Source organism: Pseudophryne corroboree, chromosome 4 (genome assembly GCF_028390025.1).
Source record: "Pseudophryne corroboree isolate aPseCor3 chromosome 4, aPseCor3.hap2, whole genome shotgun sequence".
Classification (NCBI taxonomy): domain Eukaryota; kingdom Metazoa; phylum Chordata; class Amphibia; order Anura; family Myobatrachidae; genus Pseudophryne; species Pseudophryne corroboree.
This window is the reverse complement of record NC_086447.1, coordinates 578493459-578637637: the sequence shown is the minus strand read 5'-3', so window position 1 is coordinate 578637637 and position 144179 is coordinate 578493459. Positions and strand designations below refer to the sequence as shown.

The 144179-nt window shown below is 42.1% G+C and overlaps 1 long non-coding RNA gene and 1 pseudogene across 2 annotated transcripts; both read left to right on the top strand.

Annotated features, from left to right (window-relative positions):
- Positions 1 to 34225: 34225 nt before the first annotated feature.
- On the top strand, positions 34226 to 119350 carry LOC134909985 (uncharacterized). Of its 2 annotated transcripts, XR_010176075.1 has the most exons (5): positions 34226 to 34793; positions 50393 to 50561; positions 107266 to 107318; positions 115495 to 115877; positions 118669 to 119350. It is a non-coding gene; the product is annotated as an uncharacterized LOC134909985 (long non-coding RNA). The 2 variants fall into 2 exon arrangements; XR_010176074.1 differs by lacking the exon at positions 118669 to 119350 and having other exon boundaries at positions 115495 to 116726.
- Positions 74025 to 74144, top strand: LOC134913810 (5S ribosomal RNA; annotated as a pseudogene).
- Positions 119351 to 144179: the final 24829 nt, after the last annotated feature.

Genomic DNA, 144179 nt, shown 5'->3' with positions numbered 1-144179 from the left:
CTCAATCAGCAGTCAGCAGCTGCTATGCAACTCCTAGAATGCCACACATGACTGTAAATAATTATAAATGAACATTAATGCTGCTATTAGTAATAGAGGAACAAAAAAAGAACTACACATTATATGCTTGTACCCATTTTTCACCATTGCAAAACCAAAACATTTTTTTAGAACCAAATCCAAAACCCAAATCCTTGTTGCATTTGGACATGGCAATACAATGGACAGCTCACCTTCAACCACATTATCTAGTGCTTGGGATGGTTATATGCTCACTGGTCTCCATTGTCTGATATTGTTGGCAAGACAGATGTTTTGTTATATTTCCTGTACGTAATGACCCAAGCCCAGCTACTTTTTATCAATGTTTTCTTATGTCCATTTTAATCCCACTAGCGCCTATTTTATTTTTTTACTCACTCACTCACTCACTCACTCACTCACTCACTCACTCACTCATTCACTCAGTAAGCAAGAGTAAGAACAGTACCTTATGTGAGGTGACTTGTATTTTTTATATACAATAAAAGTCAACTCCTTTCTTTGACTGGATTATAAAACTTTTAATGAATGTGTGTATATGATTAAACTGATTGTGGGTTTTGTTTACTTTATACAGATAAAAATGCAGGTGGTGTAGTGCAACATTATAGCTAATGTTCTGGAAAATACCTGAAGCGGTACCAGAACGCTTTTACTTTCCAGATGTCACAGCACAGTCTGCTGCTGGAAGAGCAGAGAGAATGAGGATCACAGCGTTTAGTGTGACCTTGAAGTTATTAGTGCATATGCCAGCTGCCTTACAATTCAATTGCTGTCATGAAGTCACTTTCTAGATTGCGTGGCTGATGTGCACACTTTAGCTTTCAGGTCACAGTTTCCTTCCTAGCTGTTTTATCTTAGCACATTCAATTACTAATTCCATACAGTATGTTGAAACTGTTGGAAAATGAATCATTGAAATATTGTGGTAAACATTGCTTACATTTTATTCTCCACATAAAGGAAAGTAAGTAGAGGGAAATCCTGTTTCCAGAAGCATATATCACCACAGTCCCAAATTATTTGTTTAGAGAACCTCCACAGTGTCAGATACACATTATATGCCCGTAGTAGTGCAGTGCCAGATACATATATGCCTCCAGCAGTGCCAGATACACATATGCCCCCAGCAGTGCAGTGTCAGATACACATAATATGCCCCCACAGTGTCAGACACACATAATATGCCCCCACAGTGTCAGATACACATAACATGCCCTCATAGTGTCAGATACACATAATATGCCCTCACAGTGTCAGATAATTATAATATGCCCCCACAGTGTCAGATACACATAATATGCCCTCACAGTGTCAGATAATTATAATATGCCCCCACAGTGTCAGATACACATAACATGCCCTCATAGTGTCAGATACACATAATATGCCCCCACAGTGTCAGACACACATAATATGCCCTCATAGTGTCAGATACACATAATATGCCCTCACAGTGTCAGATAATTATATAATTATAATATGCCCCCACAGTGTCAGATACACATAACATGCCCTCATAGTGTCAGATACACATAACATGCCCTCATAGTGTCAGATACACATAATATGCCCTCATAGTGTCAGATACACATAATATGCCCTCACAGTGTCAGATAATTATATAATTATAATATGCCCCCACAGCGTCAGATACACATAATATGCCCCCACAGTGTCAGACACACTTAATATGCCCCCACAGTGTCAGACACACATAATATGCTCCCACAGTGTCAGATACACGTGCCCTCACAGTGCCAGATACACGTGCCCCCACAGTGCCAGATACACATGCCTCCCACAGTGCCAGATACACATGCCTCCCACAGTGCCAGATACACATGCCAGATACACGTGCCCCCCACAGTATCAGATATATGTGCCCACCACAGTGCCAGATACACGTGCCCCCCACAGTGCCAGATACACTTGCCTCCTGTAGTGCTTCTCACCACTGCCAGCCTCTCCAGCTGCTCCCGCTGCCGCCGCCTCCACCACTGCTTCTGAGTATGTGCCTCTCCTGCCCCTCAGTGCTGTCTCCGTCGGCCCCCTGCCTGAAGCTGGCGGTCTGTCAGCCAGTCAAAGCTCGCGATCCGGCAGCAGCTGCCAGCCCACAAGCTCTGATTGGCTGACGGGCCGGCGGCTGATTTAAAATTGCGGCCGGATACCGGCTGCCCTTAGGAGTCCTAAGGAACGTGCCTGGAGCCGGCCCTGCCAGTACTTTACAGTATCTCTCTCATTCAGTTTGGGTTGGACTTGGGAGGAGATGTATCGAGCCTTGAGAATGATAAAGTGAAGTCACCTAAAGCAATCAATCAAGCAATCAATCAGCTTCTGTCATATCATGGATTTTACTAGATAAATGCCAGAAGCTGATTAGGTGCTTTGGGCGACTGCTCCACTTTATCACTCTCTGAAAGTTCTATTTACTAAGCCGTGGATGGAGATAAAGTGGACAGAGATAAAGTACCAGCCAATTGGCTCCTAACTGTCGTTTTTCAATCCCAGTCTGTAACTTGTCAGTTAGGAGCTGATTGGCTAGTCATTTATCTCCGTCCACTTTATCTCCATCCAATCTTAGTAAACAGACCCCAAGGCTTGATACATCTCCCCCTTGATCTGATAAATAAGCAGCCCTTTGTACCTCATTTAACTAAAGAGAAAGTTAGCAGCACTGTAATGAACCACAATAGATTCAGCCTATGAAACTGCGGCATTTTTCAGTAGAAGTCCAACTGGTTTTCTCTTAAAATTGCTGACTACCTTATATTCCTTTTCTACTGCCACAATAATCCAGGTTATTCCCGGTTTAACCTGGGATGTGGCACAGTGGAAAAGGGTTAACCCAGGTCCAGTGAACCGGGAATCCAACCCGGCTATCTTGCAGAGTTGCTCCCAGGAAGTATCCGGGTCACAGTGCAGTGTAAATGACCCGGGACCCGTTTACAGCATAGGAAGAGCTGACACTAGGAGATGACACTGCACAGGATGCACTGGCACTGCACGGGATGTAGCTGGAATCCCAGGAGTCGGAATCCCGATGGTCAAAATACCAACAGTCAAAATACCGACGCCGGAATCCCGACTGCCAGAATACCCACCACAGCTATTCCCTCTCCTGGGTGTCCACGACAGCCATGGAGTGGGAATAGAACCTGTGTGAGTAAAGCAAGCCACCGAGCCTGCAGCGTGGCGAGTGTAGCAAGCCCTCAAGGGGCTTCACTCTGCTCGGCCCCCCTGCCGGCATTCTGACGGTCGGGATTCCAGCGTTGGTATTTTGACCATCGGGATTCTGTACCCAACCCACACTGCACACACGTCCAGAGACGTCGCTGACCTGGCAATTAGCCTTGTCCAACTGCCAGTCTGAAAGGTGTCCCAGCCAGGTCACAACCTGGTTGCAGTCATGCACAAAATCCTGGAAGTGACAGGTTTAAGCATAAATTCTCTTCTCAAATATAAGGGCAGCTCAGTTAGAAGTTCGGATGGAACCTCTTGCTGTAATGTATTTGTGGGTTACCTGGGAAGGAATACTTGTCGTTTTTACCTGCACCTCATAGAGAAAATTGCATTGCAGCAGTGATTGGATTGGATGGATGGATTGGATGCCAGCAGCATTCATGGGGTTGTTTCTAGTGGAGGTGAAGGTAAAGGCTGATGGCTGTCCCAATATGTTGGAAGTGCAGGAGGGTAAAAAAATATTGGAATAAGAAGAAATGAGGTGGGTAAACCTTATTTCAATGTGTTATATCATTAAGAGGCCAATTTAATAGAAATGGGTGTCATGGACACCAACAAGTGGGAATGGCCCTTGGCCCCCTGCCGGTATTCTGGTGGCCTGGATCCCGGCGTCGGTATGCTGATCGCCGGGATCCCGACTACAGCCCCTCTCTAAGCAGCAGCGCAGTAAACTTTGAGCGCTAGGGTTACTAATAGACATTAGCGCTGTGCCACAGTTTTGTGTGCATGCGCAAGTCACCAGGAAAATCGCACGGTGGCCATTTTACCAGTTATTTTCCTACTGCGCATGCATGAAACTCTTGAAAAATAGCCACCGTGCCATTATCCTGGTGATTTGTGCTGCTGCTGCTGATGCGGGACTCCGAAGAGGTCGGTATTAAAGAAATGGGTGCAGTTTGTGCGGTGTGGGACCCGAGGACCAAGGGGCCCATATGCACTATTTACCCTGCACCCATTATAGATATGCCAGTGGCTGTAGAACTCCCTGCACCCACTCTAGCTACGCCAGCATCACTGTTTCAGGGCTGCTAAGAGCATCTTCAGGATGCTTCGGGCAGTGCTGAACTCCCTGGTTCTGTTGGCCTCTATTCCAGTACTGTGTAAATAAACTAGAGATGAGCGGGTTCGGTTTTACTCGGATTTACTCAGTTCTCAAAACGGCATCTTATTGGCTCACAGGTGTCTTGGATAGCCAATAGGAAAAATCTGTATAAAACTGAACTGGCGTTAATTCTGGTGTTAAATCCAAACCGGTTCATCTCTAAAATAAACTGTGAAATATAATACAATCAATATATATATAATTTTTTTGTTTTTATTGGTTACAAATAAAAATAGACAATAAATGATTAGAGCAGGCATTCCCAACCACGGTCCTCAAGGCACACTTAGGGCTGTAACACACGTGCTGGTTTTTCCCGGATGGCAAAAAGCCGGACAAACTTTGTCCGGCTTTTTGCCATCCGGGAGGGTCTTTCACACACAACGGCTGTGCACATGTGCAGCATTAGACATGGCTTGAAAAAAAACCGTTGTGGGTGAAAGCTCCCATTCACACACACGGTTCACTGCCACCAAAGACGGCACGGCCCCGGCACGGCAGCAGGACCTTCCAGTGGATATTTCAGTCTGCAACCCGGCAGCCGGGCCGGGGCAGTGCAGTGTGAAAGGACCCTACCCTTTGCACTGTTCATTACAATACCGGTACGGGAAAAAGCCATTCGGCTTTTTCCCGGCCTGCAAAAGCCGGCGCGTGTGTTACAGCCCTAACAGTGCAGGTTTTAGTGATATCCAGGCTGCAGCACAGGTGACTTAATTAGTAGCTCAGATATTTTGATTCAACCATCTGTGCTGCATCCTCGATATCACTAAAACCTGCACTGTTGGTGTGCCTTGAGGACCGTGGTTGGGAATACCTGGATTAGAGCAGTCACCTCCTTTTCTAACACTTGGTGTAAGCATCTTTATTTACAATTAAGCTGTGAGTTTATGTGATTAATGTTTCTACCAGCTTTGCACATCTGGACCCTGTACAGCTCTATCAGGATGAATAGGGCCAGGACCATGACCTTCAACAGGGCAAACAGTGAGCTCACAGGTATTTGCATTTTATTTCATGCACTGTCGGCTGCTTCACAGGAGTTGAGTGACTAAAATACTAAAGACTAAAATACTATAAAGCTATGGCAAGTGACATGTTCTCCACAGGGTGGCAATAATGACAGAGGACAACAGAAGACAGTGGGAGAGAGGAGCATGACATAACCTGGGTCAAACCTCCTGGTGTTCATTTCATTCCAGTCATTCAGAGCATTCCTCAGTGTGTGCCAAGACCAATCTGCCCCCTCCTCCCCGAGGCAGGCACTGCCACCAGCAGCATATGTGATCACTACAGGAAATGAAACAACCAGTACCATGGAATACTGAGTAAATGTACAGCAAGGTAAGGCCATTCATGGTTGCCAGCTTTCCAAGCCTTTTCTTCCACCTTCACGAAGTACTGTACTGTGAATTCTAATTTGGGTTATAAAATCAAATGCATTTTTGGAAATTCTGAAGTCTCCAGAACAAAAAAAAAGGTTAATATGTGGGGGTACTGCACTAAAAATAACATTAACATTAATTATGTCCATACATGTACTAATATAGCCTCAGGACAGGGGTGAAAAAAAGCCCCAGCAGTGATAGGTACTGTAAGTATACAAGAAAGGTGATATGAATATCAGATGTCGATGTCGGGCGTAGAGGAAAGATTTCTTGTACCGCGCACAAATCTGCACATGCGCTCTGATTGTGTCCATACAGAATTACAGCTGTATTTCAGGTGTGCGCAGGAAGAAGTGTATTAAATATATAGTGATCTTTACTGGACGGTAACTAGGGGGTGTCTTATTGGAATGTCCCAGGGGTTTTGGTGACAGTGTTTGTGTACACAACTGCTTGCCACTCACACAGGTGGTCAAGCTCGGATGGAGAAATTGCACCTGCCACAGGACTGGTGCATGTTTCAATGGTACAACCGATGGTGATGTCTAAGGATGCATCATTCATATTACTGTACTGTATGTATAGATGCTGAAAGTGAGCGCCTTAGTCCTTGCGTATTTGGACACACGGATGTACACCAGGAAAGAGCTTTGTATTTGCATTTGCATAAAGTAGCAGATGGGAGACCGGCAATAGATGCAGCTGCGGGCAATTCTGCATATGACTCCGAATCAGGCCTTTTAGCTCTTTCACACATCAGGGTTTAGGTCCCTGTCATATCACTACCATCCGTGGTACAGGGGAAACCCTCATGGGCCCCACTACCTAGGGGCCCTCCTCTTCTATGGATCAGTTTCAAGACTGCACTTGAATTATACATTACACATACAGTATGTCACCAGAGCCGGTCCTAGGCATAGGCAAACTAGGCAAATGCCTATATTCTGTGTACGACTCTGACTGTATCTACATACAAAATGCTACGTTACAGTGTATTCCTTTAAAATCACTGTAACGTAGCATTTTGTATGCAGATACAGCTTCAGTCGCACACAGAATATAGGCATGCCACATATCATTTTAATCAGCAGAAGCTGTTTGTGTGTCCTAGTCACATAGCAAAGCTAATATAATGCATTTAAAACAAAAAAAAGGACTCACATCAGGCATTTCCTGCTGCATGGTGTATTGAGGCAAGATGTATGAGGACACATGTATCCAAGCAGAGGCAGAGGTCACATTGTTAGCACCTGTGTGAGTGCTGTGGGCGGGTGGGTTGATTGTACAATACTGTGCAGCATATGTGTAAGGGGCATTATGTGTGTCATGTGTATAAATGCATTGATAATGTGCAGCATATGTGTAAGGGGCACTATGTGTGTCACTATGTGTATAAGGGCATTAATAATGTGCGGCATGTGTGTAAGGGACATTATGTGTATAAGGGCATTAATAAAGGTTGGCAAATGTGTAAGGTGAATTATGTTTATAAGGACATTAATAATGTGTGTCATGTGTAAGGGGCATTACTGTGTGGTAATAGGTGTATAAAGGCATTACTAATGTCTGGCATTATGTGTATAAGGTGCTCTACTGTGTGGTGTAATGTATAGCAGGGGTACTACTGTGTGGTCTAATGTAAATAAAGAACAGTATGGTGTGGTATAATGTGAATAAGGGACACTATCGCATGATATAATGTGAATAAAGTTGCACTACTGTGTGGTGTAATTTTAATTGTGGGTACTGTTGTGTGGCCATGCCCTTTCCCAGCAAGAACACGTCCCTTTTGTGCGCACTGTTCCTATTTAAGATATAGGGGATAGGAGCACCAAAATGAGGACTGCTATGGGTGAGGGGTGATGGTGCTGGGAAAGGGGTGCTGGGTCAGAGGTGGAAATAGCGGCGGTGCTAAGGGGCACCAGCCAAAATCTTGCCTAGGGCATCATATTGGTTATGGCCGGCTCTGTATGTTACCTTATACTGCACAGGACTATGATGTATTTTCTACACTGGATTGCTGTTATTAAACTGGTACATTATCATGCAGCATTAGCTGTATTTACTATATATATTTACCAAGGGGTCTAAAACTCTCTGATGGTTAGACAAATCTCTGTGGCATCTGGCCACACCCCCTATATAAAGTTCCCTATCACTGCATTCCCTGGTGGGCCCTTCACGCCCCAGTCCGACACTGTCTGTGGCTCTCCTGGCCACTTGGGCCATTCCTGTATTCTGCCCTTCTTCATCTACAGTCGTGGAAGGCATTTCCTTCTGGCGATTCCAGGTATTTTGGAAAATGGTTGTCGCCACCTTGAATACAATCATGTGACATGACCAAGTTCTTCAACCAGGTGCCAGCAAATGTAGTCACAAAATCTGCTCAGCCTGTCAGCACTGTAAACAACTTACTTAAACCTGAACTTGTATTTTGACCTTTTACCAGTACAACAGCGATCCCAGATTTCTGTGCCTTGGCCACTGGTACTTTTGCTAACAGTATTGTTTAAGTCTTCAGACCTTTTCACTGTATCCAGCAGCCTCCAATTGTGTCAGCTCATTGTCATCCAGCACGCTGTGCTGGTTTCTATCCTCCAGCTATCAACGCTAACTGTTCTGTGTGCTTGTTAAACCTAACATCCAGCATGGCTAACTGCACTCTGTACCTGTTACCTACCTGTATTTACAGAGTGCATCTGCATCTGACTCTGCCTTCAGTGAGCTACATTTACAGAGTACATCTGTATCAGATTTTGCCTTCAGTGATCTGCACTTATAAAGTGCATCTTCGTGAGTCTCCAAGTAATCTGTAATCTAAGTGCATACTATATTTCCAGCTACCTGCATGAAAGTGCACCCGGTATCCATTTAGTCCACATTCATCTCAAGTATCTGTCAACTGATTGTTCTATACTCATTGCAGCAAATCCCAGAACAGCCTTCTCTCAGGCACAGAGCCGGCCATAGGCAAACTAGGCAATTGCCTAGGGCATTTGATATGCCTAGGGGCATCAGCAGCTTCTGTTGATTAAAATGATATGCGTCATGCCTATATTCTATGTGTAGCATTTCATATGCAGATACAGCCACAGTCTCACACAGTATATAGGCATGCTGCATATCATTTTAATCAGCAGAAGCTGCTTGTGCATCCTAGCCACATAGCAATGTAAATAAGATGCATTTTCATAAAAAAGGTGTGCCCGACGTTAGCATTGAGGCAAGATTTATGAGGACACATCTGTATCCAAGCAGAGGCAGAGGTCACAGTGTTAGTGGCAGTGTGAGTGCTGTGTGCATGTGAGTGGCTTGGTTGTGCAGTAGTGTTCGGAATATGTGTAAGGAGCAATATGTGTGTCATGTAAAAATGCATTAATAATGTGCAACATATGTGTAAGGGGCACTATGTGTATTATTATGTGTATAAGGGCATTAATAATGTGCGGCATATGTGTAACAGGGTACTACTGTATGTGTGTCATTATGTGTATAGGGGCACTAATAATGTGCAGCAAATGTGTAGGGGGCACTATGTGTGTCATTATGTGTATAAGGGTATTAATAATGTGCGGCATATGTGTAAGAGACATTATGTGTAAAAGGGCATTAATAAAGGCTGTCATAATGTGAAAGGCGCATTATTTTTATAAGGACATTAATAAGGTGTCTCATATGTGTAAGGGGTATTACTGTGTGGAATTAGGTGTATAAATGCATTACTAATGTGTGGCATTATGTGTATAAGGTGTTCTACTATTTGGCATTGCATATAGAAAGGGCACTACTGTGTCATCTAATGTGAATAAAGAGCAATAGAGTGTGGTGTAATGTGAATAAGGAGCAATTCAGTGTGATGTAATGTGAATTAGGGGTTCTCCTGTGAGGAGTAACGTTTATAAGGTAAAGTGATACTGTTGTGGGATGTAATATGAATTATGGACACTATCGCATGATCAAATGTGAATAAAGTTGCAGTACTGTGTGGCGTAATTGGAATTGGGGTTACTATTGTGTGGCCATGCCCCTTGCCAGCAAAAACACACCCCTTTTTGGGCTGTGCGCCAAATGTGCGAACTGTTCCTATTTAAAATATAGGGGGTACAAACACCAAAATAAGGACTGCTATAGGTGAGGGGTGATGGTGCTGGGAAACAGGTGCAAGGTCAGAGGCGGAACCAGCGGTGGTGCTAGGGGGCACCAGTCAAAATTTTGCCTAGGGCATCATATTGGTTAGGGCCGGCTCTGCTCAGGCAGGGCCCGTTTAAGCCTTGGGAGGGCCCCGGGGCACTTAAGACAGGGGGGCACGGGGGAAGGGGGTGTTTAATACCCTTTTCAGACATTAGACCTGGGAAATACATGAGTATGACCTAGGTCTATCTACCCGTGAATTTCCTGGGTCTTAGTCTTAATTCCTCAATCACACTACACCATGATCCTGGGAAATTACCGTGTTAGATGCATTCCCACTAAACCCAGGTCTGCCCTGGAATTTGGTGTGTATTTAAAGTAATGGGGACACTTTTATGTGTATTATTCAGCTTTTGATGTTTGTTAATGGCAAATTTGTGGTTTTAGTTCCTATTTAAATACATTTTGCTTTAAAGCTGTGCTACTTACTAGGTAATTCTTTTTTTCTTTTTTTCCTTACTAAGGTGCTCCCACTCAGATTCTCCCTCCCACACCCAGCTATCAGCCAGTATTACCATTCCACAGTTTCGGGATCTGCCCTTCTCATGTGTGAACTTCCTATAAGTATACAGCATTTGCACAGTCTACTGTGTAATAGTCTAAACTTAGCTGGGTTATGTTATAGCCATTAGCTGAACAGCCAATCTTCTAACCTGGGTCTAAAAACCTAGGTTGGATGCGTTCACACTAGAGGTGACCCAGGTCGCACCCGGGAAAAACCATGGTAGAGAGCATGGTCATAGACTCGGGACCTTGACCCTGGTAGTTTCTGTTTACACATAGCAAAAACCCTGGTCGGTGCACGTTCATGGTAAAAAACCCAGGTTTTTGCTGTATGTCTGAAAGGGGTATTAGTTTGTGCATACCTCCCAACATGGCAAATTCCAGGAGGGACAAAATGCTGTCTACCTGGACTTCCCTCTTAATATATGATTGGCTAATTGACAGAAAACTATTTTATTTTAAGTTTTCTTATAGTGGAACAAAGACAACTTAACATTAAAATACTCATAGAAAAACAAAAGATATATTTATCTAGCCACATGGAAGAATAGCAGCAGCCTCTGTACTACTTACACACTGGGACAGGACTCAGGACTCAGGAGGACTCTGTGTGTTTCCCTCTCTAGACCAAAATGCTGTCATTAAATAACAGATTACACAGTTAGTGATGTCAGTGTGCTCTGGCCCAGGGGACCCCACAACAGGGGGTGGCCCAGGGGACAGTATTCCCTGCGCAACCCCCCTTAATCTGGCTATACGCTAAGCACTATTCACAACCGGGTGTGTGTAGTCACCGCTATGATGTGTGTGCACGTGTCGCGGCAACAATGAAACTTGCTACATCTGTATATCTGAGTTTGTTACTATTCGGTAGTCTAGGTTTATAAGTAGAAGCTTTATCAAAGCCCCAAGCTTAATCTAGTATCCTGCTGACAAAGCTAAGGGTCCTGATTCAAATCTACAAAACCCCTGTGCCGTGACAAGCTCAGATTGCTACAATAAGAAACTAAGTGGTAACGTCAGGCAGTAGTGAACCTTGTACTTTGAATTTCCTTAAAAGTGCCAGCAAATAAATTCACTGCTAAATTATACACATTTATTTATAACAGGCACGTGTGCTGGGTCTTATAGTATGTCTACATATATATTAATGGTACATTAAAAGAAATATAAATTGCCATTGGGACACTTAGGGACAGTGAAACGGACACATGTATGTAGACCTGTGTACATCAGTGACGTGCGGTGAAGTCAGTGGCCAGTGAGGCACTCCTGATTCACGCACAATTGCGCCCCCCCCCTCCAACTTAGAAAAGAAAAGAAGTAGGTTCCCCCTTATTTAACCATAGCCCGCACGAGGCTGAACTAGCGAGGGGGATAATGCCATAATGGGGGGAACACTCTGTGTGGTGTCCCCTTGCTATCTTATTAAACACCCCAAAACCAGTCAGCCAAGAATTGGAATTGAAAGTGGGACCCCCCCAAAAAATGTGTGTGCATGGAGCTAGAGGGTACAGTATATACCGATATATATGGACTGAAGGTATGTGTGTGAGTGTGTGTGTATATATATATATATATATATATATATATATTTATTTGTGGTCTTCAGTTTGCCGGCTGTCAGGATCCCAGCGCACAGTATACTGGTGCTGGAATCCCGACAGCCAGCTTACCGACACTTTTTCTCCCTCTTGGGGGTCCACAACCCCCCTGGAGGGAGAACAAATAGCGTGGCGCACGTAGCGCGGCGAGCACAGCAAGCCCGCAAGGGGCTCATTTGCATTCGTCATGCTGTCGGTATGCCGGCGGTCGGGATCCCGGTGCCGGTATGCTGGTCGCTGGGAGCCAGGCCGCTGGCATACCATACTCCACACACATATATATATATATATATATGGTGTGTCCAACCAGAGTCAAAGTGTGCTGGTACTTCTAGTTCCTCAGCCAGCTGCAGCATGACATGAAGTGGGACAGGTATAATTTTCATCTGAGAATGGCCAGTTACTCGCATCTCCCAGTACAGACGGGTAAGTGCCGGAAGGACAACCCCTAATGCAGCTGACATCTGGTCACTCCCCTGAGGCTCTCAGCGGTACAAGAGCAGACTGCAGCAGTGCATTAGCTGCCATGCCTGTGGGGATCCGAGCACTGAGCTGCGGGGAGAAACCCTTCACTTAATTATGACAATACTATCAGCCCCATGCTGGAAAATTAACATACAGGCAGACAGAGAAAAGAATCTATTTGCTCAATAATCTTAGCTGTATAATCCAGTAGCCGTCTCAGAAAAAAAAAACCTCTGTACGGTTTAGAAAACTACAAGTAAATTACACTTCAGAAAAGGCTGCGCTTGAAGAAAAACAGCATTCTGATGTTTCCAGCAGTGTTAAAAAAAATAGATATAACCTTTAATATATAGAACATACATACAAATTAAAAACAAAATCACAAATAAATCACAATGTGTCACTTGAAGCCAGATACTATAGGAGAAACAGGGTGGTATTTATGTGACCGGCGGTCGGGAGACCGACAGTCACATGAACTCCTCCAGCATCCCGACCCCTCACTATCCCGATGGTCGGCATGCCGGCTTACCGACACCCATAGAGTGGGAATAGGACCACGACACCCATAGAGTGGGAATAGAACCCGGTCGCCACCGAGCCCGCAAGGGACTTGCTGCACTCGCCCCTCCCCACCGGGATCCCGGCATCGGTAAGCTGACCGGCGGTCTCCTGGCCGCCGGTCAGCCATACTACACCCGGAGAAACATTGTACCAGTGCTGTACCTTATGCTGGAAAGTGCAGTGATTCTTCCACAAAGCCCCCTGGATAACACACACACTATGGGGGTCATTCCGTCCCGATCGCTGCTGTGCGTTTTCGTGGGGGGCACGGTTTGGCCACGCCAAGATAACATTAATAGACACCCCCATACCCCAGACAACAATAATATATTGCCACCCCAGATGGCATTAATACACCTACATTCCACAGTAACTCTCCTAGAGAACATTAATACTGTCCCACACATTATTCCCTCCTAGCAAACATAAATACAACCCCACAGTTCAACACCCCATCCTAGAGACATTTCACTACACCCCAACACCCCCTCCTAGCGACACTTTAGTACACCCCCACAGCCCAAAACCCCCTTAGACGCCTAGAGAACATTAATACTCCCCCACACCAATCCCTCCTAGTTAACATTATTACACTGCCTCCATGGATACTTGAAACTGTGAGCCCGAGGACAGAGGGAGCTGCGTGCACAACCAGCAGCTCCCTCCAGACATCCTGTATGCAGGGAGCTACAGAGCTCTGTTGCTGGTGCCGCTCCGTGAACGCGATCGCGGCTTTTTCTGAGATGGAAACAGTGCACAGCTGCCTATCTCCATCTCTAATATTAAATATTCGGGCAATGCGGGGGGTTCCATGTACTGGCAGCCGGTACTTCGGTGTACTTACTGAGAATGGCTGTCTTCTTCCTTCTGTCCCGATCCTGGCTCCTCTGAGGCATTGTCGCGTCATTAGCTTCCTGGGCTTCCTGCAGCGCCCTCCAGTGGCCGGCCCTGGCTGAGGCACTTATACTAGTGCCGCCTGTAATGCTTTTTTCAATGGGCTTTTACAGCCCATAGCTTGTCCCCGCCCCCTGCCCGCTCACGGCTTCAGCTCCTTCAGTATTGTAAGTGTGAGGCAGCGCTCTCGCTGCCTCACAAACAAAACTGGCTGTATTTGCAAAGCAAAATTTATTACAATAATACAAAAGAGATATTCATAACACAGAATATGTGTTAAAAATATGTTCTTTGTATTATTTTAATCATTAAATGACAGGTGAGGCACTGCCTCCCCTGACTGCACGTCCCTGGTGTACATCTCTAGATGCATGCAATGGGATCGGTATGTGAGACCGGCGCGCTGGATGCCGGGCAGGCTCGGTAGCAAGCTTTGCTTGCCACAGGTTCTATTCTCCCTCTATGGGTGTCGTGTACATCCATAGAGGGGGAATTACCTACCTCACCGGTATTCCGGTGGTGGTATAGTACCCCCATTGGGATCTCGTCTGGATCCTGGTATTGCAACAGCCGGGATCCCGCCGGCGGTATGTTAACCGCATACCCATGCAACTCATCAGCAGCCTATGCACCTACTTTACTAAAAGTCATTATCTTCAGTGTGTACTTGCAGTTTCCTCAGTATGTACTGGCAGCTGCAAGAGATACACTTACTAAAAACTCTGCCTATGAAAGAATTCCCTTTTCTACCTCATTCCATCTCTTCATTCATAATAAGATGTTATATGTACAAAAGGCTTATATGCATGCATTTGCTTTCTGGGCATGTGTAATACACACTTAAGAAAGATACAGTATACATACTAGCATAGCTCCTTTTTTAGAATCAGTCATGAATAGCCAACTAAGAAAATCAATGGAAAAGTATAGTCTGGCTAAAATTGCAGGGTTCTTCCTTTCAGCCTTAAATGCTGATTGCCTATACAATGATTGCTTACCAGACTGCTTTTTGAGAAAAGCAGCAAGGAAAATGTTTTACCACTGAAATAAGGAAGAGACAGACCACAGTGTGTATATATACCCCTGATGAAGTCATTGTGACACCATTAAGATGTCTGAAACTAAAGGACATACTGTATGTATCATTATTGGAGATGAGCAGTTTGGATTTTAGGAAACTTGAACATGCCCAAAGTCCTGGGATCCAATCTTTCTGAGCCCTGGCTCAGGGTTTCCCACTAGGCTCAGATTGCAAATTGAGGCAAAACGTCATCCTCGCGGCGTGGGATACTTGCAGGTTTAGGATTTGATATAAGGGGGCCACGTACAGGGCCGGCAACAGAAATCTTGGGGCCCCGTACAGTGATATCTCTGGGGACATCTCAGATTATATATATATATATATATATATATATATGTATATCTCTATCTGTAGAATATAGATGAATGGAGGCGCCAATAGTGCATTAAAGGGATCATTACGAGATTCCGCCGGACGGGATCCCGGCGGTCGGAATACCGCCACCGGGATCCCGACCGGCACAATCCCAACAGGGGGGCGAGCGCAATGCAGCCCCTTGCGGGCTTACTGCGCTCGCCACGCTGCTGGTACGGTGCCTCGCTATGCTCGGCACTCTCATTTATTCTCCCTCTATGGGTGTCGTGGACACCCACAGAGGGAGAATATGTCGGGATTGTGGTGGTCGGGATCCCGGTGTTGGTATTCCGACCGCCGGGATCCCGTCTGGCGGGGTCTTGACCGCATCCCCATTAAAAGAGTAACTATTTATTTTAAATTTAATTCACAGAGCACATTGATAAGGCGTACCAAAGGTGGCGGTTTAAATCACCGCTAGCATATAGTACCAAGAATCCTGAGTGGGCAAGCACGCCATGAAGTCTTCAGACCGGGATCACCAATCGCATCAAGCCACAATCCTACGCGTTTCGTCACCAGGACATTATTCTTTCTTCATTCATATCTGGATCTTTCCTCAGCATCAATTTCAAACAACCTAAACCTTTAATATGGTGAATAGTATAAAGTGAATTAGTATAAATGGTGAATTAGTATAAAGGGACTAAATGTCTATAGTCCCCCAGCTGTAATCAGGCTTCCACGTAAAAATTTCCAAAGTTTGTAAAATATGCATGGAATCTTTAACATAAGTTTCCAGCAATGGTACATATTTCTTAAGGGAGACATCTATGTATTCAGATAATCGGGACGTCAAAGAGTCAATGCCCGAAACAATTGGACGCCCCGGTGGCCGCTCTCGATTTTTATGTACTTTGGGCAGATAATATATCATAGCAATTCTTGGACATTGATTCCATAGATAGCCATATTCTTCTCCACTTAAAACCCTGATATCTTTCCTCTGTCTAGCAAGCATGTTAGCTCTTCCAAAAATTGTTTAGTAGGATCCCCTTTAAGTTTACAATAAGACTCCTGATCTGACAATAATCTGAACATTTCTGTTTCATAATCTAGTCTATTAAGAACCATAACCCCAACCCCCTTGTCTGCTGGCTTAATAATAATATCTTTATTATCAGAGAGCATTTGTAAGGCTTTTTGTTCTTCCTTTGTTAAGTTATTCCACAGACAGACTTCTCTTAGTACTGATTTTGTCAAATTCCTTTCTTACTAACTGAGCAAACATATCAATATTGGAACCTCTCGACTCCACAGGGTAAAACGTGGACTTATGTTTTAGACCTGACAAATTACTAGTCCTCTGATTGTCATAGTTCTTAATAATTGCAGACGATTTACTATCCTGTTTGATAAAATTACGTTTTAAAGTCATTTTCCTTATATACAAATCTAAATCCATATGGAGATTACATTTATTAATACCTGCTGTTGGTTCATAGGATAAACCTTTTTGCAAGATCTTTTCATCCATTTTTGATAGCTTTATATCTGAAAGATAAAAAATACCTTTTTGGGCTCATTTTGACTAGAGAGAAGGATCAGATCAGTGCTCTTTTTTTGTATGGTCCCTTTTCCTCCTCTTTTCCCTCTTCGTCTCTGTACCTTTCTCGTATTCCTTAAAGGGGATCCCTGAATCAAATCCTGTCTCCCCGTAAATACAGCTGGTCTTTTTCCTTTCCCTAAAAAAACCCTGAGGTTTGGGGGAATATTCATGTCCTCCCAAACATTCCAAGGTTCCAAATCTATTGGTTAACTCTAAACTCGAGCTACCAGAGTTTTCTGTACGTGGATGCCAAGATTTTCCACGGTTTACCTTTTGTGAGGACCTTTCCTCGTACAGGATATTTACTTTATTGTACCTTTGCACAAAATCGGATCTATTCTCTCTTTTATAAGGAGTTTTTGGCTGAAAATTAGCTTTTCCTCTAAATCCATTTTGATTCAAATTAGATCTATTAGCATAGGTATTTCCCCTTCTGGCTTTAGGCCAGCATCTTATTTGTCCCTGTTCATAGTCTTCCTTATCTCTCTTAAATTTTTTCTTTTTGGATTCTATAATTTCTATTTCAATTTTACTTGTTTTCTTTTCTATATATTCCACAAAATCCTTGAATTCTACACTGTTCTTGTTCTACTTTCCCTAAATCATTCTCTATTTCCATTAACATTCTCTTCTTTTCATACACAATTAATCTCATTAAGTCAAGTGAACATTCATCTAGAATACAATGCCATTCCTTTAAGAACTTTTAATTTAAAACCTCAAAGGTAGGATTTTTATTATTCTTTAAACCTCGCGGTACTCTCCCACATTTAATATATTGTTCTATACCTACTATATCCCACCATGTTCTGTTCGAGAGCAGCCACCGAGGCGCTATATATATATATATATATATATATATATATTAGTTTTATATATTTTTTAAATGAGGTTAAATGAGCGTAACTTTTCAAGACGTCATTAGCAGTGGCACCAACCAGCATTGCTTATTTCCTATATGTACTTAAGGATGACTGTACACATAAGGGTGACTGTACACATTTCCCATGCCAGATTTAGGCTTAGTGCTTGATGATATACAGTATAGTCTTATCCCACTGAGAATGGATAGACATCACATCACAGTACTCATGTCTCATCATGATCAGCTCCAAATTGCTGCTAACTGACACTTAATTTTAATTTCAGAGGTACTTTGTTTCACCACTGCTACGATCTGATGTATTGTCTTCAATGTCCGCTAAGATGTGACAGCACAATTAGAGCTCTGTGTCACAATGTGATAAAGGAGATGTTAAAGATTAACAAGACTCATTATCAGCTGATCTGCCAACATCTGCTAGCCAGTCCGTAATATCATGTGTTGTCATAAGGAAAATTTGATATTGGCCTTACCATACAATAAGGGTTAATGACAGGTGATGTACAGACTGACCAGTGAAAGAAACAATTGCAGGATAACTGGTGGTGATTTCACCTGAGTATTTGTACACAGGGAGTGACTTACAGTCATAGACGAATGCATTTTTGTTAGGATGACAAGCGCTATTCAGAGTATGTTGTATATGTCAAGAAAAGAATAATAAATTAACATGCGACAAATATATTAAAAACAGTGCAATACTGTATGTTTGCAGCTCTTTTCAGGCTCTTTGGAAGATCGCTGGTTAGTGTAAGCTTAGAGTCAGCGGAAAGCACAGCTCACACTGTGCCACCAACGCTTTCCAAAGCATTGTACATTGCCTAAATCATATTAATCCCTACAAAGAGTCTGAAAAGAGTTGCAAACATATTGCACTGTTTTTAATATATTTGTCTCATGCTCATTTATTATTCTTTTCTTGACACATACAACATACTCTGAATAGCGCTTGTCATCCGATTAGCAATCTATCAAATTTATTTTGCATACAAGCTGCTCAAAACAATCAGCGCTAGATGTTATCCTAATTTCTATAGAATGCATTTTTGTGTTAATGTTTTTAGAGACATGTACAATTTTTTGGAGTTGATATTATGATTGCCTCAAAATCAGACAGTTGAGGTAAAAAAAAAAAGGCAATAATACTTACAACCACTATTAATAAGTTTTAGCCAATTACCTATCATTAATCATTAATTCTTCTTGCAGCCAATAATATCAATGCTTGACACATTTTGGGCAAAGTCGGGGAACAGGAATAGAAATCACTAGTCAAGACGTCCCATCATGGAAGAAAGATATATGATATGTATGTGATCTCCCTTTTTCTCCTTCTTCCATGATGTGATGTATTGAAAAAGGTTTTCTACAAAACCGAAATGTTGGCTAAGTATTAGCAAATTACTCATATAGATCCAAATCTCATACTTGTCCAGAACAGACAAGTTCATACAGTCTGGTTACTTTTCTGTTAAAAATGGGAGTCATTTCTACTCGAGTAAGAGGTAATCATATCAGTGATGTATACTGAGCCATATGTAGCTTTGTATGGTTAGAACAATTTAACGCATGGAAAGTGACAAGATTGGTGAGATGTGTTAGCTATTGGAACATTACGGTAATTGTACATTTTAATTAACAGAAGGGGAGTTACAGATTGTGCTATGATAAAGAAGATTAAAAATGATACACAAAAAGCACGAGAGCTGTCATGTTATGTTGGACGTGTCCTTTGTTCATTTTGATGCTGGATAGAATAGTTTGATTTCATTTATTTATTTGCATGTTAACCCAATTATACAACACATTTAATAGATGTCACCTACAGATGATGTACATTTACACACTCCACAAAATATGGACCTTTATAATGTCAATGGCAATGCAGGGGTCCAAGTGTTATCCCACTTTGTACTGACTACAGAAGCAAGATGCTACTCTATTTCATTTTTGCTTTTGATGTTCATTGGTGTCAGTGAAAGCTCCTTTGGTACTGAGGATGGAGCCGTCTACACTGACAGCAACATTTTTCGAGTATATGTTTTTAATAAAAAAGCAACATTTTGCACTATTTTATTAGATGTGTGTTAATATGGGCTTTTCCTGACCATTACAAGTTATTGCATCACCAAGTTCCGTAATCTTAGAGACTATAAGTTCAGTGCAAGGTTAAAAGCACTTTAAAAAATGGCAGCTAAAGAGCATTCACTGTTATTAGAATGACAAAGCTTTAGCAGCTTCTGCTGTAAATGAATGTCAGGAGTCTTGCCTGAACTCCAGATGCTCTTTATAAAGCACTTTCCATACTTATCAACATCAAATGACTAAGTCTATTATTATCTATTATTCCAGAGCAAACTATGTTTGTGTCTATAGGGGTCATTCCGACCTGATCGTAGCTGTGCTAAATTTAGCACAGCTACGATCACTGACACAGACATGCGGGGGGACGCCCAGCACAGGGCTAGTCCGCCCCTCATGTCTGGGCCAGCCCCACCGCACAAGTACAAAAGCATCGCCGCTTTTGTACTTGTAGAGTAACTCCCAGCCAGTGCAGCTCCTGCGGCTGGCCGGGAGTTATTTGTCACTGCCAGGGTCGCAGCGGCTGCCTGTGATGTCACACAGCCGCTGCGGCCTGCCTCCCCCTACGCGCACGGTCCAGCCATGCCTGCGTTGGCTGGACCGCACCCCAAAAACGGTGTCCAAACGCTGCCGTGCCGCCCCCCTCCCACCCAACGACCACCTCTGCTTGTCAATCAGGAAGAGGCGATCGCTAGGCAATGCCGGTCGTCGGCCATCTGGCATGCGCTGGCACACTGCAGCGCCAGCGCGCATGCGCAGTTCTGACCCGATCGCACCGCTGCGGAAAACTGCAGCGTGCGATCGGGTCGGAATGACCCCCTTAGACCTTTCCATTTATGTTTTTCATATGGCCTTCACACTTTCCAAATTTCAATAAAAGAAACATGCATCAAAGAAAGCTTTAGTGGTCAGACAGACTGCTAAATTGAAAATCACATGACTGATGCTCAGTGCTCATACAGGCCACGGGCTTTTCTATTACACACAAGGAATTCAAAATTACATATGGAAGTATATGTTTCCTACATTTTAGATAGACCATAGATAGGCAGATGTCGTAGTCCGTGGGTGACAAAGTTCACTGCGGGTGCGATGAGTTCCATTGACAGTGGTAGATGGGGAGTTTGGCTGGGGCAGTGCATCTGTTACACTGTAATGCAGGTGGCCTAAGGCAAGCTCAGGGAGGACAGTATCTTTTCATTGAGCTGAATCACAAGCAGACAAGGATGGCAGAAATCAGTGCCATAACAAGGCTCCAGAGTGCCCTCTGCTGGCCATGCCCCATAAGCGCAAGACATCATGATGTCACGCAGAGGGAGCACGGCCACAGGCACTGGGAAATGCAACAGTGCCTGGAGCGTCCTCAGGATGCACCGAGCAGGTGTTTAGATAGCAGGGTGCATGTTAGAGTATCCAAAGGATGGCTGCAGAGTGCAATTCCATGCACCTTTCTAGACCGAAGCAAGAGCAGTGGGGCAGTGACGGTGATGCCCAGAGTGCCCAGTACATTGGCAGCAGCGCTTGCAGACCCCAAAAATAATGGGCGACATTTGAAGCAATTCAATCATTTCCCCAGTTGGGCGCCAGTGGCTCATGAGCGTGTCCAATAGTACCGCGTTTAGCCACGCAATGCAGCTAAACCCATGAAACATACTGCTTTGAGTGACCAAACTCCCGTTCGGGTGCCCAAAGTGCCAACTTATCACACCTGTGCCCGACTCCACATGGCTATTAGCTTTGATGGAGCAACTATTGAATAGCGCCGTCATGCATCATCTAGGGGCAGCCACAGAGAAAAATAATTGAACTACCTCCCTTAAGTGTATTTATGCTGCTTCATGTGATTTATGTGACACCGGACACCGTGATACATGTAAGTGTCAATCCCCCCCATAAATACAAACACATGCAGCCACAACTTGCCACGCTCAGGCCTCCTGAATGGCTGCTGTCCCCTTTCTATGTGTCTGTGTCATACTTGCCGCTAGTGCTGCTGCTCTTTCCCTGGCTCCAGGACTCTTAAGACCAGGCTGGCAAGTCCTAGTGCCTACTGCTGTCTCGATCAGATTTGACTTCTGCTCTCCTTAAAAAAAAAACACAGAACCAACAGGGGGCCACGTGCCCGCATGTCCTGCCCTGTATCTGCCAATGACTGTGCTATATCTCATAGATTAAAAGAACTAAACTTTTTTTCTGGAGCTATAGCACATAATAGAGGGATGTGGTCAAGATGCCAGCTTCCGGGATCCCAACAGCCGGCATCTCGACCGCATCCCTCTAATCCAGACACCCTTCAGAAACCCAATGCCGGAACTCCAAATGAGCCAGAATACTGACGCTGGAATCCCGACAGCCATCATCCTGACCGTAAGTATAGCTGCAAGGTTAGTTGTAGGGACAGGTGGGGGTGGGGTTTAGGTTTAGGCATCAGGCGGGGGGTTTAGGGTTAGGCTACAGGGGGGGGTTAGGGCGTGGGGAGAATAAGGCACCCCCGGGAAAGGTTAGTGTTAGGCTGCGGGGGAGGGGGGGAGGGTTAGGCAGCGGGGGGGGGGGGGGAGGTTAGGGTTAGACTACAGGTAAGGAGGGTTAGGGGGTGGGGAGAGGGTAGAACACCCTTTACTCATCCCTGTCGGTGTTCATAACTTCGGGATCCCGAAGTCGGTAATTTGAGCATGGGGTCCCTTGCGCCGGTATAATATACTGATTCCATAATAGAAACATACTTTCTATTCTAGCTAGTTTCCTTCAGTACAAAAATATTTTATGTGTTTTGGTGCACATGGCTTGATTGGGCAACAAGGAAACATTGGAGTACACACCCTATTTCGCCATATGCTGCACTTAATAAGGACCCCCCTCCATCGCTTGTCACTGTCGACATTGACAAGTGTATATGCACTTGGCAATTGGCCTCACCGCTGAGGACATAGCACTGGGTACACATCATTTAATGTGTACCCAGCATAAGATTGGTTCATTTTGGAAAGATTGTAAAACATTGCATTGTACTGGCAGGAAGTGCTGCAGGAGCAAGGCTACTCACTGTTTGCTGTGCTGGATTCAGGTTCTTTGAATAGATTAGCATTGCACTAGTCATCTTTGGTGGGGATTGAAGTCAGGTCGCTGTCAGTGAGGCGGTGATGAGCCATTTTCAGTGAGGCAGGTAACACCATGGTGATTGGTGCCTGCATGTCGGGGTGTGCTACAGGTGGAGCAGAAGCCGGGAGTGCCTATGGGGAGTGGAGGTGTGTGCCAGCAGTGATTGATTGCCCTACACACCCATTATCTTTCTACCCAACCCATCACTGCGGGTTGATGGGATGGCAGGAGTTGGGACAGCTGAGAACTGGCAGGGTGCACCAAGGAAGGCATCTCACTGTTGGCCACATTCTGCAGGCAGAGGATCTCTTTTACCATACGGGGTGCAGCTCTTTGTGTGCATATGCTGCGTCCCCTGTGCTGAGCTCCTCTTCTACCATCTGCTCTGCCCTGTTTCATCCAGTGTGGATGTGTACATGTCTGGCCCCCGCCAAACTCGAGTGTGTATAGAATATCTGTGTCCCATCCCTTCCAATGTGTGTGTGTCACTATACCCCTCCCCCATCCCAGATTAAAGTATATGTGTCACTGTGTCCCCCAGGTCTCATTATGAATAACTCCATGTCATCCGCCCAGGCCCCAATGTGTGTCACCATGCCATCCCCCCAGGATGCAATGTGTGTCACCCTGTCCTGCCCCCAGGCCTCAGTATCTTGGTTTCCATGTCCCCCCAGATCCCCAGGCCTGAGTGTGTGTCTCCATGTCCCCCCAGGTCCCAGTATGAATGTCAAGCAGTCACCCCCACACCTACAAGCCTCAATGTGTGTCAGCATGTTGTCCCCATGCTTCAATGTGTATGTCTCTATGTCACCTCCAGTCCCCAATATACTGTATATGTATCGGTCCCAGTTGCTTCAACAATAGTTAAGATACACTTGTAGAAGATAGCGCATCACCTGGACCTGATGGCTGGCATGGCAAGCAGCGTTCTTCACACCAATTGGACTTTCTTCTTTAAAGCTAAGCTCTGTACATTACATTTTTTGTTCTAACAAAAATTAAAATAATACTGAAACGTTGACTTGAGCGATGTGAGCAGGTGTTATATCACTGGAGAACATGCAGTACATGTCCCAAGAGTGCCGCCTTACTCTACAAGTGTGCATATGTGTGTGTATTATATATATATATATATATATATACACACACACATGCATACAGACACACACACACACACACACACACACACACACACACACACACACACACACACACACACACACACGGAGAATGTCAGTTTAATCTAATTATATTTAGATTTTTTTTGGATGGCAAGTTTAAATAAGCCACAAATAAACACCACAAACTGAGTTTAAATGTTAATTCAAATTTGGATTTCTATTATAATCTTTTATTGAAATGGTGCAATAAAGATTCCATTGTGCTTTATATTGCTTTACATAGGGTATACAACACAACAAAGTTACCAAATTAGATAGTTCTAGACAAGTCCCAATATTTCATATATGCATAATACATTCCATAACACATCTTGCTTTTCCTTCTAAAAATTGATTCGTTTTAATATAGCCAAGGGTGTTTGCAAATTGATTTTAATGTAAATAAATGTTACAGCTACAGTACATTGTTTATGAGATAGTGCTCTTTTAAATTGCCCTGTAATGAATTGCATCTGTGCTCATTATCTTTAACCCAAGAAGGAGTTTTAAAAACAAAGCAGATTCAGTTTTGCAGACAGTTTAACCCTCTTGTTTAACTGTTTGGTTGCTTGTATGCTTTGTGCACGGGTACACTTATTTCCCCATTTACCAGTGGGTGGTTAATGGGACTGTTATGTGCTACAGTCACAGTCTTATTCTGTGGGGAGAGGGAACTGAAATGTGTTTACACTTGAAAATGTCACATAAAACATCAGGGGGTCCTTACCGTTAAACTAGAACAAACACGTTCCACTGAGATCTCATCTTTATTATCACATGCATCACTATACTTACAAATCTATTAATTTGCAATTAGTTTTATTGATTTCCTTTAGTTGAATAGTATTTTCTGTGATAACATGCTAAGTACTAAACAATTCATCTTGTTTTCCTGAAGAGATAAGTAGCACTTTTATCGATTACTTACCTCCTACTGAATTGTTTCACATTTTACAATCTGTTTCACAGCATCCCTGGGTACTTCCCCAATATTTATTGAATAGCTGCGTTTGAAATGATTTATGCCATCAATAACTGTAGCTGCTTTGGGTATTTGTACATGCAGGGCAAAGTAATAGCTGCTGGACGGTTTGTTTGAAGCTTTCTATATGCATCATAGCATCAGGCTCAACAGTGCAACAGGACACTGTTAATTATGCCAACTAAGATGAATATATCTGTAAGTTTATTTAGTTTTGCTGTAGTATTCTATTGCTTCTATCTGATAGGACTGGAGAAACAATGGGGCTAATTCAGACCTGATTGCTGGGGTGCATTTTCTGCATCCCTGCAATCAGGCAGTCGCCGCCTACAGGGGGAGGGGGGAATTGCTGAGCAGGGGTGCCATCGCATGTGCAGGAGAGCTGCACAAACAGAAGTTTGTGCAGTTGCTGCACAGCCCAGGATTTAGTCAGCTGCTGCGATGATCGGGGCCGGAGCTGACGTCAGGAATCCTCCCTCCAAATGCCTGGTCCCTCCTGCGTTTTTCCGGACATTCCTCAAAAGCGGTAATTTGCCGCCGACATACGCCCTTTTTCTATCAATCTCCTTGCGTTCGCTGGTGTGATGGGATTTTTCATACCATCTCGTCGCTGCCCGGCGCTGTGGACTGTCGCGCCTGATCATTGTGGTGCATACGCATGCGTAGTTCAGACCTGATCACCCGCTCCTACAGGATCAGTGTACTATCTGGTCAAACACGTATGTTGCCAAACTGTATGAGATCCAGTCACTTGGTGCACAGGTAGAGTGGCGGAATTTCTGTTACAGCACCTTGAAGCCTGAAGGTGCAGTTTGAGGCTAACTGCACAACACATACACCCATTAGCCATAACAAGAAATCCACCAAAAGGTGAAGCAAATAACATTGATTATCACATTACAATGGCAGGGGTGGAATATAAATGACAGCAGATAAACAGTTCTTGAAGTTGATGTTTAAATGCTACTCATTTACCATGAACAGCATGCCAACGAATGTTCACGGGCACGTGCATATGCATCTGCTTCCACAGGAAAGCATGGAAGGTACGCCGGCCGTGGCTATATATAGCAGGCTGTGCATAATCGCTGCCATGATGCATATATAGTGACAGTATCACAAAAGATGGCGATAGTGAGCCATGAATTCTGTATGGGGTTGGAGGGATCTGCACAGACAGAGAAGAAAAAGAGGGAGTGACCACACCTGATGGCTGCCGAGTGGAACCAGTACAGGTGGGACTGGGGGCAGACAAATGTGTATACACCCCAGGTGGGGCTGTGAGAGCTAGTCAGGCTGCCTGTGGAGTCCAAGTGGGACTGTGGCAAGCCAAAGAGAATGAGTCAGGAGGCCAACTTTCATGTACGCAGAAGCCAGAAAGAACCTCAAATCTCTATTACTGGCTTTATGATACTGAGAAGAAATCCTGTTTTTTTCCTAACTGTAAGGAGGAGCCTGGCCTAAACCCTATGCTGTAGGACCTGGATGGTGGAGTAAGCCCATCACAATGACCTGTTTAAGTATTGCTATACATACTGCACCTCTAACTTTATAATACACAGTGTTGTTTTGCTCTGCTTTTGTATTAATATCTTATTAGTACATTGTTATTATTCTGTCTATTACCCAGTTTTATTTTATTACTGTTGTTTCCAATTGTAAAATGCAACAGAATATATTGCATTATATAAGAAACTGTTCATAAATAAATCAATTAATACATTATTATTATTATTATTATTATTATTATTATTTTTGATATTTTCAACACACTCTGTAGATTCAATTCTCCATTTCAAGTTTCCCATTATCAGTGCAATGTCTTTCAGAAACCACATTTATACCGAGTGTAATAAATGATTGTGCTGTTTTTATATGACAGAGTACACTCCTACAAAGCTTCAGTATACTGGCAGCATATAAGTTAATGAAAAATATTTCTATATGCCCATAGTGAGCTGAACACTGGATTGTAACAACAATTCAAGCACATTGGGTATATTAAAGGCTAGATCTGCTGGTTTTCAGTGGCTGTGTACTCTATCACTTACAGTAAAGTGACAGTCTAGCCAACTCAGCATCCTAAGCTGACAAGTGTGTTGAACTAGGTTTAAACAGCTTAATTGCTCTTCCCCTGAGCCTAGTAGTTTCCTCTAAATAAAGCTAATAAGTGCTGTCTGAGGAGAAATAACACATGAATGCCCATTTTCTCTGGCATTGCTTTCCCTTTGTTTTAAAGATTATTCAGTTTTCATTACTATCTTTCCAGAATGAATGAAATGCTGAATATCTGTATCATACCGGTAGTTATATGCTATAGCAGTTATAATTTACTTCTCTTTAGTCTACTAATTTATCAGGATATTTAATATGGGGAATGATATTGCCGGGAAGTAGTTGGGATCCTGGCGTTCGGAATCCTGGCAAATACCAGTGCCAGAATCCCAACAACTGTCAGAATGCTGATGCAGGAATCCCAACAGCCAGAAATCCGAATGTAAGTATACCGAGGATGTTGGGGTTAGGCTGTGGGCGGAGGGATAGGTTTAGGCTGCGGGGAAGGAGGGTTAGGGTTAGGCTGCAGGGAGGGGAGGTTAGGGTTAGGCTGCAGAGAGGGGAGATTAGGGTTAGGCTGCAGGGAGGGAGGGATAGGGTTAGGCTGCAGGGAGGGATAGGCTTAGGCTGCAGGGAGGGAGGGAGGGTTAGGCTGCAGGGAGGGAGGGTTAGGCTGCAGGGAGGGGAGATTAGGGTTAGGCTGCAGGGAGGGAGGGAAGGATAGTGTTAGGCTGCAGGGAGGGAGGGATAGGGTTAGGCTGCAGGGAGGGAGGGTTAGGGTTAGGCTGCAGGGAGGGAGGGTTAGGGTTAGGCTGCAGGAAGGGGAGATTAGGGTTAGGCTGCAGGAAGGGAGGGATATGGTTAGGCTGCAGGGAGGGAGGGTTAGGCTGCAGGGAGAAAGGGTTAGCTGCAGGGAGGGAGGGTTAGGGTTAGGCTGCAGGGAGGGAGGGTTAGGGTTAGGCTGTAGGGAGGGAGGGTTAGGGTTAGGCTGCAGGGAGGGAGGGATAGGGTTAGGCTGCAGGGAGGGAGGGTTAGGGTTAGTCTGGAGGGGGGGAGGGTTAGGATTAAGGATACTTACATCCACTGCTCCGTCGGGATTTCAAGCAGTCGGGATGCCGGGGGTCGGTATTCTGACTGCCAGCATCCCATACCCAACCCATTATTGCCATAATTGGTTTCACGTTTCTAAGCTTCACATTTGCCACTGACCCTTTTTCTCACCCTTCATTAATTTCATATATATTTAACAGTTTAAACCATTGCAGCTAAGCAGATCTATGTTTTGTGTGACTGCATGTAGTCTGTGCATATTACATAGTTCTGCTTAGCTGCAATGGTTTAAATTGACTATAACACCTGGCGTCATATACTTAAATTACAATGCTGCCTATGCAAGAGCAGTTAGCTCCATGTGTTAGGAGTCTGACTGTGGTACACAAGGTTGAGAGTTCGCATCCCGGATATGGCCTGCTGAGCAATGTTTGTTGTAAATACAGGGGGATTGCACCGCAATGTGCCGGCGCGTCGCACGGGTACAAAGCGGATCGCAGCTCAGTGATGGGTTTGTTCGATGGATCTGTTTGCACGGGCGATTGCAACGAGATTGACAGGAAGAAGGCGTTTATGGGTGTCAACTAATCGTTTTCAGGGAGTGTCTGAAAAAACGCAGGCGTGTACATGCGTTTGCAGGGAGGGTTCCTAACATCAATTCCAGTCCCGGATGTGATCGCGGTGGCTGAGTAAGTCCTGGGCTGCGCAGAGACTGCACAAAATCTGTTTGTACAGCTCTACTATACATGCGGTTGCACACTTGCACAGTTAAAATACACTCCCCCTGTAGGCGGCGACTATCTGATTGCAGCAGTGCAGTCTCAATTCGGCCCATAGACTCAAAGTTTGGAGAGGCAGAAAAGGATCCTAAAGGGACAAGTTGATACAGCACCCAGAGACAGCCTGTACAAATGCCAAGCTGTGGAAAAGGTTCAGAGAACCGAGCTGCCTGTGAGGAGTGGAGTCAGGCTGCCAAAACCAAAAGATATTGCTGGGATCTACAGTGCCACAGCCATCCCAATCTGCCTGAATTGGAGGGAGGGCTGCATTCTGCTACAAATCCACTGTTGTGCTGAGATAAAGTCATTCTTATACATACAGTACATCAGCCCTATATTGAGCGTTTTCCCATTTTGCCACACATTATGCCATACATTGTAATGCTCATTACAAATTTTGCCACATACAGTTATGCCCCTAACACCATTTTCTTCTCCACACACCATAATGTCCCTACCAAATTATGCCCCAAAGTAAGGCTTCTAATTACTGTACTTTTAAATTACCTGCTCGTTGTCAGGGGTCTCATGCTCATTGCCAAGGGTTTCATGCTGTGGGTTCCATGCTCATTGCCAAAGGTTTCATGTTCATTGCCAAGGGTTTCCTGCTCATTACCTGGGGTCTCATGATCTGTGCCAGGGGTCTCATGCTCATTGCCAGGGGTTTCTGCTTGTTGCCAGGGGTCTCATGATCATTGGCAGAGGTTTACATGGGAGAAGATGCATTTCTGCATCTTCTCCCAGTGGTGCCAGCGTTCCCAGTGCTTCTAGGTGACGCTATGCGTGCTGTTCACTGTCAGATGCTAGAGGTCAAGTAGAAACTCTAGCGTCTGTCTCCCCTCTCTTCTCCTTGGTGTTAGCTAAAGGTGGGTGCCCATGCAGCCCCTGGCACCTGCTGCAGTCATTGTTATTGTGCATAGTGCAGGTGGGTGGTGGGCAGTAGCCCTGCTTGCCTACCCCTAGAACCACTGAATACATTAGATACAATGCCATGTCAGTAATTTCTTTATTTGGGAGATAAACATGCCAAACCATTCAGTGGGCAGACAGCCTCTAATAGGTTACATAGTTGTTGAGGTTGAAAAAAGACAAATGTCCATCGAGTTCAACCTATTGTACATTACATTATTTTATTCATTATTTTTTTTCTTTAAATATTAATTAAATGCTGTATCCCTGGATATTTTTTTCAGCTAGGAATTTATCCAATCCATTTTTAAACTTATTGATTGTGTCCACCATTACTACCTTCTCTGGAAGAGAATTCCAAATCCTTACTGCTCTTACTGTGAAGAATCCTTTTCTCGTTGGGTATGGAATTTTTTCTCCTCTAACCTCAGTGGGTGTCCGCGTGTCCTATATAGTGTTTTTTTGGTAAACAAATCGTTTGATAGATCCTTGTATTGTCCCTTAATGTATTTATAAATATTAATGATGTCCCCTCTCAGTCGACTCTTTTCCAGTGTGAACATATCAAACCTTTTAAGTCTTTCCTCATAGTCCAATGCCTCTAACCCCTTAACCAGTTTGGTGGCTCGCCTCTGAACCCTTTCGAGTTCCAAGATATCTTTTTTATAGTGCGGTGCCCAAAACTGTACACAATATTCCAGGTGTGGTCGGCTGGTTGCACCAATGATTTATACAGTGGTAGGATTACACTCTCATCCCTTGTCTCCATACCCCGTTTTATGCATGATAACACCTTATTAGCGTTTGCTGCTGCATTTTGACATTGGAAACTGCTACCAAGTTTATTATCGATGAGCACACCCAGATCCTTTTCAACTACCGTTATCCCTACATTTTACCCATTTAATTTATAGGCTGCCTGATTGTTCTTAGTCCCAAGGTGCATAACTTTACATTTGTCTATATTGAACCTCATTCCCCATTTGTCTGCCCAGGCCTCCAGTCCAGTTAAGTCATTCTGTAGAGACTCAACATCCTTGTCTGAATTAATTATTCTACATAATTTAGTGTCATCTGCGAAAATTGACACTGTGCTTTCCAGTCCCTCACCTAGGTCATTAATGAATATATTAAACAGCAATGGCCCGAGTACTGAGCCCTGCGGTATTCCACTGAGTACTGAAGCCCATTCAGACTACATCCCATTAACCCCCACTCGCTGTTCCCTATTAAACAGCTAGTTACTCACCCAAGTACAGATAGTATTTCCCACCCCAAGCCTTCTTAGTTTGAGGATTAGTCTCCTGTGTGGAACGTTGTCAAAAGCCTTAGAGAAGTCTAAAAAGATCACATCCACTGCTTGACCCTTATCAATTCTATTTGACTCTTAACAATACTACAGGTTCAATCACTGTAAATTCAAACAGTAATATTATGTTCTAATGAGAACAGATATTCTTGTGTCCCTGTGTAGAACCTTAAAAACATCCAATGTGAATTGTAAGTCGCTAGTACAGAGAAAGAAAAAGACCAGTGCCAAGTTCCCAACAACTTCATACTTCCTACCAATGTGTTGACACAGTGAATGGGAGGTGAAGGGGTTACCTGGTCAGTGCTGGGATGAAGGAAGAAGTGCGTCTCCTCTGTTAAGGGCTGCTGGTGATAGTCACCCTAGTATCCCTGCAGACATTGCAAGGTAACTTTAACCTGTGCACCCTAATGAGAGGACGCCGGTGAGAGGTACCTATGCGTAGAGTATATAGAGTTAGACCCTCGGTGCTAAATGTATACGTTTTCTGTGCCAGATGCCAGGTCCTGTGTGCGTATCACAGGAACCCGGAAGTGTTTTAAGGCACAATAATGAGCAAGCCCACCAGTCACTGACAACGTTACTTATGAGTACACAGGTGACGTCAAGACCTGGGAAAATACAAACCATTGTTACATTCAGTAGCGGATCTTGCCACGGGCAAGCAGGACTTTTGCCCGGGGCGCCGCCTTCCGGAGGGCACCGGCGCTATCCGGAGGGCACCGCACCACGGCAAGATCCGCTGCTGCTGTGCCCCCTGCTGCTGCTGCCCGCTGTCCCCGCTGCCCGCATCGAAGGGAAACTAGACGCGTAGCATCTAGTTTCCCTTCGTGGGCTGCCCGATGTGAAGGGAAACTAGATGCGTAGCGTCTAGTTTCCCTTCGTGGAGAGGACCTTTACTGTAATGATGTGCGGTGCGCGTTAACGTAATCGCACACTGCACAGCAAAGGTCCTCTCCACGAAGGGAACTAGATGCATAGCGTCTAGTTTTCCTTCGTGGAGAGGACCTTTGCTGTGCGGTGCGCGATGACGTCATCGCGCACCGCACATCGTTTCAGCGGCGCTACTACTGTACAGGGGGTGTAACTGACCATGCCCCCTGTATGAAGCCACGCCCCCTATGGCCGCCCGGGGCGCTCAAAGACCCTGAGCCGGCCCTGGTTACATTATACTGTAGTGTTAATACATTTATTTGGGGTACCTCACTGACAGCTGTGCCCCAGTATTCTACCTATTGACTATTTAATCCAATTCGAATAGTATATAAAATCTTTCAGAGCTTTTCATGTGCAACTATCACCCTAGTAACAATCACTTTGTGTCCTATGGATATTATGTCTCTTTTATAGTTAATATTCTTTTCAGATACTTTACATTGCCCAGTTGCTCAAAAATTATTAATCATAGTAGTACAACTAGGGCTGCAATAAGAAATTGTGGGGCCCAGGACTGCCAGAATAGGCAGGGACCCCCACTACGTCTCATCTTCCGCTCCCCCTGTAGCCCCTACAACTTTCTATTCTGGGTGCCGGTTGCCAGGACAAGACCACAGGACATCAGAGGGATTGCGCTAGTGGTAATCAAATTTGGAGCCACTGCGAGACAATCAGAGCTTGCGGACCGGCAGCCAATCAGGAGCTACTGGTGCAGCAGCTCCTGATTGGCTGCCAGTCCGCAAGCTCCGATTGGCTCTCAGTTGGCTCCAAATTCAAAATGCAGACAGCACTGTCACTCTTTGGCAGCCTGCGGTACACTTCAATCCACAATGCTGCCATGCGGGCCCCCTCACAGTCTGAACCTGGAACTGGAGTCCCAGCAGACACCACTTCCCGATGGCTGCCCTGAGTACAACTGTTATTTCTAGGCAACTTTGCTTTATATGGATGCAGTGTCGGACTGGGGATGTAGTGGTAGGGGCCCATGTTTGGGGGTAGGGGCCATGTTTGGGGGTGTGACCAGTCCACAGAGGGGGTGTGCCCTGCCACCTCATTGGTTTGACTAACCATTAGAGAGTGCAACGTCTGGGCCACTTCATAAATATTTACAGTAAATTAAGCTGCTGCATGCATGATAATGTACCAGATTAATAACAGCAATGCACTGTAGAAAATACACCATAGTCCAGTATAAGGTAACATATGTATAATGTATAATTCAAGTGCACAGTCTGGAACCTGATCCTTAGAGCAGGAGATGGGGCCCCAGGCAGTGGGGCCCACCGGTGGTTTTCCCTGTACCCCTGTGGGCCAGTCCAAGCCTGTATGGATGTAACAGAGAAGCTTACTGTGGAAAGATGTCATGTTTTACTGTTGCTCACAAGTATAATACAATCTACATCCACTCAGTCAGGACAGCTTGAAAAGAACAGGTCTGCCTAATTACTCGCCATAAACAGTGACAGCATGTCCTTAAGTCGATATATTTGCTTTAGGCATTTTGTGTTTCAAAACACTCTTAACTCACTTCTTCCCTTTCGGTGGTATTACAAAAGAGATATTTGTTTAAGTGAGTTTGAGAAATGTGTACATAGACACATTTTATTTCTTTTGTAAACAAGCATATGTAATCAAGGCAGGCAGTCATCCATTGCACCAGAACAATAATTCCTACTGAACATAAAATATAAATGAACACAAAAAGCTTCTAGCCTTTTTCTTTAAGAAGATACATGATAATGTTATGTTGTATGGCCTATTATGTGCATTTTATAAATATATTTCTATGTATTTGTAAAAATAGAAATCCTTACCGTAATACTTCCTAACCTAGGTAAAGACCTCACCTTATGTTCGCTATGATTTTTTCTTAGAATCTAAGCACATATTGACAGGGCCATCCGTACCTTCTGTTTTATGTCATTGTATGTTATATATGTATATGTAACATAACATTGTATACTCAGGGCTTCATTCAGCACGGATTGCAATTGTGACTGAACGCACAGATTGCAAAGACATCTACCCAAACCCACAATCTCCTCTGTGATTATACAACCCCATCGCAATCTAGTCCACTCTCATTGCACGAATAGCTACAAACTCGACATTGCGTACATTCACTCAAAATTCCGAGAAAAAAATGCAGCTCTTATACATCGATGCCTACTTTCCCAGAATCTGCAGAAGACAACTGATTTTTCGAGTGAAGCCCCTACCACGAACCGGCCAGCTGAAGTCCCGATCACCTCATAGCTTTTCTGAAACACTGCCATGGACGGAATCTGCCTCAGGCTCCGCTCCCAGACCTGACAGAAGTTACACCACCATTCCATCCAAAACTCTGCCCCCTGGCCCATCCACAATTATTGATTACCATTCCCTCAGCAATCAGATGCATGATGAAAGAGGGGAAGGGCCTGGGGGAGGAGGCTGCTGTCAGTGCCTGTGAGGAGAGCGGGGTCCATGGATGTCGTCACTGTCATAGTTATCAGGGCGGAGTGGGTGTGATACACGCGTGATGAGACGCAGCACACATGAGAACCGAGGGTCTCCTCTCTCCTTATTACAGTAAGTAGTGTTTGTAAGTTTATCTGTGGTGTGTGTGTAACAGTAAGTGGTGTATGTGTTAGTAAGTATATGTGTCATGCGTGTGTCTGTCAGTAAGTGGTGTCTGAATCAGTTTGTGTCAGTAAGGGGTATTAAGTGGTGTGGTGTCATTAAGTATGTGTAAGTAAGAGGTGTCCGTGTGTGTGTGTCAGTAAGTGTGCCTGTATCAGTAAAGCTGGGTACACACCTAAAGATTTAATCAATTCAATTTGTCTGGTGGGAACAAAAATATGGTAATGTATGGAAGTGAATGCAAAAGAATTTGCTCCCAAACCCTGGCAAACAGACAAAAATGATTGTTCAGATAAATTTGTGAAATCAAACGGATTTAACCAATTTCTTTAAATGACCATTGCCTGTTTTCCTGTTTTCCAGTGTTTGGGAGCAAATAGTCGATTGTCATTTTCTTCCATACATTAACCGACTTTGTTCTTCCCAGACAGATTGGACAGATAAATCTTTAGGTGTGTACCCAACTTAGATTTTATTTGTGTCAATAAAGGCTGTTTGTCAGTAAGTGGCAGGGCCGTAACTACCTATGTGCGAGCGGTGCCTGGCACACAGTGAAAAAGCACTGTGGGCGCAGGACCACAGCCAGACAGGACAGACGGACGGACTGCGCTGTGTAATGTGAACGCGGTGTAATGTGACTGACAGATGCTGCTGTGCGGTGTAATGTGACTGACGCTACTGTGTGGTGTAATGTGACTGACGCTACTGTGCGGTGTAATATGACTGACAGACGCTAATGTGCGGTGTAATGTGACTGACTGATGCTACTGTGCGGTGTAATATGACTGACAGGCGCTACTGTGCGGTGTAATGTGACTGACGGACACAACTGTACGGTGTAATGTGACTGACGCTACTGTGCAGTGTAATGTGACTGATGGATGCTACTGTGCGGTGTAATGTGACTGACTGCAGGGGCGGATTGGCCATAGGGCTCACCAGGAAGATTCCTGGTAGGCCGACATGTATGTGGGGCCTGTTTTGTGTGTTGTCATGTGGCCCCACCCCCCACATGACAGGCAGCCCACTGCATTCAGTACACTGCATTGTCCCTATTCATTCTGTTATTCCATCTCTGCAGTACAGTAACTCTGTCATCTAGTGATGCTGCCATGGCTACATGGTATGTTATACCTCTTGTGCTTCCCATATCGGGCCACTTCTACAAAATCTTACAGGGTCATTTTTAGTTCCCATTCTGCCCCCGGTCTCAGACACAACCACAGCAAAAGACACAAGGAAGGCTGCAATTTGCGCACAATCAGGCCCTATAAGGAGGAATCCTGCCCCCCTCAACAGACCTCACCCCCTAATCAGACCACACCCCCATTAGAGCTGCTTACAGAAATTTCCCGGGCTGGTTTTTCATCCCAATCCGCCCCTAATTGACTGTGTGGTGTAATGTGACTGACTGATGCTACTGTGCGGTGTAATGTGACTGACTGACGCTACTGTGCGGTGTAATGTGACTGATGGATGCTACTGTGTGGTGTAATGTGACTGACTGACGCTACTGTGTGGTGTAATGTGACTGACTGACGCTACTGTGCGGTGTAATATGACTGATCACTATTTTTGGCACAGGGCACCAAAATGTCTAGTTACCACTCTGGCCTGCCTAATGTTTTAAAAAGGAGGACTGCCTGCCATAATGTGTAAAAAGGGGGACCCTGCCATAATGTGTAAAAAGGGGGACTCTGCTGCCTAATGTGTAAAAAGAGGACTCTGCCTGCTTAATGTGTAAAAAGAGGGACTCTGCTGCTGCAATGTGTAAAAAAGGGGAACTCTGCCTGCCTAATGTGGTAAAAGTGAACTCTGCTGCCGTAATGTGTTAAAAGGGGACTCTGCCTGTTGCAATGTGTAAAAGGGAGCTCTGTGGCCATGCCCCTTCCCCATGAAGCCACACCCCTATATTTTTGGCACGCCTAAGGCGCACATTGGCTTTATTTTATATATAGGGGGGAGGGGCACCGATGCTGTTTCTTGCACACAGCGCTAAAATGTCTAGTTACGGCACTGGTCAGTGTATCTGTGTCAGTAAGGGGTGTTTGTCAGTAAGTGTTATCTGTCAGTAAGTTGTTTCGGTGTCAGTAAAGGGTATTTGTCAGTAAGTATGTATGTATGTGCCTGTAGCAGGTAAGTTCCAGATGACCAATGGGAGGCAGAGGTATTGCAAACAAGTAAGCTTTTATTTCCGACTGACAGGCATAGCCACTGTAATAGCTTCTTACAAAGGATACCAACAACAGTTCAAAATAACAATTCAGCTTACTTGAACACAGCAGGGTAAACAATCAGAGTATTCACAGCAGTTTTAGGGTGCAGATTTCTCCAGGGTAGAGCGCACTGCTAAAGGTACAGCCTCTCCCACACATTCCACACTACTAACTCATCTACAGATGGGTCCTCCGTTATCTTGACTGTTTCTGCACCTAGACGGAGGTTTAGTCATGCCTAGGCGATAGCTTAGGTTGCTAAGTTTAATCACGGACAGGCGTGTTGAGGCGATACACATCTCCCACCACTGGGTGGATAATGTTCCACTAATCCAGTACTTTAGATCGAATTGCGGCGGATTGATCTACAGCTCTGGCAAATGGTCAGTGACAACTGTAATGTTTAAACAAAAGGGAGAAAGAAGAAGGCTCTTGTGTGGGCGCACTCATTAATGGTAGTTAAATAACTAGAATGAATAACACTAGGTTGATTAGTCAGCAGATAAAACAAAATTTATTTGGAAATATTAAGAATATAATTGCCCCTGGTTGAGGAGATGTGAATGATCCCAGATAAAAAATTTCTCTTGATCAAGGAGGAGAAAGTGATTTCTCCAACTTTCTCCAACAGTTACTTCACTTTGTTCTTGCCAAAAATTACTTTGTCTTCAAAGATCAATTTTACCTACAAATAAGAGGGACAGCAATGGGCGCAGCTTGTGCGCCCACTTATGCCAACCTTTTCCTTGGATGGTGGGAACATTGTACCGTCTTCAACTCTGCCAATGAAAAATACATCTCACACATCGTCATGTGGCTTCGCTACATTGACGACATTTTCATCATTTGGGATGGTAACAAAGAACTACTAACAGAATTCATCAAATTGCTCAACACTAATGATCTCAATATAGTACTCACATACACCATCAGCTCAGAAACGGTCCCCTTTCTGGATCTCAATATCTACAAATCCAACACAGGTTTTTTGGCAACTGAACTATACCGCAAAGAAACGGCAACCAACAGCCTTCTCCACCAAACTAGTTCACATTTTCCCCCAACAATTGAAAACATTCCCAAGGGGGAGTACCTGCGTCTAAGAAGGAACTGCTCGGAAGACTCGGTATTTCACAAGAAAAGCTGGGAACTAACCAATCGTCTTCTGACCAGAGGCTACAGCAAACGTTCGCTCAAACGTGCCTATTCAGCCACTAAGACGATCAAAAGAGAAGATCTCATTTTCAGAAAAATCAAGGAAAAACCCATACAAGAAGAAAACATCAGGTTTATTGGCACCTTTTGCCCAGAATGGCGAATGCTTCAAAACGCCATATCCAAGCATCTACCGGTATTACAATTAGATCCGGACCTGGCACCATACGCCAATACTCCAGTTCAAATGAGCTGGCGCAGGTCAAAAAATATCAAGGATCATGTGGTCCGCAGTCACTTCATGACTTCCACCTCCAAAAAACCGCAGACAACTGGTACCTTCCCTTGTGGTCACTGCAAATTATGTCCACATATTCTACGTAACAATGCAGTTACTGATAGATATGGACAATCGGTCAAGATACAACATTTCTTTAACTGCAACTCACAGACAGTAATTTATTGTCTAACCTGCAGCTGTGACCTCAAATACATAGGCATGACCACCAGAAAATTGAAGGAGAGGATTTTAGAACACATGGGAAATATCAGGAATGCTCAACACGATATCACCAGAATGAAACAACTTACTTCAGTCGCCAGACACTTCTACTCCACTCATAAAGGATCAACCAAGGATCTGAAAGTTTTTTGTCTTGATCTTATTAAGTTGGGCATCCGTGGAGGTGATATTACTCAAGAACTATTAAAAAGAGAAAGCGAATGGATTTTCCATCTGGGCAGCCTAAAACCATTGGGACTCAATGAGAATATCAATTATGGGGCTTTCTTGTAAAACCTACACCCCATCAACACATCTAGTAATCAGCTACCACAATTTGGTATTTTAATATTTTTAACCCGTTTTTATGTTCATTTGTCATAATTTCTAACCACCTCATCCCACTAGCCCCCCGCACTATTCCCCTAACCTCACTTCCCTCTCCTCCCTTTTTTCCCCCCCTCTAACACCCTAAAATCCCCCCTAATTAATTCCCCTTTCCCCCACACTCCAACCCGCCCACCATTAATACCCAGCGCCTCCCTCCCACTTTCACTCCCCCAATCCCCCCCCCCTTTCTTTCCCCCCCCCATAAAAACTCACTTACAACACCCCCCCCCCCTACAAAATAAACAAACCCCCCTACCCCCCTTAACACATCCCCCTCCCACCCCCTAACCCCTATACCATAAACCCCCCCCCCCAAATAATAACCCCCCCCCCTACCCCCACCCACCAACCTAAACACAACCCCCCCCCCTTTCCCCCCCCCCCCTTTCCCTCCCCATATACCTATCCCTTTTTTCCTTCGCTCCACAGCCCATCCCACCCGTCAACTCACTTGCCCCAACCAAATCATGCACACACCATGGCACACATCACCAGTCTATCCGTTCCTCTACTTCACGTCCCACATTGCTGCCCAAACAATCCCATGTCACTACCATCACAACCGTCCATCCACTTCCATAGTCACATCCCTTCACATCCTATATACCACATCTTATGCCATATCCAATCTGCTTATCAATAATATCCTAATAGCATACAAGGGCATAATTGCCCCACTCTAAAATGTTCGATAATGTTTTTTCCCCCCTAGTCCGCCTACAGCTATCATCTCAGCAGGTGCACTAATCACTTATACACTTTGCCCGGCGGTCGCATTGAACCAGCCCACTAACGGTATCCCATTGGTCGCTCGGCGAAGGCATATCTGCCCCATTCCAAAATGGCGGTTTTTGTTCCGTCCTTTTGGACCTAAAAACACCGCTGACAGCTATTATATCTGAAGGCGCACTAATTGCCTATATGTACGCTGCCCGGTGAATGCTGACAGGGCAGAGGGTCAGGCCATGTCAGTCACTGCAGACTGCTGCGATCGCGTGGCCGCAAGCAATGGACTCCTTTTTTCAGGTCCATTTTCATATACAGTCCAGTCGCAGACCTATCGCACACTGCACACCAGGTCTGTTCTTCTTTCTTTTATTTTTATTTTATTTATATTTTCATTATTATAGAACCATGGCCATACAACTAAGGGCTAACTGCCCTCTTCCAAAATGGCGCCGCGGACCTCAGTGTTTCCTTTCCGTCCCAGCACTTCCCCTGGCTGCAGATATCAGCTGTTCACAGCATCCACTCACACCAATTACCCAGCCTCGTTTTTCATTGGATACAGTCCTAATCAGGAGGTATAAATCTCCTAGCTTTTCACACACAGACCCAGGAAGTGAGCAAGCCCCACAGGGGTGAAACATGTTTTCCATTCCAATGGGTCCTGTTTTGTCCAACTGCAAGTGATTCACTCCTAGCCTCAGGTCAGATCATTCCATCCTGCCATTTTGGGCTAATTTTTGCCCAGCTGTCATAGAAATTGTATCTATATCCGTGCAGCTTCATTTATGCCTTTTTCCAGGCTTATGCATCTTAGTTTATTGCATCAGGATTAAAAACTGCATTTTATAGGAAAGAAATACTGCATTCTTCTTTGACTTTCCTCCTGCAGATCCTGTTGTCATATTGCTGCATGGGTTATATGAGAATTTCATGTCTATTTCCCTATATCCTAATGATTATAACAGCTCCAATTCACACAAAGTGTTTCTAATGACACCCATGTCACTAGTGATTATTTCATTGCATATACCAGTATTATTTATCTGCTTTTTGTGTGGCTTCATTTATGCCTTTTTCCAGGCTTATGCATCTTAGTTTATTGCATCAGGATTAAAAACTGCATTTTATAGGAAAGAAATACTGCATTCTTCTTTGACTTTCCTCCTGCAGATCCTGTTGTCATATTGCTGCATGGGTTATATGAGAATTTCATGTCTATTTCCCTATATCCTAATGATTATAACAGCTCCAATTCACACAAAGTGTTTCTAATGACACCCATGTCACTAGTGATTATTTCATTGCATATACCAGTACTATTTATTTGTATCTACAATTATCTTTGACATATTTTCTGTTCCTTACACCAGTACCAATGTACACATATATATAAAAATTTCTTGATCCGTGTTTCCTTATCCATTTGTATCTATACGGACGGGTAATTTTTATCACCCGTTCCTAATAACTACAGCCTAATTGATCTCCATTTTCCTTTTTAGGGTTTTTTTCATAAATCTATATATCTTCGTTTTTTTCATAAATCTATATATCTTCCTTTTTCGTGGACTCTCATTTGTGATCCAGGGACACAATACCACCGGTGTGGGACTTGATGTCTCCTGCCTAACACAAAAAGCAGATCCACACTGTATCTATAAGACCCAGCTAATTATCCCCCCTATATTAGAGATGAGCGCCTGAAATTTTTCGGGTTTTGGTTTTGGGTTCGGTTCCGCGGCCGTGTTTTGGGTTCGAACGCGTTTTGGCAAAACCTCACCGAATTATTTTTGTCGGATTCGGGTGTGTTTTGGATTCGGGTGTTTTTTTCAAAAAACCCTAAAAAACAGCTTAAATCATAGAATTTGGGGGTAATTTTGATCCCAAAGTATTATTAACCTCAAAAAACATAATTTACACTCATTTTCAGCCTATTCTGAACACATCACACCTCACAATATTATTTTTAGTCCTAAAATTTGCACCGAGGTCGCTGTGTGAGTAAGATAAGCGACCCTAGTGGCCGACACAAACACCGGGCCCATCTAGGAGTGGCACTGCAGTGTCACGCAGGATGTCCCTTCCAAAAAACCCTCCCCAAACAGCACATGACGCAAAGAAAAAAAGAGGCGCAATGAGGTAGCTGTGTGAGTAAGATTAGCGACCCTAGTGGCCGACACAAACACCGGGCCCATCTAGGAGTGGCACTGCAGTGTCACGCAGGATGTCCCTTCCAAAAAACCCTCCCCAAACAGCACATGACGCAAAGAAAAAAAGAGGCGCAATGAGGTAGCTGTGTGAGAAAGATAAGCGACCCTAGTGGCCGACACAAACACCGGGCCCATCTAGGAGTGGCACTGCAGTGTCACGCAGGATGGCCCTTCCAAAAAACCCTCCCCAAACAGCACATGACGCAAAGAAAAAAAGAGGCGCAATGAGGTAGCTGACTGTGTGAGTAAGATTAGCGACCCTAGTGGCCGACACAAACACCGGGCACATCTAGGAGTGGCACTGCAGTGTCACGCAGGATGTCCCTTCCAAAAAACCCTCCCCAAACAGCACATGACGCAAAGAAAAAAAGAGGCGCAATGAGGTAGCTGTGTGAGTAAGATTAGCGACCCTAGTGGCCGACACAAACACCGGGCCCATCTAGGAGTGGCACTGCAGTGTCACGCAGGATGTCCCTTCCAAAAAACCCTCCCCAATCAGCACATGATGCAAAGAAAAAGAAAAGAAAAAAGAGGTGCAAGATGGAATTATCCTTGGGCCCTCCCACCCACCCTTATGTTGTATAAACAAAACAGGACATGCACACTTTAACCAACCCATCATTTCAGTGACAGGGTCTGCCACACGACTGTGACTGATATGACGGGTTGGTTTGGACCCCCCCCAAAAAAGAAGCAATTAATCTCTCCTTGCACAAACTGGCTCTACAGAGGCAAGATGTCCACCTCATCTTCACCCTCCGATATATCACCGTGTACATCCCCCTCCTCACAGATTATCAATTCGTCCCCACTGGAATCCACCATCTCAGCTCCCTGTGTACTTTGTGGAGGCAATTGCTGCTGGTCAATGTCTCCGCGGAGGAATTGATTATAATTCATTTTAATGAACATCATCTTCTCCACATTTTCTGGATGTAACCTCGTACGCCGATTGCTGACAAGGTGAGCGGCGGCACTAAACACTCTTTCGGAGTACACACTTGTGGGAGGGCAACTTAGGTAGAATAAAGCCAGTTTGTGCAAGGGCCTCCAAATTGCCTCTTTTTCCTGCCAGTATAAGTACGGACTGTGTGACGTGCCTACTTGGATGCGGTCACTCATATAATCCTCCACCATTCTATCAATGTTGAGAGAATCATATGCAGTGACAGTAGACGACATGTCCGTAATCGTTGTCAGGTCCTTCAGTCCGGACCAGATGTCAGCATCAGCAGTCGCTCCAGACTGCCCTGCATCACCGCCAGCGGGTGGGCTCGGAATTCTGAGCCTTTTCCTCGCACCCCCAGTTGCGGGAGAATGTGAAGGAGGAGATGTTGACAGGTCGCGTTCCGCTTGACTTGACAATTTTGTCACCAGCAGGTCTTTCAACCCCAGCAGACCTGTGTCTGCCGGAAAGAGAGATCCAAGGTAGGCTTTAAATCTAGGATCGAGCACGGTGGCCAAAATGTAGTGCTCTGATTTCAACAGATTGACCACCCGTGAATCCTTGTTAAGCGAATTAAGGGCTGCATCCACAAGTCCCACATGCCTAGCGGAATCGCTCCGTGTTAGCTCCTTCTTCAATGCCTCCAGCTTCTTCTGCAAAAGCCTGATGAGGGGAATGACCTGACTCAGGCTGGCAGTGTCTGAACTGACTTCACGTGTGGCAAGTTCAAAGGGCATCAGAACCTTGCACAACGTTGAAATCATTCTCCACTGCACTTGAGACAGGTGCATTCCACCTACTATATCGTGCTCAATTGTATAGGCTTGAATGGCCTTTTGCTGCTCCTCCAACCTCTGAAGCATATAGAGGGTTGAATTCCACCTCGTTACCACTTCTTGCTTCAGATGATGGCAGGGCAGGTTCAGTAGTTTTTGGTGGTGCTCCAGTTTTCTGTACGTGGTGCCTGTACGCCGAAAGTGTCCCGCAATTCTTCTGGCCACCGACAGCATCTCTTGCACGCCCCTGTCGTTTTTTAAAAAATTCTGCACCACCAAATTCAAGGTATGTGCAAAACATGGGACGTGCTGGAATTGGCCCAGATTTAATGCACACACAATATTGCTGGCGTTGTCCGATGCCACAAATCCACAGGAGAGTCCAATTGGGGTAAGCCATTCCGCGATGATCTTCCTCAGTTGCCGTAAGAGGTTTTCAGCTGTGTGCGTATTCTGGAAAGCGGTGATACAAAGCGTAGCCTGCCTAGGAAAGAGTTGGCGTTTGCGAGATGCTGCTACTGGTGCCGCCGCTGCTGTTCTTGCGGCGGGAGTCCATACATCTACCCAGTGGGCTGTCACAGTCATATAGTCCTGACCCTGCCCTGCTCCACTTGTCCACATGTCCGTGGTTAAGTGGACATTGGGTACAGCTGCATTTTTTAGGACACTGGTGACTCTTTTTCTGAGGTCTGTGTACATTTTCGGTATCGCCTGCCTAGAGAAATGGAACCTAGATGGTATTTGGTACCGGGGACACAGTACCTCCAACAAGTCTCTAGTTGGCTCTGCAGTAATGATGGATACCGGAACCACGTTTCTCACCACCCAGGATGCCAAGGCCTCAGTTATCCGCTTTGCAGTAGGATGACTGCTGTGATATTTCATCTTCCTCGCAAAGGACTGTTGAACAGTCAATTGCTTACTGGAAGTAGTACAAGTGGGCTTACGACTTCCCCTCTGGGATGACCATCGACTCCCAGCGGCAACAACAGCAGCGCCAGCAGCAGTAGGCGTTACACGCAAGGATGCATCGGAGGAATCCCAGGCAGGAGAGGACTCGTCAGACTTGCCAGTGACATGGCCTGCAGGACTATTGGCATTCCTGGGGAAGGAGGAAATTGACACTGAGGGAGTTGGTGGGGTGGTTTGCGTGAGCTTGGTTACAAGAGGAAGGGATTTACTGGTCAGTGGACTGCTTCCGCTGTCACCCAAAGTTTTTGAACTTGTCACTGACTTATTATGAATGCGCTGCAGGTGACGTATAAGGGAGGATGTTCCGAGGTGGTTAACGTCCTTACCCCTACTTATTACAGCTTGACAAAGGGAACACACGGCTTGACACCTGTTGTCCGCATTTCTGGTGAAATACCTCCACACCGAAGAGCTGATTTTTTTGGTATTTTCACCTGGCATGTCAACGGCCATATTCCTCCCACGGACAACAGGTGTCTCCCCGGGTGCCTGACTTAAACAAACCACCTCACCATCAGAATCCTCCTGGTCAATTTCCTCCCCAGCGCCAGCAACACCCATATCCTCCTCATCCTGGTGTACTTCAACACTGACATCTTCAATCTGACTATCAGGAACTGGACTGCGGGTGCTCCTTCCAGCACTTGCAGGGGGCGTGCAAATGGTGGAAGGCGCATGCTCTTCACCTCCAGTGTTGGGAAGGTCAGGCATCGCAACCGACACAATTGGACTCTCCTTGTGGATTTGGGATTTCGAAGAACGCACAGTTCTTTGCGGTGCTTTTGCCAGCTTGAGTCTTTTCAGTTTTCTAGCGAGAGGCTGAGTGCTTCCATCCTCATGTGAAGCTGAACCACTAGCCATGAACATAGGCCAGGGCCTCAGCCGTTCCTTGCCACTCCGTGTGGTAAATGGCATATTGGCAAGTTTACGCTTCTCCTCCGACAATTTTATTTTAGGTTTTGGAGTCCTTTTTTTTCTGATATTTGGTGTTTTGGATTTGACATGCTCTGTACTATGACATTGGGCATCGGCCTTGGCAGACGACGTTGCTGGCATTTCATCGTCTCGGCCATGACTAGTGGCAGCAGCTTCAGCACGAGGTGGAAGTGGATCTTGATCTTTCCCTAATTTTGGAACCTCAACTTTTTTGTTCTCCATATTTTATAGGCAGAACTAAAAGGCACCTCAGGTAAACAATGGAGATGGATGGATTGGATACTAGTATTGGATACCTGCCGACTGCCGACACAGAGGTAGCCACAGCCGTGAACTACCGCACTGTACACTGGTTGATAAAGAGATAGTAGTATACTCGTAACAACTAGTATGACACTATGACGACGGTATAAAGAATGAAAAAAAAACCACGGTTAGGTGGTATATATTATAATAATAATACAATTATGGATGGACGGACTGCCTGCCGACTGCCGACACAGAGGTAGCCACAGCCGTGAACTACCGCACTGTACACTGGTTGATAAAGAGATAGTAGTATACTCGTAACAACTAGTATGACACTATGACGACGGTATAAAGAATGAAAAAAAAACCACGGTTAGGTGGTATATATTATAATAATAATACAATTATGGATGGACGGACTGCCTGCCGACTGCCGACACAGAGGTAGCCACAGCCGTGAACTACCGCACTGTACACTGGTTGATAAAGAGATAGTAGTATACTCGTAACAACTAGTATGACACTATGACGACGGTATAAAGAATGAAAAAAAAACCACGGTTAGGTGGTATATATTATAATAATAATACAATTATGGATGGACGGACTGCCTGCCGACTGCCGACACAGAGGTAGCCACAGCCGTGAACTACCGCACTGTACACTGGTTGATAAAGAGATAGTAGTATACTCGTAACAACTAGTATGACACTATGACGACGGTATAAAGAATGAAAAAAAAACCACGGTTAGGTGGTATATATTATAATAATAATACAATTATGGATGGACGGACTGCCTGCCGACTGCCGACACAGAGGTAGCCACAGCCGTGAACTACCGCACTGTACACTGGTTGATAAAGAGATAGTAGTATACTCGTAACAACTAGTATGACACTATGACGACGGTATAAAGAATGAAAAAAAAACCACGGTTAGGTGGTATATATTATAATAATAATACAATTATGGATGGACGGACTGCCTGCCGACTGCCGACACAGAGGTAGCCACAGCCGTGAACTACCGCACTGTACACTGGTTGATAAAGAGATAGTAGTATACTCGTAACAACTAGTATGACACTATGACGACGGTATAAAGAATGAAAAAAAAACCACGGTTAGGTGGTATATATTATAATAATAATACAATTATGGATGGACGGACTGCCTGCCGACTGCCGACACAGAGGTAGCCACAGCCGTGAACTACCGCACTGTACACTGGTTGATAAAGAGATAGTAGTATACTCGTAACAACTAGTATGACACTATGACGACGGTATAAAGAATGAAAAAAAAACCACGGTTAGGTGGTATATATTATAATAATAATACAATTATGGATGGACGGACTGCCTGCCGACTGCCGACACAGAGGTAGCCACAGCCGTGAACTACCGCACTGTACACTGGTTGATAAAGAGATAGTAGTATACTCGTAACAACTAGTATGACACTATGACGACGGTATAAAGAAAGAAAAAAAAATACCACAGTTAGGTGGTATATATTATAATAATAATACAATTATGGATGGACGGACTGCCTGCCGACTGCCGACACAGAGGTAGCCACAGCCGTGAACTACCGCACTGTACACTGGTTGATAAAGAGATAGTAGTATACTCGTAACAACTAGTATGACACTATGACGACGGTATAAAGAATGAAAAAAAAACCACGGTTAGGTGGTATATATTATAATAATAATACAATTATGGATGGACGGACTGCCTGCGACTGCCGACACAGAGGTAGCCACAGCCGTGAACTACCGCACTGTACACTGGTTGATAAAGAGATAGTAGTATACTCGTAACAACTAGTATGACACTATGACGACGGTATAAAGAATGAAAAAAAAACCACGGTTAGGTGGTATATATTATAATAATAATACAATTATGGATGGACGGACTGCCTGCCGACTGCCGACACAGAGGTAGCCACAGCCGTGAACTACCGCACTGTACACTGGTTGATAAAGAGATAGTAGTATACTCGTAACAACTAGTATGACACTATGACGACGGTATAAAGAATGAAAAAAAAACCACGGTTAGGTGGTATATATTATAATAATAATACAATTATGGATGGACGGACTGCCTGCCGACTGCCGACACAGAGGTAGCCACAGCCGTGAACTACCGCACTGTACACTGGTTGATAAAGAGATAGTAGTATACTCGTAACAACTAGTATGACACTATGACGACGGTATAAAGAAAGAAAAAAAAATACCACAGTTAGGTGGTATATATTATAATAATAATACAATTATGGATGGACGGACTGCCTGCCGACTGCCGACACAGAGGTAGCCACAGCCGTGAACTACCGCACTGTACACTGGTTGATAAAGAGATAGTAGTATACTCGTAACAACTAGTATGACACTATGACGACGGTATAAAGAAAGAAAAAAAAATACCACGGTTAGGTGGTATATATTGTAATACAATTATGGATGGACGGACTGCCTGCCGAGTTCCGACTGCCGACACAGAGGTAGCCACAGCCGTGAACTACCGCACTGTACTGTGTCTGCTGCTAATATAGACTGGTTGATAAAGAGATAGTATACAATACATACAACAATATACTACTATACTGGTGGTCAGGCACTGGTCACCACTAGTCACACTGGCAGTGGCACTCCTGCAGCAAAAGTGTGCACTGTTTAATTTTAAATTAATATAATATTATGTACTCCTGGGGGCTCCTGCTATAACAACCTGCAGTGCTCCCCAGTCTCCCCCACAATTATTATAAGCTTTGCCTTTTATACATTGATGTGCAGCACACTGGGCTGAGCTGAGTGCACACAGACTGAGTCACACTGTGTGACTGGCTGCTGCTGTGTATCGTTTTTTTTCAGGCAGAGAACGGATATAGCAGAGAACGGATATATTAAAATAAATAAAAGTTAACTAACAACAACTGCACTGGTCACTGTGGTAAACTCTGTCTGACTCTGCACAATCTCTCTCTCTCTTCTAATCTAATTTCTAATGGAGAGGACGCCAGCCACGTCCTCTCCCTATCAATCTCAATGCACGTGTGAAAATGGCGGCGACGCGCGGCTCCTTATATAGAATCCGAGTCTCGCGAGAATCCGACAGCGTCATGATGACGTTCGGGCGCGCTCGGGTTAACCGAGCAAGGCGGGAGGATCCGAGTCTGCTCGGACCCGTGAAAAAAACATGAAGTTCGTGCGGGTTCGGTTTCAGAGAAACCGAACCCGCTCATCTCTACCCTATATAGGTGCACTCTCATTGGACGTCTGACCAAATCCTTCTACTATCAAACCACACTGCTAATGCCCGATCTCGTCCGATCTTGGAAGCGAAACAGTGTGGGCTGAGTTAGTACCTGAGGTGGAGACTCACAGGGAATACTCAGTGTTGTAGAACATCAATCATTGCATATGATGTGTGGTATGTGACTCCAACAGCAGCATCACCATTTGTTCCTATCCTTTTCTTTCTTTACCCTGGTATATCCTTTGATTTGTTTCTATTATTACTCATTGCCATAATAGCTGTTATTCCTTCATTAGGATTATGACAGAATCTAAAATCAATTGACTTAATTGATCTCATTAACACAGATCATCTGTACTGGCCGGGTGAGAAAGGGTTTATGACTTGCAGTGTCTCTACCCCTCTCCATCTCATTTCCTGAGGCAGGACCAGAACATTTTTTATCTGGGATCATTCACATCTCCTCAACCAGGGGCAATTATATTCTTAATATTTCCAAATAAATTTTGTTTTATCTGCTGACTAATCAACCTAGTGTTATTCATTCTAGTTATTTAACTACCATTAATGAGTGCGCCCACACAAGAGCCTTCTTCTTTCTCCCTTTTGTTTATGCATATGTCACTGGCTCTGGGCGCACCCCCAAACTGGACATTATATTAAAGATTTTACTTGAAAATTGTCCAAATTTGGTTTTTCTGTAATCAAAAACTATTTTTAGACCGGTGCCGGGTCGCCCCCTTTGTGTAACAACTGTAATGTTAATAGATGGTGACCAATGGTCAGACGGAGAGAGTTAAAAAATAAATAAATAGTTTATACAGACACAAACGTACATGTTAAAACACTTGTGTATGCAGATGTACTATATGTTTACATAATTAGCTAATTTATGCCCTAGTGCGTAGTTTATATACCATCAGTATAGTTAAATACAGCCACTGACATGTAGGGGTGTGCCCCACGGTATGTATTAATATACTACTGCTATAGCCCATGCAGAATTATCATTAGAATTTTAACTTTAACTTTTAATGTTTAACCCTAATCGGTTACCTGTTTGCATTGAAAAGCACTATAGCACTTTAGATCACACTACTAGCCGTACTCGGCTATATGTTGCACTGTAAGCACTATAGCACTTTCTATGTTTGTTGATTGATTTCGCACTGTTATTCCCTCCCCGTCCACCAGCTCTGGTTCCCATGGTGACTGTTTAGCCGTGGTTGCTTAGTGACAACGGAAGTGGAAGCAGGCTACGTCAGTGCAGCCTCCCATGTGACCAGGGTTTTAGAGAGCCGCAACATCCGGTCCCAGGGACCCGACGGCATGGGGGAACGGGAATGGTCCTATTCAAACACAGGTATCTATAAACATAGAAGTGTTCCCTATACATGTTTGGTTTGCACGTATTATTTTTACAGCATAGCACCTTGAGAAAAATACCAATCGGGCGTTAAAACGTAGGTGGTCTGCACTATGCCTGTTTTAGTTTTTATCACTTTGCTCAATACAGAGTATTATCAAGCATTGAAAAAACCCATGTAGTGCCGCCTGGTTCTTTCAAGCTGAGAGGGGATACGCTTCCTTAGCTTTGGAACCCAATATTGTGTGTGTGTGTGTATATATATATATATATATATATATATATATATATATATATATATATATATATATATATATATATATATATATATATATATATATATATATATATATATATAAAACGCAAATACCACTGGCTCATCACAATATCTCCTGTACCATAAGGCTGTACTTCCTTGCCAGTGGCTGTTTTAGAGCAGTACATTATTAAAATAAGGGAGCCACACTGAGCAATGTTTGACAGTGTTTAGGGGTGGCAGTTGATGTGGCTCCTCTATTTGAATAATGGAGTGCTCTGCAACTGCCACTGCCCGACTTGGTATTGCTGACACCATGCATTCTTCATAGCCCCGGCTGGGTGGGTTGTCTTAACTCTCCTGAGAGGGGAATTATCTCACCCCTTATAACCCCTATGTGTGTGTAATTTTGAAAAATCCCTTTTTAATTGGCACCTACATCACAAAGACAAGATACTGTCCAAATTTCAAGTTCCAAGTCCTTATGGTTCAGGAGATTTTGTGATGAGTCAGTGGTATTTTCCTTTTCTAGATATATATATATATATTTTATTGATATAGTACAGTGTATAGCTATACAGAGAAAGAGAAGGAGGGCAGGTAAGTGCAAGATGCCAAAGTCTGCCATATATGCACAGCCATTCACCTGCAACTCCCCCGCACTTACCCACAACCTCCCCATGCACGCGTCCAAAGGGGGAGGTATGAGGGTCTTATGACGTGATTCGCGTCAAACGCATCATCGTGGCCCCGCCCTACAATGCAGGTAATCTCGGCATTGTGTGGCCGGGCAGCGCCACAATGTCGTGGTTGCACGGTCACACCCCCTGTTCTACCCTCAATTTACACCATTTTGCTCCACCTTGCCACCCTGTTATATCGACCTGGCTGCCCCCCTCCCGCAGTGGGCAGCCTAAATGTTGGTAAGTATGATATTAAATATTTCTTCAAACACCCTATACTTAGCTTCAAAAAGTTCATTGACGATAAGAAGAAGTCATGGGAATGAGCAGATAATGAATGAGGAGATGGCAAATGAGCAGATAGTGGTTGCCTTTTTAAGAAATCTCTCAGACTGTGAGGAAGCTAAGCACCTCCTCCTGCACTGAGCTGACACTAGGAGGGAAAACACTAGAGCAGAGAAGCTGCCTCTAGTGCTGGGAACGGAGACAGACCACAGAGTGATCCACTGTCTAACAGTATGCCAATTACTCCTTTGCTTAATTACATCTCAGCTGTATTGTGTACTGAGAATTGGTGCTGAGTGGTGCTAATTGTTACCTGTGCTCTGTTTTAGTTTTTCAGTTACTGTAATGTTAAGTTCTGTATACCCTGTCTTGTTCTAATGTGTGTCATATGTACAGCGCTGCAAACCACTTGTGGCACCTTACACAGTACATAACAAGAAATAATTATAATTTTGTAACATTCTCAGATGTATTTTTATAAGGTAAAAAGAGCAGCTCCTATATGTTATCGGAGTCCATCTCCTGGTAAGAGAAACATGTTAAATTTGAGTGACAATCTCCCTTTTACAATGTGAATTTAGGCAAAAACAATTTATTACATCTGTATTAAAAATGCAGATGTGACAAATATGCCCCAAAATGTGCATTCAAAATAGTCTTACTGTTAGACTTAAGCAAAGGGTAATAAAAGTCACCTGTTTAACAAAAAGAATTTAGAGGATGGTGGCACAGCAGGTGAGGCACATGCAAAGTGATTTTTTGTATTTTTATACTGAGGCAGGCAGCATATTACAGGATTCCCAGGATGTCACCTTTTTGCAAAAAAGGCTTTCAGTTTCAAAGTGTAGCAGGCAATAACTTATACAGTACCTTTAGCAATTTTCTTAAGCAGACTCGGTGTGACAATGAACAATTGGAAAACCTTAATTATTTATGTATGCACTTTTTGTGTAAAAGCTATAAAAAGTTATGGTTATGTGTTGAAGGAGTTAAACTCATCTTGTAAATTCCTGAGACATTTATTGGTGATATGTATGTTCAAGTATTTCCCAACATCATTTTGCTATTCAACGTATGTGCCACAGTACTCCCAGGGGCCTGCTGCTGTCTGAATACTTAAATAATGTTTCCTGGCAACACGTTGCACCCTGTTGTTGATTAAGCATAAACACATGCAAATGAAATGGCAGGTTGTCTCTGGAAAAGCACGTCCCTTTCATATAATAGTGCTTGGCTAATGCGTCCTTGTCTCATATGTTTATGTAATACAAAGTGCAGCCGTAATAACACGCACAGAAATTCTGCTGGGGTTTTCAAATTTCATGTTAATTTTAGTCCATTTATTGGTCTTTTATTTAACAAAAGGCCAGTTGTCAATGTGCCAGTTTAACTTGCAATATATGACTATACGGAGACACATTGCTAATCAATAGTCTGTATTCAAGGAGAGCTCATTTGGTCTATCTGATTTTAAGATGACTATGTTTTTTTTTGGGTGGGGGGGGGGGGGGGGGTTTGTAGTGCAAAGCCATATCTCCCATAACAATGTAGGCTTCTGCACTTTCATTTAAAAAGATGATCTCACTGGTGATGTGGAGTTGTGAAGGGCTGTAGGTGTACATAGCTTGGTGTAACCAATGATGGTCAGAGGAGTAGGGGCAAAACAGGCAAAGTAGTTATTCTCTCTCTACTGTCCTGACCCCTCTATCATTCCGGACTGTACTACAGTAATTCCAGGAAGGAGTGCAGGAGGTGTTAAGCTGAACCTCCAATGACCGAAGCGCTGGTGTATGCCAGGAGATATACAATGGGATCTTTTTTGTATCTAGGGTGATTATCACCTTGCCTCAAGAGATTAATGGTCCAGATATAGTTGCTTTCGCTCAGCAACAAGAGGAACTATGCTGGAGTTTTTAGACTAATAATATGCAAGAGGTCTCCTGGCTGGAAGATAAACACTTCTTTGTGGTCAAAGAACACCAGCACTCAGACATTGGATTTCAGGAAAAATCATTTGAGATCTAGACTCACTGACTGACTGATTCATCACTAATTCTCGTACTTCCCGATATGTTAGGAAACTGAAATTGAACATAGGTATTCTTTAAGTGAAAAATAAGAAAACTACGTAATTTGAATTTTAATAAACCTCCCCTGTGGGAGGTTTATTAAATGTACAACTGTGAAAATCAGAAACTCCTGTGCGAAGAACGGGTAGAAGCTAGTCATATTGTATTGTGACTTTTACAGCCTTGTATGTATGGTGCGAAACACTTGTGGCACTTTATAAATAAATTTTAATAATAATGATATTGTAATGTATAATAAGCCTTGCACACTGCTTAGTAGAAAATCAATGACAAGTCTGATATTTGTTATCCTGTATGTGGCTTAAGTAGGGGTGTGCACCAGGCCATTTTGGGGTTTTTGGGGTTTGGATCTATGATCTCCTTCATGTTTTGGATCTGGATTGGTTTTGCCAAAACCACCCTTGCATTTTTGGTTTTGAATCTGGATTTAAAAAAAAAAAAATCATCAAAACAGCTAAAACTACAGAAGTTTGGGGTGTTGTTGTTCCTACCGTATAAATAACCTCAATAACATTCATTTCCACTCATTTCCAGTCTATTCTGAATACCTCACAGCTCACAATATTGTTTTAATCCAGGTAATGCCAAAAGGTTAAACCGAGGTAGCTGGACGGTGCAGCTGCTGCCCTTGTATGTATATACTGGGAGGACAAAGTATAAAAAAAAAATGTATATAAAAAAGACTCATTAGGCAAGGCTCAAGATTTGAGTCCACAAAAAGGTGATTAAGGCAAAGAAGAATAAAAAAGACAATATTTTAGATTTAATTTATTTTAATTTCAATTTATTTTAATTTAATTTATTTTATTTATATTTATTTAGAATCAAATTCTTCATTTCCTCCAAGATATCTTCTATATGCAGAAAGTTCACTATATGAGTATGGAGAGTTTATTTATATAAATTTAATTTAAATGTATCTAATTACAATGTGGTGATAAGAAGAGTTATGAAAATAAGACATTAAGTTATAATAAGAACATGAGCTACAGACACCACACCCTGAAATGGACGGAGCACACCTGGACGTATTCTGAGAGGATACAGCACAAAATATTTAAAAAAAAAAGTATTTTATTTTGGGTGGACTGACAGAACACCCCTAGATGTATGGAGCAGCTGCAGTCCCTGGATTTATACACAGCACAAAATATTAACTTAAATCAATTTATATATATATTCTTTTTTATATCACACACTGCGGTTACAGTGTTGCACAAATTAGTCAAAATTATGTAGAAGTATATTTTATATCACACATCGGCGATTACAGTATCGCAAAAATGAATCAGAAATATATATAATAATTACACACTGCGGTTGACTACGCCGACAGTGTCGCACAATGCATTTATGAGTAGAAAATAATATACTGCGGTCTGACCTACAGTGTCACAGTAGTTATGAAAATTAAATACAAATTGTATAGTACACTGAGGTACAGCACAAATAAAAATGTTTTATATATTTTTATAATTATAATTTTTAGCTTTCATTATTTTAATTTTACACTGGGGCGGAGCCCCTGGATGGATGGACAGATCAACCCTTTCAGACACAGCAAACAGAGCACCCCTTTCAAATAGTTAATAGAAATATATTTTTGCCATTGGATCACACACAGATATAGAGCAGTAGTGTACAGCAGTCGCAGTACTAGTCGTCACTGAATGACGCACCAATAGAAATATATTTTTTGCTTTGTAACACACACAGAAATATAGCAGTAGTGTACGGCAGTATTGGTAGTCGTCACTGAGTGTTGCACAAATAGAAATATATATTTTGCTCTGGATCACACACAGAGGATATATAGCAGTAGTGTACGGCAGTACTGGTAGTCATCACTGAGTAATGCACCAATAGAAATACATTTTTTGCTCTGGGTCACACACAGAGGATATGTAGCAGTAGTGTACGGTAGTACTGGTAGTCGTCACTGAGTGACGCACCAATAGAAGTATATTTTTTGCTTTTGATCACACACAGAGGATATATAGCAGTAGTGTACAGCAGCCACTGTATTACTAGTCAGAGTGACGCACCAATAGAAATATAATTTTTGCTTTGGATCACATACAGAGGACATATAGCAGTAGTGTACGGCAGTACCGGTAGTCATCACTGAGTGGCGCACCAATAGAAATATATTTTTTGCTCTGGATCACATACAGAGGATATATAGCAGTAGTGTATGGCAGTACTGGTAGTCGTCACTGAGTGATGCACCAATAGAAATATATGTTTTGCTTTGGATCACACACAGATATATAACAGTAGTGTACAGTAGTATTGGTAGTCATCACTGAATGACGCACCAATAGAAATATATTTTTTGCTCTGTATCACATACAGAGGATATATAGCAGTAGTGTACGGCAGTACTGATAGTCGTCACTGAGTGATGCACCAATAGAAATATATTTTTTGCTCTAGATCACACACAGAGGATATATAGCAGTAGTGTATGGCAGTACTGGTAGTCATCACTGAGTAACGCACCAATAGAAATATATTTTTTGCTCTGGATCACAAACAGAGGACATATAGCAGTAGTGTACAGCAGTACTGGTAGTCGTCACTGAGTAACGCACCAATAGAAATATATATTTTGCTCTGAATCACACACAGAGGATATATAGCAGTAGTGTATGGCAGCCACTGTACTAGTAGTTAGAGTGACGTACTAATAGAAATATATTTTTTGCTTTGGATCACATACAAAGGATATAGAGCAGTAGTGTACGGCAGTATACAGCCCCTTATGGACAGAGAACAACAACTGGTTCTATACACAGCCACAGTATGCTATATGCAGTGCACTGTCTACTATGCAGAGCCCTAACACCGAGACAGTCACAGCACACCTACACAAGCAACACCCCAGGTTAACTCAACTCTACCACTGCAACCCCTCTGCTCTCTCCTGCCCCCCCTTCCCTAACCTGCCTATCTGATTACAGCACAGAATACAGCACAGAAGGAACATGTCCTTACTGTGCACTCTCTAAGTCCGGAGTGAAGATGGTGCAGACCACCGGGACTACAGTATATATAGGGGGATATTCAATTGTTTGAAAAGTCAGTTGGGTGTCTGTTTTTCCTAATAGACAGGGAAAAACATACACCCAACCGACTTTTCAAACATTTGAATTCCCCCCATAGAATCCAAAACTCGTGAGATTCGACAGCGGGATGATGACGTTTTTGACTCATTTTCGGATCCGAGCTAGGTGCATAAAAACAAGCCTGACTTGGATCCGGGCCTGGATCTCAAAGTTCGAGAGGGTTTGGTTCTCAGAGAACTGAACCCGCTCATTCCTAGTCTTAAAATTGATTATCTCCAACATATACATTTCCTCATTGGGGGGGGGGGGGGGGGGAGACATGTACTGAGCAGTGAATAGAGTGGAGAAGTGAACCAGTGGAGAAGTTGCCCATATTAACCAATATGCATTGAAGTAACAATTATAATTTGCATACTATAAAATTATACAAAGCTGCTGATTAGTTTCCATGGGCAACTTCTCCATTGGCTCACTTCTCCACTCTTTTCACTGCTTAGTACATCTCCCCTAAATATGTTTTGAATTAAAGGTCAGACATCAGTTAATCTCATAAATATTTTTCCTAAATAAACTAAGCCCAGGGACAGTTTAAAAAAGTAGAGAGCCCATGTGCAGTCCCTCCTCTCTGACAGCACAGTAGAATCTGGCTTTGTGACAGAGCCTACTACTGCACATGCGCAGATCTCCAGGAACATGGCGTCTGCACTATATTCCTGGAGACATCTCTGCTGCGCATGAACGGACCTCTGGGAAAATGGCTGCTGCTGTCCAAACAAGAAATATAGTCTCAGCTGCCACGAAGATGAGTTTTGTCCCATATAGAACATAGAAATGATGGTAGTTTTTTTTTTATCAGTAGTTTCTATTGGGTATAAAAAAGAATAGATAAATGGGGGTACAGAAAGAAGAAGGGGAACAAACATATAGGGAACATACATATATCACAACAGGGTCAACAAGTCCTTACATACATAGCATATGTATTGTTGAATGTCAGACTTGTCCACCTACGGGGAAAGTTATAGCAAAGAAATGAACCTAATGTATGAAATGTCAGACCATAATGAAGTCACAACAGTGAACATATTATTACCACTTCGGACAATCTCGAACAGGTGAGGAATAAAGCTCACTGACAATGCTCAATGCACTAAACAAGGAAGGGGAGGGGAGTAAATGGAGAGGAAGAGAGTGAGAAACAGAACCATAGGAGAGTAATAAGAAAAGCTAAGAGAAGAAAAGGTGAAAGAAGAAGAGAAATACCAAGTGCATGCTAAACAGAATTTTTTTTTTTCACAAAGGCAGATCAGTAGGTGTGCTGTATATAAAGGATTGTCCCTGTTTCTCCATAAATTCACCCCACTTAAACCATTTCATGTGCGGCGACTTAACCGCTGAAGAATACACACAATCAGCCATTTCAAATAGGTAATGTTTATACATTTTGTTCAAGATTACTGGAAGACTAGGAATCGATGCCAACTTCCAAAGTTGAGCGATGGCAGCCTTTGTTGCTATCTAAATATGACCGAGGAGATAGGCATCGCCATTGGATAATAAACGCGGGTGGTAATGAAATAAGGCTAATACAGTATCCACAGGGACAATCGCTCCTAACACATCTCCAATAAGCTTAAATACAGTGGTCCATAAAGCCTGCAGCATTAGGCAGGACCAAAAAATAAGATACAATGTACTTATACATTCGCATTGCCTCCAACAAAATTTTGAGGTGGAAGGCCATATTTTATGTTGTCCGTCCCAGGTGAAATGTGCTCTCTGACACCATTTTTATTACATTTCAGAGTGATTTATGCATTTAGATATTTTAAAACATACACGAGTAATATAGTTCCAATCTTCTACTGAAAGGGACCTAGCGAGGTCAGATTCCCATTTAATTTGAGATGCAATTTCCCCTTCTTAGTCACTATAAGTAAGTACAAGTACCACCACGAGATATAGTACCACCTCTACAGTGTGTTGCTTGCAACCGGTAGCAAATCGCCTGCAGTATAACCGAGAAACCTAGGGAAGTTAGAGGCTGGCAGCTTCACCAATGTCGGATTTGTAAGTATTTATAAAAATCCTGTTTGGGAACGTCAAAAGATGATTGTAAACTATTGAAAGGAATCAAGCCATTTGAATCTAGAATATCCTTAAACTTCAAAAGACTCCTGGTTGTCCAAGAATCAAGGCATACGTTGGGAATGAGATGAGCAATAACCAATAATGACAATTCTGGCGCAGGCACAGAAAGTCCCTCACAGAAAGACACAAATTTGTACCATGCTTGTAAGGTCGCCCAGACCGCCTTGCCTGGGCCAAAGTGTTTCGAGATACTTCCTGCTGGCAACCATAATAGTTCTGATAGAGGAAAAAATGCCATACAAGAATGTCCTAAAATCACCCATGGTTTAGGCTCTTCTAACTTGAACCAGTCCATTAGCTGACTGAGTGAACAGGCTCCATAATAAGTTTTGAAGTCAGGAAAGGCCACTTCCCCCTCACTTTTGGGAATAACAAGGACATTCCTGGCTATTTTAGGCCTGGCTCCTTTCTACACATAACTAGATAGGATTTTATTACATTTATTGCAAAGGGATTTAGGAAAAGACCTGGGAATGGTACGAAAAAGGTACATAAGTTTTGGAAGTAGTATCATTTTGGCCGCTGCCACACGACCCAACCAGGAGACTTCATGAAGGAACCATTCTTTAGTAAGAGTCTCAAAAGCACAAAGTAATGGGACGTAATTAAATTCAAAAAGATCACTGTCATTGGCCAGCTGAACCCCTAAATATTTCAGAGATTTTGTTTGCCATGCATGCTTAAATCTGTCTTTTAAATCTTTAAGAACATCCCCTGGGACATTAAAAGGTAGTGCCTCTGTTTTAGAGGTGTTCAGCTTGTAGTATGAGACCTTAGCATAATCATCTAAAATAGAGTGTAACTGAGGTAAGGATATGCAGGCTGAAGCAGAAATAAGTAACAAAATATTGTCAGCAAAAAGGCAAATTTTGTGAGAGATAGCACATATCATGGGCCCCAGGACATTTGATGGAGGATCTAATTTTTTCAGCCAGGGGCTCTATAGCTAAGGCGACGATAAGTGACAGTTTTTAAAGATGCATATATAGCATAAGTGGAACAAAATATCACTGCCAGCACTCTTACATTTCAAATGATTAATGGTCATTTTATTTGAAAATATACAAAAATACACATTTAAAAAATTCACAAATACATGGGTTTGAGTTAAAATACAGTGTCTCGGATCTACAATTTATATAGCTGCATACTCAGCAGAGGCACCAAGCTAAAGACAGACTTGTTCAAGATTTGTGGGAGTCTTCCATTGTTTGATACGGATTGGATAAAGGTTTATCTGACACGTGCAGGTTAAAGATTTGATTTGGTACGCATGATTTATAGGGGTGGGACCCCTGGTTGATATACTAAGATACTACACTATATGGCGATGTTCTATGTCTCCTGATATATAGGTGGAGAACAGCCACTGGATAAGGAATTGATAGGCCTTGACACAAGTTGCTATCTGGTACGGATCTCTCCATTATTTGTGTTTGTAATTACACTATTAACAAAATTACTGCACCATAAGGCGCTTGTTCTTCTTTCCTAGTACCATATATATATATATATATATATATATATATATCTTTGTTTGTATTTATTAGAGCGATGTGGTCATGGGCTACATGCACCCCGCCCTGTGAGTGGTAAGTACAGCTGTGTACCCCGCTTTTGTGGTGGAGAGTGCTGTGTTACATGCACCCCACCCTGTGAGTGGTAAGTGCATAGCTGTGCCCCGCTTCTGGTGTGGTGAGTGCTGTGGTTTTTTCTCTGTGTGTATATATATATATATATATATATATATATACTCCATAACGGCGGCACTCAGAGGCTTAATAAATCCATGATATACTCAGCAGTATTCCAACGTTTCAAAGCGGTTTACTTTTTCGTCAGGGATACAAAGCAACGTAATCAATAAAGGCTTACCTTTTATTGATAAACACTAAGTGAAGCTTCTCGCCATGCTCGGGAGCGCACACCCGCCCGGCACAGCACACATGACGTCATTCCGCCGGTCACACTGGACTTCCAGGCCCCTTTGGATGACATTTTTAGTTGACACCCATCACCTAGCAACCATAATATAATAAAAGCACATTCAATATGAGCAGCGTTCACAGCAGTTACAATGAAGTACGATGGAAAAGAACAGACAGAAACATTGCAACAATTATAAAAACAGACTGTACGTTAATCATAACAAGTAATTCGATACTCTATCAAAAGCAACTAAGACTAAGCATATCATTTAACCCTTTTGATGCTAAAGAGTCTAAATGGACAATCCATCTAGTTTCACATCTCAATAATTTATTACCCTGATCACCACCCCTAATAGACCTAGGGATGGGATCGATCATATGTAATGATGACAAATTATGACGAGCTTCCAAAAAGTGTCTAGCTACCAGCTGGTCGCTAGACCCTGTATTAATAGCTTTCCTTATAGCAGATCTATGGGCGGTCATCCTTTCTTTAAAGGTACATTCCGTTTTCCCGATATCCACACGAGCAAATAATCTGGTAGACTACAAAGCTTGAATTACATGTTAGATGGTGTATAATTTTTTACAACCACAACCAAAACAACCATTTTTGGCTTGGAAAAAAATTATTGGTTTCTTACGGACAAAGTCTGTAACATCTGCCTTTACCACAAAATCACGGATATTTTTACCCCTTTTATAACAGGGCATTAATCTAGTATTACTCAAACCCAAATCAGGATCAGATTTAATCAGGGGCCACTGTTTTTAAGAATGTCTATTAATACTGACACTTCCCACCGTAAATGTCAAACAAAAAGTTTTATCTCTTGATCATAATACACGGCTAACTACAACTAGAGTTAAAAGCAAAGACACTGAGGTCCTTACAACATTTACGGTGGGTAGTGAGTGTGACATTATTAGTAATGGTTGTTTTGGTTGTGGTTGTACATCCTGTGGTGATTCCTTTCAACATCCACAGTCTGGCAAATCGTATAAAATTATACACCATCTAACATGTAATTCGAGTTTTGTAGTCTACCAGATTATTTGCCCGTGTGGATATACTTATATCGGGAAAACGGAATGTACCTTTAAAGAAAGGATGACCGCCCATAGGTCTGCTATAAGGAAAGCTATTAATACAGGGTCTAGCGACCAGGCAGTAGCTAGACACTTTTTGGAAGCTCATCATAATTTGTCATCATTATGTTACCGTATGATCGATCACATCCCTAGGTCTATTAGGGGTGGTGATCAGGGTAATAAATTATTGAGATGTGAAACTAGATGGATTGTCCGTTTAGACTCTTTAGCACCGAAAGGGTTAAATGATATGCTTAGTCTTAGTTGCTTTTGATAGAGTGTCGAATTACTTGTTAAGATAGATGTACAGCCTGTTTTTATAACTGTTGCAATATTTATGTCTGTTTTTTGCCATCGTACTTCATTGTAACTGCTGTGAACGCTGCTCATATTGAATGTGTTTTTATTATATTATTGTTGCTAGGTGATTGGTGTCCATAAAACTGTCATCCAAAGGGGCCTGGAAGTCCAGTGTGACCGGCGGAACGACGTCATGTGTGCTGTGCCGGGCGGGTATGTGCTCCTGAGCATGGTGGGAAGTTTCACTTGGTGTTTATAAATAAAAGGTAAGCTTTGTTACGTTGCTTTGTATCCCTGATGAAAAAGTAAACCGCTTTGAAACGTTGGAATAATACTGCTGAGTATATCGTGGATTTATTAAGCCTGTAAGTGCCGCATTGTGGAGTCTGTATTTGGGTTGCGGAGGTGACCGTGGATGTGCATCAGGCGCAGAACAGAAAGTATTGGAGTGCCGGTCAGCAAAAGGTGTTTATGTGTATATGTACTACTCCACAAAGCTGATACGTTATGCTCCAAAGAGAACTTACATTTGAGTTTCTGAAATATGAAGCTATGGGGGTCATTCCGAGTTGATCGCTAGCTGCCGTTGTTCGCTGCATAGCGATCAGTGAAAAAAAGGTTAATCTGCGCATGCATATGCAACGCAATGCGCACGCGCGTCGTATGGGTATGAAGTCCATTGTGGTTTTGCACTGGTTCTAGCGACGATTCCAATCTCACAGCCGATCGCAAGGAGATTGACAGAAAGAGGGCGTTTATGGCTGTCAACTGACCGTTTTCTGGGAGTGTTTGGAAAAACGCAGGCGTGACTGCCACTTCCATTCAGCCAGAATCTCTCAGGAACCATTCTGTGAGTTTTACTGAGGAGGTTTTCATTGCATTGTGATTGTCAAATCAGCTTTATACTTTTTGAAGTAATTTTACCTAGAAGTATTCTATATACGGGCTAATACCTGAATCAGAAATAGTCCTGATTGTAAGATCTGGATATCTTATTCAGGCAGTGCGTCAAAATCTGACTGCCAGTATTTTTAAAGGGAACCTCAATCAATAGTCCCTATAAGGAGCTTCACAAAGAAGTCTCGAATAATTATCTTTAAGGCAGAATTTTATATCTAGGACCATTAGGATTCCTAAAAGGAACCACCAAGAAAGCTCCTATCAGGAGCGAACTTAAGAAAATCCTTTTTTATCACTATACCCAAGGTTGTGATTCTCCACACACAAATCTATTAATGGCAAATAAGCCTGTTTTATATATTTGTTACCCCTGATGAAGTTGATAAGACGAAACGTGTTGGGTTTGTCAGTCAGGAGTTTCCAGCATATTTTGGAGATACTCCCTCTTAAGCTCGCACCTTGAAAAAGGTGAGGGAGCATCTAGAGTTAAAGACCACACAACGAACATACTGGTTATCCTTTATTGTCATCATTTTAATACATCTTTGTAAACACTATATGAGGAATTTTATGTGAAAACTGTATTTGTTCTAACATGTTTTATGAAAACAATGTTTTAATAATTGGCCTTGGGCCTCTTGTTTGGGTGACCATCTTGGTGAGGGGTGTCCGTTACAGGTTCCCAGATACAAATCTTCTCCAGTATTCAATTCTGACTTATGGAAACAACACTGGAAGAATTATTGTAGATACAGTCTTATTTAGCGCACTTGGGAAACTGTTTTTTTTCCTGTATGCTATTGAGGTCCTCCAACAGGGACCTCTCCCGTTGTGCTGCTTTGAACTTGGCGCAAGATAAAGATACTGTTGTTTTTCATATATATATATATATATATATATATATATATATATATATATATATATATATATATAGTACTACTCCACAAAGCTGATACGTTATGCTCCAAAGAGAACTTACATTTGAGTTTCTGAAATATGAAGCTATGGGGGTCATTCCGAGTTGATCGCTAGCTGCCGTTGTTCACTGCATAGCGATCAGTGAAAAAAAGGCTAATCTGCGCATGCGTATGCAATGCAATGCGCATGCGCGTCGTATGGGTACGAAGTCCATTGTGGTTTTGCAGTGGTTCTAGCGACGATTCCAATCTCACAGCCGATCGCAAGGAGATTGACAGAAAGAGGGCGTTTCTGGGAGTGTTTGGAAAAACGCAGGCATGACCGGGCGTTTACTGGGCGGGTATCTGACGTAATTACCGTGTCACTCGTCGCAGCAATCATCGCACAGGATAAGTAACTACAGGGCTGGTCTTGTTTTGCACAAAATGTGTTTGCAGGCGCTCTGCTGCACAGGCGTTCGCACTCCTGCAAAGCAAAAATGCACTCCCCCGTGGGCGGCGACTATGCGTAATAGTCTGCGAGTTGCCAGAGGTGCTGAACATTGTGAGAGTCTGCCCATCTTTTTAAAACAGCAATCATTTACAAGGCAAAACCAGGTTGGTTTTACCTTGTAAAAGAATACTGCTTTAAAAAAAACGGTTAGACTTGCGCAAAGTCCCGCTTTTCTGGCAACTTGGAGGCTATTACATATAGCCCAAGGACCTACCTTTAAATCAAGTCAAATGATCCTTATTACAGATGTGTGCCTGCGTCCTATTTATAATATTTCTTCTATTTCTTCTATTAAGTGGGAACCTTACATTCATCTCAAGGAGGTAAATTATATATTTTGTAGCAATCTCTATATAATTTGACATTCATGTCGCTCCCTCATTGAGTGATAACTTCCTGTTCCTCCAGTGTCTACAGCTGACAGCACTGACACTTCTGCTTCTCCCATTCATCAGGTGCATCCCCCGTGTGTATGTGCACCTCCCTGCGTGTCTCTGTCTCACCAGTATCTGCGTGCATTCCACTCCCCATCCCTGTGTGTATGTGTCATACCCTATGTCTCTGTTTCATCAAAATGTGGGTCTTTTTATCCCCCCACCCCCACCACAGCCTCCCTGTTTCTCCCTTTACCCCCTTCTTATATTAATCTACCCCCCACCTTCTTCTACCATTAGTTCCCACCACATACTTTTCTCCTGTGCTCCTCACAACACACTTTCCGTCTTGCCATGCACCTATACCCGCTACCGTCTTCACCCCTGCCTTACCGCCCTCCTCCTCCTCAGTTGATGTTGCCGGAGTCCTGCCAGCTGCAGATCAGAAGCGTCATGGACATGGATGGCAGGTAAACACAATAATCCAATTTAAATATAATTTCCCAATAGAGCTAAAGAAATGTAACTGCCATTGATAACCCCAATAGTTCAATATGTAATGCACTTATAGTCATGAGCGTTAGTTCTCACCTCCTGGTGACACAGACAGACAAGAATTACCATAGGCAGTATTTAAGCATGTACTGTAGGAAGAAAGAATAAATAGTTTATTATGTGATAAGAGCAGGTCTGGCACCCAGCTTATTCAAACAATGTACAGGTGTCCTTTTACACTGTGGCTTTGGTCATGACAAAGCGTCCCTCTCAGAGCGCCAGGTCCCATGTGACTCGGATGCACCAAGCATATTCTCGATCAAAACCTGTGTCATATTTGCATAAATAAACAACTGGGAGTGATACAACTACATTGCTAGCTTACACTGATCAATTTGTGTGCGATTGAGTCTGAATTTGTACTAAAAAGGCTCCGATGCAAGAGATTGCAGCTTTTCCTCACACCAAGTCGCGTTGTGCTTACTCTGTGAATTTTTACCTGTCTAAAACTCATTCCTGAGCAGTAATGCCGCAGCCTAGAGTCTCTTGTAGACACTACATTTAATAAAGTAAACACTGTAAATCATAGTGTAGAAGTAAACCTGTAGTTTCAAACAGTGAAAAGAGTAGAGATGTGGACCAATGGAGGAGTTGCCCTTAACAACCAATCAGCTTGTATCCCAGACTTTATAGAATGTACTTGGTAAATGCTACCTGGAAGCCAATGGAAGTTAATATGGGCAACTGCTCCACTGGTCTTCTTCTCCACTCTTTCACTGCTTGATACTGTACACCAACCCCAAGGTTTGCCAAGGTGCAAATTTGCTCCTTATTTTTAAATTGCTTCCAATTCTGAATTAGCCTTTATAGCAGGAATTGCTGAAAATGTTTAATAATGCCCAAAAACACACGCAGACTATTCTGTTCACAATATATTGATATTAAAGTATTTTGCAAACATAATTAAAGAAAGATCCCAAATGTGGCTCAATAATCTAATATAAACAGATTTTATTTTTTGACATTTTGTGTTATTTATACACATGATTTGCACCTATGTTTTGTTTACACTGTGAGACTGACGTGCTATAAAACATTGAGAGATAAAAATCCCATGCAAGCTAGGCAGCCCCAACAGCAGCCCAGATTGCCCCCATCACTGCTGTACAATAAAATGTCAATTGTGCCTAGAGGGAGGTGACTTTATTGATAAATCCCTGTATCCTGATATTTTCATATGGTTTTTTTGACTTGGCATTCACATACTGATTTTTTAATGAACTTTCAAGACTTTTCTATTTTGCTGATTTGCTTGACTTGTTTCTAGTGTCAATGTAAGGTGAATGTAATTCTATTTGGTTATGTAATAGAATTACACGTTGGAAGCTCCGTTGAGCAAGGCCCTATGTCTTTAAGTGACCTTTCCATTATTATTATTTTTTGGTCTTAAAAAAAAACAAGTTAATATTCTCCATGACTGTGAACTGTTCTGTGTACAAGGCATTTATAAAGCATTTAATATCCAGACTCTTTTCTTTTTGCACACCTAAAAATCTTAGTCTATTTTTCATTTTTTTTTTCCATTTTAGAATGGGAATATCTATTAGTGTTTTTACACTGTCTTCTCAGAGTCAACTCTAAATAATACTAAACCATTAAGTAATAGCAAACACAGGAAAATATAATTTCATGGCCATGTGTTCCTTCCCTTGGCCAATACTTATATGAGTCACCTCTTGCAGATATTTGGATAAGCATCTATTTAATTTGAAGACTGACATGGAAGAATATTTTGTCTATTCTTCCTTGCAAAAACGTTCAAGTAAGTCAGTTTACCTACAGATAATCAATGGACAGCAATTTGGAGGTGTTGCCATGGGTATTAAGCTCAAGTGTGTGACTGGGCCTCACAATTACATTATTTTCTTAATTTTAAGCCACCACAATTTTTTTTGTATAATCTGTTTTTATTTAGGAAAATATAAAGATTACATCTCATTAGACAAAAAAGCTTCAAGACACTTAATTAAAGTCAATTGCAGTCTAGCCATAAGGAGCGTGATAGCTTAACACTCTAAACACTGGAAGTCGGTGCAAATGCAGACATTGATAGGGTGTTCTATGGATTCATCGCCTTATCTACTCGCTATTTGTCTAAACAGAGAATGTGATCATAATAACATAAGTAACACAGTAGGGAAACTATAGAAAAGAGAAAGATGTGATATGGAGAAAAGGATAGGAGAAAAACATAGTGTGACCAAGCCAGGGGGGCCTTCGGACTGAGGGGGAGGGTAATGCAGTCTCTTTAATCGATCAACTGCGAAACTCAAATCATTTAGTGGCACAAATGTAGTCTTTGTATTCTTTGGAGGACATATATTCCATCCAAGGTAACCAAGTGGCCATGAATTCTGGGAGTTTATCTCTGGAGACCAGGAGGATGTTCTCCATGTTTATGTAGTAGTTGATTCTAGTGAACCATATTTTCCTTGTGAGTGGAGATGGAGACCTCCATAGAGTGGGAATAACTGCCCGTGCTGCATTAGACAAGTGGTGGAGTAATGATGTTTTATGCTGAGCCAGTGATATAGAAGAGTGGGAGAGCAGCCAAAAGGCCGGGTCATAAGGGACAGGGGTATGAAGTATGTCTTAGGAAATAGAGATGACATCAGCCCAGTATGACCGGAGTAGGGGGCAATTCCACCAGATGTGGAGTAGGGAACCAGTGGCGCTAAGACATCTCCAACACCTATCAGTCACTCCGGGGTACATGAAGTGGAGGAGGGAGGGGTGTCTGTACCATCTCATTAAGAGTTTATATTGGGTTTCCCTGACTTGTATACAGACTGAACTATTGTGGGATTTGAGAAATATCATCCGCCAGTCTTTGTCTGATAGTTGAATCCCAAGGTCTCTCTCCCAAGCTAACTGGTAGGGCAGGGGCGCCTGAGCACCGGGGCTCTGCAATAATTTGTAAAGTGTGGAAACAGTGTGTTGGGGGTTGCATGTAGAGACACACAATCTCTCAAAAAGCCACCACAATTTTAAGCGCATCTTGCTGTGTGCTATAGATCATATACTGCTTTGCCAGGATCCAAGGGTTGCCAATATCTTGAAATTGGATCACTACATTTTGGCTACCGTGCTTAATCCTAGGTTTAAGCCATATGTCATGTCTTTCTTTCCAACTGACCCAGATCTTAAGAGATTCAAAGAGCATCTGGTGAGCAAGTTGGCAGCTCAAGTGGTACACAACATGACCTATCTCCTCCTTTAGTTTCTACGGAAGCTGCTGTTTATATATATATATATCTCAAAAATCCTTTCTCTCTGATCTCAAACCCAGTCTCCCAGTTCAAAGAACAGCACAAAGAGCTACCAGAACAATCTCTCCTTGTGCCCAACTTCCCAATATATTTATTAGATACATAATTTTAACCTCAATGTAACGTTTACAACCAGTAAACATATACATATATTTTCTAACAATATAAGGTGTACAGGAGTCACACTATGAAAGTTAAAGCTTGTGATAGTTATTTTCCATGGGCCTCATTTTTACTAACCCTGTCTCTACACAATAACAGATGGCATAGGTAAATGCAGGGGGGTTTCCTGTTGCACAGAAACCCCCTTCCCCAAAGCCTAAGCAGCGGCCATTATATGCAGTATAAAGGGCAGAATGGAGCTGCTGCCTATGTCCAGTGGCAGTAAATTTTCCTACCATGTCTGCTGAGTGTCTGTGTCTGTGGATCTGAGTACTCAATCACTGCACCAGAGAGAGAATCTGGTAAATTGCTTACCGTGATATTGGGCTTGCAAATGGATGAAGTACTGTATTATATAAACTGCAGTTTGTTTGGGGGCAGACTCTAGCTTGCTATATGCTAATTATGCATCCTTCATGGGCTGGAGATAATCACTCTAAAATCAAACATTGGAAAAACCCCTCTCCAGATATCCTGCGCTTTCCACTGGATGGGAAAACATATCTATAATAAAGTGCTAAAAGAGGAGGGAAAACGTTTAGAAACACTGTCAAGCATCATTTTATGTCAATATCCATTCATGACTACGTCTGAAATACACAAAAACCTTGTTTTACATCTTTTTTTTTATTAATACGAAACAGGTTATAAGGTTCTTGTTTTACTGTTGTAGAAATACAGCAACTGACAAGATTCCATCACATCTGTGTCTTGTAGATTCAGCTTTGTAGGTTAATTAAATTCAAACAGCAAATATATCTGTCACATCTGTTTACATCTACAGATCTAAAGGTTTAACAATTCATCTGTCCTAATATTGACTTGGAAAAAGCAATCAGACTACTAGATAGATAGGTGAAAACACTAAACCCTACTGGCAAGTATCTAGCACAGCATTTTCTGCAGTTTTTATTTGGTATGGCAAGGAATTCTATGAGTACAGATGTTGCTCACTGTTAAGTTCACCCCAGGGTGCCAGAAGTAAGACAGGCGGACATATACCGGAATATCCTCTTCTTTTTGGATTTGTAATCAGTGACATTCAATTAACTTCTGGATCAAAATGAATAAATGCACAAACTGTCACAGTAGCTAGTTTTATTATTCTTTTCTTTTTTATTCACAGTTTTAATGCTCAATTGTTTTATCACAGGTTACGGTAAATAATCCTTTCTTTTCATACAGTGCTATATTTATAAAGGACTCTGCTCTATTTTCAGGACCAGAATAAAGGGCCTATTTTTGAAGCCATAATCATAAGAAAGCATGCTGTTTCTGTATGATCTAGGCACCTTATTAATTAATTTCCAGAGGTTGAACACAAAGCTATCTCCTACATTCAGTTAAGTACCACAGTCCCCAATTCTCACTGGAAACTGTTGTATTGTCCAATATAACAAGCTCCAAAAACTAAGCCTGAGCTTGCCTCAATAGCTAACACCATCTAATGATGACTTTCGCCATTGTAACCTATAGGAAATAAGGAAGTTATGTTTGGATCTTTCAGGCCCGATTCAGACCTGATCACTGTTGTACGAATTCACACAGCGGACGATTATTGAATGACTGCGCATGCGTATGCACCGCAATGTGCAGGCGCGTCGCCAAACAGCTACTTGATGGTGCGCAAATTTTGATCACAAGGCGTTTGCAATGTGATTGTCAGCAAGAGGACATTTGTGGGTGGTAACTGGCCATTTTTAGGAAGTGGAAAAGAGCTTTTTTTTGGGACCGCACTAGTCTGCAATAAACTATCAATGCCCTCTGAAAAAAGGATTTATGACGCTAAATTGCTTATAGATACAGCAACCTTGTGCATGTGGATTAGTAATCCTTTTGCATATGTGTGCTGCTATCAGTGGTGCTCCCTGGAGTCAAGAAAATATCAAGCAAGAAAAACCAACACTAGTTGTAACCATAAATACTTCAGCATGACGACACGACCGTTTAAACAGCGCATCCTAGAACATATAGGATCCATACGCAATGCCATCACGGATAGCAAAGGATGAAACAACTGACATCTATCGTCCGTCATTTTTATACTTATCACGGGAGCAGATATGAAGAGCTCAAAATTTTTGGTTTGGAAAGGATTAGGCTTGGAATATGAGGAGGAAACCTAACTGATAGTCTACTGAAGAAAGAAAGTGAATGGATTTTCAAGATTGGAACCATACATCTAGCTGGCATGAACAAAAATATTAACTTCGGGGTCTATCTAAATTAATCAATTTACTGGTAGAGTCACGAAGAATCATCACTTCATCTCGGCCATATATAATACAATGAGACCTACAATATCGACATATATTGTTCAGTATTAGCTTAGTCAGTACAACAGAATAATACAAATTATTGGTACAAAAATACAGGCCCATTGTTATAGCAATTATATTTAATATTTATCACTACACATCACTATTTGACCTCACAAATAATATATGGGCTCTTATGGTATATATTTTTCACACATTAAGCAATGTAATGAGTCTTTGCACAAATTGCCCTCATAACTTGTCACTTAATATTTACTTTAGCTACACATCGCACACAATATTACTTATTATACTTATTACTCATCACCAACCAATTCAACATTATTCTTAGTATCAATTACTATTTTCATCCAACACCACTAATTCATCACTTACACTTTCTTATCCTTCTTTCCTCAAAACTTTCCCCTTTTCCCTATTCTCCCCCCCCCCCCCCCTTTTTTGGCTCACTTATTTTACATTGTCTTCTTTTATATAATCCTTTCCAATTTCTTTTCTTATCTTCCCCTTCCCCCCCCCCCACTTTTTTCTTCCCCTTCTCTTTCTCCCTTTTTTCTCCCTCCCTTTCTTTTCCTTATTTCCTTCCTCATACTTCTTCCCTCCTCTTTTCCCTTCCCCTTCCCCCCCCCAACCCCCCCCCCTTTTTCTTCCCCCTCTCTTTACCCTTTTTTTCTCCCTCCCTCCCTTTCTTTTCCTTATTTCCTTCCTCATACTTCTCCCCTCCTCTTTTCCCTTCCCCTTCCCTCTCCCCCCCCCCCCACCCCTCCTTTTCATGTATCACACAGTAATATACCACTAATTTTTACAGTTATCCTCACATCACCGTTTTCTCCCTTTCATTATTCTATCACAAATGCATACATTTCACAATTCAATATCACACTTAAATTATAATTAATAAAATTATTATATAGTATACAATTTATTTCATATTTAAGAACATGGGGGATAAACTACGTTGCCAACCTATTATAATGTATAGATATGCACATTAAACGTACAATGTTACTTTTATATCACCCTCTGTACTAATTAATTCTATTCAAATCTTATTATCTATTATAGGTTACTGTAATTCATTTATTAGGCCTAATTATTATAATTATTATAATAATAATTCTAAAATCTTAACTAATTATCAAACAGGCAAACACAAGAACAATATCACTGGATCAATATGAGCCATTAAATGGCTACAGAATAGGCTGCAGGTGATCATGATGTTATGTTTTCTCTCAATTCTAACTGGTGTCTCAGTAGACCTAAGGATAGGTGTAGTAAAGTGTCCATCATAACTGCACATCCAATGAGCATCTAGCACCGTCTTTAAATAAGAAACTCCTACTGATCACATTACGTTCTGTGATCAAGCTACACTGCGAAACGTACGTCAAAGGACCCTGCGATCACGTGGTGCGCACACGTGATCGCAATAACCGGAACTCAGGGACAGTTACCCAGGCAACGGCGGCAAGCCATTGAGATCCGGGGGATACACCGCGATTGCACGCTGACGTATCTTGGAAAGCAGCGGCCGCATGCGGGACAGAGACAGCGGTCTCAAGTAAACAGCTGACAACCTCTCCACACTGAAGTCAGATCACGGCTTCATTTCCACTGCACCTCCAGAGCCACTGCACAACTGAAAGTAGGACTTACCAGTGGCATCTGGCCACAGACAGCACCCACAGCAGGAATTCTCTCCCTTCTTTTCCGAATTGGAGTGGGCTTGTTTGGTATTGGTATCGTATGAACACATACCTTATACCTATTACAGTCAATTCTAGCATATTTACTTTTAAAATAATGCTTTGAGATATTGCCTGTGTGTGTGTGTGTATATATATATACATAGACATCTAAGATTTTTGGCTGGAGAAATCTATATTATGTGAGTTATTTCTCCACACAATGTTCCTATGTGCTCAATTTGAACATCATGGGTAGATTAAGTCCTACAGCTATCTGGACTCTTTCATAGTGCATGTGAATTGCTCCATGAGGTGCTGGAGCTGTGTGGTACCCAACAGGTGTTGGGAGTACTTTGGTATATTTATAGTGGCATCAAAGGCCCAATAGCAGATTATTGTACAGAGAAGGTATAAGCTGTGTTTCAGCTTTAATTTTGCAGAAGGCTGCTAGTAATTATCCTCATGTACATCATTATCTGCTTTGGTTATTTAAACCATTACCAGCTGTTTATTTGTCCTCTTTTTCATTATAGCCTCTCTGACATCTTGTAAAGATTTTTCTCTATTGCAAATGTATGTTCAGGCCTTAGAGGCTCATATATAATGAGATTTTGGATCTGTGTGTGTGTGATATAAACTTCTAGAGGCTAGATAACATGTACATCACCATTGATGCTGAACATACAAACCAGTATACAACATTTAAAACAGCAACGGTATTGCCATAATTGTTGCCTCACCATATATCACCACTTTATCCCGGCTATGCAGGCAGATGCCCCTGTATAGGATAATTGCACAGGATAATTGCCTTATTATCACTACCGTATTTTTGCTATAATTGCATCTTTTATCTATGGGCATAAGATAATATAGATACTTAATACACATTTGATCTATATCAACTTGGATACACATTATTGGAGACACGGGTATTGGGATTGACTGAACGGGCAGATCAAATAATTGCGGACATACCCCACTGGAGATGCCCAATCTCATCTGATCTTGGAAGCCAAGCAGTGGAGGGCCGGGTCAGTACTCGGATGGGAGACCACCTTGGAACACCCTGGTACTGCAAAAAAAAATTCTGCCCGATCTAGAGTGATCCTCAATAATACCATTTGGCATTCGGTTCTGTATGACCTATGATTTCATTTTCTACGTCAAAATAATCCTGAATAGGATATCTGTAGAACAAATGATGGTCATATACTACACAAAGGAGTTACTGTGATCATAGTAAACCTATTAGCCCATAGATTTGGATTTCCGGTATTTACTGTGGTATTTAAAACCACATGAATTATACTTAATACAGTGCTATATTTTCGCGTAGCTATATTATTCACGTACAATTTACTCCTATAATTACTTTTCAATAATGAACCAATAAAGTTATGTTTTATCAGTATTGATTAATATATACCTAATCCATTTTTAGGAAGTGTCAGGAAGTATGCAAGTGTTCCCAAGCGTTTTAAGGGAGGGTGTGTGACGACAGATCCAGCCCCAGTCAGCCTGTTTGTATCGCACTGTAGGAGTAAGTCCAGGGCTACGCACAGACTGCACAAACTGCAAAAATCCTTTGATGGTGAGTGAGTTGCGAATGGATTTGCAGATGTTCTCTGGCAGAATTTTCGCACGGCATAATTTTGCACACTTTCACAGGGCGGGTTTTCAGTCTCCCTGAACGGCGGCTATCTGATTGCAGACCTCTGCAAATTTGCAGCACAGCGATCAGGTCTGAATTATGCCCACAATCTCTTCTTCTCCAGTGCAGTAAGCAGTGAACTAGCTTTTAATAGTGGAAAGCCATCTCTGGCACTATTGGATGTACTGTCTAGGCATTAGTTTAATGACAAGTGTCCCCATTAATTAATCTGTTTTCACTGCTAGTAGTGGCGATAACAGATGTTAATTGATAGGGCAAAAATGCAGAATTTATTTTATTATTTTATTACATAGGTTCTTTAAATTGAGTATAGTGCACAATACAGAGATTGAGTCATCCTGTTTCTCTGCAGTAGGGATGGACGCAGGGGTGTTTTAAAAGAGGAGTGCAACCTCCTCCATCAGGGCTCCTTCTCTCTAGCCATTAGCGCATTACAGTCTGAGCTCTAGGTGCTCAGACACTAATGCACAGGTCTCCTAGAAAATGGCTATTTTCCCGACAATTTCTCTAGTGTTATGCACAAAATGCTGGGAAAATGGCCGCTGCACCATTTTCCCAGTGAATTTTTGTGCACTTGCTGCTGTTGACGGGGGACACCGTAAAGGGCAGTATTAAATAAAGGGTGCAGCATGTGCGGTGTGGGGCCCCCTGGATTCAAGAGCACATATCGCACTAAACTATAATTTAAAGCCTCTACAGAGGTATGTTTATTTTTATACTTGGAAATTGTCATTGCCAGCTCAGGTTACACTGTTTTATTAATAGACACGCAAAGTACATGTCACTTCAGGTGTATGGAGACATTTCAGCAATGAATTGGTTAACCTCATAGAAAATGTCTTAGTTGATAACTGAAACAAATGTATATACATTTTTATCAATATGATAAAACTTGGATGCTGGTGTTGGGAGTTGTTCCAATAGCAGCTACTAGGACGAGAATAGTCAGTTCTCATATAATACTGGACAAAAAAAATATATGAACAAATAGCAGCGCTGATCTGATATTATAAATATACACTGTTAGCACGTCAATACAACAATTCACATATTTAATAAAACAACACAAATACATAAATCACATTACATTTTGAATTAAGGGGTCTATTCGTGAAGCAGTGAAAACTGTGCAGAAGTGAGCCAGTGGAGAAGTTGCCATTGGCAACCAATCAGCTGCTCTGTATAATTTTATAGTATGCAAATTATAAATGTTACTTCAATGCTGATTGGTTCTTCTCCACTGGCTCACTTCTCCACAGTTTTCACTGCTTAACGAATAGACCCCTAAGCAACAAAATTAAATAGGAATAATCAGTAATAATAATAATCATAATAATATATTAAATGTGTAAACTGCAAATTTAGTAAAATGTTAGTGATTTCAGTGCTGGCTTGGTAGAAATTGCTTTTCTTCATTTCCAGTTGTTAGGAATTATAGTGTTACTTTAGGTAATTGTTACAGCCACACATGAAAATTACATTAAATAGCTGCCAAGAATTTTATTAGGCTGCATAAAGTGTGAAAAACGCATACAGGTCCACTCCTAGAATTAAATTCAGGACCACTAGACCGAGCCATCTATTTTACTTCTTCACTCTTAGAATAAAGTTCTCATTAGCTAACACTGCCACATAAATCCCTCTTCATTTGGAGAGAGTATTGACTGCATAGGAGAGGAAAGAGTTAAACATCTGGGGAGGGGTGGACCTAGCTGTGAGGAAAGTACAGCCTTCTTTAGGGGGAGGGTTTGCTATATATAGGGAAGGAGAGGCCATCTTAAGTCTCTTGGTGATTTGCTTTGGGGTGAGTGCTGCTTTGCAGAATCCCCCCATTTTCTTTTTCGGATTTATACATTTCAGTGTTTTGTCAGCTAGTCATGGGTAAAGTGATTCACTGAGCTGAGCTGAGACACATGACTCAGTTCAGTGAAGTGTCTGGAGTCAGTGTCTCGGCACATGAGTCATGACTCATCTGTAGTGGAATGTGTTGCAGAGACTGCACATGAATCAGTGAGTTGCCAGTGCTGGAGGATCAGTGCTGGACTCATGGAGTTATTCAGCTGCAGTGATTGTACAGTGTATCTGGGGGAGGCAGCTGCTTATGCCCTGATTGTTAATAATATGTTAACATAGATTTACTGTTATGTTGATATATTATTAATAACCACTTATTGCATACTAGTTATAGAATATGACATTACTTTTGGCTGAGGAGAGAAAGCTTAACAGCCATGAAACACATCATTCATTCTGTAACTAAACCAAATAAAAACGTTTTTTTTTTTTTTTTTCTTGCATACTTTGCTAATTGGATGATTTTAGGTGGGCTTGGATTTATTATATTATCCACTATCTAGGCTCCAGGGAGTTTGCCACCCACAATCACACTGAGCAGGATCAGTGAGCACTGAGCCGAGAGCCCTGTACCACAGGGGCTCCACCTCCTGCTGCATGAATCAGATTCATTCACTGAGTCACTGAGTCTACACAGTGTACAACTGTCTCCCTCACTGGCAGACTCAGGATGAATCATGATTCATGACATGGATCAGGCACAGCAGCAGAGCACTCACTGACTGGTGAGTCGTGACTGCTCCCTCCCCCCTCCCACTGGGTGTCACCTGGTATAGCCTCTGGCCAATCACAGCTAAAGACAGCAGAACACACTGACTGAAAGACACAGGACACAGAGTTTCCTCCCTCTGTCTGAGAGAAGCTGCTGCTGCTGCTGTCTCGACTCATGAAACAGTGAGTGACTCGAATCATTCACACTTCCTGATGATTCCAGTCACTGTGTTGAGACAGAGAGTCAGTAGCCATCTCTATTGTCAGCTCCCTGCATTTAGGTCACACATCAGTGCTCTGGCTGCCACTCGCCCACGACGGTCCGCCGGGACCCCAGCCCGTTACCGCTCATCGGGCGGTGGGGGCTGGTTCCGGGGGCGAGCTGGCTGGCCCTGGGGACGGCGTCCCGTCTCCAAGGGCCTCCTCGAGGGATCTGGCGGAAGCCGGGCCGGATGTGACTGGCGGGAGCGGCCGACGAGGAGGATCAGAGAGGGAGTCAGGCCGCCCGGAGGTGGGCGGGCAGCAGCCCTTGCCTCTGGGCATGGCCGGGGAAGCCCCAGTGCCGGGTGCCCGCGGGAGCGCGCCGCGCCAGGCGCTCATCCAGGGACCGGAGACTGAGTTCGATGCCCAGCTCTTCCCCCTTGCCGGGGCCGGCTAGTGGTTCCAGGCGGGGGGAGGGCACTGGGCGGGGGACGGTGGCAAGCCGAGCGAGGCCTGTCGCAGGGCCTCGCACGGCGTCATCCCCAAACGCTTCGGCTGAGAGAGCACGGACCGGAAGCGGTGGGACGCGCGCGCGCCCATGCGCGGCGCCGCTCGCGCACGTGTGCGCGCAGCGGCGCCGCTTTCCTCCTTGTCTCCTCAGCCCTCTCCCCCGCAGCCGGAACACGGTGTGGAGCGGGGAGGGAGGGGGAGAGGCAGTGATCAACCAGGTTAAGCTAATGGAGCTCTTAATGCAGGAGCCCAGACAAGAGGCCTTGTGGTGACAGAGAGCAGTGGGGCGCGCGCCCGAGGTGCGCGCGCGCCCACGCTCGCCTCTGGCGCCGCTAGCCGCGCACGTGTGTGCGCAGCAGCGCCGCCGGCCCTGCTGTCTCCCCTGCTATCTCCCAGGCAGCCGGAGTCCGGCGGGAGCCGGGGGGAGAGGGGAGACAGGGCAATTATGATCACTGGCAGGGCAGTGCGATACCAAGGAGAAGGGGTGCGGCAGCAAGAGGTCACCGGGTGCGCGAGCCCGTGTCCACTGAAAGCGGAGCAGTGCGCGCGCGCTCTGCTGCGCCGCGGGGTTCCCGGTCTTTTCAGATCACTCCCCCAGGGCCGGAATCTAGCGGCCTGCGGGGGAGGAGGGGGGACAGGGAATGGGTTAGTGGCCGCGGGGCTGCTGCACGCGCCGCAGGAGCTCGCGGCGGTCCCACCCTCTGCGGCATCGGATAGTTCCGATACACGGGAAGAGGGGACAAATTCGGAGGCGAGGGCAGTGCGGGCGTCGACAGCGGTGCCTCCGCTTTCCCGCAAGGGCAGCGTGTGTCGGATGCCCGGCACACGCATGTCGGGCGGCGAGTGCGTGGTCGCACGCGGGCCCCGGCGAAGGACCCAGGACCGCGTTTTGGGGCAGTCACGACCCCTCCGGAGCGCTGGCTCGGCCCTGGCCACAGCGGTGAAGGTGTTAGGGCCGCTAGCCGCAGCTGCCTCCCCTAGAACGGCTGTTCGTTCCGGCGGGCTGCGGGCTATGGCGGCGCAGCGGGTGGCACGCGCCTGCCGTGAGCTCGGGACGGTCGCCGCAGAATTACAACAGGGTCCAGGGCAGGACGCGGGGGAGCTCACGGCCGCAACGTCCCCAGCACTGAGGCCCCGGCATGTGCCGCGAGTGCTGGAGGGGTTCTCCGCTTCTTCCTCTTTTTCAAGGGAGCTCGGGGATGAGGCGATGGCAGATTTCGAGGAGGAAGGCAACGATTTAGACGCGCCGGAAGATTCCATGTCGGGGCAGTCGGCGGCATCAGGTAAGGTGGTGCAGTCGGTATTCGGGTTCCTCCACGAGCTCTAGTTCGCGTAGTTCTTCCTCTTCCTCATCTTCAATGTCGTCACAGGCGTCCGAAGTCAGTAGCACAACTAGGGCAAAGAAGCGGGCAACTAAATTCGCCAAGAGGGCAGCGGAACAGGCGCAAGCGGCTTAGCGAGGAAGCGCGTAGGGCCAAGAAGCTCGCAATTTGCCCGGTGTCGTGCGATTCGTCTATACTGCTGTACTGCGGGGGCTGCGAGATAGCTGCCGCAAGAAGATTTGGAGGGGCGACTTCGTGGACGTGTTCGTATTGACGAAGGTCACGAAGAAAGAGTATAAGGTGGCGGCGCAAAGAAGGGCATCGGGGCTGAGGCATTCCGTACCTTCGATAATTGCCTGGCCGGGTTCTGGGTCTTCGCGGCATCTTACCTGGAGGACAGGCCGACAGAGCACATGAATATAATTAGGTACCTGCATCTCGTACATGACATGCAGCGCACGTCTTCAGGATCGGAGTGGCGCAGGTACGATCAGGAATTCAGGGAACAACAGGAAGGTTTGCAGGTCATGGACTTCGGGTTCAAGGACGTTGAGGTTGGGCTCAAGGTCACCCGGGCTTCGCTACAGGCGGAGGAGCCCCGGAAGCTGGGGGCGGACGGGCACCACGCAGGGTCGTCCTCCCAGTGGTTCGGCGCGGACGGCGGATTGGCCAAGTCAGGTAGGTCGGCAGTCCGCGCAGGGGGGCGTGCCACCACAAAAGGAAAATGTTTCACGTTTAACAACGCGGCGTGTTCCTTCGGGGGATGACTTGGTCATCTCTCCAGTGGGGGTGGTTCCTAAGAAGGCTCCAGGCGCCTTCCGGCTCATTTGAGTTCGCTTTTAGGTGTGTACTGCCGGAAGCTGTGAAGGGCGACTGCGGGGTGTGCCAGAACGCACCATTTCGTGCGTTTGTCCTCAGAGATTAAGAGGGATTTGGCAATATGGGTCTCGTTCCTCGAGGACTTCAACGGGGTGTGTATATAGCAGGCCCCAATGGCGGACAGCGCTAGGTTGCAGCTGTTCACCGACGCAGCGGGCGCCTCTGGATTCGGTTGCCATCTGGAGGGATCTTGGTGCGCGGCCTCGTGGCCGGCAGAATGGCATCGCGGGGGTTTCACGAAGGACCTTTTGCTTCTGGAGTTTTTCCCATTATGGTGGCGTTGGAGGTCTGGGGCGATCGGCTGGCTAATCGCAGCATTTTGTTTAGATGCGATTATCTGGGCGTGGTGCATGCGATTAATAACCAGAGGGCAAAGTCGTTGGTGGTTATGCGGGTGCTAGGGCAATTGCTTTTGACATGCTTGCATAGGAACCTGTGGTTCCGCGCGCAACATGTTCCCGGTTTGGAGAATGGGATTGTCGACGCTTTGTCGCGAGGACAGTGGGAGAGGTGTTGGTTGTTGGCACCTGAGGCCAACGAGCAAGGTTTTCATTGTCCCGGTTAGGTTTGGCAGGTGATCGGGCCGGACTGGAGGGTCTAGCGTTGCGGTCAGTAGCGCCAGCCACGCTCAAGGCTTACGAACAAGCTTGGAGTGAATGGGAGGAGTTTGTCCAAGGGCGTCAGCATCAAGGTAAGAGTAGGCATCGGCTGATGCTTTCTTTTATGTGGCAGCTTTACGTCTCCGGTAGGTCACGAGCAGTGGTATCGCGGTATTTGGCAGGCATCTCATTTTTCTGCAAGCTGCGAGGCGTCCCTGACGTAACAAAAAGCGAGGTTCTGCGGAAGGCAATGAAAGGGTGGGCGCGAGTTGCGCCGTCGCCACCGGATAGGAGGCGGCCCATCGATGCGGCTTTGTTGCCAGCCGTCATCGAGGCGGTAGGGCGAGTCGCGTCGTCCAGGTTTGAGACGCTTTTGTTTAGTTTGGCGTTCTCAATGGCTTACCACGGGGCCTTTCGAGTTTCTGAGTTGGTAGCGCCTTCCAAGAGAGCAGATTCGCGCATGCTGGTCGGGGACGTGGTAGTGGGTGAGAGGTCCTTGCTGTGCAGGTTGCGACGCTCCAAGACGGATCAAGTGGGGAGAGGGCGCTGGGTTACAATGGTTCCAGCGCTAGAGGAGAGCGTTTGCCCAGTTGGCTGGCAAGGCAATATGTGGTGGTGCGACCCGTTAAGGAGGGGTCTTGGCTGTTGCATTATGATGGGCTGCCAGTCACGAAATACCAGTTTCGTTGGATGCTGAGTCGTTGTTTGGCGGGCTTGGGCCTCCCACCCACTGCTTTCGGTACCCATTCCTTTCGCATAGGCGCAGCGACGTCGGCTGCTGCGGCGGGTTGCTCCAGAACTGAAATCCAAGCGGTGGGGCGATGGAAGTCGTCAAGTTACAGACGATATATTCGCCCCGTCACATGAGAGGTCGGTTTGCGCTTGGGGCTTTGTTTAAATGGCAATGTATTACGTTGTTCCAGTTCTGTGATTTTATGGTGTTGTGCGTCTGTTGGTGTTCCCCCTTTTTTATCCTACTCAGGGATTAGCTACTCGCCATTGCTGGCATGAGTCGGCAGCGGGGGTCTGGAGTTATTTGCGATTTTTTGCCTGACTTGACGGACTGAATTCTAATCTATAATTCGGCTAATTTGGTCTAATCAGAGTCCCTCAGCAGGTCTTTACGTTTCACCTCCAGCTGAGTTATTACATGTGTTTCCCATTTTATATCCCCCCCCCCTTTTTTATTTCGTTTGTTTAATTTGATCCTTCCCCTTTGTGTCTTTAATTGCGCTTTAAATTGGCAACGGAACATGGTGCAGTCGGCTAGGCCGTGACTGCTGCAATGGCGAGATCTAAAGTTTTCTTTTTTGGCAGATCCTTCAGTATAAACAATTAATAAGCCTCTTAGTAATCAATTCTACCCCTCTTTTTCCCTTCAGGATGGTTCGGAGACTATTTGCCCATTTGGGTGGTTGGCCACTCTTACATTTACTGGGCGGCCAGGTTTGTGGCCTCGGAAGGGTCTCAGGCATTGCTAGGAACACAGGGTGTCAGATGGCTTGGCTGGCGAGGAATGATGTGGGGTGAGCTGAGGAGTAGGTTAGTGAGTCAGGCCAGCAAGCATGGAGTCCCTAGGGTTTTGGTTGTCCATCTAGGTGGCAACGACCTGGGGAAGAGGACATCCTTGGATCTGCGGTGGGCCATGATACAGGATCTGGCAAGTGTGACCGCGGCATGGACCAATTGTGTGTTGGTTTTTTCCATGATGGTGCCAAGATTGTGTTGGAGGGGTGTGGCGGATGGTCGCCAGATTGATGAGACCCGGAAAAAGGTGAACGGAGCGGTGGCAAAGTGGGTGCTGTCCCACGGTGGGAGGGTGGTTCGCCACCCGAGGATACGGTTCAGAGACAGCCACCTTTTCCGGCGCGATGGAGTACATCTATCCAATGAGGGGATGATGTTTTTTCTGGAGGATCTAGGTTTCGCTTTGCAGGAGTTAGGGTAGGTTTATGGTGGCGGTGCGAAAGACTTTGGGGATGAGTCTTTCGCTGTTGGCGGAAAAGAACGGCAGTTTTGTATTGTAGGGAAAACTGTAGTGTTTTTTACAGTTTGTTGTGGTTTAGGTGCACTCACCTCCATCGACTTATGGCCGCTTGACCACCCGTCCGGGAAGGCAGCGGCAGGGCACCCAGGAGCGGTGGGTAGTCACTGTGGGGGTTGAGTTGTCACCTATTACCGGTTTATAGTAAGTTTTAGTAAATTTATAGGGTTAGTTATTTAAAGTTAATTCAGATTAATTGAGCCGTTCTTTTGGGCCGCCACCATATGCCAGCTGGAGCGGCATATTAAATTAATTTCTTTATTACAGGTTTCCTAATGGATAGGGACAAATAAATAGCTAGCAATTTTCTGCCAAAATTCTAGTCTCAGTGTCGTTATTTCTGGTTCTAGGTTATGAATGCTTTACTTTCAAAGAAAGGGGTCCACCAAATATCACTAAGATGTTTATGGTTTTGTAAGCATGAAACAGCATTAACACAAGAAATTCATCAATGATTTTAGGTGACCCCGAACCCTTACGCGCTAATCCCATAATGTCAAAGTAGAAAATTGCTGTTGAATATAATATATTTAAATTATCCACAGAAAAAAAATCACAAAGTTAAAAGTAACAATTGTTTGCCACATTGGAAGGCAAAAACAACGTACCCCCTGTGTATCCAATTACTACATATTCTACTTTAGGAAACAGTATGGAAAACTGGCTTTCAAAAAAAGGGACTTCTGATCAGAAAAACCTTGCATCTGGTGTGTCATCTGGGCATTACTTTTTATACCTTGCTAAAATATTTATTTGTTAAGTGCCTTTACTATAATATAGTAAAATAGTGTTCTACATTTATTTTATTTTTGTTCTCATATTTAGCACATACTCTCATTTATATCAGGTGGGCTTCCATGTCCTGTTGCCAGTTGTTGTCAGTCACCATATCACACTGCAGGAGAACCTAACCAGTTACTAGACACTTTTACAATGCTCTGTTAAAGAAGAGTGGAGGGACTCAGTCATCCTATGCTGTACGCACATAGGGCCTAATTCAGAGTTGATCGCAGCAGCAAATTTGTTAGCAGTTGGGCAAAACCATGTGCACTGCAGGGGGGGGGGGGGTGGGAGATATAACATGTGCAGAGAGAGTTAGATTTGGGTGTGGTGTGTTCAAACTGAAATCTAAATTGCAATGTAAAAATAAAGCAGCCAGTATTTACCCTGCACAGAAACAAAATAACCCACCTAAATCTAACTCTCTCTGCAAATGTTATTTCTGCCACACCTGCAGTGCACATGGGTTTGCCCAACTGCTAACAAATTTGCTGCTGCGATCAGCTCTGAATTATCCCCCTAATGTAGAAAAAGGGTGACCATTACTCCCAGCTAAAAGCAATGTGAGGAACATATTGGGGGGAGAAAGGTAAGAAGGTTTAGTAGATAGCCCTAGCAGGGCTTCCATCAGAAACTGTGGGGCACGAGGATAACAAAATAGGCAGCCCCATCCCTGGATGAGGGACTTTGTGGCACTAGTATTTACTGAAGGAGGGTTTGTGTACTATAGGTGCTCCACCTATGTGTGATGTCCTGATGGACCTGCAGGAACAATTCAGAGGGTCGATGCACAGGGATGGCATGTTATTAAGAAGTCCTCAATGCACATCAGGCCACTGTTTTACACAGCATGGAGCACAGCACCTGGTATCAGTAGTAGTAGCCAAGGGCGGGCCCTCCCCCCTCTGTCTGGGCCCGGGCCTCCTTCCCCCTTTTTCCCCCTCTGTCTGGGCCCGGGACTCCTTCCCCCTCTGTCTGGGCCCGGGACTCCTTTCCCCCCTCTGTCTGGGCCCGGAACTCCTTCCCCCTCTGTCTGGGCCTGGGACTCCAGTTTCGGCAGTCTCCCCCCCCTAATGGCTGACCTGAGCCTATTATAAAAAAAATATATTAGTCATTATTCTGTTGAAGTTAGGTTTTTTGTACAGTAAGGACATTACAGCATATGGTAAGTGCTTCTTGAAAGTACCTTTTCAATAAGGAAAGCAGCTTAGTACGAACACGTGTGCATAATGAAAACTGGAGAAAGTACGTAACGGCACCTATAACACCTCCTACATTTATTTGTTGATGAACTTGTAAAAAAGTTTGAGATCTGTAGTTTCCCCTTGTTTATTCTTTTCTAGTATCTTATTATTATTATTATTATTATTATTATTATTACAACAACTCATGAAACAATCAAATCATGCCACAAGCTGGGTTAGACAGATTGACGTGGGGTAATGGTAGACAAATTCAGGTGTCATCTGTATAAATATGATATGTAAAGCAATAGTAGCTGGTGAAGCCTTTATGGGAGGATGTATACATGCAGAAGAGAACAGGGCAAAGATCAGACCACTGACTGATGCCTACAGGTAGAGAACGTGTGGGGAATTTGGAGGTAGAGATTAAAAAGAGACAATTTGTGATGTAGGAGTTGACCCATGACAGGACAGAGTCACGGAGGCCAATGGAGTGGAGAGTGCGGAAGAGAAGAGGATATTCAAGTGTCAAAAGCAAAAGACATTTCAAGGAGGATGAGTAGAGACATTCTGGTCATAGTCAAATATATGTATCCTACACCATCTGTGTCACCCGTCTGTCTGCCCCTCTCCTTTAGAATGTAAGCTCTCACGAGTAGAGCCCTCTTACCTCATGTGCTTTCCCTTCACTTACTTAAATTATCTTCTACTTCATACTCCCTTCGATGGCACCAAATGCCTCAGTTTTCTGCCACCCTGACACTTATTTCAGTGCCGTCTACTTATGCAGCTATTTTGTTTGTTCAGAACAACCCAAATTTGAAGTAGTGCTTAATTATGCACAAATGACACCTGTATAGTAGTATATAATACAATTTTTAATTTAAACAATAGCACAATCATATAAAACAGGTACACAAATAAATATACATATAAATATTATGCATTAATAAAAACACATATACATACAAAGTTTTTATTAATGCATAATATTTATATGTATATTTATTTGTGCACCTGTTTTATATGATTGTGCTATTGTTTAAATTACATTTTTTATTATATACTACTATACAGGTGTTATTTGTGCATAATTAAGTACCACTTCAAATTTGTGTTGTTCTGTTTTATACAGAGGCTGGCAAACCTCTGATTGCAGTAGTTGCTGATTTGCATATTTACACATTAACAGTAATCTCCACAGCGCCTATAAATCTTTTTTTGTCTTTTCTTTGAGCTATTTTTATGTACCCTGTACTTGTGCTATATTGTCTTGTACTGTAAGTCAGTGTTTTCATGTTTTGCTTATTTGTTCATGTATAGTATGGAGAAGAGAAGGGAAAGGGGAGACATGATAGAAACTTTCAAATATACCAAAGGTTTTAACAAAGTTCAGGAGGGAAACATTTTTCAAAGGAAGAGAAGTATTAGAACTCGAGGACATACACTGAAACTGGAGGGAGGCAGGTTCAGGGGAAATTTAAGGAAAAATTATTTCACTGAAAGGGTAGTGGATAAGTGGAATAGCCTCCCATCAGAGGTGGTAGAGGCTAAGACTGTGGAGCAGTTTAAACATGCTTGGGGTAGGCATGTGAATATCCTTACAAGGAATTAAGGTTCAAAGAGGGTTGCGATTACCTAAAGGATAAAAAAAAATGGGCAGATTAGATGGGCCAAGTGGTTCTTATCTGCCGTCAAATTCTATGTTTCTATGTTTACTCTGTAATTGGGCATTGCGGAACCCTTGTGGTGTCATATAAATAAAGGATAATAATAATGATATATTCAAATTGTATTATATCACTGTGTTATTTTTCATTAATCCGTTGAATGTTTAGCTGAGCATTTGAGTATACCCCGGTTACTTTCTCAGGAAGGTCAATAATTCCTTTGCTGAAGTACCATTAACAAGCATACATTGGAACCTATTTGAGTCAGCACCCATGTATGTAAGTCAAAAGGGATTGGCAGCCACAGCCTATTTCTTTTCATTTATATTTCTCTAGTTATAGATGAGGCTTTAAAAATGTACAAATAGTAGTTTCTTATAACACTAATAATTTCAAAGGAAAATTAAATATCTGGTTTACATTTATCAATGTAGATTCCTTTCAGTCCTTATAATAGCTCAGACTCTTCATTATAAGGTTGTGAGAATATTTTACATAATCTCTTTTATCACTGCACAACTAACTTTGTTTTCAGGACTATGGGGGTCATTCCGAGTTATTCGCTAGCTGCATTTGTTCGCAGTACAGCAATCAGGCTAAAAAATGGCAGTTCTGCGCATGCATATGCAGCGCCATGCGCACGCTCATCGTACAGGCACAACAAACAATGTCGTTTTGCACAGGGTCTAGCGAAGCATTTCAGTCGCACTGCTTGCCGCAGAGTGATTGACATGAAGTGTGCGTTTCTGGGTGTCAACTGACCGTTTTCAGGGAGTGTTTGGAAAAATGCAGACGTGCCAGGAAAAACGCAGGCGTGGCTGGGCGAACGCTGGGTGGGTTTGTTATGTCAAAACAGGAACTGAACAGTCTGAAGTGATCGCAAGCACTGAGTAGTTTTTGAGCTACTCTGAAACTGCACAAAAAAACTTTGTAGCCACTCTGCGATACATTCGTTCGCACTTCTGCTAAGCTAAAATACACTCCCCAGTGGGCGGCGGCATAGCGTTTGCACGGCTGCTAAAACCTGCTAGCTGAGCGATCAACTCAGAATGACCCCCTATATATCATTGACAAGGGCTTGTTAAAAGACAAATAGTTTGCATACAGTGGGGGGTATCCTATTAGCAGCTGTAATTTACCGGTCAGTTGCCACTCACAAACGGACTCTTCCTGTCAATCACCTTGCGAACGCTCATGCAAATGGAATTTTTGCACCATCCTGTCGCTGACCGGCGATGCCCGTTGTTGTTGTCTAATGCGCGTGCGCATTGCGGTGCATATGCATGCGCAGTTATGACCTGATCATCCACTGTGCGAAAACACACAGCAGCGATCAAGGTCTGATTCAGGCCCAGAGTCTCTGCGATAGTTTCAGTCCCTAGAACTGAGAAAAGATTTCTGTAAATCAGTGACAATGTTGATGTATAGAAATAAGGGACATTTTTCTTTCCCCATTTAATCATAAAAATATAAAATTGCAAAAGCTGTTCAGTCCCAGAGGATCTGATACATCTGAGAGAAATGCACTACAATTGATATATTACGCTTATTCTTAAAAAAGTAAACAATTTATAGAACAAATAGTAATAAAGACACTTACACTACATATCCAAACTTTATATATCATTATTTACCAGTTTTTATCTATTTATTTTAAAAGCAGATTACAGTTTTGAGGGGCACCGGCCATTTATCACTTTTTCCCATCAACGCAAAACAAATGTCCAGTGTAGAGCAATCCTCTCCATAATTACAAAGAAAGACCATTATCAATGCAGTCCACAAAAAGAAAAAAAAATTGGAAAGCAACGAAGGATCCAAAATGAAAATAACATTCTATTAAAATTGTATCATACTGTATTTATCCATTATTAAATAATAATAAAAAAATCATTCATACTCTATATCCCTCTCCTTGTGAAATACATTTAAAACAGCCGACTAAATGTAATGTTTCTTAGTTTGACTGACATTGCTTTACGTAGATACATAGATAGAGAGCACATCTGTGTACAGGATACATCAGTCGAATTGTATTCCTACAAAGATGATGAGCAAAGAACAAGGTTTCACATCTTGAAGGATGGTACTGGAATTCTCTATGCAGCTACAAATTATGAAAAGTACAAGAGGGCCACAGATATTGTAGTATTTAAGGAGAAAGGAATGGGGAGTGAGGTTTGGAAATCACAAAAAGTTATGCTTATTTTTGTAAAAATGTGTAATGAAGTGCAAAAGCAGATATAGCTGGTACTCTACCAGCTGGATAACTTCCAATACTTATTACTCCAAATGCTTTCTCCCTTCTGATCATAGGTGTGATTTCAGTGCATTATTTCTATTTGATATGCATTCATATTGACTATTTTTTAACAGATATAGATTCTGAACACTAGTCTTTGCTGTTCTTCATTCTGGATCCTACAATAACTTGAATCGGTCCACCTGCCAAGTTAAACTGCCACCCTGCTGTTAAGGAGTGTTCCTTATTCTACGGACTTATTGTTCTTTATATTTTCTATATTGTTAAATATATTTTAGAGTTGTAGGGATTAGTGCCAATCACCTATCCAGTGTGTGTGTGTGTGTGTGTGTGTGTGTGTGTGTGTGTGTGTGTAGATAGATAGATAGATAGATAGATAGATATGTAATAATTTCAATCATGATCTGGACAATTTAGTAGCATAGAGATGTACATGTTTTCTAGGGTTCAAGATATTCCCGTTACAGTTATTTTCCAACTTCAATTCTCTTACAGACAACACTGTAAACACTGTGCAACCAATTTGAAAAGATGATTTGTATTGGAAACCATGATGTTTTATATTTTATATACTGTACATTTAATTGAAAAGAACTGCACAATATCTGAGCACACACAAAGTACATCTCTAAATGACAAATATTTTGGATATATTACATTTGTACATAGAGGATCAATATGAAGCGATCATTAAATAGTAACAGTTTAATATAAACACTAGGATTGTGGGACCCTTATTGATATTGTAGGACTAATATTTTTTTAGAGAAAGTAAATAGTTAGATTTTAACAGAATGTCATTTTTTATTTAGTATTCTATGAGTACCTCCATGTGAGAATACTTGTGTTCTGGATTGTGAATATATTAAGAAAACAATATATAGATCTGTCTCTCCCTTTCCTGTGGGGGTACTGTTTTTTTTTTTTGTATTTTGGAATTATAATTACAGTGCAGTTCGGTAATTGCAAAACTGACCAAACCCAATGAAAGAACATGTGAAAGCTGAAAGAATAATGGATCAATAAAAGACAAGAAGGAAATTGTCCATTTGTTCTTAAGGATTGACTGTATTTTAAATCAGATAGACTGGTGTTAAAGAAAGAACTTTACCAGGTATTTATTATATATATATAGTAGAAATAGGTCACATTTTTTTGTTTTCATGCAAATGTACATCTCCTGTGATGGCTACCTAGCTTCAAAATTATTAATATGAAACTTTATCGTCATTTCCAAAACAAATCATTAATAAAAGTAATTTAAAGGACTATCAGTTATATTTTCTGGTACAAATAGAATAAACGGTAAAGTAAACCATATTCCACTTCATGGGGGTAATTCAAAGTTGATCGCAGCAGGAATTTTGTTAGCAGTTGGGCAAAACCATGTGCACTGCAGGGGAGGCAGATATAACATGTGCAGAGAGAGTTAGATTTGGGTGGGTTATTTTATTTCTGTGCAGTGTAAATACTGGCTGCTTTATTTTTACACTGCAAATTAGATTGCAGATTGAACACACCACACCCAAATCTAACTCTCCCTGCACATGTTAAATCTGCCTCCCTGTCCTGCTGCGATCAACTTGGAATTACCCCCATGTGCCATACATTTGACATCTGAGCAGCTTTCTGTAAAGCAGGACTATAGCTATCATTATAGACACCAGGATCCCGCTGTCATGCTTTTGTATATGGAGGATGAAATAGTAACAGCACGCTGCTGAGAGCCATACATCCTTCACAAGGTTGCACCTGTTTATGGTGATGAATGGAACTCTGAGGGGGTGTTGGAAAACAAAGCATTCTCCATCTTCCAAATGCCTAAATCCATCTATTGATTGTGTCTAAAACTGGTGCCATTATCAGTAGAACCATGAAATTGCTTATACTGTTCTTCTATTTCTCATGCAACAAAATAAGCTTGCTTATTTCTAAATGCATTGTAAATCATTGCTATTTCCGTACACTCTATCAGATACACTTTGCCATGTTTACAATTGCAGTAAATTTCAGAACTTTCCGGATAATCAGTCACTTGTAGTTAGTTTGCTTATTATATAAGAACCAACCAGACTTAACAGGGGAAAGGTTTGGGGTGTCGGGAAAGGTTATCCAAAATGTGCTACAAATGTGGAGATCAGCACATTTATACATTTGTATTTATTTCTTTGATCTTTAAATAGTTGAACAGGTAATGTTTTGATCCTTAAGGACAGGTGAATTAATCCTTATGGCTAGGTCACTCATTATCCCAGCACTTTATACAAAGGGAAAGTCTTAAAACATGAGCTGCTGGAGGTACAGCAGTGAAGGACAAGAGTTAAGAAACACTGATGTTTTATAACATATTGTAATCCCATAGTAAGACCTGTCAGAAGATGTAATCATGTGTGCCTTTAGGAGATAACAGCATACTGGCATTAGAACAGAATGATATAGTACTGTATGTGTCATTCCCCTCAGCTGCGATGTACAGTATCCTATGATTATGATAAACTCATAAACAGAATCCACCCGTGTGCTGTCACTACAGAGCCAAGAGGCTAACATAGACCACCCTCCTAGTTCCTACCCTGCACTGTGCACGCCGGACTGCAACTAGGGGCATACAAGTGGTGCCATTACACAGGGTCCATCGCTGCCCCACAGTACCTTCATATGGTTTGCATGGTCTCTGGACAAGCACTTGCAGTCAGTAGCGTTAATGCATAGACATCTCAAGCGTCCAAGGGATATTCTGGGCAGGCACCCTGCAGCCTGTGGAGCTTCCTTAGGATGTTCCAGGCAGTGCTCTATGGTATTTTCCAGAGCAATTGGCCGTGCCCCCTTGATGTTACATCATAATATCACAGGTTAAGAGGGTGGGGCATTGCACAGGGTGTACTGCTGCCCTGTTACGGAACTGTGCATACATCTCAGAAGAACATAGCTGAGGCCTTTGGCTGTATTGACTGTGGCTGGCCCCAAATTTTGCACTATCCACTTTCATTTTATTTTATTTCATTTTATACCAACTACTTGTTCCAACATGACAAAGAGAGTGTCCCTAATGTTTACATAAAGTACATTTTATTATCTTGGAACAGGAGCAGAGTTTCTGCCCAGGGACCCTTTTATTATCACAATGGCATTTACTTATTTATATTCACCATTGTGGCAATATATACGATCGGGGCCACAGTTACTATTTTTGTAAATATTGAAACAAAACAGAAAAGTAATAGCCTATGCTCGCACTTGGATTTACCCATATTGCACATGGTGCCAGCTGCATGGCAATATTAATGCTATACAGCATATATATACAAAACAGAAACACCTTTGCCATTGGCACTACAAATAATATACAATAATACACTGCTCACAAAAATAAAGGGAACACTAAAATAACACATCCTAGATCTGAATGAATGAAATATTCTTATTAAATACTTTGTTCTTTACATAGTTGAATGTGCTGACAACAAAATCACACAAAAATTATCAATGGAAATCAAATTTATTAACCCATGGAGGTCTGGATTTGGAGTCACACTCAAAATTAAAGTGGAAAAACACACTACAGGCTGATCCAACTTTGATGTAATGTCCTTAAAATAAGTCAAAATGAGGCTCAGTAGTGTGTGTGGCCTCCACGTGCCTGTATGACCTCCCTACAATGCCTGGGCATGCTCCTGATGAGGTGGCGGATGGTATCCTGAGGGATCTCCTCCCAGACCTGGACTAAAGCATCCGCCAACTCCTGGACAGTCTGTGGTGCAATGTGGCGTTGGTGGATGGAGCGAGACATGATGTCCCAGATGTGCTCAATTGGATTCAGGTCTGGGGAACAGGCAGGCCAGTCCATAGCATCAATGCCTTCGTCTTGCAGGAACTGCTGACACACTCCAGCCACATGAGGTCTAGCATTGTCTTGCATTAGGAGGATCCCAGGGCCAACCGCACCAGCATATGGTCTCACAAGGGGTCTGAGGATCTCATCTCGGTACCTAATGGCAGTCAGGCTACCTCTGGCAAACACATAGAGGGCTGTGCGGCCCCCCAAAGAAATGCCATCCCACACCATTACTGACCCACTGCCAAACCGGTCATGCTGGAGGATGTTGCAGGCAGCAGAACATTCTCGTTGGTGTCTCCAGACTCTGTCACATGTGCTCAGTGAGAACCTGCTTTCATCTGTGAAGAGCACAGGGCGCCAGTGGCGAATTTGCCAATCTTGGTGTTCTCTGGCAAATGCCAAACGTCCTGCACGGTGTTGGGCTGTAAGCACAACCCCCACCTGTAGACGTCGGGCCCTCATACTACCCTCCTGGAGTCTGTTTCTGATCGTTGGAGTAGACACATGCACATTTGTGGCTTGCTGGAGGTCATTTAGCAGGGCTCTGGCAGTGTGGCAGTGCTCCTCCTGTTCCTCCTTGCACAAAGGCGGAGGTAGCGGTCCTGCTGCTGGGTTGTTGCCCTCCTACGGCCTCCTCCACATCTCCTGATGTACTGGCCTGTCTCCTGGTAGTGCCTCCATGCTCTGGACACTACGCTGACAGACACAGCAAACCTTCTTGCCACAGCTCGCATTGATGTGCCATCCTGGATGAGCTGCACTACCTGAGCCACTTGTGTGGGTTGTAGACTCCGTCTCATGCTACCACTAGAGTGAAAGCACCGCCAGCTTTCAAAAGTGACCAAAACATCAGCCAGAAAGCATAGGAGCTGAGAAGTGGTCTGTGGTCACCACCTGCAGAACAACTCCTTTATTGGGGATGTCTTGCTAATTGCCTATAATTTCCACCCGTTGTCTATTCCATTTGCACAACAGCATGTGAAATTGATTGTCAATCAGTGTTGCTTCCTAAGTGGACAGTTTGATTTCACAGAAGTGTGATTGACTTGGAGTTACATTGTGTTGTTTAAGTGTTCCCTTTTTTTTTTTGAGCAGTGTATATAGCATGTTTGTAAATATGCTGGTAGTCACCTAGAATGGGGATTTTGCTTTACCACATGGGTGTGTTACTTTCTATGATGAAAGCAACATTTATAGTTTTATGAAATGGGCACCATTTAATTGCTATAAAATAATAAATGTTGTCTTGTAATAAAAAACCCCAATAACCGTGTTAATTCTAAGTGTATTGGGATTCGCCATCTTCTGATTGTCCAGATACATGTTGGCGTTTTGCTGCGGTTTTATAGCAGTTTTGAACAAAAGACCCAGGAATAAAACAGTACAAAATCACTGTAAAACAGATGGACTTCTATGGTAGTTTACAGTCCTCTTCAAAACAACTAAATAGTAACTTCAGTGGTTTGGTGGTTCAATTAATCAGCAATGTGCAGGGGTTTCAACATCCCAGCAAAAAGACGCTTAGTAAATGTACCCCACAGTCCCTAACATTGGTCTTCATTCCCCTGGATCTGTTTCTACCTGTTGTCAATGACAATTTGCAAAAGAAGGAGAAAGAGTTTGCAGACTGGGCAGTGGTTAGAAATAAACACTGCTGTCAATGAGTAAGAAATAAAGGGATAATTACTATAGTGCTTTTTTTTTCCATTTTGATTCACAAGGTACTCTGGCTTATTCTTAGTTAAAGTTTTACAGAAAATAGATTTATGTCAGTATGGTAGTTCCAATTACAATAATAAAGTAAATCAGAAGTAACAGAAAAGCAATTGAATTTGATTATAATATATGTAAATCCACAAACTGATTCGGCAAAATGAGAATTTTCTACAGCAATGAAGGGTGTTTGCCAGTGATATTTGCTTTGTATGCTGTTTCAGTTTGCACTTCTTTAGTTTTCTCATTTCACCGTTTACCTTTATCAGTATTTGAAAATATAGACTGACTTTACTGATTGTATGATAAGCATTTTTACTACACCCACTGCAATAATATTTTTTATGAAAAAGGCATATAATGTCCTAATTGGAATAAAATATAGAAAGCTATTGCAATATAAGACTTATTGGATCAATTAAAATGAAGTATAATACTTTTAAGACAGGATACATATGATTTCCCAGCAGATGAGATGCTGGTGGTCATATGACCAACACTGGTATCCCAAAGCAGAGAATCCCAACAAGGGTAGGGTAAGTATGTTAACCATCCCCCCTTAACCCTAACCTTCCCTTCCTGCAGCCTAATCCTAACCCCCCCCTCTCCACCCGCAAGCAGTCTAACCCTAACCCTCCCTGGTGGTGCCTAAACCTTACCCCCCCACACCCCCCCACAGCTTAACCCTAACCCTCCCCCCCCCCACACACACACTGCAGATTAGCAAACAGGAGTCCCGCCACAGCTCGATTGGGATTCCGGCGTTGAGGATTTTGACGTTTGGGATCCCAGCGCCGGCATTTCGATTCATGTTAGGATGCTGGTGTCGCCATTCCAAGCAGTGTCAGGATTCTGACTGCTGGGATCCCAAATGCCGGGATCTTGACCGGATCCCTTTGAAAAGCATCTAGTAATGAATATAAAACAATTATTTTGTCTTATTATAATGAATTGTATTCAAATAATTTTAATATTTAATTCAATATTTATTTGAGTGAAAAGCAGGCCTTAAGAAAACATGTCATTATTTGATAAATTAGTATGAGTTATTATTATTATTATTATTATTATTATAATATTTGAGTGAACAAAGACATTTTAAAGTGAAGACAAACTAAAAGACAAAACATCTGCATTGTTTATTTTCTTGGCTACCACTAATATTTGTCTACTAGGGATCCAAATACCAAGTTCCCAGAGAGCTTTTGGTCCCGAAATGATATAAATGAGAAAGTGTGTTTGATTGTCTGATTAAGGTATACTCTGAAACCATTGTATAGGTCATTTTTTTTCAGACAAGTTTTAGGCTAAATATCATCACGATCGGTCGACAGGGGGCTGTGTTGGCGGGTCTCTGTGGGGAGGGGTCCCCCGCACTGCTTACCGGTTTGTTTTTGTTGAGATTTCACAGTGCCTAGGAGAAAATCTTCTCTTGGTCGTGACAGCACTGTGGGTGAAAGCGTGCTTGAGTGAAGCCGTGTAAAGCAGCTAGTGAACATTAAATCACAAGTATTATGGGTTTCTGAACATACTGAGGGCTTGCTCAAGGGGCAGAGGGCAGAACAATGTTCTCATTGGTGGGACTCTGTTAGCTGTCCATATTGGAAAACTTGGAGTACCGTTGCAGTCCATGTGATGCAGCGACTCTATATCACTTGTAGGCTAGGACCACACCCCATGGTGTCCTCGACAGTGACTGCAAGCTTCCACATCACACTGTAAGCCAACTCTCCTGCTGGAACTAGACCTAGAAGAGGATGGACAACACACTTTGGAGAAAAAGTTTAAGACCCATAATGAAGAGGAATTTGGACAACAGGTACTGTACTTCAGTGTTCAATGGATGCTTTAGCCATTTATTGAGGAAAAATTATTAGCTGCAAATTTCGTCACCAGATGTTGTGATACAGATCACTTGAAGTGCACTGTAATTCTTCAATGTGTCCTCCGCTGTGGATAGCAACAGTATACATTTGAAGAACTGCATTATCTATAGCAGAACGTAACATGGCAGGTGAGGCATTTACCACATGACGCATAATGTGGTCTTTCACATAAGACAGGGTACTGTATTACATGTTTCTAGTATGCCTAGTTCAAAAAAACTCCATAACCAAAGGTTGCATGATGAGGTCTGTTAATTGGGGTAGCCAAGATGTCTGAAAGTAGCTGCTGATAACTCGTTCTTTGGTAATGTGTTGCCTTAGTAAATGCCACAAGTGATTTGTATCAATGCATCATCAATTGTAACTATTAATTACAATAAATGGCCTAGTATTTTCAACTAGTATCTGTTGTCTAAATTTCACTTCATTGCGAGCATTAGAACTTGCTCCAGAGTGCTGAAAGTAGGGATACATTCATTTTAAAAGACCATAAATTCTTTTCAGTTAAAAACCACTGTTTGATGGCCTATTCTAGAGATACCAGCTTCAGTTACTATGTTGTCTGAATTGAACTAAGGGGGCATACACACGGGGCGACTTGTGCTGTGTGCTAAGCGATCTAGGTTAGCACAGATCGCTCATCACACATTGCTATACACACAACGATGTGTGCTGAGCAATCTGTGCTAAGCAGTGTTCTTTATGCACATGCTAGGTAATCTAACTAGATCTTGCCTGCATATGCTAAATATCTGAGTGGGCGATGGTGACGCCATTGCTATGGGCTGTACACACGGAGCGATCCATGCTTAATTTCTAAGTGATCTAGACAGATCGCTTAGAAAATAGGCAAAAATCACCCCTCGTGTATGCCCACTAAGTTTGCTTGATGTGATATATCTTGTGATAAATAAATAAAATGTAAATAAAAATTAATTAAAAAAAATATTCACAAATTGATTTATTCAACCAAGTTAAATATTTGTACAAATTACGTTAAGAAACAAAGTGATTTGCTCAGCTTTAAAAAAAAAAAAAAATCTGAACATGTCACAAACTTTTTTTTTTTTTTTTATATACCAAATAAAAGAGAAATACAGCAAGACAGAAACAGAGATACTAGCACTTCTTAAAAACCTCAGAAAGAAGTTAGGGGTTGACAGACTCTACTAAATGAACATGACAGATCTAATAAAAAAGAGATTGTATCTGGTATGAGTAGAAGTGCAAGGTTAATTTTCCTGAAACTGACAGAGACATGCGTTAAGGACTAGGTAATGTTAAGAAAATGAAAAACAGATTGAAAAGCAAGAACAGTTATTAATACCTGACAGGAATTTTTTTTTCTCCAGAAATCTCACTTTAGCTACAGGCCCTTCTTACAAACAACAAACAGTTCATTGGGGGTCATTCCGAGTTCATCGATAGCTGCTGTTGTTCGCAGCGCAGCGATCAGGCTAAAAATCTGCATTTCTGCGCATGTGTATGGGCCGCAATGCGCATGCGCGTCGTACAGGTACAAAGCCCGTTGTGGTTGTGCACAGGTTGTAGCAAAGTTTTCAGTCGCACTGACGGCCGCAAGAAGATTGACAGGACGGGGACGTTTCTGGGTGTCAACTGACCGTTTTCAGGGAGTGTTTGCAAAAACGCAGGTGTGTCTGAAAAAACGCAGGCATGGCTGGGCGTTCGCTGGGCGGGTGTATGACATCAAATCCGGACACGAATAGGCTTAAGTGATAGCAAGCGCTGAGTAGGTTCAGAGCTACTATGAAACTGCACAAACTGTTTTTGCAGAGCTCGGCTGCACAAGCGTTCGCACTTCTGCTAAACTAAAATACACTCCCCAGTGGGCGGCGGCATAGCGTTTATACGGCTGCTAAAACTAGCTAGCAAGCGATCAAATCGGAATGACCCCCAATGTCCTGTAGATGTGGATAAAAAATATGATTCCTTGTTTTTAAGGAAGATGTCCTAGTATTTGTGCCACATGCCAATTTATTGATAACAAACCGTAAACAAGTAAGGAGCAAGGAAAATCAATTTGGAAAGAGTAATTTCAAAAGTAGTTTAACATTGAGGTGCAAATTACAATTGAAAAAAATAATTTCTTTACACTTCAAGGGTCTGTCCACTTTGGGATGCTCCATCCCTCCATTAGTTATTGCAATTGCAATCTTATGAAATATATTTCCTGTTACCTTATAAACTGCTGAGATAATTTAATTTACTTACTGGATAGAATCATACTAGGAGACTCAAAAATAGTGGGTGACCTACCAGACTTCATTGAGAGTCTAACAATGTCCCGGAATCTGGATGGACAGAGTTGCAATACAGGTTGAGTATCCCTTATCCAAAATGCTTGGGACCAGAAGTATTTTGGATATCGGATTTTTCCGTATTTTGGAATAATTGCATACCATAATGAGATTTCATGGCTATGGGACCTACTGTAAGTCTAAGCACAGAATGCATTTATGTTTCATATACACCTTATACACAGCGCCTGAAGGCAATTTTAGCAAATATTTGTAATAAATTTGTGCATTAAACAAAGTGTGTGGACATTCACACAATTCATTGACGTTTCATATGCACCTTATACACACAGCCTGAAGGTCATTTAATACAATATTTTTAATAACTTTGTGTATTAAACAAAGTTTGTATACATTGAGCCATTAGAAAACAAAGGTTTCACTATCTCACTCTCACTCAAAAAATTCAGAATTTCTGAATATTCCATATTTCGGAATATTTGGATATGGGAAACTCAACCTGTAGATGGAGAGCTTTATTTACCTAAGGAAGGGGGCTACAAGAAAATGGCATCACTGTTGTAGCCATCACATTTTCTTTTCTACAGTGTTTCCTAAGGTTCACAGGCCAGTGAGTTTTTCCTGTACCCAGTGACAGAATACTAGAGTGGTATTCAGCTTTCAATCTATGTTGTGTAGAGAATATTTCATTTATCTAATAAAGTGCAAATTGTTTGTATTGTATAGCTCTAGAGCTGAATCTCACTCTAATCTGTGATCAATACAAAATAATTTGCACTGTATAGGTCTAGAGCTGACTCTCACTCTAATCTGAGATCAAGACAATCTCCCTAACAAGTTATACTAAGAAAACACTGAGGCATAGTTGCCTACTCTACAGGAATGTCACCTGGAGTATGTAAAAGGTAGACTAACCTCCCTGATTCCAGGCTATGACTCATAAACTGCTGGAACCACAGCAACCTCTCTCCTGTCTAGTGTTCTGGCATTTCCTGTACTGTACTGTGCTATTACAGTACACTGAAAACGAGTGTTTGCATAGTATTTCATGCAGCCTGGCCGCCAGCTTGAAATACTATTGAAAATGTTCCTCCCAAAATGGCAGCCGCCACAGAGGAGACAGTTTTGAAGGATGCTAGAGGAGGCAGTGTACATTTTGGGAGGGATATTTACTAGCATCATCGCTCCCCTGAAGTACCAGGAACGAGGGACAGCTGCAGCTAGAGGAAGGAGAAGTGGTGATATAGGTTAAGGAATGCAAGAAGAGGAGGAGAAGTGGGAAAGGATTAAAACAAATGACGGATAGAGGCTGAGAGATAAAGAGAGGTGAGGTGAATGAGGGAAATGAGGTGAGTTAGAAAGTGGGTAGAGGGAAGAGAAAGGTGAGAGAGTCTTTGGTGAGGGGGTAAATAGAGTGAAAGTGGGGGAAAGGCAGCAAGAAGGTTTGGGGAAGAGCGGAGGAGTGAGTTGGGACTGCTTCATAAGTTTTTCCTTGATGTTCCTAGACTCTAAATTAAATTATGATTTAAGCATAGACAAGGATGGATAGCATAGATATTTAATATTAATAAGACTAAATGAGAAGGCAAATTGAAATCTACTTTAAGAAAAAATGTGCAGCAAATGCAGCACTGTCACAATAGTTAATGAGTTATTGTATTAACATAATAGCAGCCTGTAATTGCAGCGTAGATCCCCAAGTGGGAAGTGAAAACTGCTGCACACAATTGTCCATGTGCTACAGACTTTTACAAGATCAAAAAAGACCCAAAGCCCCACAAACAAATTGAGGCTCATCTACATTTCATCTTTTTATCAAGTGTAACTTTAAATATCGATTATTGTTTCCATGTCTGGCCAGACCTAACTGTGCGTATACTAATTACACTGCTCTCGTGGAACACAGAACTCTGTCTTACTCATGGCAGCACCCTCATTGCCACTATGCCTAGGAGGTTCCCAGGAAAGTACTGTTCCTTATGGACAATGGGGGTCATTCCGAGTTGATCACTAGCTGCATTCGTTCGCTGTGCAGCGATGAGGCAAAAAAACGGCACTTCTGTGCATGCGTATGCGGCGCACTGCGCACGCACGTCGTACTTTTACAACGACCGATGTAGTTTCACACAGGGTCTAGCGAAGTTTTTCAGTCGCACTGCTGACCGCAGAGTGATTGACATGAAGTGGGCATTTCTGGGTGTCGACTGACCGTTTTCAGGGAGTGTTCGAAAAAACACAGGCATGCCAGGAAAAACGCAGGAGTGGCTGGGCGAATGCAGGGTGTGTTCGTGATGTCAAAACAGGAACTGAATAGTCTGAAGTGATCGCAAGCGCTGAGTAGGTATTGAGCTACTCCAATACTGCACAAAAAAACTTTGCCGCCGCTCTGCGATCCTTTCGTTCGCACTTCTGCTAAGCTAAAATACACTCCCAGTGGGAGAGGGCATAGCGTTTGCACTGCTGCTAAAAACTGCTAGCGAGCGAACAACTTGAAATGACCACCTATATATAAATATTGTTCTTCTTCAGCCATATACTATTCCTAAATGGGCTGTTTGACAATTATTCCTACTAGTCCGATTATTGAATTCTGTTGTATTAACTTCACTGGCTGATTGTAGTTGTGAGCTATCAGTATTAGAGATGTGCACTGGAAATTTTTCAGGCTTTGTGTTTTGGTTTTGGATTCGGTTCCACGGCCGTGTTTTGGATTCGGACGCGTTTTGGCAAAACCTCCCTGAAATTTTTTTGTCGGATTCGGGTGTGTTTTGGATTCGGGTGTTTTTTTTACAAAAACCCCTCAAAAACAGCTTAAATCATAGAATTTGGGGGTCATTTTGATCCCATAGTATTATTAACCTCAATAACCATAATTTCCAATAATTTCCAGTCTATTCTGAATACCTCACACCTCACAATATTATTTTTAGTCCTAAAATTTGCACTGAGGTCGCTGGATGGCTAAGCTAAGCGACCCAAGTGGAGGCACAAACACCTGGCCCATCTAGGAGTGGCACTGCAGTGTCAGACAAGATGGCAGATTAAAAAAATAGTCCCCAAACAGCACATGATGCAAAGAAAAAAAGAGGTGCACCAAGGTCGCTGTGTGACTAAGCTAAGCGACCCAAGTGGCCGACACAAACACCTGGCCCATCTAGGAGTGGCACTGCAGTGTCAGACAGGATGGCAGATTTAAAAAATAGTCCCCAAACAGCACATGATGCAAAGATAAATTAAAGAAAAAAGAGTTGCAAGATGGAATTGTCCTTGGGCCCTCCCTGTATAAACAGGACATGCACACTTTAACAAACCCATCATTTCAGCGACAGGGTTTGCCACACGACTGTGACTGAAATGACTGGTTGGTTTGGGCCCCCACCAAAAAAGAAGCAATCAATCTCTCGTTGCACAAACTGGCTCTACAGAGGCAAGATGTCCACCTCCTCCTCATCGTCCGATTCCTCACCCCTTTCACTGTGTACATCCTCCTCCTCACAGATTATTGATTTGTCCCCACTGGAATCCACCATCTCAGGTCCCTGTGTACTTTCTGGAGGCAATTGCTGCTGGTGAATGTCTCCACGGAGGAATTGATTATAATTCATTTTGATGAACATCATCTTCTCCACATTTTCTGGAAGTAACCTCGTACGCCGATTGCTGACAAGGTAAGCGGCTGCACTAAATGGATGCGGTCACTCATATAATCCTCCACTATTCTTTCAATGGTGACAGAATCATATGCAGTGACAGACGACATGTCAGTAATCGTTGGCAGGTCCTTCAGTCCGGACCAGATGTCAGCACTCACTCCAGACTGCCCTACATCACCGCCAGCGGGTGGGCTCGGAATTCTTAGCCTTTTCCTCGCACCCCCAGTTGCGGGAGAATGTGAAGGAGGAGCTGTTAACGGGTCACGTTCCGCTTGACTTGACAATTTTCTCATTAGCAGGTCTTTGAACCTCTGCAGACTTGTGTCTGCTGGAAAGAGAGATACAACGTAGGTTTTAAATCTAGGATCGAGCACGGTGGCCAAAATGTAGTGCTCTGATTTCAACAGATTGACCACCCGTGAATCCTGGTTAAGCAAATTAAGGGCTCCATCCACAAGTCCCACATGCCTATTAGCTCCTCCTTCAATGTCTCCAGCTTCTTCTGCAAAAGCCTGATGAGGGGAATGCCCTGACTCAGGCTGGCAGTGTCTGAACTGACTTCACGTGTGGCAAGTTCAAAGGGTTGCAGAACCTTGCACAACGTTGAAATCATTCTCCACTGCGCTTGAGTCAGGTGCATTCCCCCTCCTTTGCCTATATCGTAGGTAGCTGTATAGGCTTAAATGGCCTTTTGCTGCTCCTCCATCCTCTGAAGCATATAGAGGGTTGAATTCCACCTCGTTACCACCTCTTGCTTCAGATGATGGCGGGGCAGGTTCAGGAGTGTTTGCTGGTGCTCCAGTCTTCGGCACGCGGTGGCTGAATGCCGAAAGTGGCCCGCAATTCTTCGGGCCACCGACAGCATCTCTTGCATGCCCCTGTCATTTTTTAAATAATTCTGCACCACCAAATTCAATGTATGTGCAAAACATGGGATGTGCTGGAATTTGCCCACATGTAATGCACGCACAATATTGGTGGCGTTGTCCGATGTCACAAATCCCCAGGAGAGTCCAATTGGGGTAAGCCATTCTGCGATGATGTTCCTCAGTTTCCGTAAGAGGTTGTAAGCTGTGTGCCTCTTATGGAAAGCGGTGATACAAAGCGTAGCCTGCCTAGGAACGAGTTGGTGTTTGCGAGATGATGCTACTGGTGCCGCCGCTGCTGTTCTTGCTGCGGGAGGCAATACATCTACCCGTGGGCTGTCACAGTCATATAGTCCTGAGTCTGCCCTGCTCCACTTGTCCACATGTCCATGGTTAAGTGGACATTGGGTACAACTGCATTTTTTAGGATACTGATGACTCTCTTTCTGACATCTGTGTACATTCTCGGTATCGCCTGCCTAGAGAAATGGAACCTAGATGGTATTTGGTACCGGGGACACACTACCTCAAGCAATTCTCTAGTTCCCTGTGAATTAACGCTGGATACCGGACACACATTTAACACCACCGAAGCTGCCAAGACCTGAGTTATCTGCTTTGCAGCAGGATGACTGTTGTGATATTTCATCTTCCTCGCAAAGGACTGTTGGACAGTCAATTGCATACTGGAAGTAGTACAAGTGGTCTTCCGACTTCCCCTCTGGGATGACGATCGACTCCCAGCAGCAACAACAGCAGCGCCAGCAGCAATAGGCGTTACACTCAAGGATGCATCGGAGGAATCCCAGGCAGGAGAGGACTCGTCAGACTTGCCAGTGACATTGCCTGCAGGACTATTGGCGTTCCTGTCTAAGGAGGAAATTGACACTGAGGGAGTTGGTGGTGTGGTTTGCAGGAGCTTGGTTACAAAAGGAAGGGATTTAGTTGTCAGTGGACTGCTTCCGCTGTCACCCAAAGTTTTTGAACTTGTCAATGACTTCTGATGAATGCGCTCCAGGTGACGTATGAGGGAGGATGTTCCTAGGTGGTTAACCCCTACTTATTACAGCTTGACAAAGGCAACACACGGCTTGACACCTGTTGTCCGCATTTCTGTTAAAATAATTCCACACCGAAGAGGTGATTTTTTTTTTAATTTGACCAGGCATGTCAATGGCCATATTCGTCCCACGGACAACAGGTGTCTCCCCGGGTGCCTGACTTAAACAAACCACCTCACCATCAGAATCATCCTTGTCAATTTCCTCCTCAGCGCCAGCAACACCCATATCCTCATCCTGGTGTACTTCAACAGTGACATCTTCAATTTCACTATCAGGAACTGGACTGCGGGTGCTCCTTCCAGCACTTGCAGGGGGCGTGCAAATGGTGGAAGGCGCCACCTCTTCCCGTCCAGTGTTGGGAAGGTCAGGAATCGCAACCGACACAATTGGACTCTCCTTGGGGATTTGTGATTTAGAAGAACGCACAGTTCTTTGCTGTGCTTTTGCCAACTTAAGTCTTTTCATTTTTCTAGCGAGAGGATGAGTGCTTCCATCCTCATGTGAAGCTGAACCACTAGCCATGAACATAGGACAGGGCCTCAGCCGTTCCTTGCCACTCCGTGTCGTAAATGGCATATTGGCAAGTTTACGCTTCTCCTCAGACGCTTTTAATTTAGATTTTTGGGTCATTTTACTGAACTTTTGTTTTTCAGATTTTACATGCTCTCTACTATGCCATTAGGCATCGGCCTTGGCAGATGACGTTGATGGCATTTTATCGTCTCGGCCATGACTAGTGGCAGCAGCTTCAGCACGAGGTGGAAGTGGATCTTGATCTTTCCCTATTTTACCCTCCACATTTTTGTTCTCCATTTTTTAATGTGTGGAATTATATGCCCGTAATATATTAATAGCAATGGCCTACTGTACAGTACTGCTATATATTATATACTGGTGGTCAGCAAAATTATGCACTGTTCTCCTACTGTATATACTGCGCACAACAACTAAAATGCACCACAGGTATGGATGGATAGTATACTTGATGACACAGAGGTAGGTAGAGCAGTGGCCTACTGTACCATACTGCTATATATTATATACTGGTGGTCAGCAAAATTATGCACTGTCCTCCTACTATATATACTGCGCACAACTAAAATGCACGACAGGTATGGATGGATAGTATACTTGATGACACAGAAGTAGGTAGAGCAGTGGACTACTGTACCGTACTGCTATATATTATATACTGGTGGTCAGCAAAATTATGCACTGTACTCCTACTATATATACTGCGCACAACTAAAATGCACGACAGGTATGGATGGATAGTATACTTGATGACACAGAAGTAGGTAGAGCAGTGGCCTACTGTACTGTACTGCTATATATTATATACTGGTGGTTAGCAAAATTATGCACTGTCCTCTTACTATATATACTGCGCACAACAACTAAAATGCACCACAGGTATGGATGGATAGTATACTTGACAACACAGAGGTAGGTAGAGCAGTGGCCTACTGTACCGTACTGCTATATATTATATACTGGTGATCAGCAAAATTCTGCACTGTACTCCTACTATATATACTGCACACAACTAAAATGCACCACAGGTATGGATGGATAGTATACTTGATGACACAGAGGTAGGTAGAGCAGTGGACTACTGTACCGTACTGCTATATATTATATACTGGTGGTCAGCAAAATTATGCACTGTCCTCCTACTATATATACTGCGCACAACAACTAAAATGCACCACAGGTATGGATGGATAGTATACTTGATGACACAGAGGTAGGTAGAGCAGTGGCCTACTGTACCATACTGCTATATATTATATACTGGTGGTCAGCAAAATTATGCACTGTCCTCCTACTATATATACTGCGCACAACTAAAATGCACCACAGGTATGGATGGATAGTATACTTGACCACACAGAGGTAGGTAGAGCAGTGGCCTACTGTACCGTACTGCTATATATTATATACTGGTGGTCAGCAAAATTATGCACTGTCCTCCTACTATATATACTGCGCACTACAACTAAAATGCACCACAGGTATGGATGGATAGTATACTTGACGACACAGAGGTAGGTAGAGCAGTTGACTACTGTACCATACTGATATAATACTGGTGGTCACTGGTCAGCAAAATTCTGCACTGTCCTCCTACTATATACTACAATGCAGCACAGATATGGAGCGTTTTTCAGGCAGAGAATTTATAATACTGGTAGTCACTGGTCAGCAAAACTCTGCACTGTCCTCCTACTATATAATACTGGTGGTCCCCAGTCCCCACAATAAAGCACACTGAGCACAGATATTTGCAGCACACTGAGCACAGATATGGAGCGTTTTTCAGGCAGAGAACGTAGATATTTTTAGCACATTGAGCACAGATATTTGCAAGCACACTGAGCACAGATATTTGCAGCACACTGAGCACAGATATTTGCAGCACACTGAACACAACTGAGAGAACGCTGCACGTCCTCTCCCTATCATCTCCAATGCACGAGTGAAAATGGCGGCGACGCGCGGCTCCTTACATAGAATACAAATCTCGCGAGAATACGACAGCGGGATGATGATGTTCGGGCGCGCTCGGGTTAACCGAGCAAGGCGGGAGGATCCGAGTCTGCCTCGGAACCGTGTAAAATGGGTGAAGTTCGGGGGGGTTCGGATCCCGAGGAACCGAACCCGCTCATCTCTAATCAGTATACATATATACTTTAGCTCCTGAAAGTTTTTTTTTATCTTCTGAGAACTAATAATGTTGGATTGTCCACAAATGAATTACTACAGGTTGAGTATCCCATATCCAAATATACCGAAATACGGAATATTCCGAAATACGGAATTTTTTGAGTGAGACTGAGATAGTGAAACCTTTGTTTTCTGATGGCTCAATGTACACAAACTTTGTTTAATACACAAAGTTATTAAAAATATTGTATTAAATGACCTTCAGGCTGTGTGTATAAGGTGTATATGAAACATAAATGCATTCTGTGCTTAGATTTAGGTCCCATTGCCATGATTTCTCATTATGATATGCAATTATTCCAAAATACGGAAAAATACGATATCCAAAATACCTCTGGTCCCAAGCATTTTGGATAAGGGATACTCAACCTATTCATACCATTTACATACCTTATTTTATTGATTGTATGTTGTGTTTTTATGCTTATAAGTACAGTTTTTAGTTATTGCCAATCATTTGTTTTTGTTTTGTTTTTTTCATTAAAAGGACTTGTGAAGGACAGATCATGTCAAACCAACTTACTTGGCTTTTATGAAACGGTAAGTGTGAAACTTGATCAGGGTAAGGAGGTGGATGTAATTTTTTTAGACTTTGCCAAAGCTTTCGACACAGTACCACACATGCGACTTATCTATAAGCTTCAAGAAATAGGGCTAGGGAGCACAATATGCACTTGGGTCAGAAATTGGTTGGATAATAGGGAGCAGCGCATTGTGGTTAATGGATCATTTTCAAATTGGGTTAAAGTACTAAGTGGTGTGCCACAAGGGTCTGTACTTAGACCACTATTGTTCAACATCTTCATTAACGACCTAACAGTAGGTCTAGAGAGCATGGTGTAAATTTTTGCTGACAATACCAAATTGTGTAAGCTTATAAATACGGAGGGGGGATGCTGAGTCTCTTCAGAACGACTTAGTTAAATTAGGTTCACTATGGTATGCCGGCGGTCGGGCTCCCGGCAATCAGCATACCGGCGCTGGGAGCCCAACCGCTGGCTTACCGACAGTGTGGTGAGCGCAAATGAGCCCCTTGCGGGCTCGCTGCGCTCACCACGCTATGGGCACGATGGTGCGCTACGCGCGCCACACTATTTTATTCTCCCTCCAGGGGGTCGTGGACCCCCACGAGGGAGAATAAGTGTCGGTATGCCGGCTGTCGGGATCCCGGCGCCGGTATACTGTGCGCCGGGATCCCGTCAGTCGGCATACTGAAGACCACCCAGTTAAACTAAAACCATGGGCAGCAAAATGGAGAATGAGATTCAATACAGACAAGTGTAAGGTAATGCACTGTGGTAGCAAGACTAAAAATAACACCTACATGCTAAATGGAGTAATATTAGGGGATTCTGTACTGTGATCACATAGATAACAAACTAAGCAGCAGTACCCAAAGTAGGATTGCACCAAAAAAGGCTAATAAGAGATTAGCATGCATAAAACAGGGAATTGATGCAAGGGACGAGAGTGTTATACTCCCATTATATACATAACTAGTGAGGCCACATCTTGAATACTGTGTGCAATTTTGGGCACCATACTACAAAAAGGATATACTGGAGCTAGAAAAGGTTCAGAGGCGAGCAACCAAACTAATTAAGGGCATGGAGACGCTGGAATACGAGGAAAGACTTGCAAGGCTAGGCATGTTTTCATTGGAAAAGAGGAGCCTAAGAGGGGACATGATCAACATCTACAAATATATAAGGGGACAATACACAGAACTTGCGAGGGACCTATTTTTAATAAGATCAGCACAGACGACACATGGACACTCGCTTAGGTTAGAGGAGAGGAGTTTCCGCACAATGAGGTGAAAAGGTCTTTTCACAGTAAGGACAATGCGTGTTTGGAATTCCCTGCCTGAGAGAGTAGTAACGGCGGACTCAGTCAACACCTTTAAGAATGGGTTAGATATATTCCTATTGGATAAGGATATTCAGGGATATGGTGCTAGACAAGCATTATAGATAATATAACTAGTCCTAAAATAAAACCGTTTAGGAGACCACAAACAGGTTGAACACGATGGACAAGTTGTCTTTTTTCAACCTTAGATATTATGTTACTATATTACTATGTTACTTCTTCTTTTATCATTTCTTTTCAGGCAGAGATTTTTTAAAAATATAAATATACTGATACAGCAGTGCAGTGGGACACCCTTCGAGTATATTGTTCTTTTATTACCATTCAGACACTGGCAGGTGTGTATCCCAATATTTAGGCAAATGTTGGAGATATTTTTTATTCAGCACCTGGTCATACAATGGTTATCTTGTAGCTGGTAACCAGAATTGTATATACAGTATATTTTCCCTTTCATATAGAAAGCTATGATGCTCAATAGGAAAATAACAATAGAAGTAGCAATACATATATGTATCATACATAGATACACAACAAGCAAGAAAAAAAAACTTGATGGGAGGAGACTACTGCTGGTCTGCTTATGAGCAAACCATGAAGATGTCCACTCAACCGATTTTAACAATTTCACAGTAGGAAACAAAAGAGATCAGACAGAGTGATCCCATTCCTGCAACAAGTGACAGGAATTATGACATAAAGGGATCGGAGGTATATTGAAAAAGAGGTCCAAGACTCCAAGGTTTTACAAAAGCTCCTAGAGGAATCACAGGATTCTTATCATATATTCCATGGTTTAGGAGTGCCAAATCTGAGCTATTATATGTTGGATAGCAGAGACTTCCATTCGCTTCCAATTCACCGCCAATTGACATGTTTCTGCTGACACTATGGGCAAGATTCAAATAATATCGCACCCGCTATCTCCCGTCTAAAGTGATGGGAGATAGAGCGGTGATATGCAAAGGTGCCCCGTTATCGCGCTGATCGAGTGAAGCTCCTAAACCTGACTACAGTAGTGGGCGTGATCGTGAAGAGACCCGTTTGGGCGTCCAAATGAGTCTCTTCACATGCATTTCAGCATGCTACCTCCGGGGGTAGCGAGCTGAAATTAAGTTGTCGCGCCCGTCGGCAGTAGCATTAGAATACCACCGGCAGGCTCGATAGGGGGGGGGGGGGGGGAGGGACAGGCGCGCATTTGAATCCTGCAATATATGTCTGATTAACTTATGTTGAGAACGAGTGGCTTCTGGAAAATCGAGAGGCAATAGGAAGTGTTTAGGGCTAAAATGCACAGTAAAGTGGGTCTCAGAATTAACAGGGGATCTAATCTCAATCCAGAAGAGGATGAGTCATAGGCAGCTCCACCACTTATGCAGAAATTTTCCCATGTTGGTAACACATGTCCAACATAATATGGAAACCATTTTTATCAAACCAGGTTCAAGCATGCTGAACATACTATCCTTATACAACACCAATATTATTTTGCCCCAAACACACATAATGCCCCGACCCTCACCCCACACACTGTCTGCAAACATATCCCCATACTCAGACACACTTCCCGTGCACATCCACCTCTTTTTCAGAACCCGCATCATGCTACCCCCCCCCCCCCCCTCCCCTTTCCAGTTTTTAAATACAGTCAGCGTGAACTTCCAAATATGTTTGTTGTTATTTTTGGGTTTTTTTTTTTTTTTTAAAGCAATGCAAATATTTAGGATGCACATGAACAAGTTTACTTTTGCTTAAAGTTTGCTTAAAGATTCCCTAATTAGCTGTGTCTCTTTATGTGTTTACTGATTACCATTATTTTTTCTGTTTTACCTGTTTAGATGTTTGTTGATTTTATAGTCTTACAAAATAGGAATAAAGATATAACCAATTATGCAGCAAAGGGGAAATAAGACTGCTAATTCCTAGTAACAGCAAATTGTAAGAACTATTGTAGAGAAATATATTCACTAAAGACACTTTAAACCATATAATTGCATAAAGAAATACGTAAGAACAAATTCATTATGTTATGGTTTGCTGTTTCTTTAGCATGAACTCATGGAGATTTTGTGTATAAATACAGTATAACTTGAAAATGTGCTTCTAATTAAAATGTGTATGGAATCATTTCCGGCTATGCAGACACACATGCAGAATAATCACATTTTAATGTGCATTTTTCTTAGGGTCATATTTGCCTTGTGCAAATGTAGGTCCAAATAATTTCTTTTATAGCTTGAGACCTTTCTTATAAATTCAAAAGCCAGTGAAATGACCACAAATTAACCTGAGAGGCAATAATAATGAAACAAGAATTGAACTGTGAAGATGAATAAGGCAGCTTATCATTTACTGTTCCATAGGCAATTTTAAAACCTAAAATGCAATCTAAAAAGCCATGCTTACTCTTCAAATAAATAAAAAAAATCTGAAGCACCTGAATATCTGCTGTTTAAATAACATTATTGAGTATGACATGGCAAGTATGATAGCTTCCAGAAATTCATAAAAAAGTTAGCCAATTTGTCTAGCAGAAAATGGCAAAGGTTATCCTGTGTGTGCAGTGCATATTATCTAGGTTATCAGTCACAGATGACAGATCTTAGAGGTGTTCATCCTCCAACAGGAGGTTACATATTGCTTGTCAGCGATATGACCAGATAAAAATTGGAACATGTCTTGTAGATGAGGTGATCAGTCTGAAATGACACATTTCAAAGGTTGTGACTCTGGTAAAACAGCACAGTGGTCTTGCCCATCTAAATTTATTTAGGCTACATAAAGGATAAGCACTTGTTATTGGAGTGGAAAACAGGTATTACAAAAAGTAGTGTTTTTCATATGTCATAAAAAGTATATATACAATTTTCTCAAGTCTTATAAAATTTAAGAAGACTTAAGGTATCGAGAAGTAACAAGTCTGTTTTCCAAAAATTGTGAATTTGCTCAGGGCAAGATACTGTAAATTTTATTGCAGCTGGGAATGTGGTGTAAGTTTATTTTTTATTTATTTGAAGAGCAAGGAAAGTAAATCTTAACATAATTGTGTTCCCAGTTCTACAGTAATTGCAGCCATTATTAACTATTCTTTAGAGCCCAGTCTCAGATCCATTAATTTACAGAATAAAAACATAATACATACATAAACCCGTGCAAATAGTTCCACCTAAGAAAACTATGTGTATAACATCAGCCCATTAATTCCATTCAGTAAAATTTGTTTAGTGTTAAATCATCAATTTAATTAATCCTGCAGTGAAATTACATTTTGGGATATCATATGTGTCACATTCCGCTGTCCCTCTGCCATTGTCAGATGCATCGGTCCTGGCATCAGTTGTGCGCTGTATGATTTGGAGCCTCTTCCCCTATTGCCTGGCTCAGCATTAATATTTCCATCAAGCCAATACCGCAGGAAGAATGCAAGATCTAGAGTTGCAGCCTCCATCGCTGGAGAAGTGGTGAGCACTGAGCAGGAAATTTGCACATAGCCACTCCCAGGTGCCGTGCTCTACAGCAATAGGAAGAGGAGGGGCCCCATTCTGCATGGCACCTTCTCTTCCTCACTCTCTACAGTCTTGGTGGACCTGCCTGACTGGCAGCAGATCTACAGTATGTTTCCTTAACTCAGTGGCAGCAACAGGAGAGGAATAGTAGAGGTTCCCAACATCTAATTTAGGGTATAGAGGGAGGGGGGGCATAGGGTATAGCAAGGACATGCACAGAGGTAAATGGCCCAAGAGGCACTGGTTAGTACCAGAGCCAGATTTACAAACAATATATTAGCCAAATGGTGCATGTGGGCATAATACACAGGTACAGTAGTATATGCTGCTGGGAATTTGGTGCATTTTGATTAAAGATGTGCAGAAAAGATATGCAGATGAGGCACTGCCACAGATTTTTACTCCAGAGTTTGACTATAAAAATGATTACAATAATACAAAGAAGATATTTATAATATAGTCTTTTTATTTTTAACATACTTTCTGTAGTTAAAACTCTAGCTTATACATTAGTATGACAGGAAAGGCTCTGCTTCACCTGCCTCACTTCACTGCACACCACTGGGGTATAGCTTATAGCAGTTATAGTAAGAATAAGGGAGTAAAGTGTTAATGCTTCAGTGTGGCTAATTAAAATGAAGGCTTTTTTATGAGATGGAGGCAGGTACTTAGGAGGTTAATGTGTATAAATGGAATTATTTGATGATGTTGAGACCAATTCATATTAGGCATTATATAGGAAATTATTGTAGAGGGGTTAATTATTTTAAATTAGAAATGATGCTAAAATACTTAATAGTTTTTGAGGAAGGGATAATTATGATGAGAGTATAATGTTGCAAGATAAGCAAAAAAAACTGTCTATTATATGGCCACCACTGATGCGCTATGGTTTGTATAGTGGTCACTATTGTTCTTTATATTATATGGTGGTCACTGTGATGCGTTCTAATTTATATGGCAGCTACTGTGATGTTCTCTGTATCATATGGTGGTCACTGTCATGTTATATGCATTATATTGCTGACATTGTGATGCTTTTAGTAGCACTGTATATGGTAGGAGGGTAGAGGATATGACTACTACCTACCTACTGGAGGGAGAAGGGGTTGGTTGCTGAGTCAATACTTGTTCAGGGTAGAAAGCCTAGATTCACCCATGGGCAGTGGATGTGGGCAAAATGTTAAGTACCATCCTTGTATCTATGGTCATTACTAACATAACCCTAAAATAAAATAGAACCAGGAAAAGAGCGATTGTTAGGTTAAATCTTCAACTTAAATATATCATGTGAAAAATAAAAATATAGAATATTTATGTTTAGGCACTATGCTTGCAGTTTCCCATATACACACAAACCTGATCCAAATTCAAAATGTTACATAAACATAAAAATAAACAGTGTAAACCAATAAAAAAAACATCACTGTGTTCTGAAGCAATACAACTCCCAATCTTAACCTTTCTAGTTTAAGAGTTTAAGAGGTTGTGTACAAAATGTTACCAGCAGTGTCTTACCTCCTCTTGATGGCTGCAGCGGCATCTTCCGGGCCTGACGTCACTGCTCTGGTGTTCCAGTTAGTATTTCTCAGCTATGCCTAACCATGCCATCCCGTAGCCTAATCCTAATGTCAACATTCTGACAATGTTAGAATTTCACCTGTCAAAATTTTGGGTGTGTCACCATGTTGTCTGTGTACATTTTATCAATGGCAACATCATAACTGTTGACATTGTGGTGTCAACATTATGAATGTCAATTATTATTGTTGACCTTTTGACTATATCCCGTGCAGGTATATCATAGGATTCTGTAATTATTCAGTCTTATTTAAACTCTTATCCATTTGGTCAACAATGAATATCACCAGGACACCCAGAATAATAAAGTTTAAGTAAAAAATAAAGTACCACAAAGTGACAAATTTTATAGTATTTGTTTAAACAATGTAATAGTTACACTTACAAAAGATTAAAAAAAAAGTATGAGCAAGTAATACTGATAGATGCAACTATTAAAGCCCCATACCAGTCATCGTATACATCATGGTCAAATAAATGTAATATTTTGAGTACCTGCATCTTGTATCTTTAATAAATGCATTGATTTTGCTGGAAATATATTGCACTTCAAAAGTAAATGTGGACCTATGATCTTATACTACAAAGACTCATAACTCTGCGTGTACCTTCAAACTACCTGCACATCAAGGGCTCAATAGAATCATACTGGGAGCTACTATGGATTGCTTTGAATTCTTCAGCGTTGACCAAGGAGAATATACAATATGAAATATTAAGCATATGATACACTACATCTGGCTGCTATAACTATTTACTGCTGTTTGTGCTAGACATACACAATAGACATGTAACTAATGGAAACCTGTCATCTTTGCAAGTAGTTTCTCTTGCTTTTATTATAATGATGAACACAGTTAAGAAAGTGATTTTGAGAATCAGAAAATGTGTGTCCCAGTTTTTCTGCTGTTCACCTTTTAATCATGGTATTGCCAAGTGGAGGCTAGAGAATAAGCCCATGGCTCCAATCACTTTCATTTGCCCAGAGAGTATTTATCATGGACAAAGGTCAGTCTAAGCACATTTAAACCAAAGGCAAAAAAGAGTTGTCCCAGGGATCACTGGTCTCTATGGCTTTTCCTCATGTATTTTCATTGCATTGGATTTAAAAAAATGCATTCACATCATCTCTGCATTTATTGTACAATGTGCTTTTCTCACATTACAGTGGCAAATGCAAGATTTCTAGATGGGGGTTTACAACTGCTTGATGTTAGAGTGCAGGTGGCCAGTCCATGAAGTGGACATAATTAGCATGAAGCAGCTATAACATGCATCATACAAATTGCAATGTACTGTATGTCATAATTCCGACATATCTAGGGCCAGCGATCACAGTAAGCCATTAGATGTGGCAGTAGGGACATCCTGCCTGAGCTGAATGCCTTATATCAGATGTGGGCACCAATCCACAGCATTGGAGCTAGTCTGGGGGAACTGCAGAAGAACTTGGAAACTACCCTAGACATATATTTAGAGATGTGCGCCCAACCTCGTGTTTTGGTTTTGACTTTGGTGTTGGATCTGTATCTCCCTCGTGTTTTGGATCTGTATTTGGTTTTTCTAAAACCGCCCTTGTGTGTTTTGGTTTTAGTTTTGGATCTGTATTTTTGTCAAAAAATCATATAAACAGTAAAAATCACAGAATTTGGGGGTGTTTTTGTTCATACAGTATTATTAACCACAATAACATTAATTTCCAGTCATTTCCAGTCAATTTTGACCACGGTTCACAATATTGTTTTCATCCATTTTAGGCCAAAGGCTGCAGCGAACTGGATGGTTACTAAGCGACAGAGCAGCAGCACAAATACGTGGCCGTGTATAGCATAATCTATGAAACATTGCAACACAGCGGTGCAAAAACGAAAAAGAGATGTAAAATGGAATTTTCCTTGGGACCTCCTTCCCATACTTATGTTGGATATGAAGAAGGACATGCACCGTTAAACGAATACTGACTGATACTTTTGTGGCTGAAGTGCCTGCTCTGTTTGGGCCTCCACAAAACATTTTTTTGGAAGGACTACCTCCGATCACTGATGAGGATCTTGATGATAAGGACGTTAATTACATTATAATCTTCTACAATAAATTTCATGAACTCACCGTTTTTGCCTATGCATTGCATGAACGACAGGTAAATGTACATATGAGAACTGAGCCTTTATGTTCGTTACCTATCTATATACATATATAAAGTACTGTACATTTAAATGCAGGAAACAGACAAAATCTTGGTAAAAGGATACCCATCAGTAATAAATTGGTAAGCAGTAACCTTAACTTAGTAGAACATTAACAGATTGTCAGGTATGAAATTGAAAGCTGTTTTATCTATATATATATAAATGTGAAATGAAATTCCTCACTCACTCACTCACTCACTCACTCACTCACTCACTCACTCACACACTCACTCACTCATCACTAATTCTCTTACTTCCCAATATGTTAGGAAGCTGAAATCTAACATAGGTATTCTTCAGGTGGGAAATAGGAAAATTAAGTAACTAGAATTTTAATAAACCACCCCTAAGGGGATGAAAAGGGGGTTGACATAATGACATCATTACCGATGTGTGGCTTGCATTCCCTGAACGATAACGCTGAAACGGACAATCGGATCAAAATTTGGATTGCACCTCCAGTGTGCAGAATTTAATAAACTACAAAAATGGTCCTGTCACTTTTTACTGTATCTGCTACGGGTGCACCTCGGGTAACGCCAAGAAACATGGATTAATATTTACTTACATTAAGACGTTTCAAATTTACATTTTTATAGATTTACCAAATTTTTAACACTCATTTATATGTAGAACCGTGAAAATCAGAAACTCCTATGCGAAGAACGGGTAGAACAGCTAGTATATGATTCTTTTTTGTGTGTTCAGATTTTCGTTGTTTACAGATTTTCTTAAACTTTATACACAGACTCAGTAATACTAATACCGGATGACTCATCAGTATATTATTTAAATGCAATAAGGACAGTATCAATAATAAATAATTATTGCAATTATTATTTATTTATTAACAGTTTCTTATATAGCGCAGCAAATTCTGTTGCGCTTTACATCCTATATATGGTCCCAGTGCAATTTAAATGTGTTCGATATTAAATGTAGTCTTCTAAATCTGAATTCAAACTGTTTTAAATAATATAGCAACAAAAGGATAGATAAAATGGTTTAGCAAGGTCATAGCATGACTTCAGACAATAGGGCATATTTACGTACATTATTGGGGGTACCTGCAAATAATAAGTATCCCTGAGATGTATCTATGGATGGTGTAATGGTTAGCATTACTGCCTGACAGCACTGAGGTCATGGGTTCGATTCCCACCATGGCCCTAACTGTGTGGAGTTTGTATATTCTCCCCGCACTTGCATGGGTTTCCTCCGGGTACTCTGGTTTCCTCCCACAATCCAAAAATATACTGGTAGGTTAATTGGATCCCAACAAAATTAACCCTACCATTAATGTGTGTACATATGATAGGGAATATAGATTGTAAACTCCACTGGGGCAGGGACTGATGTGAATGGCCAAATATTCTCTGTAAAGCGCTGCGGAATATGTGTGCTCTGTATAAATAACTGGTAATAAATAATAAATAATATCTAGTGGAGATATCTGCTGCAATCAGCAGTTTAAAACTGCAAAAGCAGCCCTCATAGACTTTTATGGGGACTACTTAATTGCAGTACTTACCACTTTTAGATGGCATTATCCATTGTAGCCTTTGGACAACAGTACACAATGCAGTAGTTAGTGCGAGAGAGATCTGTAGTTATGTGGTGGGGTCCGAAAGTAGAACTAATGTAACAACATTAGTGATCACACATCACTTGGAGCCCTTGCTCCCTTTGAGTGTTGGAACCTTAATTCCCCTTTGAGTGTTGGAACCTTAATTTCTTATTGCCATGATAAGTGTGATAAGAATTTATAATTACTGAGTCTAAAACTAGATAATTAATATACTGTACCCCATAATGTCCATTCTCTTTGTAATGAGACATTTACAGAACAGTACAATTTTATAAAATGTTAAATATATTACACATGTATAATGAATAGTTCAAACCAGTCAGATGGGTTTCAGATGGCTCTGGATTGTGGAAGGTGGCGTTGACATGATGCGCAGGTCTTGAACGGTCTTTTAGGTTCCGAGGTCAATGGTCTGACTGGTTTGAACTATTCACTATGACCTTCTAAGTAATCTTCACTATATGTTGCTGATGCACTTTTAGTGCAATAATTGATACAAGTGTTCTGCATATGTTTATGCTGAGCCACTACCGGTTATGTGATTTGAATGCCCTCCTTTGGGTGAAAATAAATTGAAAATACTTTTTCTATATGATTATGATGATTGAGTGCCTCTTTCTACACACACACACACACACACACACACACACACACACACACACACACACACACACACACACACACACTCACTCACTCACTCACTCACACACACACACACACACACACACACACACACACACATATATAAAATATTGTTGATTTGTATGTATGTGCAGGGTAAACTTGAGAACTTCTGAACCGATTTAGATGGGTTTTCACTGAAATGTTCCTTCAGATCCTCCGAGTAACGTGAATCATCTCATTATCATGTTAATTGGCTAATTAGGAAACAAAATAAAAAAAATTGTGCGAGGACACCTTGTGGCCCATAATAGAATGCACACACCACACATATACACACACAATACACACACACACATCGATCTATATCTATATATAAAACAGTTTGTTTGTATGCATGTTCACTATAAATGCGAGAATTACTGAACTGATTTAATTTGGGTTTTCACTGATGCATTCCTTTAACCACTTAACTGATGATTTTTCCCTTCAAAACTGTTCATTAAATATATTTTTTTTTTATTCATCTGCAGAACAGATCTACTTGTCAAAAACTGGGGGACCATGCCAGTAGTTAATCCTCCGAGTAATGTAGGCTATGAATTGTCTCACTATCACGTTAATTGGGTAATTAGCAAACTAGCAAATCTATGCATTGAATCGTCTCTATTGTCAGCCACAGAGCAGGTCAAGCGAGGGTAAGGACCACACATGGGTAATTGGGGGGGGGGATGTCAGAGGCACACATGGGCAATGGGGCACATAATAATGGGCTCCCCTGTCATTTAGGAACATTTTAATTTTATTAAAGTGCAGAACCACTGTGCGGTGTTGCAGGCATGGTGGAGGGGGGGAGCAAGTCAGTGTTATGGGGTGCAGTGCGTTGAGGAAATTAATACTATTTGCCCATTGCCTGCATGTCCCTGACTGCAGTGCTGCTGACATGGATGGATGCCCCCCTCCTCAGTACCAGCACGTACCTTTGATAACTGTTGCTGCACTTGAATATAATAAAATAAAGGTTTCCTAAATAACAGGGGTACCTCCCCCCCAAATCCGCCTATGCATGCGTACGTTGTGGCCGTGTCACTACCACCACCACATACAAAATGAAACGTGCCAAGTGAGACAAACTCAATCTACATCTATAGTGCTCCCAGTTGCATGGGCACTGTACGAGCGCGCTCCTTATGCATTGGACGTGTCCATGCAATCTTTAAGAATTTTCATATTATGACATATATGCACTTGTGTTAAAATGTCTGTTTTTATTTTTCAACTGTATTTTATTGCTTAAATAAATAAGTATTACTCAAATAAATAAGTAGAAGATAGTAAGATGAGTGAACGGAAAAAATTCTTAAGGAAAAAAATGTGTCATTGAACAAAATTAATAATCACCTGGAATCAGTGAATATAATTAAAAATATTTATATTTTAGCATGGTCTCAAAGACACTTATGGTGCAAAAATAATAATAGCCACCCCTTGTACATGCATTTTTCACAATTAGTGGCAGTGACCCTTCAGCTAAACATTTTCACAATATTAATCAATTACTGAAATATTTGGGGTTTTTTTAAGTGGAAAGAACACAATTGTGGTGAAATAAGGAAACACGTGGCAGCCTGCCAGCCCTACAGAATGGATGCCCTAGCTGCTGGCCTCTCATGCCTATCTGCAGTTCAGAACCTGTGCATGTAGAAGTTTATGCTCCAAGTAAATGAATCATGAGCCTTGCTAGGAGGCATTGGAATAAAACTGAATAAACATAATAAAAATATTATTTTGAAATACTACAAGAATTCCATTTGATTGCACATGACAAGGGAAGAGATCTGAATGTATTGCAAGAACAGTATATTGAATAAATCTGTATTTGTTAACAGTTTTTTATTAGATGAAAACTGCATATTAAAAACAACATACTTTTAAGTATCAATTCTCTCTCCGGTTCCCTTAATGAACAACTAAAAATGTGTTTGTACTACATTTAAAAATACACCCTATAATAATAATTAAAGTATAAACTCATTTAAATTTTACAGTAGCAGTTAAATTACATTATCTACATTTGGCTAAGGATCCTGTGGGAATGTTTGATTTATAATATAAGAATATAACAAATAAAAGAAAATGATCAGGTATGGGATGCAATATAATTTTGCATCTATTATAAATGTTCCTTGGAGTGCTAGAAATATTATGCCTGTGTTATACACTAAGTAGAATCAAGTTGTGCTTCAAATAGAAATGGCAATTAGGAGCAACATTGTAAATTGAAGAATCTGAGACTCCAAAAGAACGTACCAGGTTAGGCAGGATTGCCTGTAATATAAATATTAGGGTAATGTGCTAGAATCACCGTGTGCCAATAATAATACTAATAAGGCAGGGGCAAACATAAATTGTAGGGTTGCTATTCTACTTACTTTTCTTGGCTACATGTCACATGACATTTTAATTTTTAACACATCCGTAGTATACTGATGCTGAGTTGTAGCAAAATGGACACAAATGACTCAGAAAATAGTGGATACAAACAAATGTGCACATGTGCATGTACAATAATGCCTCCAAGCACACATGTATGTGCATACTCCCAGGTCTGAAGAAGATGCACATAGCTCAGCTGAACATGTTGTTGTTGAACTGTACTCCCTTTGTGAGAACGTGAAATACCTGGAAAAAAAATGCCAGTTTGAAAGACAGAACAAATCTGTGAAACAAGTGGTGGCTCAACACACACTTAATAGAGAACATCTCATGATGATTCTAGTCAATCCCATCGCATGCCACAGAAACCTGAGTTCAAAGAGGAAATTGTGAAAGCAGACTTTAATATTCAGGCACTGATTTCAAGATTGCAAACATTCTGTAAACTTCAGATAAGTAGTTGTTTCCTATGCTAAAATACCTAATTATAAATATAAAAATATTTGATGTAGATCTGTCCACACCTGAAGGCCCCATACATTAGCAACATACTGTATTGCAGCAATTTCCCAATCCCCCAGTGGCCGGGTCAGGGAATCTGGAGTATTACAGAAGTTTAAATATCTTGATTCCCCAATCCCAACAGAAAACTCTTGTCTAGAATGTTGATATGTTAATATTTAGACAGTGATGAAGTGTCGACATGTTAGGAAGTCAACATATCATCTCTATTGTCCAAGAAGTATCTTAACTGCTCCAGATGGCTGTAGTGGCTCCAGAGACATCTTCCAAGCCTCGACAGTCATGTGATCATCACTTCGAGGTCAGGCCTCAGATCCTCCAGGATTACAGTGCATATTTTTGCCCTAATACCTACCCCTCCCCCTCCCTCTAGTGCCTAGCCTCCCCACCACCCATAGCCTACCCCTAACCTGCCCCCGTAGCCTAACCCTAATGTCAACATTTTGACAATGTCAATATTTCACCTGTTAACATTCTGAGAATGTCAACATGTTGCCCACTGGCATCTTAATAATGTTGACATAACTGTTGACATTCTGGTGTTTGCCGACATTGCTGACTTTTTGACTAAATCCCCTGTGTCTGTTGTACTTGCTTAAATCTCAGCCTCACTTAAAATTGCTTTTGTATTTACAATTCTACTGTTTACTTTTTTCTGTCAAGAACGTAATTGAAATACCAAGTAATGATTTTCATTACAAACAAGGATATTCGTTGAAACATTGGTAATAATCATGGCAGTATAACTGTGTGTGTAATCAATTGTACTGTATTGTACTGATGACTTGTCTCTCTCTGCCCTCCAGCTTTCCATCCTTCAGCATAAAAACATCAAAATGTTCATGCAGTAAATATTGTTTAAGCATTTTGTTTTCACTTACTTACAACCGAGCTCTGTTAAAGCACAATAATAATGAAGTTCTTTTCTAGGTTCTAGTTAAAGTTGAAAATAAAATATTCAGAAGTTTTGGAGATGAAGGTACAGTAGGTTGTATTATGTTACTTTTCCCTGAGAATCGCAATAGTTCAGTACACAAATGACTAACAGTTGCTTCACAATAGCGCACAATAGTGCAGGTGACCAGCAAACGTAACAGTGGAAGAGAAACTGCATGATAATCGGAGCACCTCCATTCACGGCACAATTTATGGAGGCCATCGCCATTCTATGCTTGGAGTCAGCTGAGATCCATACACTCACTGATAATTGTTCAAACTAGTTGTTTGATTGACTGGTTTGCACGATATTGTGCAGTGTATGGCTGGCTTAAGAAGCCATTATATTTGTTATAGTGCAACCTACAGCTGTACTCACTCACTTGGCTAAATGATACTTACTGTACCTACTCTTCCGGAAGGTGTGGTAGACTGATGATTTTTCATGTAGTCCCCCGGATCCCCAGAAGAGTGGGTGGATCCGGCACAATTGCAGTCACCGTTCTCTTCTAGTATGCAGAAATCAGCAAGATATGACCCGCTTATACACTTACGTGACAGCTCAGAATCAGATCCATAGTGTAAAGTCAGATAATTCTGAACACTGCATTTTACATGTATGCTTATTAACTAAAATTGTCCATTTGCAGTTTAGAGGAATTTAAAGGGACTCTAACACTATATTCGTTTTCTCGCTTTGGGAGAAATATATTAAATCTTCTAAGGAGGACAGGTGAAGTGCCCATAGCAACCAGATTCTACCTATTAATTTATACAATGAAAAATTATATAAATTATAATAATTATAATAATTATATAAATTATATCTAGAAGCTTATTGATTGCTACTCTGCTTATCCTCTTTAGAACCTTTGATACATCTCCCCGCAGTATAGTATGGAGCAGATAATGAGTGTAGTCTAAACAGTTCAAAGCTGGTCTGCATAAAGGCAATAGTGGCAGTTGCAAAGTGGAAGGCAAAAAGCATGGTCAGGGACAGTTCCAATGATCTAATATACAATACTAGCAGTCACATAAGGGGCAGGAAGAAGCATGGTCAGTAGCTGTAACAGAGGTATGGTACTCTGTGGACAAGTTGTAGCCAATGGTCAGGTAGGAGTGATGTCTGAACCTTAGCAGTAAAATGGTACACATGGTACACATCAATATAAGGAACAAACAGAATGAAAATAACCATGCAGCAGTGCTGGATTAAACCCTGTGGAGGTCCCTAGGCAGTCAAAATCTCAGGGCAAATTATCCAAATTATCTCCTAATACGTTTTTGCTTTTACCAACCAACAGGCTACGATCTGGAAACTGTAATGTGAATCTGATATCTATGGTTTATGTACATTAAGTTGTTAATGGATACATTACATTAATACAGTATTTTCTCTATAGAGTCTTTAATGTAAAGGTTTCATTTCTTTGAGTGGATTAATTGTTTCTATCTTTTGGAAACAAATTACGAATAAATTATTGTAATTTTCTTTGAAGATTAAATCAGTATTATTTTGGTCCGTAGTCGTGGGTCCCCTAAAAGGCAGTGCCTACTCTGCCTATTTGGTCATCTGGCACTGTAATGTGGCCATTGGCGGATTTAAGGGGGACCTCTCTCCACAATCCTGCACTGAACTGGCTGAGGACGCGCCCTTTCCCTTATCTTTCTTTTACAACAAGCGATCAACTCTTTTGAATGATTGATTAGGCTGTCGTCAGCTGCCGCTGCATTGTGCAAGGAACTCAGAAGTGATGGGAAGAGGGCTGCAGTATCCAGAAAGTTATTACTGGGTGCAGCTCTCACCCAGCCTGCATACAGCACCACTCCTGCACAAGCCAGGCACTGAGTCTGAGGGAATGGGGTTTGGCACATTACTATTGGCACCTTCCTGTTCCTAATGAAAGAGTCTGGTGCTGTGTGTCCTGTGCATTGTGCAGGAGGAACTTCCCGCATGTGTCTGGAGGGGGCATGCTGACTGCCCTGCAGTGTGCCAGGCAGCTATGCTCTCATCTTTGCTTCCTGCTGTCGACTGTGATTTATATAGACTATAGATGCATCTAGCATACTTCACATTGGTCATGTACACAAAGATATGGTGTGACATGTAGGTTACACACTCACACATACACAGGGCAGGAAGTACTAACGCTAAAATGCGGTCAAAGCTGCAGAGGTTTGACCGTATTTCCCATATGCATTACCTATAGAAGCCTATGGGCTTCTGTTCGCAGAAATCACTGGAGAGGGATCCTTTATATCCCTCTTTGCCCCCCTCGTGCTGGCCGACTGCCATAAACCCAGAAGTAATAACTTTGCATGGGACAGCTGTTATCCAAAGAGCTGTCCTGTGCATAAGTACATCATGCATATGGCTTTAATATATGCCAGTATGCATGTGATAAGGGTCGTATGTACATGATATATCTCTTTATAGTGGCTACATATATCAGCTACTAATCTGCGAAAAAAAGGTGTAAGAAATATGGAAATAAAAATTAAAACTGTGACAACTGGAAAAAAAAACCCACTGTAAAGGCGAGGAGTTGGGACTAGAAAGAGGAGGTGCCAGTACAGGAATGAGAGATCATTAACCCCCCCCCAAAAAAAAAAAAGAAATTCAAATCTAGATCCGCCCCTGCATGCGGCAAGGCAGAATCTGTACACTGTGAGACTGTACAGAGAGCAGTGATGACTGGGTTAGCTACAAAGCACAGTAAACAATCACCTAGCAAGGTTTGCTTTTATACATTAGGGGTGAGGAACCAAGGTCTCTAACACACTTCTTAATTGCCCAGTGCCGAAGAATGGGCCAGCTTGTCAGTTTTCTTCTCCCCCGGGCACTAAAATTCAAGTTATGGGGGAGATGTATCAAGAAGTGTAAAGAGTGGATCAGTGGAGAAGTTTCCCATTTAAACTAATCATCTTCTACCCATCATTTTGAAGAATGAACTTGATAAAGTCCACCTCAAAACTGATTGGTTGCTATGGGCAACTTTCTACTTGTCCACTGTTTACACTGCATGATACAGTACATCTCTCTCTCTAGCTGACTGGTCAGGTATAAATATATCATAAAGAGAAAAGAGTTAGCACACAGCTCCCTAAACTTGCTTATACTTAGGCGTACCATACTTTACCTTTAAACCAAGACACTCATGAATTAAAGTACACAAGTTCTGTGGCTGTCTGACTTCAAGTCTGCATTTCACCTGGTTGTAATGAACAGGTTCTCAAACTCGGTCCTCAGTACCCCACACAGTTCATGTTTTCCAAGTCACCTCTGGACAGTTGGTGATACACAGTGCAACTGCTGGGTGACATGGAAAATGTGAACTGTGTGGGGTCCCTAGGACAGAGTTTGAGAACCAATGTGCTAGAGAACCTGTTTAATTCATGAGTGTTCCAATTTAATGGGTTAGTATGGCAAGCCTACTTTTACTGTAGCCTGCACACATGGATAACCTAAATCCACGGTATGTGTAGCATAAACATTACTTAGCAGAGGCAGTTTTAGGGAGGACGGAGCCCATGTGCACACTCTGTGCTGGCCCTCTACTCTCTGCAATGCAGTGCCTGCCATTAATCTCTATTGCCCATGTGCAGGTCTGTGAAACCATGACACTCGTCATATTCCCAGAGACAAATCTCTACTGTGCGTGCTAGAGATGAGCGGGTTCGGTTCCTCGGAATCCGAACCCCCCCGAACTTCAGCCTTTTTACACGGGTCCGAGGCAGACTCGGATCTTCCCGCCTTGCTCGGCTAACCCGAGCGTGCCCGAACGTCATCATCCCGCTGTCGGATTCTCGCGAGGCTCGGATTCTATCGCGAGACTCGGATTCTATATAAGGAGCCGCGCGTCACTGCCATTTTCACACGTGCATTGAGATTGATAGGGAGAGGACGTGGCTGGCGTCCTCTCCGTTAGAATAGATAGAGACACTTAAGTTGATTACTTAGTAATTTTGGGGAGCATTAGGAGTACTCAGAGTGCAGAGTTTTGCTGATAGTTACTAGTGACTGACCACCACCAGTTTTATTTATTATTTAATATCCGTTCTCTGCCTGAAAAAAAATGATACACAGTCACATACCATATCTGTGCTCAGCCTCAGTGTGCTGCATGATAATATCATCTATGTATATCTGACTGTGCTGAGTGCTCACTGCTCACACAGCTGAATTGTGGGGGAGACTGGGGTGCAGTTATAGCAGGAGTACAGTGCACACTTTTGCTGCCAGTGTGACTGACCAGTGACCACCAGTATATTGTCTGCCTGAAAAAGTTAAACACTCCTGTGGTGTTTTTTTTTTTTATTCTATAAACGCATTCTGCTGACAGTGTCCAGCAGGTCCGTCATTCATTATATTATATAAATATTTACCTGCAGTAGTGTTATATTTTTTTTGTTCATCTCTATCATCTTTATCATCTCTATATTAGCAGACGCAGTACGGTAGTCCACGGCTGTGGCTACCTCTGTGTCGTCAGTGCTCGTCCATAATTGTATACCTACCTGTGGTGGGGTTTTTTTTTCTATCTTCTTCATACTAGTAGTTTAGGAGTCTGCTGACAGTGTCCAGCAGGTCCGTCATTATATTATATATACCTGCAGTAGTGATATATATATATTTTTTATATCATTATCATCTCTATACTAGCAGACGCAGTACGGTAGTCCACGGCTGTAGCTACCTCTGTGTCGTCAGTGCTCGTCCATAATTGTATACCTACCTATGGTGGGTTTTTTTTTCTATCTTCTTCATACTAGTAGTTTAGGAGTCTGCTGACAGTGTCCAGCAGGTCCGTCATTATATTATATATACCTGCAGTAGTGATATATATATATTTTTTATATCATTATCATCTCTATACTAGCAGACGCAGTACGGTAGTCCACGGCTGTAGCTACCTCTGTGTCGTCAGTGCTCGTCCATAATTGTATACCTACCTGTGGTGGGGTTTTTTTTTCTATCTTCTTCATACTAGTAGTTTAGGAGTCTGCTGACAGTGTCCAGCAGGTCCGTCATTATATTATATATACCTGCAGTAGTGATATATATATATTTTTTATATCATTATCTCTATACTAGCAGACGCAGTACGGTAGTCCACGGCTGTAGCTACCTCTGTGTCGTCAGTGCTCGTCCATAATTGTATACCTACCTGTGGTGGGGTTTTTTTTTCTATCTTCTTCATACTAGTAGTTTAGGAGTCTGCTGACAGTGTCCAGCAGGTCCGTCATTATATTATATATACCTGCAGTAGTGATATATATATATTTTTTATATCATTATCATCTCTATACTAGCAGACGCAGTACGGTAGTCCACGGCTGTAGCTACCTCTGTGTCGTCAGTGCTCGTCCATAATTGTATACCTACCTGTGGTGGGGTTTTTTTTTTCTATCTTCTTCATACTAGTAGTTTAGGAGTCTGCTGACAGTGTCCAGCAGGTCCGTCATTATATTATATATACCTGCAGTAGTGATATATATATATTTTTTATATCATTATCCTCTCTATACTAGCAGACGCAGTAGGGTAGTCCACGGCTGTAGCTACCTCTGTGTCGTCAGTGCTCGTCCATAATTGTATACCTACCTGTGGTGGGTTTTTTTTTTCTATCTTCTTCATACTAGTAGTTTAGGAGTCTGCTGACAGTGTCCAGCAGGTCCGTCATTATATTATATACACCTGCAGTAGTGATATATATATATATTTTTTATATCATTATCATCTCTATACTAGCAGACGCAGTACGGTAGACCACGGCTGTAGCTACCTCTGTGTCGTCAGTGCTCGTCCATAATTGTATACCTACCTGTGGTGGGGTTTTTTTTTCTATCTTCTTCATACTAGTAGTTTAGGAGTCTGCTGACAGTGTCCAGCAGGTCCGTCATTATATTATATATACCTGCAGTAGTGATATATATATATATTTTTTATATCATTATCATCTCTATACTAGCAGATGCAGTACGGTAGTCCACGGCTGTAGCTACCTCTGTGTCGTCAGTGCTCGTCCATAATTGTATACCTACCTGTGGTGGGGTTTTTTTTCTATCTTCTTCATACTAGTAGTTTAGGAGTCTGCTGACAGTGTCCAGCAGGTCCGTCATTATATTATATATACCTGCAGTAGTGATATATATATATTTTTTATATCATTATCATCTCTATACTAGCAGACGCAGTACGGTAGTCCACGGCTGTAGCTACCTCTGTGTCGTCAGTGCTCGTCCATAATTGTATACCTACCTGTGGTGGGGTTTTTTTTCTATCTTCTTCATACTACTAGTTTAGGAGTCTGCTGACAGTGTCCAGCAGGTCCGTCATTATATTATATATACCTGCAGTAGTGATATATATATATATATATATATTTTATATCATTATCATCTCTATACTAGCAGACGCAGTACGGTAGTCCACGGCTGTAGCTACCTCTGTGTCGCTGTGTCGTCAGTGCTCGTCCATAATTGTATACCTACCTGTGGTGGGTTTTTTTTTCTATCTTCTTCATACTAGTAGTTTAGGAGTCTGCTGACAGTGTCCAGCAGGTCCGTCATTATATTATATATACCTGCAGTAGTGATATATATATATTTTTTATATCATTATCATCTCTATACTAGCAGACGCAGTACGGTAGTCCACGGCTGTAGCTACCTCTGTGTCGTCAGTGCTCGTCCATAATTGTATACCTACCTGTGGTGGGTTTTTTTTTTCTATCTTCATCATACTAGTAGTTTAGGAGTCTGCTGACAGTGTCCAGCAGGTCCGTCATTATATTATATATACCTGCAGTAGTGATATATATATATTTTTTATATCATTATCATCTCTATACCAGCAGACGCAGTAGGGTAGTCCACGGCTGTAGCTACCTCTGTGTCGTCAGTGCTCGTCCATAATTGTATACCTACCTGTGGTGGGGTTTTTTTTTCTATCTTCTTCATACTAGTAGTTTAGGAGTCTGCTGACAGTGTCCAGCAGGTCCGTCATTATATTATATATACCTGCAGTAGTGATATATATATATATTTTTTATATCATTATCATCTCTATACTAGCAGACGCAGTACGGTAGTCCACGGCTGTAGCTACCTCTGTGTCGTCAGTGCTCGTCCATAATTGTATACCTACCTGTGGTGGGTTTTTTTTTTTCTATCTTCTTCATACTAGTAGTTTAGGAGTCTGCTGACAGTGTCCAGCAGGTCCGTCATTATATTATATATACCTGCAGTAGTGATATATATATATTTTTTATATCATTATCATCTCTATACTAGCAGACGCAGTACGGTAGTCCACGGCTGTAGCTACCTCTGTGTCGTCAGTGCTCGTCCATAATTGTATACCTACCTGTGGTGGGGGTTTTTTCTATCTTCATACTAGTAGTTTAGGAGTCTGCTGACAGTGTCCAGCAGGTCCGTCATTATATTATATATACCTGCAGTAGTGATATATATATATTTTTTATATCATTATCATCTCTATACTAGCAGACGCAGTACGGTAGTCCACGGCTGTAGCTACCTCTGTGTCGTCAGTGCTCGTCCATAATTGTATACCTACCTGTGGTGGGTTTTTTTTTCTATCTTCTTCATACTAGTAGTTTAGGAGTCTGCTGACAGTGTCCAGCAGGTCCGTCATTATATTATATATACCTGCAGTAGTGATATATATATATTTTTTATATCATTATCATCTCTATACTAGCAGACGCAGTACGGTAGTCCATGGCTGTAGCTACCTCTGTGTCGTCAGTGCTCGTCCATAATTGTATACCTACCTGTGGTGGGGGTTTTTTCTATCTTCATACTAGTAGTTTAGGAGTCTGCTGACAGTGTCCAGCAGGTCCGTCATTATATTATATATACCTGCAGTAGTGATATATATATATTTTTTATATCATTATCATCTCTATACTAGCAGACGCAGTACGGTAGTCCACGGCTGTAGCTACCTCTGTGTCGTCAGTGCTCGTCCATAATTGTATACCTACCTGTGGTGGGTTTTTTTTTTCTATCTTCTTCATACTAGTAGTTTAGGAGTCTGCTGACAGTGTCCAGCAGGTCCGTCATTATATTATATATACCTGCAGTAGTGATATATATATATTTTTTATATCATTATCATCTCTATACTAGCAGACGCAGTACGGTAGTCCACGGCTGTAGCTACCTCTGTGTCGTCAGTGCTCGTCCATAATTGTATACCTACCTGTGGTGGGGTTTTTTTTCTATCTTCTTCATACTACTAGTTTAGGAGTCTGCTGACAGTGTCCAGCAGGTCCGTCATTATATTATATATACCTGCAGTAGTGATATATATATATATTTTATATCATTATCATCTCTATACTAGCAGACGCAGTACGGTAGTCCACGGCTGTAGCTACCTCTGTGTCGCTGTGTCGTCAGTGCTCGTCCATAATTGTATACCTACCTGTGGTGGGTTTTTTTTTTCTATCTTCTTCATACTAGTAGTTTAGGAGTCTGCTGACAGTGTCCAGCAGGTCCGTCATTATATTATATATACCTGCAGTAGTGATATATATATATTTTTTATATCATTATCATCTCTATACTAGCAGACGCAGTACGGTAGTCCACGGCTGTAGCTACCTCTGTGTCGTCAGTGCTCGTCCATAATTGTATACCTACCTGTGGTGGGTTTTTTTTTTCTATCTTCTTCATACTAGTAGTTTAGGAGTCTGCTGACAGTGTCCAGCAGGTCCGTCATTATATTATATATACCTGCAGTAGTGATATATATATATTTTTTATATCATTATCATCTCTATACCAGCAGACGCAGTAGGGTAGTCCACGGCTGTAGCTACCTCTGTGTCGTCAGTGCTCGTCCATAATTGTATACCTACCTGTGGTGGTTTTTTTTTTCTATCTTCTTCATACTAGTAGTTTAGGAGTCTGCTGACAGTGTCCAGCAGGTCCGTCATTATATTATATATACCTGCAGTAGTGATATATATATATATATTTTATATCATTATCATCTCTATACTAGCAGACGCAGTACGGTAGTCCACGGCTGTAGCTACCTCTGTGTCGTCAGTGCTCGTCCATAATTGTATACCTACCTGTGGTGGGTTTTTTTTTTCTATCTTCTTCATACTAGTAGTTTAGGAGTCTGCTGACAGTGTCCAGCAGGTCCGTCATTATATTATATATACCTGCAGTAGTGATATATATATATTTTTTATATCATTATCATCTCTATACTAGCAGACGCAGTACGGTAGTCCACGGCTGTAGCTACCTCTGTGTCGTCAGTGCTCGTCCATAATTGTATACCTACCTGTGGTGGGTTTTTTTTTCTATCTTCTTCATACTACTAGTTTAGGAGTCTGCTGACAGTGTCCAGCAGGTCCGTCATTATATTATATATACCTGCAGTAGTGATATATATATATATATATATTTTATATCATTATCATCTCTATACTAGCAGACGCAGTACGGTAGTCCACGGCTGTAGCTACCTCTGTGTCGCTGTGTCGTCAGTGCTCGTCCATAATTGTATACCTACCTGTGGTGGTTTTTTTTTTTCTATCTTCTTCATACTAGTAGTTTAGGAGTCTGCTGACAGTGTCCAGCAGGTCCGTCATTATATTATATATACCTGCAGTAGTGATATATATATATTTTTTATATCATTATCATCTCTATACTAGCAGACGCAGTACGGTAGTCCACGGCTGTAGCTACCTCTGTGTCGTCAGTGCTCGTCCATAATTGTATACCTACCTGTGGTGGGTTTTTTTTTTTCTATCTTCTTCATACTAGTAGTTTAGGAGTCTGCTGACAGTGTCCAGCAGGTCCGTCATTATATTATATATACCTGCAGTAGTGATATATATATATTTTTTATATCATTATCATCTCTATACCAGCAGACGCAGTAGGGTAGTCCACGGCTGTAGCTACCTCTGTGTCGTCAGTGCTCGTCCATAATTGTATACCTACCTGTGGTGGGGTTTTTTTTTCTATCTTCTTCATACTAGTAGTTTAGGAGTCTGCTGACAGTGTCCAGCAGGTCCGTCATTATATTATATATACCTGCAGTAGTGATATATATATATATTTTTTATATCATTATCATCTCTATACTAGCAGACGCAGTACGGTAGTCCACGGCTGTAGCTACCTCTGTGTCGTCAGTGCTCGTCCATAATTGTATACCTACCTGTGGTGGGTTTTTTTTTTTTCTATCTTCTTCATACTAGTAGTTTAGGAGTCTGCTGACAGTGTCCAGCAGGTCCGTCATTATATTATATATACCTGCAGTAGTGATATATATATATTTTTTATATCATTATCATCTCTATACTAGCAGACGCAGTACGGTAGTCCACGGCTGTAGCTACCTCTGTGTCGTCAGTGCTCGTCCATAATTGTATACCTACCTGTGGTGGGGTTTTTTTCTATCTTCTTCATACTAGTAGTTTAGGAGTCTGCTGACAGTGTCCAGCAGGTCCGTCATTATATTATATATACCTGCAGTAGTGATATATATATATTTTTTATATCATTATCATCTCTATACTAGCAGACGCAGTACGGTAGTCCACGGCTGTAGCTACCTCTGTGTCGTCAGTGCTCGTCCATAATTGTATACCTACCTGTGGTGGGGTTTTTTTTCTATCTTCTTCATACTACTAGTTTAGGAGTCTGCTGACAGTGTCCAGCAGGTCCGTCATTATATTATATATACCTGCAGTAGTGATATATATATATATTTTATATCATTATCATCTCTATACTAGCAGACGCAGTACGGTAGTCCACGGCTGTAGCTACCTCTGTGTCGCTGTGTCGTCAGTGCTCGTCCATAATTGTATACCTACCTGTGGTGGGTTTTTTTTTTCTATCTTCTTCATACTAGTAGTTTAGGAGTCTGCTGACAGTGTCCAGCAGGTCCGTCATTATATTATATATACCTGCAGTAGTGATATATATATATTTTTTATATCATTATCATCTCTATACTAGCAGACGCAGTACGGTAGTCCACGGCTGTAGCTACCTCTGTGTCGTCAGTGCTCGTCCATAATTGTATACCTACCTGTGGTGGGTTTTTTTTTTCTATCTTCTTCATACTAGTAGTTTAGGAGTCTGCTGACAGTGTCCAGCAGGTCCGTCATTATATTATATATACCTGCAGTAGTGATATATATATATTTTTTATATCATTATCATCTCTATACCAGCAGACGCAGTAGGGTAGTCCACGGCTGTAGCTACCTCTGTGTCGTCAGTGCTCGTCCATAATTGTATACCTACCTGTGGTGGGTTTTTTTTTTTCTATCTTCTTCATACTAGTAGTTTAGGAGTCTGCTGACAGTGTCCAGCAGGTCCGTCATTATATTATATATACCTGCAGTAGTGATATATATATATTTTTTATATCATTATCATCTCTATACTAGCAGACGCAGTACGGTAGTCCACGGCTGTAGCTACCTCTGTGTCGTCAGTGCTCGTCCATAATTGTATACCTACCTGTGGTGGGGTTTTTTTCTATCTTCTTCATACTAGTAGTTTAGGAGTCTGCTGACAGTGTCCAGCAGGTCCGTCATTATATTATATATACCTGCAGTAGTGATATATATATATTTTTTATATCATTATCATCTCTATACTAGCAGACGCAGTACGGTAGTCCACGGCTGTAGCTACCTCTGTGTCGCTGTGTCGTCAGTGCTCGTCCATAATTGTATACCTACCTGTGGTGGGTTTTTTTTTTCTATCTTCTTCATACTAGTAGTTTAGGAGTCTGCTGACAGTGTCCAGCAGGTCCGTCATTATATTATATATACCTGCAGTAGTGATATATATATATTTTTTATATCATTATCATCTCTATACTAGCAGACGCAGTACGGTAGTCCACGGCTGTAGCTACCTCTGTGTCGTCAGTGCTCGTCCATAATTGTATACCTACCTGTGGTGGGTTTTTTTTTTCTATCTTCTTCATACTAGTAGTTTAGGAGTCTGCTGACAGTGTCCAGCAGGTCCGTCATTATATTATATATACCTGCAGTAGTGATATATATATATATATATATATTTTATATCATTATCATCTCTATACTAGCAGACGCAGTACGGTAGTCCACGGCTGTAGCTACCTCTGTGTCGTCAGTGCTCGGCCATAATTGTATACCTACCTGTGGTGGGTTTTTTTTTCTATCTTCTTCATACTAGTAGTTTAGGAGTCTGCTGACAGTGTCCAGCAGGTCCGTCATTATATTATATATACCTGCAGTAGTGATATATATATATTTTTTATATCATTATCATCTCTATACTAGCAGACGCAGTACGGTAGTCCACGGCTGTAGCTACCTCTGTGTCGTCAGTGCTCGTCCATAATTGTATACCTACCTGTGGTGGGGGTTTTTTTTCTATCTTCTTCATACTAGTAGTTTAGGAGTCTGCTGACAGTGTCCAGCAGGTCCGTCATTATATTATATATACCTGCAGTAGTGATATATATATATTTTTTATATCATTATCATCTCTATACTAGCAGACGCAGTAGGGTAGTCCACGGCTGTAGCTACCTCTGTGTCGTCAGTGCTCGTCCATAATTGTATACCTACCTGTGGTGGTTTTTTTTTTCTATCTTCTTCATACTAGTAGTTTAGGAGTCTGCTGACAGTGTCCAGCAGGTCCGTCATTATATTATATACACCTGCAGTAGTGATATATATATATATATTTTTTATATCATTATCATCTCTATACTAGCAGACGCAGTACGGTAGTCCACGGCTGTAGCTACCTCTGTGTCGTCAGTGCTCGTCCATAATTGTATACCTACCTGTGGTGGGGGTTTTTTCTCTATCTTCTTCATACTAGTAGTTTAGGAGTCTGCTGACAGTGTCCAGCAGGTCCGTCATTATATTATATATACCTGCAGTAATGATATATATATATTTTTTATATCATTATCATCTCTATACTAGCAGACGCAGTACGGTAGTCCACGGCTGTAGCTACCTCTGTGTCGTCAGTGCTCGTCCATAATTGTGTACCTACCTGTGGTGGGTTTTTTTTTCTATCTTCTTCATACTAGTAGTTTAGGAGTCTGCTGACAGTGTCCAGCAGGTCCGTCATTATATTATATATACCTGCAGTAGTGATATATATATATATTTTTTATATCATTATCATCTCTATACTAGCAGACGCAGTACGGTAGTCCACGGCTGTAGCTACCTCTGTGTCGTCAGTGCTCGTCCATAATTGTATACCTACCTGTGGTGGGGTTTTTTTTCTATCTTCTTCATACTAGTAGTTTAGGAGTCTGCTGACAGTGTCCATCAGGTCCGTCATTATATTATATATACCTGCAGTAGTGATATATATATATATTTTTTATATCATTATCATCTCTATACTAGCAGACGCAGTACGGTAGTCCACGGCTGTAGCTACCTCTGTGTCGTCAGTGCTCGTCCATAATTGTATACCTACCTGTGGTGGGGTTTTTTTTTCTATCTTCTTCATACTAGTAGTTTAGGAGTCTGCTGACAGTGTCCAGCAGGTCTGTCATTATATTATATATACCTGCAGTAGTGATATATATATATTTTTTATATCATTATCATCTCTATACTAGCAGACGCAGTACGGTAGTCCACGGCTGTAGCTACCTCTGTGTCGTCAGTGCTCGTCCATAATTGTATACCTACCTGTGGTGGTTTTTTTTTTCTATCTTCTTCATACTAGTAGTTTAGGAGTCTGCTGACAGTGTCCAGCAGGTCCGTCATTATATTATATATACCTGCAGTAGTGATATATATATATTTTTTATATCATTATCATCTCTATACTAGCAGACGCAGTACGGTAGTCCACGGCTGTAGCTACCTCTGTGTCGTCAGTGCTCGTCCATAATTGTATACCTACCTGTGGTGGGTTTTTTTTTCTATCTTCTTCATACTAGTAGTTTAGGAGTCTGCTGACAGTGTCCAGCAGGTCCGTCATTATATTATATATACCTGCAGTAGTGATATATATATATTTTTTATATCATTATCATCTCTATACTAGCAGACGCAGTACGGTAGTCCACGGCTGTAGCTACCTCTGTGTCGTCAGTGATCGTCCATAATTGTATACCTACCTGTGGTGGGGTTTTTTTTCTATCTTCTTCATACTAGTAGTTTAGGAGTCTGCTGACAGTGTCCAGCAGGTCCGTCATTATATTATATATACCTGCAGTAGTGATATATATATATTTTTTTATATCATTATCATCTCTATACTAGCAGACGCAGTACGGTAGTCCACGGCTGTAGCTACCTCTGTGTCGTCAGTGCTCGTCCATAATTGTATACCTACCTGTGGTGGGGTTTTTTTTTCTATCTTCTTCATACTAGTAGTTTAGGAGTCTGCTGACAGTGTCCAGCAGGTCCGTCATTATATTATATATACCTGCAGTAGTGATATATATATATATATATTTTTTATATCATTATCATCTCTATACTAGCAGACGCAGTACGGTAGTCCACGGCTGTAGCTACCTCTGTGTCGTCAGTGCTCGTCCATAATTGTATACCTACCTGTGGTGGGGTTTTTTTTTCTATCTTCTTCATACTAGTAGTTTAGGAGTCTGCTGACAGTGTCCAGCAGGTCGTCATTATATTATATATACCTGCAGTAGTGATATATATATATTTTTTATATCATTATTATCTCTATACTGGCAGACGCAGTACGGTAGTCCACGGCTGTAGCTACCTCTGTGTCGTCAGTGCTCGTCCATAATTGTATACCTACCTGTGGTGGTTTTTTTTTTTCTATCTTCTTCATACTAGTAGTTTAGGAGTCTGCTGACAGTGTCCAGCAGGTCCGTCATTATATTATATATACCTGCAGTAGTGATATATATATATTTTTTATATCATTATCATCTCTATACTAGCAGACGCAGTAGGGTAGTCCACGGCTGTAGCTACCTCTGTGTCGTCAGTGCTCGTCCATAATTGTATACCTACCTGTGGTGGGTTTTTTTTTCTATCTTCTTCATACTAGTAGTTTAGGAGTCTGCTGACAGTGTCCAGCAGGTCCGTCATTATATTATATATACCTGCAGTAGTGATATATATATATTTTTTATATCATTATCATCTCTATACTAGCAGACGCAGTACGGTAGTCCACGGCTGTAGCTACCTCTGTGTCGTCAGTGCTCGTCCATAATTGTATACCTACCTGTGGTGGTTTTTTTTTTTTTTTTTCTTCTTCATACTAGTAGTTTAGGAGTCTGCTGACAGTGTCCAGCAGGTCCGTCATTATATTATATATACCTGCAGTAGTGATATATATATATATTTTTTATATCATTATCATCTCTATACTAGCAGACGCAGTACGGTAGTCCACGGCTGTAGCTACCTCTGTGTCGTCAGTGCTCGTCCATAATTGTATACCTACCTGTGGTGGTTTTTTTTTCTATCTTCTTCATACTAGTAGTTTAGGAGTCTGCTGACAGTGTCCAGCAGGTCCGTCATTATATTATATATACCTGCAGTAGTGATATATATATATATTTTTTATATCATTATCATCTCTATACTAGCAGACGCAGTACGGTAGTCCACGGCTGTAGCTACCTCTGTGTCGTCAGTGCTCGTCCATAATTGTATACCTACCTGTGGTGGGTTTTTTTTTCTATCTTCTTCATACTAGTAGTTTAGGAGTCTGCTGACAGTGTCCAGCAGGTCCGTCATTATATTATATATACCTGCAGTAGTGATATATATATATTTTTTATATCATTATCATCTCTATACTAGCAGACGCAGTACGGTAGTCCACGGCTGTAGCTACCTCTGTGTCGTCAGTGCTCGTCCATAATTGTATACCTACCTGTGGTGGGTTTTTTTTTCTATCTTCTTCATACTAGTAGTTTAGGAGTCTGCTGACAGTGTCCAGCAGGTCCGTCATTATATTATATATACCTGCAGTAGTGATATATATATATTTTTTATATCATTATCATCTCTATACTAGCAGACGCAGTACGGTAGTCCACGGCTGTAGCTACCTCTGTGTCGTCAGTGCTCGTCCATAATTGTATACCTACCTGTGGTGGTTTTTTTTTTTCTATCTTCTTCATACTAGTAGTTTAGGAGTCTGCTGACAGTGTCCAGCAGGTCCGTCATTATATTATATATACCTGCAGTAGTGATATATATATATTTTTTATATCATTATCATCTCTATACTAGCAGACGCAGTACGGTAGTCCACGGCTGTAGCTACCTCTGTGTCGTCAGTGATCGTCCATAATTGTATACCTACCTGTGGTGGGGTTTTTTTTTCTATCTTCTTCATACTAGTAGTTTAGGAGTCTGCTGACAGTGTCCAGCAGGTCCGTCATTATATTATCTATACCTGCAGTAGTGATATATATATATTTTTTATATCATTATCATCTCTATACTAGCAGACGCAGTACGGTAGTCCACGGCTGTAGCTACCTCTGTGTCGTCAGTGCTCGTCCATAATTGTATACCTACCTGTGGTGGGGTTTTTTTTTCTATCTTCTTCATACTAGTAGTTTAGGAGTCTGCTGACAGTGTCCAGCAGGTCCGTCATTATATTATATATACCTGCAGTAGTGATATATATATATATATTTTTTATATCATTATCATCTCTATACTAGCAGACGCAGTACGGTAGTCCACGGCTGTAGCTACCTCTGTGTCGTCAGTGCTCGTCCATAATTGTATACCTACCTGTGGTGGGGTTTTTTTTTCTATCTTCTTCATACTAGTAGTTTAGGAGTCTGCTGACAGTGTCCAGCAGGTCGTCATTATATTATATATACCTGCAGTAGTGATATATATATATTTTTTATATCATTATCATCTCTATACTGGCAGACGCAGTACGGTAGTCCACGGCTGTAGCTACCTCTGTGTCATCAGTGCTCGTCCATAATTGTATACCTACCTGTGGTGGGTTTTTTTTTTCTATCTTCTTCATACTAGTAGTTTAGGAGTCTGCTGACAGTGTCCAGCAGGTCCGTCATTATATTATATATACCTGCAGTAGTGATATATATATATATTTTTTATATCCTTATCATCTCTATACTAGCAGACGCAGTACGGTAGTCCACGGCTGTAGCTACCTCTGTGTCGTCAGTGCTCGTCCATAATTGTATACCTACCTGTGGTGGGGTTTTTTTTTCTATCTTCTTCATACTAGTAGTTTAGGAGTCTGCTGACAGTGTCCAGCAGGTCCGTCATTATATTATATATACCTGCAGTAGTGATATATATATATATTTTTTATATCATTATCTCTATACTAGCAGACGCAGTACGGTAGTCCACGGCTGTAGCTACCTCTGTGTCGTCAGTGCTCGTCCATAATTGTATACCTACCTGTGGTGGGTTTTTTTTTTCTATCTTCTTCATACTAGTAGTTTAGGAGTCTGCTGACAGTGTCCAGCAGGTCCGTCATTATATTATATATACCTGCAGTAGTGATATATATATATTTTTTATATCATTATCATCTCTATACTAGCAGACGCAGTACGGTAGTCCACGGCTGTAGCTACCTCTGTGTCGTCAGTGATCGTCCATAATTGTATACCTACCTGTGGTGGGGTTTTTTTTTTCTATCTTCTTCATACTAGTAGTTTAGGAGTCTGCTGACAGTGTCCAGCAGGTCCGTCATTATATTATCTATACCTGCAGTAGTGATATATATATATTTTTTATATCATTATCATCTCTATACTAGCAGACGCAGTACGGTAGTCCACGGCTGTAGCTACCTCTGTGTCGTCAGTGCTCGTCCATAATTGTATACCTACCTGTGGTGGGGTTTTTTTTTCTATCTTCTTCATACTAGTAGTTTAGGAGTCTGCTGACAGTGTCCAGCAGGTCCGTCATTATATTATATATACCTGCAGTAGTGATATATATATATATTTTTATATCATTATCATCTCTATACTAGCAGACGCAGTACGGTAGTCCACGGCTGTAGCTACCTCTGTGTCGTCAGTGCTCGTCCATAATTGTATACCTACCTGTGGTGGGTTTTTTTTTTCTATCTTCTTCATACTAGTAGTTTAGGAGTCTGCTGACAGTGTCCAGCAGGTCGTCATTATATTATATATACCTGCAGTAGTGATATATATATATTTTTTATATCATTATCATCTCTATACTGGCAGACGCAGTACGGTAGTCCACGGCTGTAGCTACCTCTGTGTCATCAGTGCTCGTCCATAATTGTATACCTACCTGTGGTGGGTTTTTTTTTTCTATCTTCTTCATACTAGTAGTTTAGGAGTCTGCTGACAGTGTCCAGCAGGTCCGTCATTATATTATATATACCTGCAGTAGTGATATATATATATATTTTTTATATCCTTATCATCTCTATACTAGCAGACGCAGTACGGTAGTCCACGGCTGTAGCTACCTCTGTGTCGTCAGTGCTCGTCCATAATTGTATACCTACCTGTGGTGGGGTTTTTTTTTCTATCTTCTTCATACTAGTAGTTTAGGAGTCTGCTGACAGTGTCCAGCAGGTCCGTCATTATATTATATATACCTGCAGTAGTGATATATATATATATTTTTTATATCATTATCTCTATACTAGCAGACGCAGTACGGTAGTCCACGGCTGTAGCTACCTCTGTGTCGTCAGTGCTCGTCCATAATTGTATACCTACCTGTGGTGGGTTTTTTTTTTCTATCTTCTTCATACTAGTAGTTTAGGAGTCTGCTGACAGTGTCCAGCAGGTCCGTCATTATATTATATATACCTGCAGTAGTGATATATATATATTTTTTATATCATTATCATCTCTATACTAGCAGACGCAGTACGGTAGTCCACGGCTGTAGCTACCTCTGTGTCGTCAGTGCTCGTCCATAATTGTATACCTACCTGTGGTGGGTTTTTTTTTTCTATCTTCTTCATACTAGTAGTTTAGGAGTCTGCTGACAGTGTCCAGCAGGTCCGTCATTATATTATATATACCTGCAGTAGTGATATATATATATTTTTTATATCATTATCATCTCTATACTAGCAGACGCAGTAGGGTAGTCCACGGCTGTAGCTACCTCTGTGTCGTCAGTGCTCGTCCATAATTGTATACCTACCTGTGGTGGGTTTTTTTTTCTATCTTCTTCATACTAGTAGTTTAGGAGTCTGCTGACAGTGTCCAGCAGGTCCGTCATTATATTATATATACCTGCAGTAGTGATATATATATATTTTTTATATCATTATAATCTCTATACTAGCAGACGCAGTACGGTAGTCCACGGCTGTAGCTACCTCTGTGTCGTCAGTGCTCGTCCATAATTGTATACCTACCTGTGGTGGGTTTTTTTTTCTATCTTCTTCATACTAGTAGTTTAGGAGTCTGCTGACAGTGTCCAGCAGGTCCGTCATTATATTATATATATCTGCAGTAGTGATATATATATATTTTTTATATCATTATCATCTCTATACTAGCAGACGCAGTAGGGTAGTCCACGGCTGTAGCTACCTCTGTGTCGTCAGTGCTCGTCCATAATTGTATACCTACCTGTGGTGGGTTTTTTTTTTCTATCTTCTTCATACTAGTAGTTTAGGAGTCTGCTGACAGTGTCCAGCAGGTCCGTCATTATATTATATATACCTGCAGTAGTGATATATATATATTTTTTATATCATTATCATCTCTATACTAGCAGACGCAGTACGGTAGTCCACGGCTGTAGCTACCTCTGTGTCGTCAGTGATCGTCCATAATTGTATACCTACCTGTGGTGGGGTTTTTTTTTCTATCTTCTTTCATACTAGTAGTTTAGGAGTCTGCTGACAGTGTCCAGCAGGTCCGTCATTATATTATATATACCTGCAGTAGTGATATATATATATTTTTTATATCATTATCATCTCTATACTAGCAGACGCAGTACGGTAGTCCACGGCTGTAGCTACCTCTGTGTCGTCAGTGCTCGTCCATAATTGTATACCTACCTGTGGTGGGGTTTTTTTTTCTATCTTCTTCATACTAGTAGTTTAGGAGTCTGCTGACAGTGTCCAGCAGGTCCGTCATTATATTATATATACCTGCAGTAGTGATATATATATATATTTTTTATATCATTATCATCTCTATACTAGCAGACGCAGTACGGTAGTCCACGGCTGTAGCTACCTCTGTGTCGTCAGTGCTCGTCCATAATTGTATACCTACCTGTGGTGGGTTTTTTTTTTCTATCTTCTTCATACTAGTAGTTTAGGAGTCTGCTGACAGTGTCCAGCAGGTCGTCATTATATTATATATACCTGCAGTAGTGATATATATATATTTTTTATATCATTATCATCTCTATACTGGCAGACACAGTACGGTAGTCCACGGCTGTAGCTACCTCTGTGTCATCAGTGCTCGTCCATAATTGTATACCTACCTGTGGTGGTTTTTTTTTTTCTATCTTCTTCATACTAGTAGTTTAGGAGTCTGCTGACAGTGTCCAGCAGGTCCGTCATTATATTATATATACCTGCAGTAGTGATATATATATATATTTTTTATATCATTATCATCTCTATACCAGCAGACGCAGTACGGTAGTCCACGGCTGTAGCTACCTCTGTGTCGTCAGTGCTCGTCCATAATTGTATACCTACCTGTGGTGGGGTTTTTTTTTCTATCTTCTTCATACTAGTAGTTTAGGAGTCTGCTGACAGTGTCCAGCAGGTCCGTCATTATATTATATATACCTGCAGTAGTGATATATATATATTTTTTATATCATTATCATCTCTATACTAGCAGACGCAGTACGGTAGTCCACGGCTGTAGCTACCTCTGTGTCGTCAGTGCTCGTCCATAATTGTATACCTACCTGTGGTGGGTTTTTTTTTTCTATCTTCTTCATACTAGTAGTTTAGGAGTCTGCTGACAGTGTCCAGCAGGTCCGTCATTATATTATATATACCTGCAGTAGTGATATATATATATTTTTTATATCATTATCATCTCTATACTAGCAGACGCAGTACTGTAGTCCACGGCTGTAGCTACCTCTGTGTCGTCAGTGCTCGTCCATAATTGTATACCTACCTGTGGTGGGGTTTTTTTTTCTATCTTCTTCATACTAGTAGTTTAGGAGTCTGCTGACAGTGTCCAGCAGGTCCGTCATTATATTATATATACCTGCAGTAGTGATATATATATATTTTTTATATCATTATCATCTCTATACTAGCAGACGCAGTAGGGTAGTCCACGGCTGTAGCTACCTCTGTGTCGTCAGTGCTCGTCCATAATTGTATACCTACCTGTGGTGGGTTTTTTTTTTCTATCTTCTTCATACTAGTAGTTTAGGAGTCTGCTGACAGTGTCCAGCAGGTCCGTCATTATATTATATACACCTGCAGTAGTGATATATATATATTTTTTATATCATTATCATCTCTATACTAGCAGACGCAGTATGGTAGACCACGGCTGTAGCTACCTCTGTGTCATCAGTGCTCGTCCATAATTGTATACCTACCTGTGGTGGGGTTTTTTTTTCTATCTTCTTCATACTAGTAGTTTAGGAGTCTGCTGACAGTGTCCAGCAGGTCCGTCATTATATCATATATACCTGCAGTAGTGATATATATATATATATTTTTTTTATATCATTATCATCTCTATACTAGCAGACGCAGTACGGTAGTCCACGGCTGTAGCTACCTCTGTGTCGTCAGTGCTCGTCCATAATTGTATACCTACCTGTGGTGGGGTTTTTTTTCTATCTTCTTCATACTAGTAGTTTAGGAGTCTGCTGACAGTGTCCAGCAGGTCCGTCATTATATTATATATACCTGCAGTAGTGATATATATATATTTTTTATATCATTATCATCTCTATACTAGCAGACGCAGTACGGTAGTCCACGGCTGTAGCTACCTCTGTGTCGTCAGTGCTCGTCCATAATTGTATACCTACCTGTGGTGGTTTTTTTTTTCTATCTTCTTCATACTACTAGTTTAGGAGTCTGCTGACAGTGTCCAGCAGGTCCGTCATTATATGATATATACCTGCAGTAGTGATATATATATATATAT